Raw genomic sequence first — 144,179 nt, forward strand, 5'->3', positions numbered from 1 at the left:
ACCAAAGTCCTAAGGATGGCACTACGTTGGTGTGGTGGATGACAACTCTTATGATGCAGATACCAATCTGTGTGTGTCGGCTTTCGGTGAACACTGTGTCCCAAAGTTCCATCTGGTCTTTTATAAACCATTACGTCTAAAAATGGAAGCATCCCATCATTTTCAACCTCCATAGTAAATTTGATACGGTGATGAGGTTGACAGTTAAAGTGGTCCAAAAATCTGTTAAGAGCATCACGTCCATGCGGCCAGACGAAGAAGGTATCGTCCACGTATCTCCAGAACCACGTTGGTTGCAAAGCTGAAGTCCTCAGTGCCATGTCCTCGAAGTCCTCCATAAATAAATTGGCGACTATGGGTGACAAACGACTACCCATAGCCACTCCGTCGTTCTTCATTGTTCTTTCATCTGGAATTGGATATGTTGCGTACCTCTCCAAGAACTGTCGAAGCGCGGATTCTTCAGCTTGTCCAGTTGGATGTTATGACACCAACACCTCACACAAGCCCGATTACGCGGTTGAAGATGCACCTATCTGCTTAAATAACAGCGTTTCTCTGCTTCTTTTCACACAGCTGCTGTGTTTTGTGGTATAACAGTGTTGTAGCACATTAAAGCGCTTTTCTGCACTAACTTTAACTTCACATAGTTCACAAAATGACGTTTCCACGTTTTTGCTTAAGAACTTTTGTCCAAAATTACAGACAAAACCTCGCAACTTCATGCTTTTGGAGCACTTTACATTGGCATGTTGAACCAGAACTGAGTTTGTATTCATACTGAATAGTATGACCACGTGTGCTGACTTCGGAAGCGTTTCGTCAGTCAGGCGCAATATCTTACGTCGGCCAGCCGACTAGTATGTTCCGCTGCTTGTCTACTACAGTCAAGGTAAATAAAGGTTTGTCGTAATTATTGTGTTTATTTGTGATAGTATCTCCCGAAAAGTTGTCATGTGAGCAAGGTTTTCATATTTTTAATCTTAACGTACACGTACACGTTTTTTGGCAAACGTTTGCCCCAAATAGGACCTATAACGAAGAGGGTGTAAATATGACTTAGACTGCACAGTAAAAGTACATTTTCTATGCTAAAATACCTGGAGCTGTGCAGACTGCACAGTAAAAGGACATTTTCTACGCTAAAATACTTGGAACTGTGCACAGTTTTTTGTAAAATTCACCTAAAGTGCAGGGTAAAAATACGACTCGTTATTAAAACCCGGACCCTATTTGTGACTGTAAAGGACAATGATACTGAAAAATAGTAAGATATTTATTTTCACTAAGATCGTAATTACACTATCCTTTGGTTTAGAGTTTAAGTCAACTACGAAAGTACTTTTTAAAATTTTATGTAACCAAGTCATGTCACGAGCAGTTAACGCCATAATTATTGCAGTGTACTTCCATCCTTTCTAGGGTCAAACAGACGTTTGGGCACTTTATAGTGAAGTATATTTCATCGAAGACTGCTTCAACTTTCACTGTAAACAATGTGATGCTACCACCGTTACACAGAAAATGCACTCCATTTTTCTTGTGTACGACCACTATGACTATATATAACTTCCAACTCCTGTTTTTAAAAACCTTGAGCGCTGTTTTAGTGCAGTCAATGCGCCATTATCAAGAACTCACTGTACGGACTCAGTCGTCATATAAAGCCACAGAAAATATTCCAAGTTGTAGGGGTTTTCGGATCTGATAGTTGAACATTTTTTAATACAGTTAATGACGACATACCCCTCCTAGAACTTGCTTGAAACAAAAATATGCTCAGTTCCAGGAAGATACCTGTCATGACACTGCAGTTGTTTATAGACCCCCTATTATTGAATATTACCAAGGAACTACTTTTATAAGAAAACTAGGAACTCCCCCACTGTCGGTCCCAAGCCGGGGGCCTCATCTCGCAAGTGATGAGGGAGGAGGAGGGGGAGGATTAACACCTCGTAAAAAAGCCCAGGTTCATCTGGTTACGGATGGTAGCATCCTGAGAGGGCCCCTGCCTATGGTTACAGGTGAAGCCCGGTGAACGATCTCAATGCCGGAAGAGGAATCCTAACTACCATCGGCAGAGAGAGCGGAAGAACCTAATGGAGAAAACAAAACCAAATCCACTTTGCGTCTGTCTTGTAGCAAGCGGCGAAGTGGTCAGCGTCTGTTCACCAGTGGTGCGACTAAAATTCATATTCTGGAACGAACGCTTCCAGTCATAACATTCTGAGTTCACTCAATGAGTCTACTCAACACCACCGGATTCCAGGTGCAATCACCATGGAGCATTTTGATAATCACAATGTTACCCAATGTGGTCAGGCGCAACTGGTCTTTCGGACTCTGGGGCGGCCAGGTTAAAATGCAGTATGATTCAACAGAAGGAGTCGGAGTCCTCTGGCCAACTTAAAACCAAAACAAATACATGTTTACAACACTTAACATACAAACACTTTTGCAACCAGGTAAACTTCATAAATTGGGAAATACATTAAAAGAACAGAAGGTTCAAATTTTGGCACTTCAAGAAACACGAATGGTGGACAATAACACCATAGATTTCGGCAGTTATCGTCTTTTTAAAAGTAAAACGGATAAAAGAATAATTAATGATGTACCACATCTAGGAGTTGCTTTTGCTGTCTCCAAAATATTTAAAACTCAATAACGGAGGTAAAACTCATTAATAATAGACTAATGCCAATGTCTCTTAAAGGCGCAAATAAACCACACACATTAATTAAATCCCGTATGCCAGTCAACAAGGATAACCGTAAGAAATCTGATGAAGTTAATGAGGCTTCGGAAACATTAGAAAGCATCGTCTGGAAAATTCGCTCTAACCATGCTAAAATTGTGATGGGTGATTTAAATGCTGAATTAGGTAGGGAGAAAAAAAATAAGACAAGGGAGGGTGGATTTCCTGCGCATAAATCGACAAACCAAAATGGCCAAAGACTTGTTGAAACATGCAAAAATTTTAAGGTTAAAAATCATATCAACACATTTTCAAAAGAACCCTTCTAAACAAAAAACCCTGCGGGCACCCAATTGCGGAATTTCAAATCGATTATGTAGCAATTTCATACCATAACTACAAAGTAATTTTAAGTGCCCAAGATAGGACAGGGGCTAATATTGATTCTGACCATTATTTAACGTGAATAAAAGTAAAACTTCAGCCTCAGACACTCTTCAAAACAAAACATTTTATCCCAAAATTTGACACTGCTAAAGTAACGTCAAGTCTCACAAGTGAACTTGACAAAAACTACCCAACAACAGGCAAATCCTAAAAGAAAAGTACATCAAAACAGCGTTTCGAAAGGAACAAAAACACCCTTGGTGGAACGCGAATTGTGAAACAGCGGTTTAGTCTAGGTATGAGGCGCTCAAAAATTGGAATAGTAACAACATTAAAAAAATAAAAAGCGCAACATCTTTCTATCTGTGAGAAAAGAAACATCTAAATTATTCCGACAGACTGAAAAGAAACTACGAAAATGAGCCACTTTTCGAAAAAGATTTCCAAAAGAACAATACAAGAGTCTTTTGTAAAAAAATTCAAAACAAAACTAACTAGTTGCCATTCTCAAAGTATTTGCTTCAAACATGAAAATGGAAGTTTGGCTCTTAACAACCAGGAAAATTGTGAGGTACTTCCTAATTATTTTGAAAAACTATTGAACTGTCCAGAACCAGCGAACAAATTCCAACCTAAGAAAAATTAATGGCACCAAACCTAACTCTAAAGCACCTGATGAAATCGAAATAACTAAACAAATTAAAAGACTTAAAAACAATAAAACATCCGGAGAAGACGGTATAATCGCTGAATTACTGAAATCAGGTTTCCCTAACACTATAAGAGATCGCTTAACTAATAAGACATACCTGACAAACTGAGAAAATACCTGAGAACTGGAAATTGCCATAATCTATCCATTGCATAATAAAGAGGATAGGACCGATGTTAATAATTACCGAAGAATCTCTCTCTTCCCAGTCACATACAACAGTCTTTACTTGATCGAGTCCAAGAACAGCGAGAACCTAAAATTGATGAATACCAAGCACGCTTTAGACCAAACAGATCCTGTTCGAAACTAATTTTTGCTTTGAAAGTAATCCTCAGACACCAAAGGGTTTCTGGTACAATACCGTATGAATATTTGTGGAATTTAAAAAAGCTTACAATTCAGCTTATCATGAATCTCTTTTCCAAATTTTAAAGGCACAAGGGCCAGATAATGTAACCCTAACATTTAGTAAGGAAACGTTAACCAACACAGGATGTAGGGTTAAATTCATGGAATAGGTTTTCGAACCATTTAAAATAAAGACTGGTATTAGACAGGGAGATGGAGTTTTTCCATTACTGTTTAATACCGTTTTGAAAAAGGTAATTACAGAATGGCGAGAAGAAAAATTTATTCAAAATATAGACCCATCAATCAAGTGATATTAGATTGCCTCGCCTTGCAGATGATCTGGCAATTTTAACTAGGGATGTTACTACAGCTCAAAAACAAATTGATATTCTTGAAGAAGTCTCGGAAAAGGTAGGACTACAAATATCATTCGAAAAAACGGAATACATGACATGCAACAAAAAAAGCACCAAAGTTTTTGAACATGAAATATGGAAAAATAAAAAGGGTATCTCAGTTTAAATACTTCGGGGAAATCACACTGGAAAACGGTCGGGAAAAAGCTGCAAATGACATTCGCTCTCAAAAGATGGCAACTGCATTCAGATTATCACAAAATATTTACTATAAATATTAATTTTAGACATTACAACAGTGTAATCAAACATGAATGTCTTTATGGAGCAGAAACGTTAATTTTAAGTAGGAAGAGGGATATTGAAGAAATTCAAAAGAAAGAAAGAAAAATTATTAGGAAATATTAGGCCCTAAAATTATTGATGGAGAAGTAATAAGGCAATAGAAGAATATACAGACATACATGGTGACATGAGGGAACGAAAACTTAAATTTTATGAGCACATTAAAAGAATGGCCCCCACTAGCTTGACAAGATAAATAGTGGAATTCTACGAAAACAGAAGTAAGGCCAAAACTGAGCCAATGAAGTGGATCTCTGCGATTAAGAAGGATCTTAAAGCAGCCGGTATAACTCTGGCAGACCGCACAGGTAGGAAAACATTAAGACAAAAGATATTTGATTGGAAAGTTAGTCAGAGGGAAGTTAGAAAACGGACTGGATGAATCAAATTTGGGCACAAAGGAAGGCCAATCATCAAGCGTGACTTTGATGATTGTACCTCTCGTAGTCCTACTAAGCCCAAACTCGAATAAAAAGAAAACTAGGATGAAATGTAGAACAGAAACACATAGAGAATGTAAACGGTAATCGTCTATAGCACTGTGACCCGTTCTAAACAAAGTCAAAACGAATAATTTTGTGAACGAACCTTGTGGCCTATCAAGTTAGCAAAGCACCACTAATTGGCCTACAAAAACCAGGTAAGCCACTGCGCATGCATTTCTGGCGAGATTTTCACATTCTCTCGCTCCCTACGTGCAAACTATTAGTCCCAGAGAAAAAATGAGTAGGACTTTTCTTGTAGGAAGTTCAATCTAATTGAGTTTGTACTGCGATACGTTTCGCTAGTGGCCGCGATTTTCGAGTAATTTAAGAAAAACGTACGAATGTGACCTTAAAACAGACCCCCGCTCGCAGACTTACCCGCCCCTCCACCCTGGATCGTGTTTAGTATGTTGTTTAATGTTGTTCATGACTTTACCTCCTAGAAATGTACAAAAATTTACGACTACAAGAAGTATTTCCCGTATTTAACCTTTTTCGGTCTTCGTTGACTGGACTTTTACAACAGCTTATTCGGCTAAATCGTTAACATTATTAATTTAAACTTGCCGGTGAGGGTAAGGAACAAAAAACTACTTTCGTAAACGTTATGAAAGAACCAATCACGTTGACAGTCCGATCCAAACGTAACCCTTAAAAGCACAGCAGTTTCGTAGTAAGAAGGGCAGACAAACACAATTAAATTGTTGCCTTTATGCTGTTAAAATTCAGAAAAGTGTTGGGTAAAAGTCATACTGACGTCGTTTTTACAATACGTAAGTGCGCCTCTAAGCTGGTGGCGTAATAATAGCCCGGAAAATGAAGATAAAAAGTTAGATTAAAGGATTAATTTATGTATACGCAAACTTTTGTACGTTAGTTGAGGGGAGTGGCATGAGCAACATACTAAAATTCCTGAGCCCGGAAGTGAATACGGGGGTTAATGCGCGTTTGAAGGTAACTTTTGCACGTTTTACCCGAAAACTCGGAAACCGCGAATACTAGTATAAACGTATCTCAGTACAAAACTAACATACAGTACATTTCCTACAGTAAAATTTCTGTACACTTTTTTCTCTAGGACTAAAAGTTTGTGAGTAGGGAGCACGATAACATGAAAATCTTCCGCGATCCGCATGCACTGTAGCTTAAGTGGTTTTTATAAGCCAATTTGGAGTATTTTCTCGACTTGATGGACCAAAACTCTCCTGTATAAAATTATTCGTTTCAACTTTTTCTTCAACACTGTGTTGTGTTGTAAACAATTATTGTGTAACACCATATCTTGGGTGTTATGTGTTATCTGTATTATGGCATCATTATTCCTTCCGTTTCGGACAGAAACTTACAAATTAGTTGCGATCACGCGGTAATAATCAAGAAGAGTAGGTGGACTCACAGACTGTTGCAGCTTTTTCACCCCGTGTCACTATGACAGCAGCTAAGGTAGAACATAGAGTGTTTCTTGAGCCAAAACATAAACACCACTGCTCACTGCGACGTTGAATGCCGCCTGGTGCCGTAGCGGGGCACTTCACCCAGTAACAAAAGTGTGTTAGGGGGCCAAACACGGGCGGACGATCACCCTGCGCGAAGATATAGGCTGTAAATCAGGAAATCCACAGAGATAAGCTATTTCGACAACGGGTGGATTATTATTACGCAGAGTCAATGAACGAGTATCTCGAAAACGGCGATTCGGTCACCTGTTCACGTCGCACTGTCGTGAGCATCTACGGAAAGAGGAAGAAGAACAGTGAAACTACCACTAGGCGCTAGTTGGTTGGACGTTCTCGGCTCTTCACACAACGTGAAATTCGGAGGCTCCTCTGCTGTGTGAAGTAGGATAGATGGTGATCTGTGACATCTCTGCCGAATGAGCCCAATGCTGATCATGCACAATTGTTTGGGAGCAAACAGTTCATTGTACATTGAGAACATGGAGTTCCGCAGCAGAACACAGCCACATGTTCACATGTTGACCCAACAGCATCGTCAGTTAAGATTTCGGTGGGCAGGGGACCATAGGGGTTCGTCCGTCGGTCAATGGAAACGTGTCGGCTCTTCGGGTGAATAATACACTCCTGGAAATGGAAAAAAGAACACATTGACACCGGTGTGTCAGACCCACCATACTTGCTCCGGACACTGCGAGAGGGCTGTACAAGCAATGATCACACGCACGGCACAGCGGACACACCAGGAACCGCGGTGTTGGCCGTCGAATGGCACTAGCTGCGCAGCATTTGTGCACCACCGCCGTCAGTGTCAGCCAGTTTGCCGTGGCATACGGAGCTCCATCGCAGTCTTTAACACTGGTAGCATGCCGCGACAGCGTGGACGTGAACCGTATGTGCAGTTGACGGACTTTGAGCGAGGGCGTATAGTGGGCATGCGGGAGGCCGGGTGGACGTACCACCGAATTGCTCAACACGTGGGGCGTGAGGTCTCCACAGTACATCGATGTTGTCGCCAGTGGTCGGCGGAAGGTGCACGTGCCCGTCGACCTGGGACCGGACTGCAGCGACGCACAGATGCACGCCAAGACCGTAGGATCCTACGCAGTGCCGTAGGGGACCGCACCGCCACTTCCCAGCAAATTAGGGACACTGTTGCTCCTGGGGTATCGGCGAGGACCATTCGCAACCGTCTCCATGAAGCTGGGCTACGGTCCCGCACACCGTTAGGCCGTCTTCCGCTCACGCCCCAACATCGTGCAGCCCGCCTCCAGTGGTGTCGCGACTGGCGTGAATGGAGGGACGAATGGAGACGTGTCGTCTTAGCGATGAGAGTCGCTTCTGCCTTGGTGCCAATGATGGTCGTATGCGTGTTTGGCGCCGTGCAGGTGAGCGCCACAATCAGGACTGCATACGACCGAGGCACACAGGGCCAACACCCGGCATCATGGTGTGGGGAGCGATTTCCTACACTGGCCGTACACCACTGGTGATAGTCGAGGGGACACTGAATAGTGCACGGTACATCCAAACCGTCATCGAACCCATCGTTCTACCATTCCTAGACCGGCATGGGAACTTGCTGTTCCAACAGGACAATGCACGTCCGCATGTATCCCGTGCCACCCAACGTGCTCTAGAAGGTGTAAGTCAACTACCCTGGCCAGCAAGATCTCCGGATCTGTCCCCCATTGAGCATGTTTGGGACTGGATGAAGCGTCGTCTCACGCGGTCTGCACGTCCAGCACGAACGCTGGTCCAGCTGAGGCGCCAGGTGGAAATGGCATGGCAAGCCGTTCCAGAGGACTACATCCAGCATCTCTACGATTGTCTCCATGGGAGAATAGCAGCCTGCATTGCTGCGAAAGGTGGATATACACTGTACTAGTACCGACATTGTGCATGCTCTGTTGCCTGTGTCTATGTGCCTGTGGTTCTGTCAGTGTGATCATGTGATGTATCTGACCCCAGGAATGTGTCAATAAAGTTTCCCCTTCCTGGGCCAATGAATTCACGGTGTTCTTATTTCAATTTCCAAGAGTGTATTTTCGCTACCGCTGGTACTCTCCTCAACCGACGTAGTCGAGGTCGATGGCGACTCGAAACGTGCAGCGCACCGCGGACCCAGGCTGGTGGGAACAGTACTGAACAGTACTATGCTATGGGAGACATTCTCCTGCGGTCGTATGGAACCTTCGTCCCTTCTATAGCAATTTACTATGCTTTTACGTATGTTACAGAAAACCCTTTTTCTATGTTGCCACGTGTACTATACCCCAACAGAACAAATAGTCCTGTCACGGGAAAAGCCACGTATAATCCTCTTACTAATATTTTGTTTAGTTTCCAAATAAAGTACCCTTTTTACAGGATTTGGCCGTGTGTTGTGTCTAATGGATAAGTAAATCAAACTATTCACTTCTTTTCCTAAGGTCTTACCCAGCGATTAGATAGAAACGCAGTATGAATAATATTATACTGAAGCTAGGACAACCTAGCTCCAAGTTCATTTTGTGGGTTAAAACACGTACTGATGGTCGCCAGCCTATTCAGGCAATGTAACAGAGACGTATTGGAAAAGCAGAAGTATGAATTTTGCCTTCTTTCTTGCTACTTTTTTAATTTGGTTCTGCAAATAAATGTTATTCCACTTAAAAAATGTTGGGATACACCCTTCTACATTAAATTTTAAAAGAGAAAAAGCCCAGTAGATAATTTCAGGGAAGCTAAAAAATTTGTCCAGGACCTTTAGAAAAGCACTTTCCATTATCAGCAAACTTAGATATTAAAATACTTAGGTACTAAAGCACAAACTTTTTATACTGAACATTTCACTTTAAAAATCTCTTTCTTACTTGAATTTACGTTCAAAAGCTATTACTCTCTGAAAAAATTCTGCATAGTCATTTAACAGATTCTAGTAACTTGGTTTAATTATGATTGAATTTTACGTAAGCAAACTTTTAGTAGACACTTGGCAGTAGTTAAGAGAACTTTTCTTTATTATTTACACACAAACAATTTAAATGGTGCCTCTTTACACTAACTTGGCACTTCGAAAGCTTTTAAAACAGGATACTCGGATTAATCAAACTCCAGGAAGGAACCCTATATATGTGAATGATTAGGATGAAATAACAGGGTGAACCAGTTTCTTTAAAGTTCAAGAATGACTATTAAAACACAGTTTAAATTAATGTTTGAAGCTGTATAAAAGTAAAACCACAATAGATCTTAGCTTATGTCTGTAGGCTTGGGTGTGGAAAAGAATTGTGACGGCTACACTACCCAGAGTACGGCCTGCAAGTATCTTGCTGTATGCGCTCAATTTCTCTTCTTGGGGTCGTTCAATTTTACATATAGTAGCCCAACAACTCGCAGGTATGCCGTAAGCCGTTTGCAGACTTCATCCGAGGCAATTCTGCGCAAAATTGCAGGCAAAGCTTCTCCTGCTCCACAAAGGTGTTGCCTCAATCACTGCTGGCCACAGACAGTGTGACTTACTTCCCTCGCTCGTTCTAGGTTGCGCGCCAATTCGACCTTGCCACCTTTTCAACCCCCCCAGTGCCATTTTCGTTTCAAATAAAACCTCACTGGCTTTTACATAACACCTATTTCTTATGTTGTTCTTAAGCGTGACCATTACTTAAACTGTCAATTTTTCATCAACATGAACAATTTATATACATAACTATTTTTAAATACAAAAGGTAATCAGAAAATAATTTAGCGTAATAATCAATTTACGTAGTATTTTCCTCACATAACCAAAAGAACTTAAACCTCCAGGATAGTACACTTTACTTTACATAAACAGAAAATATAGTACCAATATGCGAAAATTTTAGAGCAAAAAAAATATAAAAATTTAAATGAAACATAAACAAATAAAGTTATATCTTCCACGAGGGCGCTGTCATCTTTCAGCAGTATAATGGTGCTCGTCTCGGATCTAGAACCGTGCTTCAGAGGTTTGAGGAACGATACAAAACTCACGTTGGTGTCCCAACGACCACATTCGCTTGATGTAAATCCATGGAACCCATTAGGGTCGCAGTCGCTGGTCGTCGCCGCATACACATATAGCGGCCCGTTATCTGCGCGAATTACATGATCTGTGGGTAGACATCTACTGCCAGTAGGATCGGCAGGTACTGAGATACAGAAGCACTGATCGACAGAACGTTGTACCCGTTGACGATATCACTCACGGCCCACACAGACGGTAGAATAAATAGATCCACCCCATGGATATCAAGCACTGCTTAACGAGATCCACCGCTGCAAATGCATACGTACGTTTGCTGGCAACCTGTTACTTGTCTACCACGGCAATCGCTAATTGGCGTCTAACATCGACTTGTACATATTCAGTGAAACTGCTGGCACAGTATAATGTCGTAACACGATCGCGTGACGTTGATCGCAATCTGATCAACAATATCCATTGCAAACTATAGTAGTTTGGGGAAACATTAGTTACGTAATTACATTCGACACATACATTGGTGGATCTCTTAACTTTAAGATCGTCTTAATAACGGGAAATTGCATTTTCTGCCAATCTCTTGTAGTGGAACGTTCGATTTAGATATACATTCTGTTCTTGTCTCAAAGATCTTCATGCACCAAACCACCCATGCAGAAACAGCTCGGATGCAGACCAAGGGCTTTTATCAGCAAGTATCTTGCATCTAAACACTTACATGGCTTTCTACGCCTTATTCCGAATTACGATGCACTGCAGTGACTACAACCACTATGAAATACATGAAACGTATTCGCAGTTGCGTATATGGACAACTATCAGTTGTATGATGGAATGACATCAATGAAAGTTTGTGCCGCAATGGGGCTCGAACCCGGATTACCTGCTTATTGCTAGCGGTCGCCTTGCCACTACGCTACCCGAGCACGACCCACGGCCAGATCCAAACTTCCACATGTCGTCTACTATGTATCTATAATCTCTACTCCAACCTCCATTATGAACATTCCTGTACAGGGGAGACATTTTAATTGAAAGTCACTTGCTCTGTGTCGGCAGGTAAACACGGTATTGCGGAGCCTGTGTTATTTCTAACTACGAAGAGTTAATAACGAGTATCAAAACCGATTCAGGGATTAGTGAACACAGGGTGGTCGTAGCGAGATTGAATATTGTAATCTCCAAATCTTCGAAACATAAGCGAAACATATACCTATTCTATAAAGCAGATAAAAATTCACTTGACGCCTTCCTGAGAGACAATCTCCACTCATTCCAAATTAATAATATAAGTGTAGACCAGATGTGGCTTGATTTCAAAGAAACAGTATCGGCAGCATTTGAGAGATATACACCAAGTAAATTAATAAACGACAAAGCAGATCCTCCTTGGATCACAAAACGCGTTAGAACACTGTTGCAGAATTAACCAAACAAACATGCCAAATTTAACCAGACGCAAATTCCTCAAGATTGACGATCTTATACAGAAGCTGATTCAGCGCGAAATTCAATGCGAGATGATTAAAACAGTTCCCACAACGAAACTTTGTCTCGAAACCTGGCAGAAAATCCCAAGAGATTCTGGTCGTATGTGAAGTATGTTAGCGGCAAGAAACAATCAATGCCTTCTCTGCGCGATAGCAATGGAGATACTATCGAAGGCAGTGCTGCCAAATCAATGTTACTAAACACAGCCTTCCCATATGCTTTCAAAAAAGAATGCGAAGTAAATATTTCAGAATTCGAAACGAGAACATCTGCCAACATGAGTAACGTAGAAGTGAATATCCTCGGAGTAATGAAGCAACTTAAATCACTTAACAAAAGCAAGTCTTTTGGTCCAGACTGTGTACTAATTAGGTTCCTTTCGGAGTATACTGATGCACTAGCTCCATACTTAACAATCATATACAACCGTTCGCTCGATGAAAGATGCGTACCCAAAGACTAGAAAGTTGCACAGGTCACACCAAGATTCAAAAAAGGTGGTAGTCCCATATCGTTAACGTCGATATGCAGAAGGATTTTGCAACACATATTGTGTTCGAACATTATGAATTACATCGAAGAAACGGTCTATTGACACACATTCAACATGGGTTTAGAAAACATCGTTCCTGTGAAACACAACTTACTCTTTATTCACACGAAGTGTTGAGTGCTATTGACAAGGGGTTTCAGATCGATTCCGTATTTCTGGACTTCCGGAAGGCTTTTGACATAGTACCACACATGCGGCTCGTAGTCAAATTGCGTGCTTATGTGACTGGATTTGTGATTTCCTGTAAGAGAGGTCACAGTTCGTAGTAATTGACGGAAAGTCACCGAGTAAAACCGAAGTGATTTCTGGCGTTCCACAAGGTAGCGTTATAGGCCTTCGGCTTTTTCCTATCTATTAAACGATTTGGGAGACAATCTGAGCAGCCGTCTTCGGTTGTTTGCAGATGACGCTGTCGTTTATCGACTAATAAAGTCATCAGAAGATCAAAACAAACTGCAAAACTTTTTAGAAACAATAACTGAACGGTGCGAAAAGTGGAAGTTGACCCTAAATAACGAAAAGTGTGAGGTCATCCACATTATTGCAGAAAGGAACTCGTTAAACTTCGGTTACATGATAAATCAGTCTAATCTAAAAGCCGTAAATTCAACTAAATACCTAGGTATTACAATTACGAACAACTTAAATTGGAAGGAACACGTAGAAAATGCTGTGGGGAAGGCTTCCCAAAGACTGCGTTTTATTGGCAGGACACTTAGAAAATGTAACAGATCTACTAAGGAGACTGCCTACACTACGCTTGTCCGTCCTCTTTTAGAATACTGCTGCGCGGCGTGGGATCCTTACCAGATAGGGCAGACGGAGTAAATCGAAAAAGTTCAAAGAAAGGCAGCACGTTTTGTATTAGCGCGAAATATGAGAGAGAGTGTCACAGAAATGATGCAGGATTTGGGCTGGACATCATTAAAGGAAAGACGTTTTTCGTTGCGACGGAATCTTCTCACGAAATTCCAATCACCAGCTTTCTGATCCGAATGCGAAAATATTTTGTCAACACCGACCTACATAGGGAGGAACGATCACCACGATAAAATAAGGGAAATCAGAGCTCGTTCGGAAAGATATAGGTGTTCATTCTTTCCGCGCGCCATACGAGATTTGAATAATAGAGAATTGTGTACGTGGTTCGATGAACCGTATGTCAGTCACTTAAATGTGATTTGCAGAGTATCTATGTAGATGTAGATGAAAATTAATGAGACTACAGTTCTGACTTAGGAAAGGCACAAGGTTCGTCAATTGGTTTGTTAAGCTCAAAAAGCATCCCGCAAAATTAATGACATAACAATTTTTGACTTTAGGAAGACACATGGTTAAGTTGATCTATCTGCCAGGCTCTAAAACACAAAGCAGAACCCTGTTAATCCAACTTCACAGTGTTCTACCACAACCAAAAGCAAGGTAGCGCCAGGCACCTAACACAATAGCAGAAACAGACGTTGCAGCAAATAACGAGACTTGTCAGCTCAAATAAATTCGCCGAGGATGAGTCCGAACAGGAACGGTATGCAGAACGCAGAAACATCGGAAGGAAATTTCTGAAATCGTGCTCATCACTTTCAGTTCTGCCGGTGAAGGCAGCCGGCACGTGAGGTGGAGTCAGCGGGAGCAAGTTCCTCAGTCCCTCAGCCTCTGCCTGCCAGTAGCCGGTGCTCTCAGAGTACCACGTACTCGTATTTTCGCAGAATGGAGCGCTGCCAGCACGTCCGCTCTCTCTTGCGAGTCAGCTCAGTCGCTCGCCGCGGCACTCCACGGGCGCTGCCTTGCCTATCCGCTCCAGTCCGAACACCAAAACAGAACATGCGCTACAAGATGCAGAAAATGCGCGTCTGACAGAATTGGAAATTCTCTTTTTTTTTTTTTTTGCACCAATCGATAGCTTGAGTGTAGCTCTACGTACTGCGTAGACCGATCGCTCGTATGTCCACTGGAACATGATGTCTCTGACTGATGATTATCAAGAAAGACGCAGAAGGGACTATGGAGCAAGGCAGTTCACTTTTTGCAAAGTAAATAATTATGTCCTTTCCGCAATTGCAGTTCAATCGTAGAGCACACTTGCTGCTCGTAATATCACAATCCTTGGAAGAGTTTGTTGTGGAGAACCACAGGGGAATAATTTCTCCGTCGAAGTGGTGAATTCAGATGATATTGTACCTTTCAAGAAATGTTAGCCCAGCCACTAAGAAAAGGTGTGTCTGTCAGGTGAGATAGAAGGAAGATATACTACCGAGGAAAATAAACTAACTTTTCAGTTGTCCAGTTCGAAGCGTAGTAAAATTAGGTATGGAAAGGAGTATTGATGCCTTTGAGTGTAATGAAGGACTCGTCAAGCACTCTCACCAAACACACATTTCTTCTTAAATGCTACAGTTCCCCTTCGAGTCTGATGAGATAGCTTGCATAACTGTCCCATTAATGACCAAAAAGTGAAGGATCTGCAGGGTACAGTGAATTGTATGAGAAACTTTTAAAACGACCAACAAGTTACGCAGAAGAAGAAGACAATGTATAAAAATAAAAACTGTTCGTAATTACTCTCTTCACATCCTCTTTATTTGTTTTTTGTTCTTATTACTTGTAGTTTTGACAATTTGTAATTTCATCACCTGAAATCATATAGTAAAAGTTTCTTTGTCATTTTTTTCAATAATTTTTTTAATAATCCTATAATTCAGACGGTCATACTTCGCAAGTGCACATTTAAAAATGACACAATTGACACCATGAATCTTGGAGGGCTGTCGATAAATCCGTAAGAGTACGAGGGTGTGGAGATCTCTTTTGAACAGCACGTTGCAAGGTATCCCAGATATGCTCAATAATGGTCATGTCCATGGAACGTTTAAACTCAGAAGAGTTACTCTGCAGCAATTATAGACGTGTGGGGTGTCGTATTGTCCTTCTGGAATTGCCAAAGTCAGGTGGAATGCACAATGTACATGAATGGATGCAAGTGATCAGACCATGATGCTTATATATATGTGTCACCTGTCAGAGTCGTATTTAGACGTATCAGGGACCCACAACACTCCAACTGCACAACCCCCACATCACTACAGAGCCTCCACCATCATGAACAGCCCCGTGCTGACATGGAGGGTCCATAGATTCATGAGATTGTCTCCCTACACGTACACGTCCACCCGCTCGATACAATTTGAAACGAGACTCGTCCGACCAGGCAACGTATTTCTGATCATCGACAGTCCATTGTCGGTGTTGATGGGCCCAGGCGATGCGTAAAGCTTTTTGTGTCGTGCCCTGGCCAAGGGTAAACGAGTGGGTCTTCGCCTCCGAAAGCCCATACCGGTGATATTTCGTTGAATGGTTCGCAAGCTGACAGTTGTTTGTGGCCCAGCATAGAAATCTGCACCATTTACGGAAGGTTTGCGTCGTCGAAGCTTTTATGTTTTACCGGATTTCTGACATTCACGATACACTAATGAAATGGTCATACGGGATAATCTCCGCTTCATTGCTTCCTCGGAGATGCTGTGTCCCAACGGCCGTGCGCCGACTATAACACCACGTTCAAACTCACTTACATATTGATAACCTGCCATTGTAGCAGCTGTAACAACCGATCTAACAACTGCGCCAGATACTTGTCTAAAACAGGCGTTGCCGACTGCAGCGCCGTCTTTCTACCTGTTCACATATCTCTGTATTTGAAGACGCACGCGTATACTAGTTTCATTGGCCCTTCAGCGTTGCTAACTGTTTAGTCAGTAACATCAGTATGTGCCTATCAGAGAACAGATTGACCCTTAACTGTAACAAAACGCAATGAATGCAGTTTCTGGCACAGAGCTATCGTAAAAGCGAAATTTTCTTGTCAGAGATGGTCAAAGAGTCTGGCACAGAGCTATCGTAATAGCGAAATATCCTTGTCCGGAGGTGGTCAAACAGTTAGGCATGTCGAATACTTTACATCTACATCTACATCTACATGACTACTCTGCAATTCACATTTAAGTGCTTGGCAGAGGGTTCGTCGAACCACAATCATACTATCTCTCTACCATTCCACTCCCGAACAGCGCGCGGGAAAAACGAACACCTAAACCTTTCTGTTCGAGCTCTGATTTCTCTTATTTTATTTTGATGATCATTCCTACCTATGTAGGGTGGGCTCAACAAAATATTTTCGCATTCGGAAGAGAAAGTTGGTGACTGAAATTTCGTAAATAGATCTCGCCGCTACGAAAAACGTCTTTGCTGTAATGACTTCCATCCCAATTCGCGTATCATATCTGCCACACTCTCTCCCCTACTACGTGATAATACAAAACGAGCTGCTCTTTTTTGCACCCTTTCGATGTCCTCCGTCAACCCCACCTGGTAAGGATCCCACACCGCGCAGCAATATTCTAACAGAGGACGAACGAGTGTAGTGTAAGCTGTCTCTTTAGTGGACTTGTTGCATCGTCTAAGTGTCCTGCCAATGAAACGCAACCTTTGGCTCGCCTTCCCCACAATATTATCTATGTGGTGTTTCCAACTGAAGTTGTTCGTAATTTTAACACCCAGGTACTTAGTTGAACTAACAGCCTTGAGAATTGTACTATTTATCAAGTAATCGAATTCCAACGGATTTATTTTGGAACTCATGTGGATCACCTCACAATTTTCGCCACCTGCCACACCATACAGCAATCTTTTCTAAATCGCTTTGCAACTGATACTGGTCTTCGGATGACCTTACTAGATGGTAAATTACAGCATCATCTGCAAACAACTTAAGAGAACTGCTCAGATGGTCACCCAGGTCATTTATATAGATCAGGAACAGCAGAGGTCCCAGGACGCTTCCCCGGGGAACACCTGATATCACTTCAGTTTTACTCGATGATTTGCCGTCTATTACTGCGAACTGCGACCTTCCTGACAGGAAATCACGAATCCAGTCGCACAACTGAGACGATACCCCATAGGCCGGCAGCTTGATTAGAAGTCGCTTGTGAGGAACGGTGTCAAAAGCTTTCCGGATCTAGAAATACGGAATCAACTTGAGATCCCCTGTCGGTAGCGGCCATTACTTCATGCGAATAAAGATCTAGCTGCGTTGCACAAGAACGATGTTTTCTGAAACCATGCTGATTACGTATCAATAGATCGTTCCTTTCGAGGTAATTCATAATGTTTGAATACAGTATATGCTCCAAAACCCTACTGCAAACCGACGTCAATGATATAGGTCTGTAGTTAGATGGATTACTCCTACTACCCTTCTTAAACACTGGTGCGACCTGCGCAATTTTCCAATCTGTAGGTACAGATCTATCGGTGAGCGAGCGGTTGTATATCATTGCTAAGTAGGGAGCTATTGTATCAGCGTAATCTGAAAGGAACCTAATCGGTATACATTATGGACCTGAAGACTTGCCCGTATCAAGCGATTTGAGTTGCATCGCAACCCCTAAGGTATCTACTTCTAAGAAACTAATGCTAGCAGCTGTTCGTGTTTCAAATTCTGGAATCGAGATCTCCTGCACTATTTTCACTATAAAAATTATATCCTCTACCTGTAGCCCAGAAATGGCCAGTCTGGTGATAGTTGGAGTAATTATCATACATTGTTCGCGTGTCTTGGGATCCTAACTCTGCCGTGCATGTATAAATTTCCCATCATGGAATGTGTTATTGACAGTACTGACTTTCTGAGAAAGAACTGGAACATAGCTTCCATGATCACTAGATCTGTTACTACTTAATGGCTACCCTGCTCAGTAGTAGACTCTCCTCTAACCTGTAACCCGCACGATCAAACAAATTGCGGCATTATCTGATGTTGCTCGCACCTCAGGTGATTGGTCTCTGCACTACTCGTTTAAAATAAGTAGCTCAACAATTTCGTGAGATCGAGCCGCACGTGTATGTTTTCACGCCAAGCAGCTAACTCGCTGCAAATAATACCTTGTAGCTCTGATCTTGAAGTCAAATAGTCCATGAAATTGGTTAGAATTATGAGATAATAAAAGAAACAGAAATATTAAATAAAGAAAAATGAAGAATTAATGGAAAGGGTTCTATTATAAAGTCAGTGATGTATGCAACACCAGAGAATTCTGTTGAATAATGTTTATTTAAGAAAGTAGATCTCAAATTTATGGTAAGTGGTCCGACGTTCACCAGTTATATTACCGACAGAAAATGGCCTTATTAAGTGTAGTAAAGAGTTCGACATGATTTAGTCGTTAACACACGAGGGATAACGAGTAGAAACTCAAGTCTTTAATGCAGTCGAAAAAACTTACAGTTCTGCGTTGGAGCACATTCAGACCTCATGAAAACTATAGGTCCCTCAAAAGTTAAAGTATTATGGTCTGCTTTCTTCAGTAACACACGTAAAAATGTCATTTTCCAGATACAACACAAAAAGTTGACCTCAAAAAGTAAGGTCTTGTAACTGCCGCTCACTGCTCATATTCCATCATCTATACTATCAGATACCACACATTAGCACAGACTGGTCTGCCTTCTTCCAGAGCTCACGTAAAAGCGTCTAGAAGAACTCCCATGAGCGTACCACTCAAAATGTGTCTCCGTTTGGCTCCATCAGTCTTCCACCAATGTCTAATTGTCACCCACCAAAATTATACCGTTCTTATTTTCTACAGATATTGTTTTGACTCAACTTGACCATTTACCGCTCTAAATTAACGTATTAGAAAAAATCTGAATAAAGAAATCTTATAAAAGTTCTGTCACATTCACACCATTTACAGTAAATGTAAACAATAGTTTGTTCTTAAGTAAGTATGCTAGCTTTCTTGTGCCAGTGCGCTCACATTAAATGACAATAGATAGTAGTTCAATATTGTTGAAACTACTATTTACGTCTGCTTTATAGAAGAGCCTTTTGGCATTCTTTTTAGTGTTGGCGTCAACTAACAGTTGTGACTGATCACTTTCAAATTACATTAGTTTTTTCGTATCGGCTGTAATTATATTTAAATACCATAAAGTTAGCGCCAAAAAGATAATGTATTCCTTAAATAACTATAAAACTGTGAGCAGATATGTGGCATTCGTGCCTCATTCAGTTGCTGCGTCATTGTGGAGGATATAATGTTCTGACAGGCATTTGCGTGATGAAAAAGATATTAAAAACGAAATTAATCAATAAATAAAATAGATACAGGCATGTTTCTTTCAAGGATGATAGCTATAGTGCAATTCAGTCATCTGAGATATAATTTGTTGAAACTGCATGAAGCTTTTAAAAGTAGTTAATTCTAAAGTTCATTGTGACAGTATTTAGTACCTGTAAATTATTTCCTTCTGTAGTTTTTAAGATACTGAAAATATTATTGTTTGACAGGATGCACCTCATTTTTCTGAGACAAACGATGAATTCAGATTTACTTTATTATATAACCGTGATTTATCAGAGATTTTATGAGAGCTGGAAGAAGCCACTCCGGAACTGATGGTGCGAGCGACTGCTACGTACAAGCTTTGGGACTTACCCATTTCCAGCTATATATTCCCCACCATTGTATCCGGGATTACCAGCAACTGTTATCTCTGCTGGCATAGCTGCTAGCTCACGGTGGCTAGCGTTCAGCAGCGTAATCAAAGATTCCTTACCTCATATCTATTCCAGCCAGCCGAACAGCTTGCCCACAAACGTGTAACGTTAGAGACAGATAAATTATGTGCAATTTGATAACCGTAATCGATGTACAGAAGCGTGTACACTATTGAGCATCTTTCATTTCCAATAGGCTTGCAGCAGAACTGAAAAAAAATGAGTGATAAACTTGAAGTGTTCAAGCTGAGGGGTTTCGTTGTGGCACATTCCCTCTATTTTGTGCAGGAGTTCCTCACAACAGTTGAGAAATTTTCTCTGTAATGTGTTGCTTACTCATACACCCTCTATTCTTTAGTAGTTTACTACGACTTTAATTCTTTGTTTATAAATTTTCTCATCGGCGTCCTTAATATCATGTACTGACTTATTCTATTACGTCAAGAAGCTTTGGCTCGCATGGTCCCATGCAACCTGATACGTAAATAAATAATTAAAGCCAGAGTTTTTACTTTCATTTTTGTACACATCCTCAGAGTTCTACAAATTCGATGTGCTCGTACATACATAAAACAATAACTTCACATTACCCCTAATGTACTGTTGTAAAACGTATTTCTTTCATTAACAGTTCAGATTGGTCTGAAAATTGTGATGTCATATACACAGCTTCTTAAAGTAAAGAATGCTACAAAAGATGTGATAAGGTGCTGAGGAGTAAAATTTGACATTTGCACCATCAAAGACATTTACTTGAAAACATCAATTAAAATTAATTACCATAAGAACTCAGACATTTTTATTACAAAACGCTTGCTTTTGGCAGTACAATGTGCTGTGGGTTGGCAGGAGAGCCAACACCGGTTATGAGAGGAAGCCGAAAGGCACGCGTTTTAGCCCACGCAGGCTGGCGTGAGGTCTGGAACAGGACAAGGAAATTAGACTTTAGAAAGAAAAACGGACGTAGCTGGTGGAATACTTAACTTTAATCCATTAATGATGAGCGTCGCTCTTGACGGTACATGATTACAGAATCAATAGTAACGTACTGGCGCCTTGCTAGGTCGTAGCAAATGACGTAGCTGAAGGCTATGCTAACTATCGTCTCGGCAAATGAGAGCGTATTTTGTCAGTGAACCATCGCTAGCAAACTCGGTTGTACAACTGGGGCGAGTGCTAGGAAGTCTCTCTAGACCTGCCGTGTGGCGGCGCTCGGTCTGCAATCACTGATAGTGGCGACACTCGGGTCCGACGTATACTAACGGACCGCGGTCAATTTAAATGCTACCACCTAGCAAGTGTGGTGTCTGGCGGTGACACCACACAATGAATGACTCGTACAGCTCAAAGAATTTTAAAAGAATGGAAAGATTGATAATGCTAGTTAGTGAGTAATAATCATTTAGGAAAAAGACTTCTCTATTAAAATAGTATTGGAAATGAGATATAATTTAAAAACATTGAGATATCAGTAACGTAATTATATGTAGTACATGAACGTTAAATGTAATCAAAACCAAACAATACGAAACAGAGAAAAAGTTTATATTAGACATACTGAACTGAAGCAGCATTCAAGAAGGTTTAAAATCGGCCCAGAGCCATTGGTGAACCATTACAAGCAGAGCCATCACAAGCAGAGCCATCGTAAGCAGAGCCTATAAGAACAAATGGGTGCAACACAACTTATAAGCATGGTTCAGAAAATGCGGCCAAATGTATTGCACAAAGCCCACACTATATGTTCAATAATATCTTTCAGATAATACTAAACTTGATGCAAATCCCCACATTACACGTACAAGTTTGGAAATAGCAATTATTGGGGAAACACGTAAATATGGTCAACACAGACCAGTTCAGTGGGCTCAAAAATAAATAAATAAAATAAAGAGAGAGAGAGAGAGAAAACTTTGCCCATGCACTACACACATGTGTTAGATTGGTAAATACTTGTTAAGCGACAAAAGGCTGTTGCAGAGCAAGATGATCACCAGACTAATCCATATGCATGAGCTGCTCTCATCTGTCCATATATGCACAGACTATGCAACAAAGGCGATTCAAGGCCGTCTTGGACTTGAGCGTCAAGTTTCTTAGAAAAACGAGCTTAGGAATCTAAGAGCCACTCCCAAGACAATGCAGTGCCGAGAAATGTTCGTCGATCAAAAGTCCTACGAAGAGAACACCTGCGGCTGCTCAGGAACTTCCTTGTCCAGATAGCAGCAAGACGGAATTGAACAAAAGCAGAAGACGCTCGACGTTAAGTCTCCATGGCCTGTCGGGCGCGTGCCCTCTCGCGAGACACCAGGAAGCAGGAAGGTTGCTTAGCGACCGCCAAAGATGTAGCCTCGCTGTACCGACGAGGAATCGATAGTGTGCACAGTTCAGTATCTACCAAAACAAATGAAAACTTTAGAGTTTAGTAATTCTTTCACTTCCTGATTATGTTCTTTATAGTGGTAAAAATTCCTCAGGAAAAGATCTTGACGACAACTAGTTGACAACCCTAACAATACCTGCTTTTCACGTCGAACTGCTTCGAACATGCTGTTTGCGTCAAATGGTTATACTAGACGAATATATAAATCATACCCATAACTGGGTACCATCTTATGATGTGAACCATACGCAGGATCACATTCGCCATGTTCAAAGTGGTTCTTACACTGTTTTACACATGTGTGTCGCCCAGTGCTGATCAGATGACATGACTTCGCGTCATCAGCGAAGTAACAGCTAAATTTGTGAAATTGCATAACACAGAATAGGTATTTCTCAGATAATTACATAGGAAATCAACCAGATGAAAGGTTCACCGGCGCAAATCTTAACTAGTAGCTTCTGGAGTATTGTTTCGCCTGATGAAAGATTACGTCTCCGAAAAGAGGTTACGTCCTCGCAATGTACAGGTCCTTTGGTATGTCCGTTGAAAACAGTGTCTCTAATGGCATAACGGCAAAGAGGAATGGATCTGAGGAGATTTCACCTTTGGGACGATATTTTCTTTACCTGTTACATATTACTGCGTCTCATTACTATAATTATGTCATGATAACAACAATACTGAACCATGTAAAACTTTCTCGTATCTACGTCTATAAGCTGTAATCACTGTGAAATGTGTGGCATAGGGCACCTTTTAATTGCACTACATATTAACGTTTGTTCCCGTAGGATTAATGACTGCTTGTGGGCCTTTGTGGGAGGAGTGAGTTGATTCGTTGTATATTACAGAATCGATACGGATGAATATGAAGAATATCCACAGCTGCTGAAAGTTTTTTTGTGTGTGTAATTTACGGAGACATTCTTAGAGTATCAGTCAGTTAAGTTTATTGAGGATTTCATTTACACTTCATCGACAGTCAGCACAAATCTGTGGCTGCTCGCACCACCCTTCCTTGTACACACTCGATGTCCGCTGTTACTGATATGTCTCCTTTACTCTTGAGCAGTATTCATGTGTGGAATGAAATTTACAAGCTATTTATTTTTTTGGTCGTCAGTCTTCTGGTTGCTTTAATCCGTACGACCAGCCAAGAATGGTAACGTCCCGCTTCCGGCACTCAGGGAGGCGAGCCTGCTTCATTTCGTATCTGCCACGCACATTAACGACTGGTGAGCCAGACAGTCTGGATGCGGTTTTTAGGCGGTTTTCCACGTCCATTTAGATGAATACTGGGCTGGTACCCAAGTCCCACCTAGATACACGCCAAGCACATTTGCATGCGACGCAAATGTAAGGTTGCACTTTGCTGACGTAATACAGAGGACCACTAACCACTAACACTCTCAAAAACCAGTATATCGATGCCGACCATATATTAGAAACGAGAAAAGGGAAGGATGAAGTCTTGTCGCTGGTTTGGAGCGGCCTGCCACGGATTCCTCTCCCGTGCCAACGTCGTCATCTCAGAGTTCGGGCTTACACTCAACGTCCTCAATTATCTGTTGTACGAGGGGCGTTCAATAACTAGTGCAACACATTTTTTTCTTAAAGCAGGTTGGTTTTACTCAGAATTCCAATACATCATATTATTGCCCATTCTATTGGCTACAAAACCCTACTCTTGAACAAAATCTCCGTTCAATGCGATGACCTTACGCCAACTTATTAAGAGGGGCTGCATGCTAGCTTGGTACCATTCTACTGGTCGACCTCGGAGCCAATCTTGCAGCATCAATGTCCTCCCCATCATCCACGTACTGCTGACTTCATCCTTCATTTGACCAACTAGATGGAAGCTCTATATGGTATTCTGGCACAAATCCCTTAGTAACACAACGAGTGTGTCAGCACTAGCAACAGCAACTTGAGGAGGCAGGTGGTTTGGATGTGATCAGTCGATCACCTCGCCCAAGAAGTCACCGTGCTTTTCAAATTCAAATGGCTCGGAGCACTATGCGACTCAACTTCTGAGGTCATCAGTTGCCTAGAACTTAGAACTAATTAAACCCAATTAACCTAAGGACATCACACACATCCATGCCCGAGGCAGGATTCGAACCTGCGATCGTAGCGGTCACGCGGCTCCAGACTGAAGCGCCTAGAACCGCACGGCCACACCGGCCGGCTCACCGTACTTTTGTTCACTATCAGATTTCCATTGGCATTCTGCAAGGGCCTGTACATGTCTACGATGTTCTGATTCTTCACTAAAAGCAATTCAGAGACACCTCTTTGCTTGGAACCCACCTCCGTTTCAGACGCATTTTTAAGGCTACATACAGCGCTGCCACATATCGGAACTTACGCTGAAGCAGGAATACTGCATGACGTCCCACAACAAATTCTGAATTCTCTCAACCAATAGGGACCGAAAAAAAAGTGTTGCTACACTTATTGAACTGACCGTCGTATATATTGCAATCTCTGTTTTCCCCTGCAATTTCTACCCTCTGCGGCTCCGTCTAGTTCCAGTCACGTCTTAAAAAATGTCGTGTCGTCACTTTTCCTCCGTCTGGTCGAACTTTTCCACGTTTTCCTTTCCTAACGGAATCTGTGAAGAATCTCATTTTTCATCTCATGACTCTAAATAATGTCCATGATCCTTATTGTAACATCAAAACTCAAATCCTTAGGTTGTCGTCTTTTCTGGTTTTCCCGCATTCCATGATACACATCCATTCAGCCTCCGTTCCATACTCACATTCTCAGAACTTTCGTTTGTTGGATAAGGGTTTAAGTATAATACTAGAACATTTCATTTAACGAGTGTTTCGTATGCAATATATTCTTGAAAATTTGTTGCACTTTCCCTCTATTACGTCAGTGAAGTGAAACATTACATTTGAGTTAATTACAAATGTGTCATTGTGGTCTTTCCACTTCATCTCTCTATACAGTTCTACTTCCAAATATCTGTATAACATGACAGACTCTAGTTATGAGCCGATCGAGGTGGCCGACCGGTTCTAGGCGCTATAGTCTAGAACCGCACGACCGGTACTGTCGCAGGTTCGAATCCTGCCTCGGGCATGAATGTATGTGCTGTCCTTAGTTAGGTTTAAGTAGTTCTAAGTTCTAGGGGACAGATGACCTACGAAGTTAAGTCCCATAGTGCTCAGAGCCATTTGAACCATTTTTTTTCTAGTTATGACTCGTCGGTCCTATAGTGAATGGATAGCACACTTTCACATTTTGTGACGTGCTAGAAGTTACAAGCCTGTGCTAGTTGGCAGGCTTTGCTGAAGGCTAATCGTTTGCTGATAATTGCCTGGCTATTACTGCAGTTTTTTCGTGATCCCGTTTCTTCATAGTTAACAGCAACCACTGCCAGAACTCCAGGTCTTCAGTAAATTGTATACGTTAAGTCTTCCCTGTAGCACTTCACATATGTGTTACTTCAGTGACTGTAGATGAAATTCCATCCAGGACAACACCTCACGCACTGCGTGGTAATGAAACTCCAATATACTTGTAGACGTTGCTTACTATGCCATTGAAGTCCTGTAGTACGAGTAGTACTAATTCGGAAGCTTTCGAAAGTACACAAAAACAGAATCAACTTGATTTCCTCTAACTGCAGCACAAAATGCAGTGTTTGGCGGAAAATGATAGCAGGTCATAGGCCTCAGTGAAACTTAAGGAGATTGGTGGTTATACAGATCGGAAAACACGTGGGGGCTTTTCACATCTTGTGGATAACAAAAGTGTATGTTGGAAACGGAGATCAGCGCACATCCTAGGAAACGAACCGGGTCCAGAGTTGCAGCAGCAGCGGCACACACTCGGCTTCTCTAAGGGAGAGGCATTCACACGACAGCAACGTTCACCACAGCTGTCCGTAACTACTGTGAGACTAAGTATCAACTTCACTGTGATAGAGCATTTCTTGGTCCACACTTAAAAATGGTTCAAATGGCTCTGAGCACTACGGGACTTAAAAGCTGAGGTCATCACTCCCCTACAACTTAGAACCACTTAAACCTAACTAACCTAAGGACATCACACACATCCATGCCCGAGGCAGGATTCGAACCTGCGACCGTAGACTGAAACTCCACATTTAAAGAGATTTGTATGATCACCTGTCTCAGGTCCATGATTGCTGTATTGAATGTTTGAACTTCTTGATTAACTAGCAGATTTACAGTCACTGTTTTCGTTTAGCATTAACGAACTCTGAGATTCATGTTCAGATCGATATGTCTTCTAGGAGGACATACTTTCATCATTCAGTCAAGTAATTCTCGGAATCGATAGAAAACCACTAACTAGAATTTACATGTGTAGAATTTGGAAACCACTCCACAGTTTTTTACAGTCTGTTTGATGTTGTTGTTGTGGTCTTCAGTCCAGAGACTGGTTTGATGCAGCTCGCCATGCTACTCTATCCTGTGCAAGCTTCTTCATCTCTCAGTACCTACTGCAACTTACATCCTTCTGAATATCTGTTTGATATTAATATGATTATTGAATAAAGTAATACGTATTAACTGAAAATACTTTTTCTTTGTGTAACTCTCCAGTTTTGAAACTACAGCTAAGGCTTTAAAAATTGTTTTATCCAGAAAGTTACGCATTTTAAATTTTGTAGCTTATATCTTAAAGGCGTAGCTGGCTCATGGCTAGTTTCCTGGGTCTGGGTAACTTTCCACAAGCAGGGTGTATCACAGTGTTTTAGTTTTTTGACTTATTTCTGATGCATTGAGGATCATTACATTTAGGCTTTGTGAAAAGGATATTTTAATATCTTTTGTTTTTTTTTTGGGAATGTGTTTTGTCTCACTACAGACCTTTGCAACGCGTATATCTAACTTAATCTAACATGATGCCATGAACGAGCCTAGGAGGCTAAGATGACCTTATCCCATCCATAAGTCCTGATTTGGTGCCCTGTGATTTCGCATATGATCCCTCAAGCGAAGGAAAGCCTGCGCGAGAATCTCTACAGCTCTAGGAAGTATCTGATGACATGGTTGCGGAAACCGAAATTGGAGCCCTCCCACGTATGGTATCATGGTAGCTGTTTTCCATTAGCAAACGTTCATAATATTATCAGACGTTTGTGTGGAAAATTGAGAGTAGTCATTAAAGAGGATATTCCAAATGGACTGTGCTTCATTTACTAAATTATTGTCCGCAGCTCGTGGTCGTGCGGTAGCGTTCTCGCTTCCCACGCCCGGGTTCCCGGGTTCGATTCCCGGCGGGGTCAGGGATTTCCTCTGCCTCGTGATGGCTGGGTGTTGTATGCTGTCCTTAGGTTAGTTAGGCTTAAGTAGTTCTAAGTTCTAGGGGACTGATGACCGTAGATGTTAAGTCCCATAGTGCTCAGAACCATTTGAACCATTTGAACTAAATTATTCGCACCCATTAATTAGTACTGTCCGTAGAGGCCTTTCTGATCGTTCAGCCCTACCGTGTGTCACAGTTACTGGTGACAAATTGTTTTTTCACCTTTGTGTCAATCAGTAAATGTGCAGACAGTTCCATCATGCTTTACGATGGACAGACTCACCTCCGTACGAGTATGGCTCGAAGGAGGGCACTAACAACATCGCCATCGTTTCTCCTCTGCTATCGCAAAAAGAACTCATTTACTGTAGTGTCTAGTCAAATGGTTCACATGGCTCTGAGCACTATGGGATTTAACATCTGAGGTCATCAGTTCCCTAGACTTAGAACTACTTAAACCTAACTAACCTAAGGACATCACATACATCCATGCCCGAAGCAGGATTCGAACCTGCGACCGTAGCGGCAGCTTGGTTCTGGACTGAAACGCCTAGAACCGCTCGGCCACAGCGGCCGGCTAGTCTAGTCAAGTCTTGTCAATAGTTACAGTACAGGCATCGTTAGAAACTAATGGTATGGTTATGTACTAATCCATGTTTAGGTTTCTAGCAAGTGAACAAATAATGAAATACTTTTCACAGGTGTCTTACTTTTATGCCGTAGATTCTGTCCGCCTCCGTAGCGCAGCGGTAGCGTTACTGCCTACCACATAAGGGGGCCCGGGTTCGATTCCCGGCAGGGGGCTGAGTGCCGTGTGTCTTTCATCATCACTAACACGCTGAAGTGGAGTCAACTAAAAAAGACTTGCAATACGGCGGCCGAACCCCGAAGGGGTTATCCCGTCTAATAAAGGCCTAGTCACCGTAGATTCTGAGACAATTGTGTGTGTGTTTATGTGTCTGTGTTTTGTAATATTTCTACCCTATTTTTGGTATTCAAAATCAGTGATGCAAGCTCCATTTGTCTTCAATGTGTCGTAGTTCACATATGTATACCGAATATTTTTCAAACAGCGGTTTTTAACAGTCAATATGTTAGACGGAGAGGTTGTGAGTACAAATAACACCTTTTGTTGCTAGTACCATTTTAGTTACTGTCGCATTCGAAGAAAAGCTAGTGGCGGATGGTGACGTTTGGAAATATTATTTGGTATAGATTAAATAAAGGAGTGAAGATCTCACGTACTGCTGGTGCCGCGCTGTTTGGTTGCGCGTAATAACGAAGAGTTTTTGTAGGATCTTTGTTTACTCGTTAGCTTCATTTATTATTCAAACATGATTAAGCAAAGTTATCTATTCACATGGCTTGCACTCAGAAGTTATAGATTTACCACTCATTACCATTTCAATATTAACTTCATGGTACAGTAGTACTTTAAATAAGAAGTAATATTTACAAAGATGTTTGTAATAGTCAGACTAAGAGTTTTACTACTCACACTATGGATTCAATGAAAGTTAGTCTCTTTTAATCATTTAGCAAGTTTGAATTCCTCCACCGTCTCCTCACTAAAATTTGAATTTTCAGTTACATGACCTCACACTGCAGTGAGTGGCACACAGTTGCTTCATACTGAAGCATGATCTAATTAGAATAGTTGCATATCCTTGCGTTGGCACTGGACATGGCTTTCATTCTTTCCTCTTGGTAGTTTGCCGCTATGTTGCAATTTTTATGTTCATCACTTCGAACAGTACTGTTTCTATTGCCGCAGGTAAGCCATGAAAATTTATGAGGGCTAGTTACATAACAGTGAAGACAATAAGATCATTCACAGCAAGGCGTTGCATTTCAAGACTGATGTCAGGGTCAGATTAAATAAAGTTCAATTCAGATCTCATTTGTTATTTAGATAGATCTAGTCTCACAATGCAGTTTTACATTTGCTTATGTATCATGCAGTGTTTGGAAATTTGTTTCGTCAGTTTGCGTTCGTACGATTACAGGGCATTTTCAAAGAAACATTTGTTCCTTCAAAATCCGTTTTGTAATTTAATGTAGCATTTTTATTTTGTCAGTATTATTTGTTGAAATCGCAAGTCACACATTGTAGTATTGCTGACTGTACTGCACAATACTGAATCAGCGTATCACAGTTTCTTTAGTACATAGTTTTAGGATTTCTGACTATTCTGGTAAAGGTCAATTAAAATACAGTTACACAATTTCAGATAGTTTTGTCAACTCAGTGAATCAAATAGCGTTTCGTTAATTACTTCATTTGCACATTTCAGAACAACGACACAGATACACGAAGTTAAAGATAGGAAAGCAGTCCAGGTTTAGTTCATAACATTAAAGTCTGAAAAATGACAGTGTGTGTGCGTTTGTTTTCGCGTGCACTGGTGTGGGCAAATGACGCACTAACACTACAATTTAATTTGTGTAATGCGCTGTTTTCGATTTTCATGTACTGGAAGCTGGCTGGATGAATAACGTAAGGAGGCTGTAAAAAAAATTTATGAGCTCTAAGCGGTGGTAAAAGTACGGCATCTGTAAATTGACGAGTGATTTGTTAGGACACTATTTTGTTGATAGAAAATTCACTGCTTCATCTGTGTAATTCTCACAGCGCTTCAAATACCAGTGATACACATGTTAATACCAGTGGAGAATGGAAACAGGTCAAGTCGCTACAATGGAACGAAGCTCCACGTCCCGGTGGAATCCGTATCAGATTCTGTACAGAATTTGAGGTTGCAATGGCCCATGTTTTAAATTTAATATACAGCATACCTCTCAAATAACCAATTTTATCCAAAAAGAAAGCACATGTCACAACCGTTTACAAGTTGGGAAGCAGCTGTCATCCACAGAGTTGAATGTCTGCGATATCTGCCCGTTGTACAATCGAAATACGTTCTAAGCTCAGACGTTATGAAGTACATCTAACAGAAGGACGGCCTCCATGCTAACCAGCGTGGATTCCGACAACTTCGGTCATTTGAAACCCAATTCGGCTTTTCTCACTAGGCAACCTGAAAGCCACAGATGAAGGTATCAAGATTTTTCTGGACTGACCAATATTTGACAAACTAGCACACAAATACTAATCAACCAATGTACGATCATAAGTAGTATGAAAGTTGTGAGTGGGTTGAGGATTTCTTGGCAGAGACTTATCGACAGGTGTAACTTCAGACATTCCCAAAGGAATGCTGATGATGTTTGGTTTCTGGAACGCACAATTGCGCGGTCATCAGCGCCCATACAAAGTCCCAAATTTTACACAGACCAAATTTTTTCACAGTCCCATGTAGCCACTGTCACGAATGATGATGATAAAGTGATTAGGACAACTCAAACACCCAGTCTCCTGGCAGAGAAAATTCCCAACCCGGCCGGGAATCGAATCTGGGACCTCGTGATCCAGAGGCAGCAACGCTAACCACTAGACCACGAGCTGTGGACGTGCCCAAAGGAAGTGCATTTGATTCCTTGCTGTTCATTTCTTACATTAACGACCCAGCAGCCAATGTTAATCTGAGTGCTGCACATGTTGAGATATATAATTCCGTACATGTCAGAAAACGCAAGAAACACAGTATCTCACGACTACAAAACCAAAAAATGGGAATCAGTCAACTCCTAATGACACACAAAGGGAACTGCTTTTAAAACACTCGCACGAACCATTCCAGATTGTTGCGCAGGTTTGTGGGACCTACACCAAACAGGCCTAACAAGAGGTATTTAACGTAACTAGGAAGGGCAGCGCGAATGGTCAGAGGTTTGTTTGACCCACGGAAATGCAGAAGTATGATATGCAGACGCATGAAAACAGACAGCCACCATCCCACTCATCACATATCAAGAATCTGTGATAAGTGACGAATCAAGGAATACAATTCTAGGAAACTCGAAGGAAAGATTAGACAAATAACAGCTCGCATGGAGAATTTTAGGAAATCATTCTTCTCGCACTCCATTCACAAATAGATCGTGGGGGAGGCCTAATACGTTGGGTAACGAGAAGTACTATCTGCCATGCGCTACATAGTGGTTTGTAAAGCGAGTTCTACAAGGACTGGACAAAAATATGCAAACACCAAAAACACATTACTATCCCTAACCCTCTGGCATCAAAACAGCTTCCAGACGCCTCGGTACGGATAAACATAGGCTCTGCAGGGTTTTCGAGAGAATCTTATGCTACTCTTCCTGCGAAATAGCGATATCTTCAGTTAACGATGATGGATGTGGATAGTGATCACGATCCATTCTCTTCAAAGTAGACCACGAAGTGTCACTAATATTGAGATCTGGTGGCTGTGGTGGCAAGGGAAGATGCAATAATGCACCCTACCGCTCAAAAAACCACATACATCATCCCCACAGTGGAACCAACACTGGACCACGGAACTGACCAGATCAGCCAGTTACATAATCCTTGACAATAATGGAGCTCATGGAATACCACGATATGGCTGCTCAAATTAGCACAGAATTCTCGCCAGTTTCACTCTTGGGATATAAATTTGGCTAGAAGCTGCAAACAGTGTGAAATTAGATCTATCCGACCAAAAAACATTCTTCCATAGCTCCACAGCCCAGAGTTTTTGATTCCAGCTCCACGTTTTCCCGTTACTAGCACTTGAATAATTGATGAGTGGTTTTGGATTTCTAGTTTGCCCTGTAAAAAAAATCTCTGCTGAAGGAGCTCCTTTCGTGTTGTTTTTGTGCTGACAGTTTTCGCAATTGCGACATTCAGCTCTGCAGTGACTTTTGCAGCCGTCGTCCTCATATTTTTCGACACAGTCCTCTACCATGACACTCAGCACACACTTTCGTCCTCGTTGTGACTCAGCGGATGATGTTTCTTCCGCTTTCCCTATATTCGGCATAAATTTCTGTTACGGTGCCTCTTTTAACATCAAACATCTCGGTTCCCTTGGTTACGGAAGCAGCCACCATGTAAGTATCGGTACCAGCATTTTTCCAACGCTCGAATTCTCTTAGCACTGACATAATGCCCTCACTACTACGCGGAGCAGTGTTCTAACCACGACTGACACTTTCGACATATTGAGGTGGTTGCGCAGGTGCTGTCCATGGTGAAATACAACAGCGCAACCTGCAGTCTTATCTAACATCTGCATTTGCGTTCAAGCATATATTTCTCGCTGTTTTCCCAGTATTTGCCTATGACTGTAGATATAAGCCTGGAAAATACAGTATAATTGTAGTTGGATGTATTGTTGGCTTATTAACTATAAGACGGAAGGTGCTATGAAACATTAATACTAACTTAATGGCTTAGCCGCTGCACGACTCGACTTGCAGGTTGCCCTCTGACAGCCTCCGTGGGCAACAAAAATTTTATTTTCAATATTTCCAATAATTATTGACCCAATTCAGAAATTTAAATTCCTGTCGCAATCTGCTCATTAAAACGTGCAATCTGACGTTAAACTATAACAGAATAAGCGAAAAAGTGAAATATTCATGTTGGAAACGGTGTGTATGTTTTGAGGGAGTGTAACGCACGGCGAGAAAATTACTGAGATCAAGTACACCCAGTATTTGAGAACGAGAATCCCTAGCGAATTCCTACAAACTACACACGTAATTTCAAACTCTTATGAAATATTTGCTAGCTGACTTACACCCAAAACAAAACGCTGAATGGAAAAAGAACCTTGTCACATAGTACATTTTCACTGTTCAGGCCGTATCAGGAATCAGCATCAGGAATGTCTTTTTAATTTATTATCTCTTTACAACTTGCTGTACCTGGTGAACATTTTGCAGAGAGATTCCTCATATACCACGGCATGTATCTTAAAAATTAAGTCATTTTAGGGATGTAGTCCAGGAGAAAGGGCGTCTTGAACACTGAGATGCGCAAAATACTGTTCAATACCGAGCACAGATTACCTACATTACAATCAGGCAGTGTTTAATAATGACAGCAATTCATGACTTCCAACAAATTAAACGTAAATCGTAACCTCTTCTAAACTTTTTCTCGCTCACATGCTTACTGTCAAATAATTACCACATTAACTCATTTGTGCAGTAATCAGGCGTTTAAAGCTATTTTACACAAGCGAGCACGATTGTTTTGAGACATCGGTATGTGCTCTTGACTGGTCATATCCTGACTGATGATCAGTTTGCGCAGCATGAAGACGCCCCTACTCCCGCCCGCATGTGCGCGGTGGACGCGGCGGGATGGGAGGCGGCGACAGCCATTGTCCAGCTGCCCCCGCAGCGCTCCACCCCCGCCTCCGCCGGCCCCGCCGCCCCCGCCGCCCCCGCCGCCGCCGCCGTCGGCTGTCCGCACAGCAGTGCGGGCGCCCGTGGCCGCAATTGATTGCCTTATTAGGTCAGGGGCGATTTACTGGCGCACCGTTCCGGCCTAATCGATACGCCTGGCTGACCACCGAGGAAGCGCCCGGCCGCCCGTACGTGCACGTGCGTGTGCGATCCGCCCGCATGTCTACGACCAACAATAGCTGCAGATGCGCCGGACACCGGTCAACCGCTATAACAGCTCATTGTCGTTACCTGGCCCCCTGCAGTCAGGGATCGTCACCGGCTCGCCAGGCTTCGGAATTGCATGCGACTGTTTTACCGTCCCTTTACGTATTCTTGAGGAAGTTTTTTAGTGTAAGAGTTTCTTACCTGCGTCTTACGCCATCCAGTCCGACGCCATACTCTGAACTGTTATCTTGTAAAATCCGTAAATATTTCCTGCGTAGAAGTCGGAAGCCTCTACATAACCATGTAGATGGGATGCTAACTGCACGTCTCTTCCGTTTGCCATTGCCGTCATTGTGCTGGCGGACGCCTTCGCACTAGGAAACACTGTATAGCAGGCACTGTACTAGGCGTGCCTATGATAAGGGAAGACCAATACACACCCCCAGGCTAAGTGCCGATAACTCCCCCTGGACAGCGTGCATATAGGTGGCCGCCACCGAACGAGCTATTTCAACTAGTATTTGAGTACGTCGCATCGGGACTCAGATCGCATTGCACTTCAATACCTCAAACTGTGCTCTAGTCTTCTACAGCGATAGGCGCCGCCTCGCACCTTTGCTAGCTGTGAGGGAACGTTAGTCTGCGAGGTGCCGGGGCTAGCAGTGTATTTAACACTAAAATCTTCTAGAATCTTCATATGGAAATGATACCATAAGCCCCCCCTTTTCTAATTCCGACTTTTGCTGTTGCAAGTGGATTAAGAAAAAATGCGAACTGACTGTAATCGACCTTGCAAGTGGAGTAGAAAAGAGTTTGGCACCTGCAATAATTTAATTTAATAGAAATTAATTTGATAAAGAAAAGTTTCATTAACATAGTGAGAAATGTAAGTGTTGCTCTACCGATCAACAGAATGAAAGTTCTGTCCAAAATAACAATTTGATTTATTATGACTAAACTCAAAATAATAAACAAAACACATGAAACATTTACAATACGTCAAACTGGGTACTCAAATAAATGCTGGGAAGGTGAAGTTGTCCATAAACTAGATTGTGACATTTATGACCAAGTGTTATATGGAACCAATTCCTTGCAACTCAAATCTTAAGAGAAACACCCAGACAACTCAACATTAATTGCTGCTACAGTAGTGAGAACTCAGGCAATGAACCCCAAGACAGAACCACGTTAGAAAAGACGGGAACAGGCGCGCTCTGCGGAGCTCTGATTATCTCATAGCAAAATTCCCTGATCTGCCTGTGCTGCGGACATACACTACCAAGCTGTGTTCTTAACTGCAAGGACACGATCTGGCATACCGGAGGCGATGGCTGGTTGCTTCGACGTCCCGTCGCGGTGATGGTAATGTCGCGAGTGTAGCTTCCAACAAATTATCCTGGTCTGGTTGTTCCAGATTAAAGACTTCCTAGCAACACAAAGGCGCCTCTGAGGGAGACGAAGAAGGCTCGCTACACAATCATTGACGATACAGTGACTGATTTTAACAAGAGAAGTCACACTGTAACTCCGATACAGTCAACTTTAGCCAAAACTGCTCAATACGGACAACATAGGCCGCTTGTATGCAGAACGCTCAAGTGCCAACTGTACTCGGAAAGTGACGTTGAAGTCGAAACTTCAGCAACTTCGCCAAAGAGTTACCATCAAATAAAACCATATTAGACCAACAGGAGGCAGGCTGTTCAGAGCAGCGAGAGCTCAGTCTTGTAACCTACTCGGACCAAAAGGTTAGAGCTGATTCTACTCAAGGGCACCCGTACAAGCAGAACACAGAACATTCCCGGCACCACGACAGTGGCCGTGGTTAAACGTGCCAATCAGCAACTCGAAAACCGGTAGAAAATTCCACTCTATTGCCGAAGCACAACTATTCCACCAATGGAGATACTTGGCGCCAATTTCTGCGCCGATTTTGCTACGTCATGGAGCTATCCCCTGAGCAAGAAAAGTGGGAATTTGCCCGCCAAGACTGCCTGGGAACACAAGTCATTCCCACGCCTCGCTGGTAGCCTGTCAGAAAGTGTTTTCACTAAGTTTCTGCGAAGTAACGGAATCTCTAGCCCCAGCCGCTCCTCCAGTCCCCTGTGGGCGTGTCGCTCCCGCTCTTATGACAATGTTGGCGTCTGGACAGCATCCACTTGACTCCCTCACACCTGTCGGCATAACCCTTACAAGATCAGCAGAACCCACCTGCCACTGGACCACCTGGGTGACGAGAGACGCTACTCGTGTGAAGGAATAGCAACTTTTCACCGCATGCAATTAGAGAGGAAAATATTCATATCTTCTGAGTCCTCAATACTAGCTTTGTAATGACCATACTCGGCTATACTTCCCCAACTCGAATTACTCAGAGTAAGACAGAAATATGAGATGAGGCTCATGCCACCTCTCAAGCCATTGTATGTAGTTGTGATAAGGACATGGATGAGATTCAAGAATTAGTAAATGTTATTTGAGGGCTGTTAACCATAGAACTTCAAATTGGACATAATTGAAGTTAAGTACTCAATTGGTTCCTGTAATAAAGTGTATTTTAACCACGTGTGCATTTTGTGTTGTAGTGACTGGAAACCAGCCACCCACCTACCATACCATCCTCTTCTCATCCAGCCAGGAACAACAAAACATTACAAGAGGGTGTAGCCACAACAGCCATACCTAGAGATGACAGCCGTAATGTAATAAGGAACTTATGGAGACTTCGGATCAATTTCAGTTGCAGACCTTCGATTTCATTTTCCTGTGGTGGTAAAATCTGAAAAGAAGTTACAACACGAATCAGGTGCCAGTGATGAATCACCGAAACTAAGGCTGAAGTCTCCGAAAAAAAAAAAAAAAAACAAGAATCGGAAGACTTTCATCTGACTGTGACGCTGTTATTCGTGTCGGTATAGTTACACAAGGATGCAGCTGAATTCACAAACGATGTACCATCTGGATATAATGATTAAAGATTTTGTATTTTGGTGTATAAGGTGTGCAATACGTGAACAGGTCTTTAATGTGGTTTAATCCGAAGCTTCACTTCAGATTGAACCTGACAGTTGATTGCAATGGAATTTTAAGATTAAACTGAGGCCACGAATAACACTACCTGGAACATACACTCCTGGAAATTGAAATAAGAACACCGTGAATTCATTGTCCCAGGAAGGGGAAACTTTATTGACACATACCTGGGGTCAGATACATCACATGATCACACTGACAGAACCACAGGCACATAGACACAGGCAACAGAGCATGCACAATGTCGGCACTAGTACAGTGTATATCCACCTTTCACAGCAATGCAGGCTGCTATTCTCCCATGGAGACGATCGTAGAGATGCTGGATGTAGTCCTGTGGAACGGCTTGCCATGTCATTTCCACCTGGCGCCTCAGTTGGACCAGCGTTCGTGCTGGACGTGCAGACCGCGTGAGATGACACTTAATCCAGTCCCAAACATGCTCAATGGGGGACAGATGCGGAGATCTTGCTGGCCAGGGTAGTTGACTTACACCTTCTAGAGCACGTTGGGTGGCACGGGATACATGCGGACGTGCACTGTCCTGTTGGAACAGCAAGTTCCCTTGCCGGTCTAGGAATGGTAGAACGATGGGTTCGATGACGGTTTGGATGTACCGTGCACTATTCAGTGTCCCCTCGACGATCACCAGTGGTGTACGGCCAGTGTAGGAGATCGCCCCCCACACCATGATGCCGGGTGTTGGCCCTGTGTGGCGGTCGTATGCAGTCTTGATTGTGGCGCTCACCTGCACGGCGCCAAACACGCATACGACCATCATTGGCACCAAGGCAGAAGCGACTCTCATCGCTGAAGACGACACGTCTCCATTCGTCCCTCCATTCACGCCTGTCGCGACACCACTGGAGGCGGGCTGCACGATGTTGGGGCGTGAGCGGAAGACGGCCTAACGGTGTGCGGGACCGTAGCCCAGCTTCATGGAGACGGTTGCGAATGGTCCTCGCCGATACCCCAGGAGCAACAGTGTCCCTAATTTGCTGGGAAGTGGCGGTGCGGTCCCCTACGGCACTGCGTAGGATCCTACGGTCTTGGCGTGCATCCGTGCGTCGCTGCGGTCCGGTCCCAGGTCGACGGGCACGTGCACCTTCCGCCGACCACTGGCGACAACATCGATGTACTGTGGAGACCTCACGCCCCACGTGTTGAGCAATTCGGCGGTACGTCCACCCGGCCTCCCGCATGCCCACTATACGCTCTCGCTCAAAGTCCGTCAACTGCACATACGGTTCACGTCCACGCTGTCGCGGCATGCTACCAGTGTTAAAGACTGCGATGGAGCTCCGTATGCCACGGCAAACTAGCTGACACTGACGGCGGCGGTGCACAAATGCTGCGCAGCTAGCGCCATTCGACGGCCAACACCGCGGTTCCTGGTGTGTCCGCTGTGCCGTGCGTGTGATCATTGCTTGTACAGCCCTCTCGCAGTGTCCGGAGCAAGTATGGTGGGTCTGACACACCGGTGTCAATGTGTTCTTTTTTCCATTTCCAGGAGTGTAAAATGAACCCCTGCAACATACTTAGCAAATTACAGTGCATGACAAGCCATGAAAGTCGCAAGTTAATCGACGAGGAGTAATCATAAGATTCTTATCCATTAAGTTCATCACATTAGTACTAGTGTTCATCACTGAAACACCTCGACCAATTCCCATTGCAAGTCCATTACTGTTGCATATTTTCAGCCATTCTCTCGAGTTAAGCAGTTATAAGGACTTCCGTGCTGCTGATCTCCCCTCGTTGTAATATCTTATGTGTCTCGCATCCAGCGTACGCTAGCAGTACAGCAGTGTGCTAGGATGTGTAAAAAATTTTTAAAACTTCTTCTTTCGCAGATACAATCAATATTTGCAAGGCCATATCAGTTATGTTACTCGAAACAGAAACTATGTGGTCACTTCATGAATGGTCTCTTGTGAAAATCTAGTTTGCCACGTCAATCGCTTACTGAAAACTAACTTCATTGTTAGGTTTCGTGCAGCACATAATACGCCTCGACGTTGAGAAATTGTTGGCAAACTCTCCTCCAGATTAATATAAGTAGATACAGATAATTTGTTGCTAAATACTTTTTCATAGATAACTCCCCCATCAGCAAAGAGTCTTATATTGAAACCAAAACTATCAGCTCATTATATACTTACACTCTCTATTTACTCGGAAAAGTCTAGTTAACCAACACATATGCATTTGCTCCAGTAGCCCTTAATGAAGTAGAGAGACAATAGCTTTTTGAGAGTTTAAAAATCTCGCTTCATATGGTTACCCCTTTTCAAGAGTTTTACAATTTCATGCGTAGGGAAACATAGTCCTGTTTCTCAGTGTCCGCATTTCTAGATCTCTGCTGTTTGTCACGGAAAAAGAAGTTTGTATTTACAGAATTTCGCAAAATTCAGCCGCGTACAGAGATATGGGGTGGATGTTCCACGAACGATCTCAAATGCTCTTCTTGTAGATCAGTGTGACTTGTAATCTCTTGCAATCACTGGGGAGAATCTTATGCTACTACGTTACTTCTTCTGAAAATTGTAAACATAGTATGATAGGAACATAGTAGGACTATTGCTTTTCGAGTTTCTGTGCCTGTTTTCCAACACTCCTGCTGCTGATATCTACATCATTTATGTTTGCATATGTATAGAAAATTATTTCTGGGTACGATACTTTCTTTTGCCAAAGGAAATTTGAAAAAATGATTCATCATTTTGGTTTCGGTTTTTCTTACGACGTACCTGCCCGTTTACAGGTATTTGGTGATCCTTGACTCCTTGTGACACTGGGTGCTGAATCAGTGAATATCTGGAAGAATGCAGCGTCACCTCAACTGAGTTTTAAAGTCGCTCACAACTCACTCTTCTTGATTAACCAAGCGCTGGCGGAAGAATGTGTTGGCTGTCGCACACCCTGGAACATAAAGATAACTATAGTGATAGTATTAGGTAGGTTCATAAGATAGTGCCGTGTTTAGGATTGACATCATTGGGTTGCGAATCAATCATTTTTCTTTAGTTATTTATTTTTCTTTAGTTCTGTCAGGCACTTAATTGTGAATATCAGAGTAATGACGTACGTGTAGATGCAGAGTACTCTGACTTGCAGTGCGCACAAGCGGTTCCTTAAAAACACTGTTACAGGTGCCGAGAAATGGCGCTTGTACGTGAAGTTAAAGATGAGGAAACAGTGGCTAAACCCATCGAAAGAAGCAACACCCCATTCAATGCATGGCACACACGCACCATAAATAATGTTCTGTACTTGGTGGAACTAAACAGGCATTCTCGAACATCAATTGCTATCAAGAGTTGAAGCTTAATTGTGCTACTCTGTGCGGGAATGTGTACGAACGCAGGTTGCAACGCAGGAACGACGAGATCTGAAAGTTCACGAACAATGGCGACCGTTCACGTAAAGCGGGAAATCCGGGTTCGAATACCGGTCCGGCACAGATTTTAATTGCCGTTATTCCATTACACAGCTAATGGTTGTTCGTATTCATAGTTGTCCGTATATCATGTAATGTACAGGTATTATATATATGGGCCGGCCAGAGTGGCCGAGCGGTTCTAGGCGCTACAGTCTGGAACCGCGCGACCGCTACGGTCGCAGGTTCGAATCCTGCCTCAGGCATGGATGTGTGCGACGTCCTTAGGTTAGTTAGGTTTACGTAGTTCTAAGTTCTAGGGGACTGGTGACCTCAGCAGTTAAGTCCCATAGTGCTCAGAGCCATATTACATATATGGCAGGCAGTTAAGTTCGTCGACAACTTGCAGTTAGTGTTGCAATTCACACTACTCAGAACACAGGAAACTGTCTGGCAACCGTTAGCACACTTGTTTATCGACAAGAGCGTAACAATACAGGGTTATTACAAATGATTGAAGCGATTTCACAGCTCTACGATAACTTTATTATTTGAGATATTTTCACAATGCTTTGCACACACATACAAAAACTCAAAAAGTTTTTTTAGGCACTCACAAATGTTCGATATGTGCCCCTTTAGTGATTCGGCAGACATCAAGCCGATAATCAAGTTCCTCCCACACTCGGCGTAGCATGTCCGCATCAATGAGTTCGAAAGCATCGTTGATGCGAGCTCGCAGTTCTGGCACGTTTCTTGGTAGAGGATGTTTAAACACTGAATCTTTCACATAACCCCACAGAAAGAAATCGCATGGGGTAAGTCGGGAGAGCGTGGAGGCCATGACATGAATTGCTGATCATGATCTCCACCACGACCGATCCATCGGTTTTCCAATCTCCTGTTTAAGAAATGCCGACCTGGCATTCTGCTTTAGCCTTTTCCGTAAGATTTTCCAAACCGTCGGCTGTGGTACGTTTAGCTCCCTGCTTGCTTTATTCGTCGACTTCCGCGTGCTACACGTGAAACTTGCCCGCACGCGTTCAACCGTTTCGTCGCTCACTCCAGGCCGACCCGTTGATTTCCCCTTACAGAGGCATCCAGAAGCTTTAAACTGCGCATACCATCGCCGAATGGAGTTACCAGTTGGTGGATCTTTGTTGAACTTCGTCCTGAAGTGTCATTGCACTGTTATGACTGACTGATGTGAGTGCATTTCAAGCACGACATACGCTTTCTCGATTCCTGTCGCCATTTTGTCTCACTGCGCTCTCGAGCGCTCTGGCGGCAGAAACCTGAAGTGCGGCTTCAGCCGAACAAAATTTTATGAGTTTTTCTATGTATCTGTAGTGTGTCGCGACCATATGTCAATGAATGGGGCTACAATGAATTTATGAAATCGCTTCAATCATTTGTAATAGCCCTGTAGTTAATATGGAATAACTTCGCAAGGGCAGGCAGCTGAAAATGTAAACGTTATTTACTGGGATGAACAAAGCAATCCAGCACCTTCTGTTCGTCACTATGTCGATAAATCGAATCCTGTAGTACATAAAAGACCTTGCGACGATCAGTTATTAAGCAAATAAAGATTTCAGTAAATCTTCTCCATTTACAAGCCGCACTGCGAATAAAACGATCGAACTTTCGATAGTGGTCGCCGCCACTGTCATCAGGTGTTAAAATCACTGAGAGCCGGGACTGACACTGTATCCTTCCTACACAGATGCTAGCGTCTGGAACCTTGCAGAGAGGGCCTAAGTGACGCACGCGCAGGAGACGAAATGTGCAACACATAGCAGCTCCGTTCCGCAGCAGGGCTGAGTGACGTCACGTGCCTTGTTTGAAACTGCCGCTCCCGCCTCCCTGCAAGCCCTCATGTGCCATTATGTATCTCTCGCCTATGTTAAAAGTGCTGCTGTTTAATTTCACCCGCTTGTTTTATAACAGAACCCATTTATGACGAGGTTTTAGCTAAGAAGATCGTCTTTTCACCTTCTATTTTATGTCCGTTTTCTAAGCAGTGTTCAGCCATGGCTGACCTCTCAAGTTCACCTTGTTTAATAAGGCGCTCAGCAACGGTGCCAACTGTTGTTCCTGTGTAAAAGCCATCACGTTCACAGGGGACTCCATACACATCATACACTCGAAGAGTTGTGGTGTAACGTATCTCGTACCTTGCAGGTTGGCCTTTGCAGTGGTCTCTTCAGTATGGAAGGAATGCTGCCGACTTGGCGTCCTCCGCCAATTCACGAGGCCTGTTTCGCCGGTGGCTGTTGAAAGCATTTGCAATTTACCCTTTACCGTAACAATTTTCCAGGAACACGCGCATCAGATGCTGAATTTCAGACTCTAGATGGTCGTCATCAGAAATAATCTTTGCCCTGTATACTATTGGGTTCATGACAGCTTTCTTGTGTACCAGGTTTTTCTAATTGTTGGCGTTCACATACCTGTCAGTGTTCGCAGATTTCCTGTACATGAATTGACTAATCGGGCATCCTGCCTCCTGCTCAACAACCAAGAATGTAAGCTTGCCATCCTCTCCGTTTGCACAGTAAATTTCGTGTTGGACTGGACACCGTTCATGTGGTCGACGAGCTGCTGCAGTGTATTTTCACCATGATGCCATTTCAGGAAGGTGACGACAACGTACCATAGGACGCAAGATGGATGCAACCTCGCAGAGTTCAGAGCTTGCTCCTCGAAGTGCTCCATGAAGTAGTTCACGACGGCCGGAGACAGTGGAGATACCGAGGTTGTGCCGTCCGTCATCTTGTAATTTTCGTTATGGTGCAGAGAGTATGTTGTCGTTGGGGTTGACAAGTCCAGATGGAAATTATTGCACCAAAAGAGCCATTGTGTCTTGTACGCCACGATTGCAAAAAGGGGCGCACAGCTCCAGACTTACCATTACGTCTCTTTGGACTATAAGGTGCGGTGTTACCCTCACACACGTAGACATCGGGGGTCATATTGTAACCTTCCCGTACAAAAATATAAGAATGGCCTTTTTTTTTTTTTGTTAATGACTTAACTCATGAAAACTGATAAATTTCGACGTTAGCAGCGCTACGCCATGGCCATGTGAAATCAGTCTAAGTAAAATGAAAAATTCTTACCTCGTGATGGTGTCTCCAGATAACGCTGTCTATATATCTTCTCGTAAATGTCACAGCTTAGTGCAATGCTCGCCTTGTAAGTAGGCTGTTTAGGTTTTCTTATTGGTAACGCCCCGTAGTGCTCTGTATGAAAATCACTGGCTGTGCTGTGTGCAGTCTGTGGCTAGTTTGCATTGTTGTCTGCCATTGTAGTGTTGGGCAGCTGGATGTAAACAGCGCGTAGCGTTGTGCAGTGGGAGGTGAGACGCCAGCAGTGGTGGATGTGGGGAGAGAAATGGCGGAGTTTTGAAATTTGTAAGACTGGATGTCATGAACTGCTATATATTTATGACTTTTGAACACTACTAAGGTAAATACACTGTTTGTTCTCCATCAAAATCTTTCATTTGCTAACTATGCCTATCAGTAGTTAGTGCCTTCAGTAGTTTGAATCTTTTATTTAGCTGGAAGTAGTGGCGCTCGCTGTATTGCAGTAGTTCAAGTAACGAAGATTTTTGGTGAGGTAAGTGATTTGTGAAAGGTAGAGGTTAATGTTAGTCAGGGCCACTCTTTTTTAGGGATTTTTGAAAGTCAGATTGCGTTTCGCTAAAAATATTGTGTCAGTTTAAGCACAGTCATGTATAATTGTTCTGAGGGGACGTTTCATATGTGGACCCTTAGCCGAGGATACCTCACTGGAATCTTCTGATTTTTTCTTGTAATTTGTGCAATTAGTGCAGCCTTTGTTTATTGCTAGCGCGTAATTGTAGAGAGAATTTCCTTTGTAGTTGTAGTTTTTCATTCTTGTACAGTATAACAGTTGTGGCATGTATGTAGATTTGCACCAAGTACGAGGTGAATTCAAGTTCTAAGGCCTCCGATTTTTTTTCTAATTAACTACTCACCCGAAATCGATGAAACTGGCGTTACTTCTCGACGTAATCGCCCTGCAGACGTACACATTTTTCACAACGCTGACGACATGAATCCATGGCAGCGGCGAAGGCTTCTTTAGGAGTCTGTTTTGACCACTGGAAAATCGCTGAGGCAATAGCAGCACAGCTGGTGACTGTGCGGCCACGGAGAGTGTCTTTCATTGTTGGAAAAAGCGAAAAGTCACTAGGAGCCAGGTCAGGTGAGTAGGGAGCATGAGGACTCACTTCAAAGTTGTTATCACGAAGAAACTGTTGCGTAACGTTAGCTCGATGTGCGGGTGCGTTGTCTTGGTGAAACAGCACACGCGCAGCCCGTCCTGGACGTTTTTGTTGCAGTGCAGGACGGAATTTGTTTTTCAAAACATTTTCGTAGGATGCACCTGTTACCGTAGTGCCCTTTGGAACGCAAAGGGTAGGGATTACGCCCTCGCTGCCCCAGAACGTGGACACCATCATTTTTTCAGCACTGGCATTTATCCGAAATTTTTTTGGTGGCGGTGAATCTGTGTGCTTCCATTGAGCTGACTGGCGCTTTGTTTCTGGATTGAAAAATGGCATCCACGTCTCATCCATGGTCACAACCGACGAAAAGAAAGTCCCATTCATGCTGTTGTTGCACGTCAACATTGCTTGGCAACATGCCACACGGGCAGCCATGTGGTCGTCTGTCAGCATTCGTGGCACCCATCTGGATGACACTTTCCGAATTTTCAGGTCGTCATGCAGGATTGTGTGCACAGAACACACAGAAATGCCAACTCTGGAGGCGATCTGTTCAACAGTCATTCGGCGATCCCCCAAAACAATTCTCTCCACTTTCTCGATCATGTCGTCAGACCAGCTTGTGCAAGCCCCAGGTTGTTTCGGTTTGTTGTCACACGATGTTCTGCCTTCATTAAAATGTCGCACCCATGAACACACTTTCGACACATTCATAACTCCATCACCACATGTGTCCTTGAACTGTCGATGAATTTCAATTGGTTTCACACCACGCAAATTCAGAAAACGAATGATTGCATGCTGTTCAAGTAAGGAAAACGTCGCCATTTTAAGTATTTAAAACAGTTCTCATTCTCGCCGCTGGCGGTAAAATTCCATCTACCGTATGGTGCTGCACACTCTGGGACGTATTGACTATGAAGGCGGCCTCATTTTTAAACAATCCGCATGATTCTATCTCTTTCCAGTCCGGAGAAAAAAAATCGGAGGCCTTAGAACTTGCATGCACCTTGTATTTCGCAGCTGCGATTGCAATTAACGAGATATTATTTTCAATGTTATGTTCATGTGTTTTCTTGTTTTGCTCTTCAAATTGTGTTTTTGTGTGTTGTCGTGTGAAATATTGTGACAATAATGGCGTGTGAAAAACGTTATACTAGGCTCCAAAGTAAACTGAGAAATGACAGTGAAGACGAAAGCAGTTTGTTAGCGCCACCGAGTAATGAATTAATTAATGTTCAAAGTTGTAATTTGGTAATTGTGCATAGGGAAATGGAGCGGGCTGCAAATAATGGTGTAGGTAGTGAAACAATTAGTGAACTTCCAACTGGTCATTAGAGCACAGATTAGAATTTATGCGTGGCTACTTAGAGAATGAACCAGCTGAAAGAATGCGATCAGTCATTCACGATTGCCACAATGAGGGAGAATTTTATCATGCCATCCTCTCAGCATATTGGTCTCAAGCTACACAAGACCGAGTAAAACATAGCATCATAATGACGAAACATTTCGAAAAATCTGAATTTTCCAGTCTTGTGAAATATTTTGAAGATACGTTGCACAAGAATCAGTACCTGTCAAACCTATACAGCCCCTCAGAACTCACCCGCATTTGCTTAATCAAATTGCCTAAACATTTACGACATATTATTTTGGTAGGACGTTGCAAAGACGACATTGAAGCATTTCAGGGACTGTTAGAAGAATTGGAAATTGACACAGACAATCGCGGAATTGCGAAAACAGGAACACGACAATTACAGGTTACATCTGTCACAATTCCGTGATGAAAGAAATAATAACTGGACACGACAAGGGTATTCTCACAACACAATTCATGATCAAAACAGACACCACCCGTATGACAACCGTCGGCAGAGTAGTAATAATTACAGGGAAAGATCACCTCTCTGCGGTAGTGACTATCACAGAGACAATCAGAGAAACAGACAATATGGGAACCAAAATAATTATTATCAAGCGAGACAGAGTAAGTTTAGACACAACGGTCCAGCGCGCAGTTACGATTCAGGGAGAAATTCTCCACCATGTGACCGACAAGAAAGATACCATGGAATCTACCAACATGACGACAGATGATATGATCGTAACGACAGACCTGAATTGCACCAGAACTGGCGGGATTCAAACAGGGCGGGGCCGTCTCGACAAGGTGAATTTGTAGAAGTTAGGTCTCCAAATCCCAGTAACGACGCGCGCCATCAAAGAGACAATAGGCAATGACTCATACCGCTGGCAGCCACAAAACCTACTTCCAAAACTGACGACACAGCTGCCATAGCTAGTAATTATGTAAAAATGGAAGACATTAGTGACATCTTACTCCAGGAACACGACGTAAAACATAACAACATTGCATATCCTGTGATTCACATTACAGTAAATGACGTAAAATTTACGGCAGTACTTGACTCTGGCAGTCCCATTTCAGTAATTAGTGAAACAGCCTTTAGCAAATGCAACAAATCGAACGATTGCACCACACTTCCATTACGTAAGATTAAATTACAAGGTGCAATCGTTGGAAAAAGTGTAGATGTACGCCAACAAACCAACTTAGAATTCTTTTGTGAAAGCCAAAGCTTCTCAATGAACTTTCTTAGTGTTATTGTCGACGGAAATTATATTGGGAGTAGACTTTTTGAATGAATACAAAGCAATCTTAAAATTTCACGATGCTGAAATAAGTTTAGAGAAAGAAGGTAAATCAATAGCTTTGAAATTTGAAGATTGGCTCTCAAACCATGACGAAGAAATTAATCGGCTTTACCTCCTGTTAGACAACAGTTCGGAATTTTCGACGGAACTTGACACCAACAATCACTCTGCAAGTACTGACAGGGATGATATCGACGGCATATTTGATATTAATGAGTTAATTCTGAAATAAATTCAAACAATTGAGAATTGTAATGACACTGATAGGCAGGACCTTTTTGAGATTTTACAAGCACATTCCACAGTTTTTACCACAAAACAGGAACAATCAAGGGATTTCAATACCAATTTCGTGTTCGTGAGCATACTAAATTTTGTGTTAGACCATACGAAATTCCAGCACATTATAGGGACCGTTTTAGAACAGAAATACAATCTATACTTGACGAGGGCTTTATTGAGCCTGCAGTAAGTTCATACAACAATCCATTACATGTTGTTGAGAAGAAAAATCGATCGATCAGGCTTGTCTTAGGTTCGAGACAAATCAATACTATCATCATTCCTGAAACAGACAGACCGCAAACGATGGAAAACTTCTTCAAAATTTTAATGGTGTAAAAGTGTTGTCTTCTATTGATCCCAGATCCAGCTTTTATCAGATCTAACTTCATCCAGAATGTAGAAAATACACAGCTTTCCTTTGTTTCGGTATTTGTTATCAGTTTCGGAAACTTCCTTTTGGTTTCAACATTTCTTTGGCAGCATTCATTCGCGGGCTAAATTCCATATTACCTGAGTTCTTAAAACGTCACATCACCTTGTAAGTGGACGATATTCTGATAGCAGAAGCCTCATGGGAACAACACAATCGCATCTTCAACAGCTTGTTACATATTTTTGCAGAATCTGGAATTACAGTTAACTTGGAAAAGTCTGAATTCGATAGGACAAAGGTGAAGTTTTTGGGACATATTATTTCTTCTGAAGGCATTCAGCCGGATCCTGAAAAGTTAGAAGCAATCAGAGCCATTCCAGTTCCATCTACAAAAGACAAGTCCGGAGTTTTCTAGGTCTCGTAAATTTTTACCGTCGTTTTCTGAATATGCAAATTCTAGTTACACCAAAACCTATTTCTCTCACTGGAAAAAATACTATTTGGGACTGGGACGACTAAGCAGAGTTGGAATTCAATTCTTTGAAAGAATCGCTACTTAACGCGCCAATACTAGCTCATCCAGATCTGTCACAAGATTTCTGCCTTAGCACGGATTCTTCAAAAGTCGGTCTTGGTGCCCATTTATTTCAAGAAGCCACAGAAAATGACACTACTGTTCAGAAAACCATTGCTTTTGCTAGCCGAGTGCTAACAAAATCTGAAAAAAATTATTCCGTTACTGAATTAGAAACTTTAGCTATCGTTTGGGCATTTAACAAATTCCGTTTCTTTCTTTCTGGTAAGCACGTAAGAGTATACAGTCATCATCGTGCATTACAATTTCTTAGGTCTTCAAAATTAAATCATGACAGGTTAAAACGTTGGGCATTGTTTCTGCAACAATTCCATTTCACAATAGTGCACATCCCGGCAAGGAGAACATTGTTGTGGACGCACTGTCGCGCGCACCGGCTGGGCTTGAGAAAAGCAACACAGAAAGCAACCTTGAGAAAGATTTCAGTATTCTCTACATTCAGAAAGTCGCCTTTGAAAACTTCATCACCACATCTTTAAAGGACATTGCTCATGAACAAGATAAAGATCAGATTTGGAGAGACATCAAAAGCAAAGGGCATGAAAAGACACATACACAGATTCGGCATTATTATCTGGTTAGAAACAACATACTGTTCAAACGCTGCACTGTTGATGACAAGCTATGGGTACTTTGCATTCCTGACGATTTTGTTAATAAGCTCATTTGGTACATTCGTTTCAGCTATGCACATTTTGGGCCACGAAAATTTTATCATATTCTTCGGACGACTTGTTATTTTAACAATATGGAAAAGAGAATTCGAAGAGTCTTGTCTATTTGTAAACTTTGTCAAAAGGCTAAACCATCTACTATCTCACATCGTGCTCCGTTGTTTCCTATCATTCCTTCTAAATTAAAAGAATTTGCTGCTGTTGATCTCTTGGGACCCCTTGTCAGAACATCGAATGGATTTTCGTACGTTCTAGTCGCTGTTGAACTTACTTCAAATTTTGTTTCTTTCACTCCGTTACGTAAAGCCACTGGTCGGTCTGTATCCAACGCCTTTGTTAAAATTCTTACGTGAAGTTGGCCACGTTGCTAAAGTCATTTCAGATAACGGACCGCAATTCAGATCTCCTGTTTGGTCACGCATGCTTCAGAATCATAAAATCAAACCTGTTTTTATTTCATTGTATTCGCCTCATTGTAACCCCTCCGAACGGATTACGAAAGAAGTCAATAAGCTTTGCAGACTTTATTGTCAGAGAAAGCATCAGCATTGGGATATTTAAACTTATTTCAAAACGTGCTGAATGAAATGCCTCATGACGCCACTGCTTTACCACCTACTCTTGTACTGAAGAATGAAGAACCACCGAACAGAATCAGAGAGCTTGTACCTTTCCCGAATCCACGTAAACTTCGACACAAAGATATAATTGATTTGGCTATTAAAAATATAAAATTAGCAGCAGACAAAAGGAGTATACTACATGGTAAAGCAAATGCAAAGAAATTATATATTGGTCAGAAAGTTCTCATTAAAGCTCATTCATTGTCACAGAAGAAGAAACACTTGAGTCACAAATTCTTTCTAGTTTACAATGGACCTTTCAGAATCCGACGTATACTACATGATTATTGCGTTGAAGTTGAAACTCTGCGTACAAGGAAGAGTAAAGGTTTACACCACATTTCACATGTAAAACCGTTTATTGAAAGATAATCTGCTTTTTAACTTTGTCTTTGCCATATAACTTTTCACTTTACATTACTAGTATGCTTTGTCAGACTTAGAATCTGTTAACATGCAACAATGTTTGAAGTTAAATATCCAGTCAAGAACCAAGAGAACTTATTTAAACAGAAATTACGAATGCATTGTTATTGTGAACAGATGACACAGTGTTATTGTGTGTGTACATTCTTGCTTGTTAGTTGCACGATTGTGTAACGACTATGAGGCTCACCTACTTAGAACATTTACCAGTACTGCTAATGAGATTTTAATGCAACATTTTGGTTTACTTGAAAATACATTCTTGATTTAAAGTACTTTCGGTGAGATCCCACATGACACAGTGGTTAGTTTATGTGACAGCTACACGATTTTATCATGACGCTACTAATAAGTGACAATTTACATTGTTGATTTTGCGGTGCTTCTGTTTTGTATCTGCACAGTTTTTCTGAATTATTCTGGAAAGTAAAACATGTTTTAGTAGTAACTTTGTGGTATAGCTACAATGAGACGGCCTTTTCCGTAGCGCAACAATACATTACAGCACAGTACTTTCTTCATTGCGGCAATAAGCGTAATAACTAAGATGTCTATACGCAAAGGATTTCACTTTTGTTTATCATGAGGTAAGTACATTGACTTCTGCAGACCTTAGCTTTCGGAGGACAATAACTACGACACTTTCACAAAGATTATCTTACAACAAGATGCATAGTTTAGCGCTACACTACACGTATTTGAGTGATTAATTTTGTACTTAAAACATTTATTTTTAAAGATATTTGAAGTACAATGATACAAAGGCTTTCCGTGATACATTTCATTCCATTTCTGTAATCTGTAACACCTGAGGGTATAATTACATTAATCCTCAGGGGGGTACATGCTTACTTTGTGTACCATGTGTTTGGCAAGCACTAGGAGCCCTAGCTAATATGGTATTTGCTTATACAACTTTACACATCGGTATCATATTTCTGTAACACATAAATTACACAGCTATCTGACCATTTAACTGAGAGACAAACATTTTTTTTACTACATCAGTGACACATGTTTACACAATTACACAGTGGGATCATTTCACACTTATGAAACTGTATTTTGGCTGTACTGTGTGAACTGTTCATATTTTTTCGGAACCATTGTGATACTATGAGAGCTCTGAATGATGCATTTGGTATGGGATCATGATGTTAAAGTACGTTTGAGGTAGATGACACTATTGAAGTGAGCAGAGAATTTTTTTTAGGTTTAGAAATTATTATAGGAAGCCGTGACGATTTGGAGAATTGACTGATATGTTATAATATTATTACGACGACGATATGTATTATGCTGTTGAGGTATGTTTATGATCAATAAGATGATGCTACCATATATGAGGAATTTGATTATGCTACGTATTTCTTATGATGAAATATTGAAGAACTGCTGACGAATATGTATATGTATAATAAGGTAAGGAATAATGAGTAGTGGTTAGGGACTCTGATTTGTGGAGAAGGATGTTGAAAACCTAGAATCGTACTTCAGAATTACGAAATGTGTGTACATGTGTGAATGTATCACAATGCCACTGAAATTTTTTTGGACACTGTTGTATTTATAGGATTTTGTTTCTACACATTTGTAACGCAAATTCTCGACCTGTGAAATTTTTTATATGAGACTGTCACTGTAGTGCAAACTAGTGTCGTAAATATTTCGGTAAGTTATTTAAGTGATCACTATCACGTAATGCGTGGTGGGCACCCAACTGCGCGACAGTCACCTGGAAAAAAGCCATTAGTGTGTGCATTTCAGAGGCACAGGTAGAGAAAAAAGGAGGCCATTATCCTCGCTATTGACATTTCTTTGTAGAAAGCATTGCAAATACGACACGCTCAAACTTGAAAACATATGATTACTTTACTAATTTATGATATTTGTTAAAATGCCTAATGAAATGATGAGAAACATTTTACATCTATTGTCTTTCTAGTTGACAGATTGCTCATTTTGTTTAATATCTAGTTTCTAGCTGCACTGCAGCATTGCTTGAAATAAAATTTAGTAAATGTACTAATGTAAATATTTTCTGTCTACAGATCCATTAAACAATAACTTTATGATCTACTTAAAAAAAACGAAGGTGCACAAAAAGACATTTCTCTTCACAGGACTTGCATACATAATTTTCTTTTCAACTACTTGGTAATATCTCTAGTAGAATAAGTTGTGGTGCACCACTTTCATTAAATAGACATTAAGATGTGAATAGACATTTCCCTTATCTCCATTGTTGTTTTTACTGTAATGTTTTTTCTGCTTGAGCTTTGTCATGTTTAGGTATAAGTTATTGCATTTGCTGCTGCTGTTTGCCAGGCATAGTGCTACTAAATTTCAGTTTGTGTTACTCTGTTAAGCCAGATTTACTACTGAGTTTTTTTCTTGTTGCTGCAGATTTCCTCATATTAGTGATAATGTTGCACATGCTATGCTAACATATATATATATATATATATATATATTGCTGCTTGCTTTGCCAATTTGCATTTTTTTGTCATTGCTGCATTGCCTCATCCCTTAGTTTATGCATCTGAGTTCAGTAGATTTTAGATGTTAGCTTAAAAGGGGGTAGACTAATTGCAAAATACTGCAGTAAAACAAACCCTGTCCTTTCCTTGTGTTATCCCACTATGTGTTTGTGTACCCTTGGGTATTTGTGTTTTTCCTGTCTTTATGTGTGCTGATGAGAGTTATGTTGTAGAATTTTTCTAATACTATGTTATTTACTTTGTAAAGATGTTTAGACATTATTTATCTGTTCTGTTTTGTTGCTCATATGTGAAGTTGATGTTTCAAAAGTTATTCTGATCTTTATGTATGTACTTATGTCATAATTCTTGTAACACTGATGTGCATGTTTATTTCTTTTCTTTTGTAAAGCCTGCTTTGCTACAAATGTTATCTGTATTGTTATGTTCTTTAATGATGTATTTTGTACCTTTGTAATTGTATTCTTATATTGTAAATATATAATTGTATAGAAACCCATTCTTCATATTAAGTATCATTTCACTGCACATGTTTCTGTTGGTCATAGTATATGCACATTATGTGAGAAGTTGGGACTGTTAGTGCTTGCACGTGTGTTGATAATTCAGCAAGGGACTGGATAACAGCATTGCTGGTTCTAAGGACATTTTAAAAAAAAAATTTTGTGAGTGCGCAAGTGGTTGTTGATGGACTTGCTACATTGTCCGCAAGACTCTTCGATGGTGATTGTGCACCTGCACAGTCGCAACAGATGGCTGCTGGCCCTCTCTACAAGTACTACAGTGGGTCTGCACCTTCGATGGCCCACCAATACCATTATTTCTATAAGGACTCCACTGGGTCTGCACCTCTGTGGCCCACCAATACCATAATCTCTACCAGGACTACAGTGGGTCTACTCTGTGATGACCTACCTACCAATATTCTTCAAAACTTCGACTGACTCTAGGTTTACTCTGTTGTGGCCCATTACCTGTCTGGATGTCGAGAGTCAGCACTGTCTTTCCATTGGAAGGACAACACTACTTCTTCAAAACTGCATGGAAATCCACTACTTCCGTGTGCATTTTATTTTACTGCTCAGACTTTGAGAAAAACACTGCTATTTTACTGTGATGAACGATCAGGACTGTCTTTATGGACAGCGAGAAAAGTTTAGCTTTTGACCAACATTGTATCAATAAGTGTGTGCATTTGATTTCTTTGTTATTGTAATTGTGAAAATATTTTAACAAATATGTATTGGCCAGTGCCCAAAACAATTTGAAAATTTTTTTGTGTGGAGCACTATGTAAGTAGGCTGTTTATGTTTTCTTATTGGTAACGCCACGTAGTGCTCTGTATGAAAATCACTGGCTGTGCTGTGTGCAGTCTATGGCTAGTTTGCATTGTTGTCTGCCATTGTAGTGTTGGGCAGCTGGATGTGAACAGCGCGTAATGTTGTGCAGTTGGCGGTGAGCCGCCAGCAGTGGTGGATGTGGGGAGAGAAATGGCGAAATTTTGAAATTTGTAAGACTGGATGTCATGAACTGCTATATATTTATGACTTTAGAACACTATTAAGGTAAATACATTGTTTGTTCCCTATCAAAATGTTTCATTTGCTACCTATGCCTATCAGTAGTTAGTGCCTTCAGTAGTTTGAATCTTTTATTTAGCTGGCAGTAGTGGCGCTCGCTGTATTGCAGTAGTTCGAGTAACGCAGATTTTTGTGAGGTAAGTGATTTTTGAAAGTGTAGGTTAATGTTAGTCAGGGCCATTCTTTTGTAGGGATTATTGAAAGTCCAACGCCAAAAATATTGTGTGTCAGTTTAAGCACAGTCATGTATAATTGTTCTAAGGGGACGTTTCAGCCTATCTACTAATACTGGACAACATTTGTCAGAGATCTGAATCATTAGGAAAACTGACTTTGCTTATTGACACAGCTGCACAACAGATCGTCTGATTACTAAGGAACACATTGCTGTGATATGAGAAAATTTCTGAAATATTTAAATTTAAATAAATGACTGGATCGGGGTCGGTAATGACTTAAGGCAAAATTATTGCTTCCTTTTGTTGACTGGTAAAAATTATATTCTGAAAATCTCTTAAATTATTGATAAAGATCTGCAATCCATTATATGAAAAACCGAATATTACAAATCTGGGTCAGCTGGTGCGGACGAATCACAAAAAGACTGAAACAAATTCCTGTCAACATCTCAGACAAGTGGCTCAACTACGTGCATGCCAATAAAAATAATAAAATTTACCTTACAACACATGGCTATGAACTGCGCTGTACCAGCCACAGACTACAATTGCACTGTAGCAGCGAGCGACTGCAGGAACTGCTGAGACTGCTCTGACCTGCGACTCTATTGCAGCAACGGTGTTTTCTATCGCAGGCAGTGAGTGAGCAATACATCGAAATTACATTTGCTGCAGCAGGGTGGTGGTGAACCCGTTACAATATCTCTCACTCAGCATTTTTCTTACATTGCGTTTTCTTCTGTACCAACATATGATGACAAGAATTGCGAGCAGTGAAGATATATGTAGCTCACAGAAGGATATCCTTAATGTAACACACTAAAAAAGCATTTATGGGGATATCAAGCTTACTTAATGAGCTCACTGCGTGCAGTTTTTTCTGTTTTTCATTTTTATTTAACGTCTTGATAATTTATTGACTTTATGTATTAATATCATCGTAGTGTGTCTAAATTTTCAGGTAGTAGATCACTGGAACATTATGCAGAATAGATGATGACACTGATATCGGCAGTCACGTGATCTAACTGTTGTTACTACATGAACTAAGTGTGTTTTACATTGTCACTGTAATTATTTTATTACTTCTTTTATTACTTGCATACGTGATAACTAGGTTGCATCTGCAGCGTAGACTGCTTTCGTCATGATAGCGGAAGAACACTTCTGCATATTTTGATAAGTTTTACAATTATACGATATTGTCATGTAGCGATTTATTGTACATCTGTATACAACCTGTAAAACGGCTTCTACATAATCGCCCTTATGCAAGTGATCAGAATAAGAATAAGTTTTAGCTTCCATTTTAATTATTATTTTACGATAATTTTAAAAAGGCGTTTAGGAATCTCTTATCGACACAGAAAAGGAACTATCTTTTCATGCTGTAATTAAAATACATAAATAATCTTATCTGAGAAGTACTTAAATACATTAGCGACCCCTTTACGTGCTAATTGTGAGTTTCCGGTGAGTATCGCCCATGACCTGCCTGTGTGAAGTACACAGTAGGATGTGGTATTGGACACGAGCCTTTGGCGAGTTACTCTGAGTATTGTGATTTTAACCTTGACATGCCGATGTATCGTTCATCTCACCTCTCATATATCTGATGCGTTTTAGAGAGAGTACTTGCAGAGCTGGTGTAGGGGACATGCAATCTTATCGAGGTATGTTGTAGCACGGTTATTCTATTGAAACGTACCTCCTATTTTGAACTTTATTTCATTTATGAATAATTTTATACTGTATGAATACATTCACATATCTGAAGATGGTAACCATGCTTACCGAACTGGTATTCCATAATGAACTTTGTCTACAAGAGATCTTGGTTGAGAAGTTCACTTTCTCTCAATAAATTATTACAAGTCGCCCCTTACCACTCACGATGAGTTAACTTATTTTAGGACTATATTTTCCCAATTCTTCAACGAATGATTGAAATACAACAAAATGATGTTTGCATTGTTCCGGTTTAGCTGCTAATAACCCTGTCAGATGTTTTGACAATATGTAGGCAAGTGACTGGTAGGGCAGTGTCTGTTCTGGGATAATTTGTTTGTGCAGGTAGCATACATTCAGAGGCAAGTATAACAATAGTTTTGACCTTTAATGTATGTTCGCTCCTAATATATGCATACCGCACAAACAAATACTCCTAGAAGAGACATTGCCCTCCTACTTGAGTGAACTGGTCGCATGAACTACTGACCTCAGAGGAATATCATCTTTGTGTACCTTCGGCAGTCCATAAAGCTTGGCAGCATGTGACTAATTTCTTCTCCACTTCTTCTCCATATCAGAGTCCTTTATTATCTTCCTTGTTTTTCTGACAAAGGACTCTGGTCCATTGTGATTAGGCTTCTGATATGTATCATTTTCCGGTAAATTTTAGAGACGTTTCCAACGTTCATATTAGCAGCTCAGAATCAGGAAGCTTTATCGTGTTTTCGACGTGCAGGAGTCTCCTTAACGCCACTCATCAATTCCTTGGCTGTTGTAAACGTGCGTTTCGCATGCATTACAACGTATCTACAAATTAAATTGGTTTCTAGGTTCAGAGACATTGCCTCTACACGTTGTTATTGTAGGTGCGTAGTTACTGCTGCATCAAAGGGTTCTGTATTTCTGAATTAACATTACACAGGCAAGTTGGTACCTACTGATGAAAGCCCACCTCCTGAAAATCGAGTGCGCAAAAATTTCTTAGGAAGGAGCTTCACCAGTCCTCGGGATTACAGGTCTGCTTGAGTTGCTATCCATGGAAATTAATCTTTTCACAGTAGGAGGACGCCTGTGGCGAAATTTGTTTCTGGACATTGATTCGGATTTCCATGCGCCACTTGCTGCTGTTTTCTACATTAAACAGAGGTCTGAAAATTTCTGCACCGAGTAATACTCCGTCTTCGACACTCAGTCATTAACTAAATACTGTGGTAAATTCCAACGTCGCCATATCACATACGATTTTGTATCAATTTCGAAGCCATCGTTGTCAAAAACTATATAACAGATATGTTCCACCTCCATATCCCCTTCTTCTGCGGAAGGCCGCTTCTGTGCCCACCTGTTAGCCGCTATACAGGGTGGTCCACTGTTCGTGACCGGAACAAATATCTCACGAAATAAGCGTCAAACGAAAAAACTACAAAGAAAGAAACTTGTCTAACTTGAAGAGGAAACCAGATGGCGCTATGGTTCGCCCGCTAGACGGCGCTGCCATAGGTCAAACAGATATCAACTGCGTTTTTTCAAATACCCTCATTTTTTATTGCATATTCGTGAAGTGCGAAAAAAAAAATGAATGTTTTAGTTGGACCATTTTTTTCGCCTTGTGATAGATGGCGCTGTAATAGTCACAAACGTATAAGTACGTGGTACCACGTAACATTCCACCAGTCCGGACGGTATTTACTTCGTGATACATTACCCGTGTTATAATGGACCGTTTACCAATTGCAGAAAAGGTCGATATTATGTTGATGTATAGCTATTGTGATCAAAATGCCCAACGGGTTTGTGATATGTGTGCTGCACGGTATCCTGGACGACATCATCCAAGTGTCCGGACCGTTCGCTGGATAGTTAAGTTATTTAAGGAAACAGGAAGTGTTCAGTAACATGTGAAACGTCAACCTCGACCTGCAACAAATGACGATGCCCAAGTAGGTGTTTTAGCTGCTGTCGCGGCTAATCCGCACATCAGTAGCAGACAAACTGCGCGAGAATCGGGAATCTCAAAAACTTCGGTGTTGAGAATGCTACATCAACATCGATTGCACCCGTACCAGGAATTGCATGGCGACGACTTTGAACGTCGTGTTCAGTTCTGCCACTGGGCACAAGTGAAAGTACGGGACGATGATAGATTTTTTGCACGCGTTCTATTTAGCGACGAAGCGCCATTCAGCAACAGCGGTAACGTAAGCCGGCATAATACGCACTTTTGGGCAACGGAAAATCCACGATGGCGGCGACAAGTTTAACATCGTTGACCTTGGCGTGTTAATGTATGGTGCGGCATTATGGGAGGAAGGATAACTGGCCCCCATTTTAACAATTGCAATCTAAATGGTGCTATGTATGCTGATTTACTACGTAATGTTCTACCGATGTTACTACAAGATGTTTCACTGCATGACAGAATGGCGATTTACTTCCAATATGATGGATGTCCAGCACATAGCTCGCGTGCGGTTGAAGTGGTATTGAATAGCGTATTTCATGACAGGTGGATTGGTCGTCCAAACACCATAGCAGGGCCCGCACGTTCACCGGATCTGACGTCCCCGGATTTCTTTCTGTGGGGAAAGTCGAAGGATCTTTGCTGTCGTGATCCACCGACAACGCCTGACATCATGCGTCAGCGCATTGTCAATGCATGTGCGAACAGCCGGCCGGAGTGGCCGAGCGGTTCTGGGCGCTCCAGTCTGGAACCGCGCGACCGCTACGGTCGCAGGTTCGAATCCTGCCTCGGGCATGGATGTTTGTGATGTCTTTAGGTTAGTTAGGTTTAAGTAGTTCTAAGTTCTAGGGGACTTATGACCACAGCAGTTGAGTCCCATAGTGCTCAGAGCCATTTGAACCATTTGTGCGAACATTACGGAAGGCGAACTACTCGCTGTTGAGAGGAATGTCGTTACATGTATGGCCAAATGCATTGAGGTTGACGGACATAATTTTGAGCATTTATTGCATTAATGTGGTATTAACAGGTAATCACGCTGTAACAGCATGCGTTCTCAGAAATGATAAGTTCACAAAGGTACATGTATCACAATGGAACAACCGAAATAAAATGTTCAAACGTACCTACGTTCTGTATCTTAATTTAAAAAACCTACCTGTTACCAACTGTTTGTACCGAGCGAGGTGCTGCAGTGGTTAGCACACTGGACTCGCATTCAGAAGGACGGCGGTTCAATCCCGCGTCCGGCCATCCTGATTTATGTTTTCCGTGATTTCCCTAAATCGCTCCAGGCAAATGCCGGGATGGTTCGTTCCCTAATCCGATGAGACTAATGACCTCGCTGTCTGGTCTCCTTCCCCTAAACAACCCAACCCAACTAACTTTTCGTCTAAAATTTTGAGCCATATGTTTGTGACTATTACAGCGCCATCTATCACAAAGCTAACAAGTGGTCCAACTAAAACATTGATATTTCTTTACGTACTACACGAATATGTAATAAAAATGGGGGTTCCCATTTTAAAAAACGCAGTTGATATCCGTTTGACGTATGACAGCCCCATATAGCGGGCCAACCATATCGCCATCTGGTTTCCCCCTTCAAGCTAGACAAGTTTCGTTCTTTGTAGTTTTTTCATTTGACGCTTATTTCGTGAGATATTTGGCCCGGTCACGATCAATGGGCCACCATGTATGTTCAAAATAAAAACAGTTTAAAAACATGTAGTTCACTTCCATTTCTCAACAGAGTCATCGTGCCGCCTGAGCAACTCGCTGCTGACCATTAGTTCGTAATTGTTTTCCTAGATGGATTTTCTCTATATGCTTTTGCCCTCTAGATAATCCATTGACCTCGTCCGAATGGAAAATATAGTGAGAGCAAGGACCGTTTATCAGTTAGGGTTAATATCATATATAAATGGCAGAGCGTCTGAAACTACTTTAACGGATGCCGATGTACGTGAGGAAGAAGGAAATAGTTAGATTAGACTGACAGGCAGAGTGAAAGCCAGGGCTGCATACTTCATGTCCACAAGGTCTGCTGACATGTTGAAGGGTGACGTGCCTGGGTAGAGATATTGGCGTAATGGAACGTCGCTGTAGGATGCTTTTAGTGTGGAATGTTTTATGAACTAATGAGAAATGATCGAAGGCGTTTCCTAATGTGACGGCCGATTACAGTAAATAATTTCGATAGCTTGAATTTGCCCTCGGCGCTGGGTGATTAAATACGCTAGAGCATCCAAGTAGTACTCAACATGATAGTTTCTCAGTTAGTGTCAAAATCATACAGCCTAAACAAACCAGTGAAAACGACCACGATAATAAATAAATGAAGCAACTTCTCTCATTTAATGCGAATTCATTATGGGAAAATCTGAAGATTCTGTGAAACTTTTATTAGAACTATAAAACAGTTCTATTATTCTGGTTATTTAGTTAGCTGCTTACTCGTGTGTGGGTCATTTACAATATTATGTCAGATATTGCAACATAGCTGGGCTGCTACATTACGGCACTTTCTCCACGTATTTAATAATTAACTGACTGCAAGTGCTGATCATTTAGGGAAGCGCATAACGACATTATAGGCTGAGGATAACGACCCTTAAGGGACGACGAACTGTATGTTTTATCACGGATTCTCAAGAACTATGAACACTTTTTTGCTACAGGCAGCTCAGCCATATTCCAGGTGCCACCATATGTTACCGATAGCGTTCACATTGAAACTTACGCGGTAGACGAGTGTGGCGTGGTTCAAATGGTTCAAATGGCTCTGAGCACTATGGGACTTAACATCTGAGGTCATCAGTCCCCTAGAACTTAGAACTACTTAAACCTAACTAACCTAAGGACATCACACGCATTCATGCCCAAAGCAGGATTCGAACCTTCGACCGTAGCGGTCGCGTGGTTCCAGACTGAAGCGCCTAGAACCCCTCGGCCACAGCGGCCGGCAGTGTGGCGTGAACAACCGTTTTAAGAACTCATTAGCAAAAACATCCTATCAGTACCAGCTAGTGTGCTGCTTCGGCTTAACTCCCAAACTGCTCTGCTCACAACTACAACTCTCGTGGTCGTGTCAAGTGACAGCAGTTACCATCTCCTGAAAAGCATTGTCTGCGATCACAGATTACTTCGTACGTCTGATCTCGACTGAATTACAGGTGGCGGTAATAAACACCTTATGATGTGGCGGATTGATAACTTTGCCATTGAAGTTAATAGCTGATGTCAAATACAGGGTGGGGCAAACAAAACTGGCCCAGACGAGCGGATATGATTGGACGTGAATGTATGCATACAACCACACCGCGCGACGTGCACACCACGTGTATGTCCGCCACGTGATCGACACGTTCAGAGCGTAGTGCAGACTGTGTGAGTGTGAGTGGAGAACCATAAAGCTGGTGATGATACTCACAGTGGAGCAGCGGCTGTGCGTTGTGGAACGTTACGTGACAAATAAGCCGTTGAAACGGTGTGGTAAATTGTTTGCTGAGAAATTCAGTGGTGTAAAATTGCCAGAAACAGTGTCACACCAGTCCGCGAATGGCGTCTGGCAGAGTCTGTTTTGAATAACTCAAAAAACATTTCGAAATGTGCCCGTATACCAGAAAATGCGGCTACAATTCAGCAGAAAATGCTTCAGAGTCCTACCAAATCAATCAGTCTCCTGTCACAAGAGATCGGCGTATCACAGCGATAATGAGGACGAATACTCCACGTGGACCTGCACGTGATCCATACCAAGTGTCTCTTGTTAATGCATTAAAAGCTGATGCTCCTCAGTGCCTTCAGTTTTGTGAGTGGCTGGTCGCTGAGGTAACAATGAATTGTTTGTACATGGATCTGTTCTTTACGTCTAATGAAACCTGAATATTAATGTCAACTAACTGAATCACAGGTTCCGGGTAGCAGAGACTCCGCATAACTTCCACGAAACACCATTGACTGATGAGAAGGTTCTCACGTCGCATCATTCGTCCCATCTCCTTTCGCCGCACGCTGACTTCGGCGTGTTACAATGCCAACCTTTTATAACTATTTGTGGCTGCATTAACCATATTTGATGGAAAAGTATTGGGAGAAAGGTAAGAACCTGGTCATTGTATTTCTGGATTTAGAAAAAGCCTATAATAGTGTTATAAGAGATCAGATCTGAAAATACCCGAGGAAGAAGAATGTGCCTAAAGGACTAATAAAAAAATAGATGTTGTACAAAGACTGTACTGGTTTCGTACCAATCGGGGAAGGACGATCGTCATGGTTTGCGACCAAGAGTGGAGTTCAGCAAGGAAGTGCACTGTCCCCACTACTGTTCATCACTGTTATGGATACTACAATGAAGAACGTCAAGAAGAAGTCAGGTGAACTGAAGGCATTTGCCTTTGCTGATGACGTCATGATTTGCGGTGAAACTGAAGAGGACGTACAGATCACACGTCATGAATGCAAATCTCAGTTCCAGAACTATAACCTCAACATAAGCAAGACCAAGACACTGGTGATGACAGTCAACAGAGATGAGCAACCAGCAAGTGCAAAACTAGGAGACCACGAACTATAGTGTGTGGACAGTTTTCCTTACCTTGGGAGAGTATTTTCCGATGATAACTTGGTCAGGAATGAAATCAAAAAATGGTTCAAATGGCTCTGAGCACTATGGGACTTAACATCTGAGGTCATCAGTCCCCTAGAACTTAGAACTACTTAAACCTAACTAACCTAAGGACATCACACACATCCATGCCCGAGGCAGGATTCGAACCTGCGACCGTAGCAGTCGCGCGATTCCGGACTGAAGCGCCTAGAACCGCTCGGCCACCGCGGCTGGCGAATGAAATCACCAAAAGATTGGAAAAAGGATCTGAATTCTACCAAGAAGTAAGATCACTTTTTTGGGATGACGTGATCCCAAAACCGACCAAACTGATGATGTTTAATAGCTATTTCTTACCAATATTGACCTATGGTATTGAAACATGCACCTTCACAAAAAGGGAATCATCAAGTCAGCAAGCAGCAGAGATGAAATTTCTTAGATCCACCATTCAGAAGACCAAGGTGGACAAGTTAAGGAATGAGGAGTTGAGTAAGGAAGCCAGAGTAAAGATATCCCTATTAGATAGAATTGGCGCATCTAGACTTGTATAGTACGGGCATGTGATGAGAATGGAGTCAAGTAGAACAGCAAAAATAAATTAGGAAAGACAGATGGATGGGAAAAGACCTCAAGGAAGACCTCGAACGCGATGGAAGGACTTGGCCAAGGCTGACCTAGTGACCAGAGGATGGACAATGGATGATGTTCTCCGTGAACAGGTATATCTGGACAGGACGAAGTGGAAGAGGCTCATTGCCGGTACCCGGGAAACTGGAACTGTTGAATGATGATGATGTGTCAACATTAACGGAGAAGGAATAGATCTACAGTTACTTTCAACGGGATGGAGCAACTGCTGATACAGCCGTCCGAATCTTCGGGCATATTTAAAGAATCTTTATGCCTGACAGACCTGTTAGGAGAAGTCGCGACCCTAGCCGGCATCCCACGTGACCTGATCTATCAGTGCGCCATTACTTCTTGTGGTGAGTCCTCAAGTCTAAGGTGCATCGCAATAATCCCCATGGTCTTCGAGAACTGCAGTAGAACATTTCAGACGCGACTGCAACAATCCCAGCAGTCCAGTTTCGATCCGCCTTCAGCAATTTGCTGACCAGGGCCCGCAAGTGCCAAGACATGAACAGTGGTCACTTTCAGCACTTGCTATAGTCAGGTTAGTATTGTATTTCCTTTCCTCTGCTGTGTTTATTTGTATGCTGTAACTGTGTTTCACGGGGCACTTTTATTTGCCGCAAGCTGTGGTTGTGGTGTGATGGTACTGACCCTCACAACATGTCAGCTTAGTTGTGAAAGACATTTTTTTTTTTAAATTAGCTTATTAATGCATATAGCATTATCATCGCACGCAGGTGTGGATTAAAGAGTTACTTTGTTAATTTTTATATTTTTGTACAATGTTTTTTCTGTACATCTGCAAACAATTTTACAATTAACATAAGAAATAATACCAGAAAGAGATTTTCACTCTGCAGAGGAGTGTGCGCTGATATGGTAGAGCACTTGCCCGCGAAAGGCAAAGGTTCCGAGTTCGAGTCTCGGTCCGGCACACAGTTTTAATCTGCCAGGAAGTTTCACAAGAAAAAATAGTTTTCACACTACTACTTTCTGCATCTAAAATTAATAAACAAGTTCCTAAGTTAACGAAATAAATGCACACACATACTCATCGATTACATTTAAATGCCAACTACCAACAGGAATTCAGAGAGGATTTGTAAAACACTGTAATGCTCTCCAGTACACCCTTGAAAGGAATAAAGCTCAATATTTAAAAATTTTCCCCGATTCATTGATTCACAGTTATTCCTGAAAAGCGCTAAAACGTATAACCTTGAAAGGAATAGAGCTAACTATTTAAAAAAATTCCCCGATTCATTGATTCACAGTTATTACTCAAAAGCACTACGTCTCAAAAACATGAGTTCAAAATTACAGCAATGTGAAGTTATGATTCACAGTTATTCCTGAAAAGCGCTAAAACGTATAACCTTGAAAGGAATAGAGCTAACTATTAAAAAAAATTCCCCGATTCATTGATTCACAGTTATTCCTCAAAAGCACTATGTCTCAAAAACATGAGTTCAAAATTACAGCAATGTTAAGTTACGATGTAGGGTCTGTCACTGACATTACGCTTTTGCGCTTGCTGCCGTCCTCCCAGTTCTAGCTGGACATTTTTCTGCTTTTCCTTCTTTTTTTATCTGCGAGAGAGTAAGGAGCTGCGGTAGATCCATTCTTGTAATGAAAAGACTCGAATACACACAGAAGCTATCAGCTGAACCAGAAAGCGGCTTTCCGCGGCGACGGGCGCGCCCGTCAGAAGACCGCTATACCGTAATTACTCCAGGGACGGCGCCGGGAAAGATGGAGATCAGTTTCATCCGCCACACGTTGCGAGCGGAGAAGAACTGCTGTGTGTGCCTGTTAGGAGCGGTGGCCTAAGAGACTGGAATTTCCCAGGCCAGCTGGTGTACCATTTTCGCGTGGTGGGCTCCATCTGCGTGCTTGACGCCCGCGCTACATCAACATTACGGTGATACACGGCCCGCTGGCTGATACTACAGGGGCAGTCCGTCTGTCTCATTTCTCTCCTGACGTTCACCCACTCTCGCAAATCTCACTCCATAACACGGTCGTAATATAATAAAAGGTCTGCTATTATTCAGTTCATTAACGACAGTACCGGCCGTTAAACTCCCAACACCAAGAAGGCGGCAGGCAAGCATCAAACTGGCTTTAAGCGTTCCGCGTAAGTTTATTCCGAAGTGCAAATGATCAACATTTCAGCGAAACCACCCGAAGTTGAAAGGAATAATACGTTCTCTGTATGGGATGATTTACTGATGATGTTACAAACCTTCAGAGATATAGGAGATGGATAAATGTTTAAATATGAGGTAAGATATGTGGTGTCGTCCGAAGAACCAGGTACTATCGCAAAGTTTGTACCTAGTGACGGAACCAAAAGAACTACAGTCGTTTCCAGACGAAACGACGTATGAGAGACGTCGGAGCACACACACCATCAAGAATTCCACACGCCACCCCTGCAGCGTGCTTGCTTACGTCAGAGCGGAGTGGTGTTTAGCCCAGTCCGAAATCACCGCCGAAGACGAAGCGTTGTCTCACTACAGCTAGCAGTCGTATTAGACAGAACTACGTAGCAAAGTTTATAGTAAATGGTATTTTTAGAGAAGATGCAATTATCTCGCACTGTATCAATAGATAAGGTCCAGAATGAAAATTTCACCCTGCAGCGGACTATACGCTCGTATGAAACTTTCGGGGGGATCAAAAATGTTTGCCCGACCGAGACCGGAACTCAGGATCTTTGGCTTATGCGGGCAACTGCTCTATCGACTTTTTTGTTGTTCTCATTTAGTTCGTTAATGGTCATTGTATTTGTCTGGTGTGGACGTTCTATGACGCTTGTTCAAGTTCATCGCTGATCCATTAACTCAGTTTATTTATTACAGAGGGCAGCTAACCCTCTGACGGAACATGCTGAGCAACCGTGTCGTCGATCGACTGAGCTATCTACGCACGACTCACGACCCGTCCTCACGGCTTTACTGTAGCCAGTCTCCTACCTTCCAAGCTTCACAGCAGTTCTCCTGCGAAACTTGCAAGACTAGCACTCCTGGAAGAACTGATATAACGCACACTCCGCTGCAAGGTGAAAATATCATTCTGGGGACATCCAACAGGTTGTGTCTAAATCACGTCTATCTTTTCTTCCGGGAGAGCTAGTCTTGCAAATTTCGCAGGAGAACTTCTGTGAAGTTTTGTAGGGGGAGAAGAGGTAGTGTGTTTTGGTAGCTCCGTCGGTAGAGCACTTGGCTGCTAAGGCAAAGGTCCTGAGTTTGATTCTTGGTCTAGCGCAGAGTTTTGATCTGCCAGAAAGTTTCAAGAGGTAAGGTGGTTTCGTAACAGCAACTAACACACACGACATTCTGTGATCTTGGATTGGTTCAAAGTTAAACATTTCGTAAATTATAATAAAGCGACATAATATTTTACATGTGGTCCAGTATCAACTAGGGCTCCTCCAGAAATAAGTCTAGGAACCCACCAGCGTGCCTATGAGTGCTAGTCCATCTGACACAACAAGGGTTCCTCGCCCTGGAACGACGGTGTCGAAAATCGTTCTGGTATCTCTGACTGTTGAATGTACCGATACTGTTGTTGGTAAGGTTGCAGAGAAGGCTATCCCGAAGCACGCTTAGGAGTAGAGATTGGGACAATAGCTTAAGTGCTCCAATGTCGACGGCGTTCTATGTTCTGACATGAGCAGCTCTGGTGTAAAGTAATAGACTGCAGTCTGTGTTTAGAGTTGAAGTACTAACGACGATCTATCCTAACAAACAAGAGAACAGCATTAACTTGTTGTCCAGGATTTTAAAGCCCATACAGGATAAGGAAGTACTCGTTCTAAGTAAACAATAACTCCCCTCTTGGCTGACAACGCTCAACCGTCTCCGAGGTAAACCAGATTGCGTAACGTGACGGGATTCATATGCTTAAACTATCGAAAAGGTGGCCCAGAGAATGAGCATCCGACTGTTAACTGGGCGGTCCTTGTTCGATCCCTGGTCGGACATTTTCTTCTTTAGTTTTTTTTCTTTCTTTTCTGTACCTATCTGACAACGTGTTATTCATTCCTCCACGATATTGTTGATTGATCTTTTAACTGCACCGCTACTGATCTTTGTTATTCACTTTCGACTGATTTCACAATGAATGTCCGCAGAACTTTTGTACTTGCTTCCCCTCCTTTGTTCAAAAAGAGTCGTTCCCTCCATTCCTGCTCCACCCACCGTCGTACAAATTGCATCATTCCGTATACACATGCTCTTCTTACATAGCTCATTATTCCCTTTATACACTACTGGCCAATAAATTGCTACACCAAGAAGAAATGCAGATAATAAGCGGGTATTCATTGGACAAATATATTATTCTAGAACTGACATGTGATTACATTTTCACACAATTTGGGTGCATAGATCCTGAGAAATCAGTACCTAGGACAACCACCTCTGGCCATAATAACGGCCTTGATACGCCTGGGCATTGAGTCAAACAAAACTTGGATGGCGTGTACAGGTACAGCTGCCCATGCAGCTTCAACACGATACCACAGTTCATCAAGAGTAGTGAATGGTGTATTGTGACGAGCCAGTTGCTCGGCCACCATTGACCAGACGTTTTCAGTTGGTGAGAGATGTGGAGAAAGTGCTGGCCAGGGCAGCAGTCGCACATTTTCTGTATACAGAAAGGCCCGTACAGGACCTGCAACATGTGGTCGTGCATTATCCTGCTGAAATGTAGGGTTTCGCAGCGATCGAATGAAGGGTAGAGCCACGGGTCGTAACACATCTGATATGTAACGTCCACTGTCATCAGTGCGAACAAGAGTGACTGAGACGTGTAACCAATGGCACCCCATACTATCATGCCGGGTGTTACGCCAGTATGGAGATGACGAATACACGCTTCCAATATGCATTCACCACGATGTCGCCAAACAAGGATGCGACCATCATGATGCTGTAACCAGAACCTGGATTCATTCGAAAAAATTGGCGTTTTGCCATTCGTGCACCCAGGATCGTCGTTGAGTACACCATCACTGGCGCTCCTGTCTGTGATGGAGCGTCAAGGGTAACCGCAGCCGTGGTCTCCGAGCTGATAGTCCATGCTGCTGCATACGTCGTCGAACTGTTCGTGGAGATGGTTGTTGTCTTGCAAACGTCCCATCTGTTGACTCAGGGATCGAGACGTGGCTGCAGGATCCGTTACAGCCATGCGGATTAGATGCCTGTCATCTCGACTGCTAGTGATACGAGGCCGTTGGGATCCAGCACGGCGTTCCGTATTACCCTCCTGAACCCACCGATTCCGTATTCAGCTAACAGTCATTGGATCTCGACCAACGCGAGCAGCAATGTCGCGATACGATAAACCACAATCGCGATAGGCCACAATCCGACCTTTATCAACGTCGGAAACGTGATGGTACGCATTTCTCCTCCTTGCACGAGGCATCACAACAACGTTTCACCAGGCAACGCCGGTCAACTGCTGTTTGTGTTTGAGAAATCGGTTGGAAACTTTCCTCATGTCACCACGTTGTAGGTGTCGCCAGCGGCGCCAACCTTGTGTGAAAGCTCTGAAAAGCTAATCATTTGCATATCACAGCATTTTCTTCCTCTCGGTTAAATTTCGCGTCTGTAGCACTTCATCTTCGTGGTGTAGCAATTTCAATGGCCAGTAGTGTACCTACCGCTGTTTTTGAGGTTGCCGAGGTTGAGAAAGAAACAATGAAAGCCGTTGAGGCAGTGTGACATGATCGTGTATGCAGTGCGAATTAAATATTTTTCGTAAGTACTTTAACAGAAAGGTTTGCAAGTTTGTGAGTTGAATTTACCACCAACACAGGTTTATCATAGAACAGTCTCTGAGTGAAATAAATTCTGTTCCCTTAATCGTGACAGAAGAAATCGGCAGGGCTACAGGGGACTTGTAAATGAAAACTTCCTTTCCTTTTAAGAAGATGTGAGTTTTATACATGAATCAGATAGTGAAGCATTATTAGACGACGTACTTCTCATTGTAGTACTGTGTAATACTGAAAAGATCTGTCATTTAAATATTATGGTTTTTCTGCCCCAGTGTACACTCGAGCCAAGTGCAAAAGAATATGATCCAGAAGATTACGAATATTATTCGATGGAATATGATCCATTAGCTGTTAAAGCTAACGTCGTTTCCCTTGCCAAAGCACACCCAAAACGGAGTTTGGCTATCCTTCAAAAACAAGGTAGTTGTCGCTTAAAAATAAAAGACCATATTAATCGGTGGAAAGAAGACGTACGATGTGATGGCACAAAAACTGACGACTCGTTATTGATTGATTCGCAAGTTTTTGAGCGTTTCGTAGAGGCAAGAAGTTCTTTCTAAGAGGTGAGAATAATCGAAATAATTGTTTCCACAAGGAATGTAATACGTATTTCTCTCAGGTTTACTTCACGGTATGTTATACGTACGCGTATTAAAAATCTACACATGACTACGAGAACAATTATGTAATGGGAGACAGTGGCATCTTTTCCCGTTCTTTCCTGTAACTTTACCTTTCAAGTGAGTCCTTCCTGGGAGTAACGTTTTAAACGGAGACACAAGATACGAAAACGTAAATTTACTATATTCGTGAGCAGAAGAGAGGTTGCTACTCTGAAAGAAACCGTACAAAAATTTCAAACACCGACAAAATGCCTAAATCCTCATTTTGAAACGTATTTTGTTATAATCCTGGATCAGACGAGTTGCCAGTATCAAACAACGTACAGTTGATTGTTAGATTGTCAGGGAACAAAGACTACATTGGTCACAAAACAACTGAATTTTAATACGCTACCACATACACAGCACGGTAAAGTATAACGTCATCTGGCCGGTTCATCCACAAGGTTTTCATCTGACTACAAAGGAAAAAAAAAAAAAAAAACAGATTGATTTGGCCCAACTGTTTCGTAAACCGGTGATAAATTGGCCGCGAAGTTTAGAAATATTCTCGTGACATCTTCAAAGTCCGGGAAGCTTACCAGAGGTCTTTATCGGAACTATCTCAAAACAATCCTCCGTCCTTACGTGAGGAAAGAAAAATTCTTACTCCTAATTGATAACTGGGGTGGACAAGCCGATTGCAGTATGCAGGTGTAGGCTAGCAGTTGCAGGAAGTGCTGGGGTGTGAGTGCCAGGTCACCAACATTGGGAAGCCTAATGCAGGATTGGCTCAGGTGACTGTTAACATAGGGGGGTTATGTAGAGACTTTACTAAAGAGGTTCAGGTAGTTATTGTGGGTGGGGCCGGTAATAGTATTGATAGGGATGGGGAGTATGACATAGATGGTGACCTGGAAAAGATAGCCACTCAGACTGGCAACATGAATGTGCATTTCGTGGAAATGTTTCAGCGTCACGATCGGCCTCAACTTAATTCAGCCGTCAGGCGTAATAACATGAGACTTGGGGGTGCGCTGATGACAGAAAGCGTGGGTCACATTTCAGTGGTGTCGGTGGAGTCTATCAGCAGGACGGGTTTCAGTAGACATGGCCTGCACCTCAACAGGTATGGGAAGGGGAGGTTGGCAAAGCTTATAGATGACAGCATAGGTGGGGGTGGTGAGATCACTCATGGGAAAATTCCTGCAGTAGTGGGTGTTAGAGCTGCACCTTTTTTAGATTGAAGTCAGCTGATAGGTATTCCTGCTTAAGGGAAGTCTCTCTAACATAGGAACCACTTTTTACAAAGCTTAGGTATCCGAGTAATGAGGGAATTAGTATACTTCATGAAAATATACAAGGTATTAAAGTTAGTGAACTGCTTATAGATGTTGACTCTGAAATTATTGGTATATCTGAATACTTCTTAAATTAGGAGATAATTCAGAGGCTTCCTTTACCAGGATACAGGTTGACTGGCAGCTTTTCTAGGAGCTCTTTGCGGTGTGGGGGAGTAGCCATGTATGTGAAAAACGGCATCCCATTTGAGTCAATTGATGTTTCAAAGTACTGCACTGAAAAGGTATTTGAATGTTGTGCAGGTGTGGTTAAATTTATTGGAGCTAAACGTCTAACTGTTGGTATTTATAGATCGCCAGACTCCGATTTCACAACATTTTTGATAAAGCTAGAGGAGGTTCTTGGTTCACTTTATAGGAAATACAAAAAGTTAGATATATGTGGTGACTTCAATATTAATTGTATAAGTGATTGTGCAAGGAAAATGATGCTGGTAGACCTCCTTAATTCATATAATCTTATGCAAACCGTATTTTTTCCAACGAGAGTGCAAGGAAACAGTAGAACAACCACAGACAACATTTTTGTTCACCCCTCATTACTAGAAGGGCATTCTGTTAGCAAAAAGGTGAATGACCTTTCAGATCATGATACACAAATTTTAACTCTAAAAGATTTTTGTGCTGCAACACGTGTTAAATATAGTCATCAGCTGTTTAGGAAAGCTGATCCTGTTGCTGTAGAGACCATTGTAGACCCTATCAAGGAACAAGAGTGGCAAGATGTTTATAGCACTGATACAGTAGACGATAAATATAATGCTTTTCTCAAGACTTTTCTCGTGCTCTTAGGAAGTTGCTTTCCGTTAGAACGTTCAAAACAGGGCACTAGTACAAACAGGCAGCCTGGGTGGCTGACTAGAGGGATAAGAAAATATTGTAGAATAAAGTGGCAATTATATCAACACGTTAGAAACAGCCAAAATCTAAATGCAGCATCCCATTACAAACAGTATTGTAAGGTGCTTAAAAATGTTATTAGGAAGGCAAAAAGTATGTGGTATGCAGATAGAATAGCCAAGTCTCAGGATAAAATTAAAACCATATAGTCAGTCGTAAAGGAAGTGGCTGGTCTGCAGAGACAGGTCTAGGATATAGAATCAGTGGGTAGTGGGAATGTCCGTGTTACTGATAAGTCGCATATATGTACAGTGTTTAATAATCACTTTCTGAATATAGCAGGTGAACTAAATAGAAACCTAGTCCCAACAGGGAATCATATAGCGCTTGTAGAAAAAAGTGTTCCGAGACTGTTACCTGAAATGCTCCTCCATGATACTGACAAGAGGGAGATTGAGTTCATAATTAAATCACTAAAGACCAAGAACTCTCATGGATATGACGGGGTATCTAGCAGAATACTGAAGTATTGTTCTATGTATGTTAGCCCAGTACTTAGCCATATCTGTAACTTTTCCTGTTGGAGTGGTCGGTTTCCTGTCCGATTAAAGTACTCGGTAGTGAAGCCACTTTATAAAAATGGAGACAGGGATAATGTTGACAATTTTAGACCTATTCCTACACCATCGGTGTTTGCTAACGTTATCGAGAAGGTTATACATATAAGGTTACTGGAGCATTTAAATTCACATAATTTGCTGTCAAATGTTCAGTTTGGTTTTAGAAATGGTTTAACAACTGAAAATGCTATATTCTCTTTTCTCTGTGAGGTTTTGGACGGATTAAATAAAAGGTTGCGAACGCTAGGTGTTTTCTTTAATTTAACGAAGGCTTTTGACTGTATTGACCACAAAATATTACTGCAGAAGTTGGACCATTATGGAGTAAGGGGAGTAGCTTACAATTGGTTCGCCTCTTACTTTAAGAAGAGAAAGCAGAAGGGAATTCTCCGCAGTATTGAGAGTGGTAGTGATGTTCAGTCCCAATGAGGCACTGTTAAGTGGGGCGTTCCCTAAGGGTCGGTGCTGGGGCCACTGCTGTTTCTTATTTATGTAAATGATATGCCTTCTAGTATTACAGGTGATTCAAAAATATTTCTGTTTGCTGATGGCACCAGCTTGGTAGTGAAGGATCTTGTGTGTAATACTGAAACAGTATCAAATAATGTAGTTCATGAAATTAGTTTGTGGCTTGTGGAAAATCATTTGATGCTGAATCACAGTAAGACTCAGTTTTTACAGTTTCTAACTCACAATTCAACAAGAACTGGTATTTTGATCAGACAGAATGGGCATATTATAAGCGAGATGGAACAGTTCAAGTTCCTAGGCGTTCGGATAGATAGTAAGCTGTTGTGGAAAGCCCGTGTCCAGGATATTGTTCAGAAACTAAATGCTGCTTTATTTACCATCAGAACAGTATCAGAAATAAGTGACACTTCAACACGTAAAGTATTCTACTTCGCATATTTTCATACGCTTATGTCGTATGGTATTATTTTCTGGGGTAATTCTTCTGTATCAAAAAGGGTATTTTTGGCTCAAAAACAGGCTGTTCGAGCTATATGTGGTGTAAGTTCGAGGACCTCTTGTCGACCTCTATTCAATAGTCTGGGAATTCTGACATTGCCCTCACAGTATATATTTTCTTTAATGTCGTTTGTTGTTAGCAATATTAGCCTATTCCCAAGAGTTAGCAGCTTTCACTCAGTTAATACTAGGCAGATATCCAGTCTGCATGTGGAATGCACTTCCTTGACTCTTGTGCAGAAAGGAGTGCAGTATTCTGCTGCATCCATTTTAAATAAGCTACCACAAGAACTCAAAAATCTAAGCAGTAGCCCAAACTCTTTTAAGTCTAAACTGAAGGGTTTCCTCATGGCTCACTCCTTCTATTCTGCAAATTCCAGTGTTACATTGTTGATTTTCTTTATTTAAACTTACGACTTGTCGCCTGAATATGTTTTTTTTTTTTTTATATTTCATTTTATCAGTTTCTACTATCGTGTTATAATTGCATGTATTGACTCGTTTCATGACCATGGAGATTTCTCCTTAATTTGGTCCCACGGAACAATAAATAAATAAATAAATAAATAAATAAAACACGAGAGTTTTGACAATGAGGCCGGAGAAGCGACGTGCACATTTAGATTCACACTGCTGAAATGCATGCCCATCTGTGGTCCTTGTGATGTATATTTCTACCGACAGTAGAAACGTTTGATGAAACACTTGCCAAACGCCCCTGTTGACAAAAAAAGTCTAGAGGGAGACAGCATAGCACAAAGATTCTATCAGGATACATTCCCTGATTATGAATCAATCAAGAGCATCAATATTTCAGAATATGTTGCAATATTCTTGGTTTGATGCCAATATAACAGAACAGGGGCCTGCATTTTTAAATGTCAATTAAACAAGCTTTCCCGTGGCGGCCGTAAAAAAAACATTGCCTGTGCAAAGACAATACATTTATACAATGCATATGATGTAAACATAGTTTATGTCCCGCGTGCTTCTACAACAACTACAGTCCACATAAAGAAAGGTGCTGTACTCCAGATGACATCTGCAACAGCGAATATTCGCTCTGAGCACTATGGGACTTAACAGCTGTGGTCATCAGTCCCCTAGAACTTAGAACTACTTAAACCTAACTAACCTAAGGACATCACACACATCCATGCCCGAGGCAGGATTCGAACCTGCGACCGTAGCAGTCGCGCGGTTCCGGACTGCGCGCCTAGAACCGCGAGACCACCGCGGCCGGCCAACAGCGAATATTAATAACGCCATCACAAACAAAAGGTACTACACATTTTTGTAAGATTTTACAAGGCTGTAAATAATGAAGATTAATAGCGTTCCAACCTACAGATTAGTCAACAAATTCATTGAAGAATGAATAATACATTTCCAAATGGAAATAGAAATGACCAAATAAACGAAAGAAAAGAAACATCAGGGTGGAGAAATGGACATGGATCGCCCAGTCAGTGTTCGGGTGCTCATCTTGAGTGCTCACCCTCTGAGCTATGCGGCCTTGGCGATAAGCTGTGCATCAGTACTATCCAACAGTGCTTGGGAAACGGCTGAGCGTTTGTCGCCAGAGGGACAGTCTTTAGTTTACAGTGAGTACTTTCCTATCCCAAAAAGACTTTAAAATCTGTAGCCCACGTAGAGAGTATCTACTTGGAAATGGAGTTGCACATGGTTTCAATCACAAACCTGCTTGGACTAGCGCAGTGATGGGGGAAGCCGGAGCGCTGAGTTGACAAGGTTATACTCGCGGAAGCCGAACGCGTTGCCGGAGTGCAGTATTGGCCAGACCTATCTTACTTCATTCATATTGAGGAATAGAATTCAGCTTAAGCGACTTTATTGTGATACACATCATCACACATGCTGGTTCAAACGCAAACGCAGCAAGACCCACATTTTGTAGCGAGGAAGTGGCCAACGTGTTTGCATGATTAGTTAACCAATTTTATTAGGCAGAGGCCTTAATTGTGTAGTTGACAAGAGGCATCGTAAACCAAATTTCAATTTTTGCGTTACACCTTATATTATTGTTCTTGTGCTGTGCGTTCATACAGTGTGGTCGCCGCACATAAAACACGGCCACCGCCTTCTCGAGCATCTTGTGCTAACGTTCCAGTGGCGGCAGCGTGGTACACTTTAAAGTTCCCACCATGGAGGTAAGAATAAGGGGAGATGGCGCTACGTATCCCAGCCGTACTACGTTTTGAAGCCATGGGGGCGTGGCTCGCTGCCGTGACACTCTGACCAAAACATTGCCAGTGTGCTATAGCGCTGCGTGTATTACAGTCGCTAATTGCACCATATACGCATGTAGCGTCATCAGATTGGTTGTTTCAAAGTTTTTGTTTAAAATAAAATCTCGTAAAGGCGAAATTCCGCGTTTCTTCTGACTAAAAATAGTTTTTAATGTAATATTACGAATAGCTAGCCTTCAATGCAAACGATACAATTTTGTTAATTCAGTAATAAACGTGTATCACAAACTAAATAATAGAAACTGAAAACTAAATTAGCTATACCCTCCCTCCAAAGCCCCATAAATACATCTTGTTTGTAATACGTACTGGGACATTTCAGTTACGTTACACTACTGGGAAACACTGTTCATTACCACCAATATTTACTGAAATACGGTACATAGAATGGCAAATCTACACAGTGTCCTGTTTAGGCCTATACTTTACGCCAGTTAATGTAGTGTAAGCTTTTAATTTGGTACATGATGAAGACAAAGTGAGTTACTCAACACTTCGATTATTGACGATACGTACGTATTATACTGAAACGTGAACTTGAAAACTAAGAATTTAATTCTTTGAATTAACATACCTTTTGCAAATGTTTTGGGTGTGTAGGGAAAACTGATGGTACAGCATTTTCTCGGAGCCTTACTGTTGAAAGGGATGTTCGGTCTATGTCCTCTTCTCGGAAATGCTGAGAACATATAGTGCTCCATTTAGACGCACGCCAATTCTTCCTCCTCACGGCATTCTCCCACAGAGCTTTCCGACTTTCATTTTTAGGAAATCTAAAAACATACAGGAGAAAAACACGCTATAGTACAAGTACCGATGTAGCACACGTTCATTCACAATGAAGTTGTAAAATCACACTTAACGAGACAACTTACACATGAAATGTTATTCCCTTCGATTTCGCATCACAATCAGAACGATTCGTACATCCGAACACCACACAAGTCACCATAATAGCGCAAAATCCTTCCAAAAGCGAGCGACAAGCCTATGCACACAAGCTTACAGCAGCAATGTTTTGGTCGGATTGAGATGGCTACCCTCGGCTTCACATAGATTCTCAGCTGTGACGTCACGGCGTCTCCCTCTATTCTTACCTCCATGGTTCCCACAATGGGGGCGCCACAAGGGATGCAGCAGTAATACCACTGGAGTCGACGGAGCCAATCACGATTTAGCCCCACGTGATTACGTCGTGTCGTCACAGCCCGGAAGGGGAGTTATCTGGTGGGCCTCTTAGAGCACGGAGCACATCTTCTCCCAGTCGCGACGCTCTTACTGTGATAGTGTTTACGGGAGATCAACTTTGGCTACGGTCCAGGATACGAGTGATTACGCTGAGTTACGTTTCACCTTGTTTTCAGAATAAATCTTCTAAGTTGTAATTAATTACGAGTTTCCATTTGGTAGTTTGTACCTGGGACTCAACAACAGTGTCACACGTGACTGTTAGAGACACTTGGACAGAATTTCATCCTCAACAAATAGTTTACTCATACGTGTGAGACACAGGTGCAAGACGATAGCGCAATATTTACATACAACAGAAACACAACGTGGTCGAATGGTATCCGACGTTCTTCATCGACTATAAGCCTTAACGAACTTCGTTAAGACATAGTCCACGAAAGATACGGAAGGGACGTACAGCGTCTGAATTATTAAAGAATATTGCAAGAGAATCAGCGGGAATTAGACGTGATTTCCTTATGTAGGAGGCCAGTCAGATCCACTGCTAAATGCAGAAGCCCAATCGAGTGGTGGTTGAACTGCGCCAGACCTGGGACATTTAGCCTAATTATGTGTTATTCTAGAGAAAACATCAGTGGATCAGGAGTACTAAATAATTTTATCTTTCACCACGGATCGAGCCCATATTATGCGACATATAAAAACTATAAGACATTACGAGAATGAAATCATAACATGAACCGCAATACATCAAAAGAGTATAAAAATAAGAGCAAAGCAGCCTTAAGACCTTTTTCCACTTGCCAGCTTCAGTGCATTGCGCTATAAACGAAAACAGAAGAGTAGTAGCAAGCGAAAGCTTAGTGGGATAAGATGCAGTCAGTGCGCTACTGCACTTAGCAATAGTGAATGTCTCATGAGATGACCGCCGCTATGCTCGCTGTGTGAGAGCTCACAATTTTGTGGCTACAACATCACCACTGCTCTTAACGCCAAAAGGCTATAAATGGGCTACAGCAACATTAGCTAGCAAGAAAGTCCTTTCATACAAAAATACACGGTTGCGCAAACACGACTGCGTTGCTGCTGGTTGACGTTCAGGAACTTGCGGTATTTCCTCCTTTGGAATTAACAGAACGGTCTCACTGGGCAAGTGTGGTTAGCAGCACAGAATATTATCATCACGAGAACTTTTGGTTTTATTAACACGGAAGAATGGAGTGCCCCAACTTACCTTACTACTAAATCAACAAGACTACCAAAAAAAAAAAAAAACCACATGTACGTACTTGCGCGTGTTGAAAACAGAACATAAAATACCTGGAAAGCTGCACTTGTTGCATTGTTAATTAATTATTTACAACTGGTTCCTCCCATCCATCTTAAAATTATAAAATTGAACTTTTTTAATTTTTATTTATTTATTTATTTTTTGCAGCGCAAAATGTCTTGACATTCATGCCTTTAGATATGAATGAACAACATTGTCCAATGAAAAACTTATGAAACGTTTAACATAGGTATTTAGGACTATATCAATGGCTCAGTCAACAAGAAGTGAAATAGTAGGCCAGTACTCCATTTGTTGACTGAGCCATTGCGATAGCACTAAAAACGTACATTAAATGTTTTATACGTTTTTTGACTAGACAATGTTGTTCATTCATGTCTAAAGACATGAATGTCATGTTGTGGTAGTACAACTGGACAAAAACTTAAGTGTGCTCAATTCTGTCGTGGACAGACCATGAATACAAAGCCAGAGAAACATACGCAAATCATATACATTTATTCAACAGTAAATTACCAACAAATAACAATTTTAACAGTTAAAAAAATTTCAGATGACAGTAATTTTAGCACGCAACGAACAGCATAGCCTACAAACAAACAGCACATTAACACATTCCAGGTAGAGACAAAAAACCTAGACCACACATACATTAAAAAATTTACATAACGTGTACATGTAAAGAGTCCTTCAACATAATTAAACAAAACCTGCTCGAAACTTATATAGCCAATCTTGTAAAAATTAAATTAAATTAGATGAGTTTAAAGACCAGTAATAAAACTAGTATTCACTAAAAGCGTTACGATCAGGAGGGCCAACGAAAAATTTTTAACAGAAAATGCTTTCTGTTGGAAAGCAGAATTTTAACGCTCACAACATGTGTAAACTCAATGTTAGCGCGGTATAACAAGCTAACAGAGACCGACAAGCTATCCGTAATCTTTCGTAACTCGCCTCAACCATCATAAATATTTAAACTCAAATGAATTACAAAACATTAACGCACTAAAGTAAGTGGACCCATACAATAAGAATAAGGTGTTGTGGCAACAAAGACAATTTAATTTTAAATAGTTTAATTTCTATTTTAAAGTCAACTAGTTCTTAAATTAAAAGCGGCCTTACGAATATTTAAATCCAGCAACTTCAAAACCCAGACAAGCACCCGAACGTCTGAAGCACAAATGAGCTTGTTATTCTAAGGCCAGTGGAGAAAGATATGCATCCTAACGCTACGCTCACGGTGCACTGAAATGCTGCTTTGTTCTCCATTAGCAAAAACATATCTCGAGAAGCATCCACAGCAGGCGACTAATACGGGGAGTGGCTGACAACTCCATCTGGTGTTTCTGGTCGCCGACGTACTGCACCTCTATTACCAGAGCGACCATTCACTATGCCATTCACTATAGCAACCACGGTTACTCCAGTGCTACGTGCACTATGTCGGCCAACGAAGGCCACGACGCAACCAACTACGAGAGAAGCACCGCACGACCCCCGCAGGATCTTCCCACAAACCGCAACAACATACTCGCCGGTGCTGAAACTACTCGTCCGGCGTCACGTAGGGCTCTGCTTGCCGACAGGACCTAGAGCGCCCTTAGCATGTCCGTGCGAGCTGCTTTATTTTTCAGAGTAGCGACTCTACAACCCCGTGTAGCTGGAATCACGAACGGTGGCGGTCGAGTTTAGGTTTGTTCTGCGCACCTACGTCAGGTATGCACCGACAGCCAATGAGTGTTCACTACGTTCTCGGCGCTCTGCTGCGAATGCCGTGGCTAATGCGAGCATTAAACGTGATCGTAGCGAGTTGTTTAGTGAATTTAGATTCCCCTTATTACGAGTTGGCATCGCTGATTGTGGTGGTAATTGATAAATTCTGGATAAGTAGACGAGAGACAGTATTCGCAGGATATACGCTTTCTTTAAGCGGAAAGCACGCGCATGCGCATATAGCAACTGTCGCTTCGGAACGTCGACAATGCAATCCCCGTCCGTGTCTTGACATGCGCGAACCTCCATCGTTCGTGGATCAAACTATACAGGGTGGTCCATTGATCGTGACCGGGATAAATATCTCACGAAATAGGCGTCAAACGAAAAAACTACAATGAACGGAACTCGTCTAGCTTGAAGGGGGAAACCAGATGGCGCTATGGTTGGCCCGCTAGATGGCGCTGCCATAGGTCAAACGGAAATCAACTTGTAACCTCCCCCTCACTTACCGACCTTAATGACAGTGAAAGATGAAACCGCGTGTACCTAATGGGAGTTTTGGAAAAGCAATCGTCACCGAAGTTAAGCTGTCGGTAAAGAGGGAGGAAAGGGTTACATCTAAATGAAAGGAAATGTGCTAATGAAACTGGTGGAAATTAATTTTGAAAAGGGGTAAAGTTAATAAAGAAAGTAAATGTGCAGCCATTACGTTAACAATTAACTAGCGGTAATTAGGTATTTGAGATTTGGGGGAAATCACGGTCGCCAGTCCTAAGGACAATTACTATAGTAACTGAAAAAGAAAGGTTATTACACATATAATTAGCACTAGAAGCGTGGCAACTGAAGATTGACACGTGTAGTGTGAAAACTGAAAGTTTGTCAGAAGTAATAAATTTCGCTACACCCTGACTTAATTTAGCAAAGAATTAATAAAACCGGAAAATCGAAAGTTAATTTAGTGACTGAAGTTAATAGTGAGCTTTCTTTCTGAAGCACATCGAAATTCAGTAAAATACGGTTAGTCTTGGACTACCTCAACAATCATTTCAAAAAACTACTTGAATCTACGCAATTTGGAAATAAGAGATTTAACTTTGAACTTGAATTAAATGATTCTGAACAATTAACAATAGTAAAATTTAGTACGTACCAAGCTGAGCTGCAGTCACAGGTAAGCTAAAATACGATAACAAAACTCGCACTCTTAATTTGTGCTTGTGTAATCTGAATATTGTAGCCAGCTAACTGAACTTTGAAATTAAAGCAGTGAAATAGAATTAGCTATATTACTTTAGTGCTGGCGTTTAAATTTCAACTACACTCGGGTTCATTTCGGAAAAGGAAGGGACCCTGCTTGGTAATGCAATTGGGACAATGAGCAACAAAGGTTCATGCTAAGTTGCTGTTATTATAGTTACGAAAATGGTACAGTTTGAAAAGCTGAGGTCTGCCATACAGTTCTAAAACTTTACTTGCTTCCAGTCTTCCTTGATGGTTGATTGAAGGTTTGAAGCCGTCGATCGAGGAGGTGGCGACAGTCACTCATTGTCGGCCGTCGCTGTTGCAGAAGCTGGATGTTGGCGCGCCTTCTTCTCGACACGGTCACCAGACGAAACGGGCTCTTGATGTGCGCTAGTTAATGTTTCCCGTCCGCGACACCATGTCGGAAACTATCATCGCAAGTCGAGCGCAATTACATGCTGCCAAACCCCGAAAGCGCGGCAACTCGCGGGAGCGTCACACAACACACCTGCTCCACTCGCTACTCCCGCCAGACTCTTTCTCCCAGCCCGCGCTCCACGCGGCAGAGTTAACACTACCAAAGATCCTACACACTTTGATTCTTCGACGACCTATCGACGTAATCGTTCGATAGCAGTTTTCCCTAGGCAAGACCCAGCGTAAAAATACAAATAATATTTACGAAACAAACCAATTATACATCGACATAAATGCATAAATATACAAATAGTAAAACAATTACAATATACAAAGAGACAGAAATGTCATATCTTGAGGTAACAAAGCAAGGAAAAAAAATAGTACAATAGATGGAAATAGGAGGATATGCATTTCCGGCGTTACAAACTGAGTTTTTCTAAAATAGGAAACCTCATTTTTATTATATATTCGTGTAGTACGTAAAGAAATATGTATGTTTTAGATGGACCACTTTTTTCGCATTGTAATAGATGGCGCTGTAATAATCACAAACATATGAGTCACAATTTTAGACGAACAGTTGGTAACAGGTAGGTTTTTTAAATTAAAATACAGAACGTAGGTGCGTTTGAACATTTTATTTCGTTTGTTCCAATGTGATACATGTACCTTCGTGAACTTATCATTTCTGAGAACGCATGCTGTTACAGCGTGATTACCTGTAAATACCACAGTAATGCAATAAATGCTCAAATTTATGTCCGTCAACCACAATGCTTCTGGCAATACGTGTAACGACATTCCTCTCAACAGCGAGTAGTTCGCCCTCCGTAATGTTTACACATGCATTGACAATGCGTTGACGCATGTTGTCAGGTATTGCCGGTGGATCAAGATAGCAAATATCCTTCAGTGTGCCCCACAGAAAGAAATCCGGGGACGTCAGATCCGGTGAACGTGCAGGCCATGGTATGGTGCTACGACGACCAATCCACCTGTCATGAAATATGCTTTTCAGTACTACTTCAACCGCACGCGAGCTATGTGCCGGACATCCATCATGTTCGAAATACATCGCCATTCTGTCATGCAGTGAAACATCTTGTAGTTACATCGATAGAACATTACGTTGGAAGTCAGCATACATTGCACCATTTAGATTGCCATCGATAAAATGGGGGCCTATTATCCTTCCTCCCATAATGCCACATCATACATTAACGCGCCAAGGTCGCTGATGTTCCACCTGTCGCAACCATCGTGGATTTTCCGTTGCCCAGTAGAGCATATTAAGCACGTTTATGTTATCACTGTTGGCGAATGACGCTTCGTCGCTAAATAGAACGCGTGCAAAACATCTGTCATCGTCCCGTAATTTCTCTTGTGCCCAGTGACAGAACTGAACACGACGTTCAAAGTCGTCGCCATGCGATTCCTGGTGCATAGAAAAATGGTACGGGTGCGATTGATGTCGATGTAGCATTCTCAACGCCAACGTTTTTGAGATTCCCGTTTCTCGCGCAATTTGTCTGCTACTGATGTGCGGATTAGCCGCGCCAGCGGCTAAAACATCTACTTGGGCATCATCATTTGTTGCAGGTCGTGGTTGAAGTTTCACATGTGGCTGAACACTTCATGATTCCTTAAATAACGTAAGTATCCAGCGAACGGTCAGGACACTTGGATGATGTCGTCCAGGGTACCGAGCAGCATTCATACCACAAATGCCTGTCAGCACTATAGGACTTAATTTCTGAGTTCATTAGTCCCCTAGAACTTAGAACTACTTCAACTTAACTAATCTAAGGACATCACACACATCCATGCCCGAGGCAGGATTCGAACCTCCGACCGTAGCGGTCGCGCGGTTCCAGACTGTGGGGCCTAGAACCGCTGGGCCACTCTGGCCGGCCTACATAGCACTCGCCCGTTGGGCATTTGATCACAATAGCTATACATCAACACGATATCGACCTTTTCGCAGTTGGTAAACGGTCCATTTTAACACGGGTAATGTATCACGAAGGAAATACCGTCCGCACTGGCGAAATGTTACGTTACACCACGTACTTATAAGTTTGTGACAATTACAGCGCCATCTATCACAAAGTGAAAAAAGTGGCCCAACTAAAACATTCATATATCTTTACGTACTAAACGAATATGTAATAAAAATGAGGGTATTTAAAAAAACGCTGTTGATATCCGTTTGACCTATGGCAGCGCCGTCTAGCAGGCGAACCATAGCGCCATCTGGTTTCCCCATTCAAGTTAGACAAGTTTCTTTCTTTGTAGTTGTTTCATTTGATGCTTTTTCGTGAGATATTTGGCACGGTCACTATCAATGGACCACCCTGTATAGTGAGGCGGCAGGGTAGCGCGGCCTCTAACGCGGTCAAAGGTCTTTCACAATCGATGATCGACTGCCCCAAGTTGTAAAAAGGAAAAGGCACCGTGAAGATGGTCTCTGACCGATACCGGTTGTGAATAAATAATTCGCAAGACACTGCTGTGTTAGCACGCATTTTTCCTAGTATAGCGATGTTGTTGATAGTTATCTGAAAAAAATTTATGCACAGTGACATATACACCAATGCACTATAACCGTTTCAGAGTCAGTAGTTAAACTTTTCTGCTGTCTTTGTCTGTGGTGTGTGCAGCCACGTCACGATCCCTGAGTCAACAGATGGGGACGTTTGCAAGACAACAACCATCTGCACAAACAGTTCGACGACGTTTGCAGCAGCATGGACTATCAGCTCGGAGACCATGGCTGCGGTTACCCTTGACGCTGCATCACAGACAGGAGCGCCTGCGATGGTGTACTCAACGACGAACCTGGGTGCATGAATGGCAAAATGTCATTTTTTCGGATGAATGCAGGTTTTGTTTACAGCATCATTATGGTCGCAGCCGTGTTTGGTGACACCGCTGTGAACGCACATTGGCAGCGTGTATTCGTCATCGCCATACTGGCGTATCACCCGACGTGATGGTATAGGGTGCCATTGGTCACACGTCATGGTCACCTCTTGTTCGCACTGACGGCACTTTGAGCAGTGGACGTTACATTTAAGATGTGTTACGACCCGTGGCTCTACCCTTCTTTCGATCCCTGCGAAATACTACATTTGAGCAGGATAATGCACGACCGCATGTTGCAGGTCCTGTGGGGGCCTTTCTGGATACAGAAAATGTTCGACTGCTGCCCTGGCCAGGACATTCTACAGATCTCTCACCAATCGAAAACGTCTGGTCAATGGTGGCCGAGCAACTGGCTCGTCACAATACGCCAGTCACTACTCTTGATGAACTCTGGTATCGTGTTGAAGCTGCATCGGCAGCTGTACCTGTACACGCCATCCAAGCTCTGTTTGACTCGATACCCAGGCGTATCAAGGCCGTTATTACCGCCAGAGGTGGTTGTTCTGGGTACTGATTTCTCAGGATCTATGCACCCAAATTGCGTGAAAATGTAATCAGATATCAGTTCTAGTGTAATATATTTGTCCAATGAGTACCCGTTTATCATCTGCATTTCTTCTTGGTGTAGCAATTTTTATGGCCAGTAGTGTATATTAAAAATCAATCATAGCAGCCGCTAGTGTTCGTGATTCTATGCGAGTACCAAACTAATTCAGAAGCAAGGACGTAATTAACTGTCCGCTCCAGAAAACGGTCGCGCACACTCTGCATACGCATCGTCTTGAAGACCAAAAAGCATACCCAAGACGTCCGCTGCGACACTGCGCTCCCTCGGCTCAGAGCAAGAGAGCCGTCCACTCCCAGTTGTTGGTCGGACCACAAACCGACTGCTCTTCTCGCCACTGCACCGCTCTTCCACTGCACCGCTCTTCTCTTCTCAAAGAACAGGCGGCGCGCCATTAGCAACTGGCAAGCACTCACTGCCGTACTGGAGGGTGGTTGAAATTCGTCAGACTGCGACTGGTAAGGATTGGTAACAACGGCACAGGGTTGGATGCGGGACATCTCTCGCAACATCGACATCGAATCTGTGCATCGCGTAGAAACATCTGTGAATCTGTGTCACTAACAAAGTCGTCACTCAGGTTGACAGCCGACGATCAACCTTCAAACGTTCTCCAGAAAGACTGATCTTACGCCGTTCTTTCACACTGCATTACTGTCATACGATATCAGAGGAAGGTCACATGATCACCTTGCACGCGTTCTACACTCCACGTTGTGACGATGTTACAGTTTTTCAGGGTTGATAGAGAAGGACAAATACATATACTTTAGATAAGTGACCCTGGTACGGAAGCGACCCAATCGAAAGTTATAAGGGCAAATCATACTTATGTTTCCGACAGTGGAATACACATATCTGTGTTGTTCTTGCTGAAGTTGTATACTAGCTATCTTTCAGACCGAAAAAAGAAAAAAACATCCGTTAAAATTGGGTACTACAGTGCATACCTTATGAGCTGTGAGCATTTGTTCATCTTCACTACCGTGAAACATGGGATCACAAATGGGCTTATATATGGTAGGAATTCTTTTGGCCGAGAGAAGGGAGACAATATGAACCTAGGACCTTTTAACTGGTAGGGAGGCTTGCGTGCCTCAGCGTTACAGATAGCCGTACCGCAGGTGCAACCAAAGCGGAGGGGTATCTGTTGAGAGGCCATACAAATGTGTGGTTCCTAAAGAGGGGCAGCAGCCTTTTCAGTAGCTGCAGGGGCAACAGTCTGGATGATTGATCTGACCTTGTAACATTAACAAAAACGGCCTTGCTGTGCTGGTACTGCGAACGGCTGAAAGCAAGCCGTAATTTTTTCTGAGGGCATGCAGATTTACTGTATGGTAAAATAATGGCGTCGTCTTGGGTAAAACATTATGGAGGTAAAATAGTCCCCCATTCGGATCTCCAGGCGGGGACTACTCAGGAGGACGTCGTTATCAGGAGAAAGAAAACTGGCGTTCTACCGATCGGAGCGTGGAATGTTAGATCCCTTAATCGGGCAGGTAGATTAGAAAATTTAAAAAGGGAAATGGATAGCTTAAAGTTGTATATAGTGGGAATTAGTGAAGTTCGGTGGCAGGAGAAACATGACTTCTGGTCAGGTGAATACAGGGTTATAAATACAAAATGCAGGAGTAGGTTTAATAATGACTAAAACAATAGGAATGAGGGTAAGCTACTACAAACAGCACAGCGAACGCATTTTTGTGGCCAAAATAGACACGAAGCCCACGCATACGACGGTAGTAAAAGTCTATATGCCAACTAGCTCTGCAGATGACAAAATCGATAGTAGGAAAAGGAAGAGAAGGAAACGTGGTAGGTGAATATGGATTGGGGCTAAGAAATGAAAGAGGAAGCCACCTGGTAGAGTTTTGCACAGAGCACAACTTTATCATAGCTAACACTTGGTTCAAGAATCATAAAATAAGGTTGTATACATGGAAAATGCCTAGAGATACAAACAGGTTTCAGATATATTATATAATCGTAAGACAGAGATTTAGGAACCAGGTTTTAAATTGTAAGACACTTCCAGGGTCAGATGTGGACTCTGACCACAATCTATTGGTTATGAACTGTAGATTAAAAGTGAAGAAAATGTAAAAAGTTGGGAATTCAAGGGGATGGGACCTGGATAAACTGACTAAACCAGAGGTTGTACAGAGTTTCAGGGAGAGCATAAGGGAACGATTGACAAGAATGGGGGAAAGAAATACAGTAGAAGAAGAATGGGTAGCTTTGAGGGATGAAGTAGTGAGGGCAGGAGAGGATCAAGTAGGTAAAAAGACGAGGGCTAGTAGAAATCCTTGGGTGACAGATGAGATACTGAATTTAATTGACGAAAAGAGAAAACATAAAAATGCAGTAAATGAAGCCGGCAAAGAGGAACACAAACGTCTCAAAAATGAGATCGACAGGAAGTGCAAAATGGCTAAGCAGGCATGGCTAGAGGACAAATGTAAGGGTGGAGAGGCTTATCTCACTAGGGGTAAGATAGATACTGCCTACAGGAAAATTAAAGAGACCTTTGGAGAAAAGAAAACCACTTGTATGAATATCAAGAGCTCAGATGGAAACCCAGTTCTAAGCAAAGAATGGAAAGCAGAAAGTTGGAAGGAGTATATAGAGGGTTTATACAAGGGCGATGTACTTGAGGGCAATGTTATAGAAATAGAAGAGGATGTAGAGGAAGATGAAATGGGAGATATGATACTGCGTGAAGAGTTTGATAGAGCACTGAAACAATGCTCCGGGAGTAGACAACATTCCATTAGAACTACTGACAGCCTTGGGAGAGCCAGTCCTGACAAAACTCTACCATCCGGTGAGCAAAATGTATGAGACAGGCGAAATGCCCTCAGACTTCAAGAAGAATGTAATAATTCCAATCCCAAAGAAAGTAGGCATTGACAGATGTGAAAATTACCGAACTATCAGTTTAATAAGTCAAGGCTGCAAAATACTAACGCGAATTCTTTACAGACGAATGGAAAAACTAGTAGAAGCCGACCTGGGGAAAGATCAGTTTGGAGTCCGTAGAAATATGGGAACACGTGAGGCAATACTGACCCTACGACTTATTTTAGAAGCTAAATTATGAAAAGGCAAATCTACGTTTCTAGCATTTGTAGACTTAGAGAAAGCTTTTGACCATGGAATACTCTCTTTCAAATTCTGAAGGTAGCAGGGGTAAAATACAGAGAGCGAAAAGCTATTTACAATTTGTACAGAAAACAGATGGCAGTTATAAGCGTCGAGGGACATGAAAGGGAAGCAGTGATTGGGAAGGGAGTGAGACAGGGTTGTAGCCTCTCCCCGATGTTGTTCAATCTGTACATTGAGCAAGCAGTAAAGGAAACAAAAGAAAAATTCGGAGTAGGTATTAAAATCCATGGAGAAAAAATAAAAACTTTGAGTTTCGCCGATGATATTGTAATTCTGTCAGAGACAGCAAAGGACTTGGAAGAGCAGTTGAACGGAATGGACAGTGTCTTGAAAGGAGGATATAAGATGAACACCAACAAAAGCAAAAAGAGGATAATGGAATGTTGTCGAATTAAGTCTGGTGATGCTGAAGGAATTAGATTAGGTAATGAGACACTTAAAGTAGTAAAGGAGTTTTGCTATTTGGGGAGCAAAATAACCGATGATGGTCGAAGTAGAGAGGATGTAAAATGTAGACTGGCAATGGCAAGGAAAGTGTTTCTGAAGAAGAGGAATTTGTTAACATCTAGTGTAGATTTAAGTGTCAGGAAGTCGTTTCTGAAAGTATTTGTATGGAGGTTATAACGATATGTTTACGTAATGTGTATACATAAACATACAGTTATAAATGTTCCCGTTCGTCGTCTGATCAGTCGGAAGTTGCATTGCATAGGAGAGTAAATGCCTATTCAAAATATAATTATTTTGGATAGCTCAACATGAATTTCCTAAGGGACCGTAGTTTATCATGCATTTACCAGTAGAATATGGCGCGGAGAAAGTATTTCGCCGCATGCAACTTCCGTCCGAACTCGACGAAAGAATTCGTGACTGTGAACTCTCTATTTGGCAGAAACATAAAGAAAATTAAATAACTTCATGAAGGAGTGAGACATAGATTCTATATTAAATAAATAGTCCATATACCAGTTCCATTTATCTCTGAATTTATGGCAATTAATAGACGAACTTACACTGCAATGAAGGATTTAACATGGATGCCGTTTTGACTGGCACTTCTCTTAATGAAAACAATTCCTTCGACGTTTTCACATACACGTCGCACAATAAATCTACTGCTAGGCACTTGTAGTATTACACATTCACTTTTCACAAAAACAATATTATTTTTAACGATAATAATACGCCGGCAAGACATGCGCGTCCGACACAAGAGACAAGAGAAGAATGAGTAACTGTTCATCGAGAATATCTCGTACCTAAAAAAAAATGGAATAAAAGTGTTCTTCTTCTGTCCGTTTTTCGCGCCGCGGTTTTCAAAGTCAATAACTCACTGCATCTCTGACGGCGCTTCGACAATAAACAAGTTACGTCACAGGTCGTTCACCTTTTACATTCTCGCAACATTATTTGCTAACTGTAGCTGTTGCCGAGCGACTGCTCGATTAGTGAATGATTTAAAATGATAAGACAATCACATAATGTTACAAGGTAGCCATGTCTGGAAGTGAAACATGGACGATAAATAGTTTGGACAAGAATAGAATAGAAGCTTTCGAAATGTGGTGCTACAGAAGACTGCTGAAGAGTAGATGGGTATATCACTTAACTAATGAGGAGATACTGAAAAGAATTGGGGAGAAGAGGAATTTGAGGCTTAACTTGACTGGAAGAAGGGAGTGGATGGTAGGACATATTTTGAGGCATCAAGGGATCACCAGTTTAATACTGGGGGTCAGAGTGGAGGGTAAAAACCATATAAGGAAACCAAGAGATGAATTCACTAAGCAGATTCCGAAGGATTTAGGTTGCAGTAGTTACTTGGAGATGAAGAAGATAGAGTAGCGTGGTGGGCTGCATCAAGCCAGTCTCTGGACTGAAGACCACAACAACAGGAACTTCCTTTATGCTGACATTTCTTTTTATTTGTACATCGCTTTTTCGTGTTAGGGTAATTGAAGGCAATAACACCATGCATTCAGTTAATTGTGTCTGATGTAGTGTAGAGAGAAGCAAAAAGTATAATGTCTTAATGAGTTATAGCCTAATACCTCCTTTACAGTTACTTTGAAAATAATTCGACTATATTTAATATTCTTAGGTATATTTTTTGTTTGGGAAGAGAAAACTAGCGTTTGTAAGGAGTAGTGAAGGTAATAACGCCACCTTGAAATTCTCTCACATTTATGACACCCAACGTATCATACACTAGTTAAAAATGAAGAAAGTGTAATTATAACCAATAATTGAAGTGATAGATTCAACAGTTATGGAAGTAATCAAAATTTATGCACACAATAAATTTATAATTCAGTCACTTTGAAGTTTAGCCCCGCCATCTTCGCAAAATTTACACAACCGTGATTTTTTTACAGATTGGTTATCATGTGTTATATGATACCACATTTTACGTGGTGTGCACAGAATTCAATCCTTCTTGCTGGTTTCATCGTAGAAGTAGCCACCACAGTCATCTCAGCAGAGATCCATATTACGTGACTCTGAGTGTGCTTTAATAGAGATTTTCTTGCCAGTACTTGCATGAACCGATGTAGAAGCTGCTGATGAATCACTATTAAACAACTCTGTGTTGGGATCTGTTGCTCTGGCACCAAGTGACCTTCTGTTGGTACCTTTCCTCTTCTTGTCACCATAAGTTACTGGCCGCTGTGGCCTAGCGGTTCTAGACGCTTCTGTCGAGAACCGCGCTGCTGCTACGGTAGCAAGTTCGAATTCTGACTCTGGCATGGATGTGTGTGATGTCCTTAGGTTAGTTAGGTTTAAGCAGTTCTACGTCTAGGGGACTGGTGACCCGAGATGTTAAGCCCCAAAAAGCTTAGACCAATTTGTTTTTTTTTTTTTTTTTGCCGGTAGTTGCTAAACTGGTGATTTCTCAGGACTCTTCACTCACAGAGCTGACAAGATTTCTGCAGTCGGTCTGTCAGACTCAGAACTCGCTGCAAATAACGTTTCTGAGAAAAAATTTGATTGAATGGAAGAATTCCAGTTGCTGTAAACTGAAAACTAGGAATAGAAAGAGCTGCGGCTCAGAAAATAGTGTTGGAAATTGTAGCTTCTCAAGTGATCTTCCTCAGTTCCGGGACATCCTCATTCCAGTAGAGTTCAAGAGATTAAAAAAAAAAAAAAACCTCATGTCCAGGGGCTTTTCCAGATGCTGGAGATCGTGATTGCAATCGCCAGAAAGGCAGAGTATCTTGATACCAAGTTTTTCAGCTACATCCAGTACACTGACATCCTTGTGACCTATGAGTAAACAGTTACCAGAAACCGGTACTGGGTAAACGTGTCAGAAAATTGCAGAAAACCTCTCCAGTTACGTAATCTTTGTAAGTAGGCTGTTTATGTTTTCTCTATGTAAGTAGGCTGTTTATGTTTTCTTTATGTAAGTTTGATGTTTATGTTTTCTTATTGGCAACGTTACGTAGCGCTCTCTGTGGCTGTGCTGTGTGCAGTATGTGGCTAGTTTGCATTGTTGTTGTCTGCCATTGTTGTCATGAACTGCTATAGCTGGATGCGAACAGCGCGTAGCGCTGGGCAGTTGGAGGTGAGCCGCCAGCAGTGGTGGACGTGGGGAGAGAGATGGCGGAGTTTTGATAATCTGTAAGACTGAATGTCAATTATGAATATTAAGGTAAATACATTGTTTGTTCTCTATTAATATCTTTCATTTGCTAACTATCCCTATCAGTAGTTAGTACCTTCAGTGGTTTGAATCTTTTATTTAGCTGGCAGTAGTGGCGCTCGCTGTTTTGCAGTAGCTTGAGTAGCGAAGATTTTTGTGAGGTAAGTGATTTGTGAAAGGTATAGTTTAATGTTTGTCAGGGCTATTCTTTTGCAGGGATTTTTGATAGTCAGATCGCGTTGCGCTAAAATTATTGTGTGCCAGGTTAAGCACAGTCTTGTACAATTGTTCTAAGTGGACGTTTCATATGTATAAATTGTTAAAAGGGGACGTTTCATATGTCGACCCTTAGCCTAGGATACCTCACTGGAATCTTCTGATTTTTTCTTGTAGTTTGTGTAATTAGTGTAGATTTTGTTTATTGCTAGTGCGTAATTGTAGAGGGAATCTCCTTTGTAGTTGCAGCCTTTCATTGTTGTACTGTAAAACAGTTGTGGCATGCATGTAGATTTGCACCAAGTATTTCGCAGCTGCGCTTGTAATTAACTACATATTATTTTCAGTGCTATGTTAATGTGTTCTCTTATTTTTGCTATTCAAATTGTGCTTTTCTGTGTTATCGTGTGAAATATTGTCACAATAATGGCGTGTGAAAAACGTAACACTCGGCTCCAAAGTAAACTGAGAAACGACAGTGAAGACGAAAGCAATGTGTTAGCGCCACTGTGTAATGAGTTAACTAATGTTCAAAGTAGTAATTTGGTAACTGTGCATAGGGAAATGGAGCGGGCGTCAAACAATGGCGTAGACAGTCAAACAGGTAGTGAACAGGGAAGCATTATCGATCGATCGGTCGGCAACAGCTCGCCTCAGGAATCCGAAATGATAGGACACAATTTTGCAAATACTGTATATTCAGGTTTTGCGTCCTCACCGTTTTCTCAAATGAGTCAAGACACATTTTCTGCTTGTCAAAATGTGAATGCTGCCGGTGAAAACGCACTGCCAAAAAGCATAGAGAAACAGATTCCAGACACTAATACATTATTATTGCAATTAATGCAACAAATGGAACAAAATCAGAGACAGATGGGACAAAATCTTCAAAAGTTAGACACAATGGAACAACACCAGAGACAAACACAGCAACAGTTAGACGCAGTGGAACAAAATCTTAAAAAGTTAGACACAGTGGAACAAAATCTTCAAAAGTTAGACACAATGGAACAACACCAGAGACAAACACAGCAAAAGTTAGACACAATGGAACAAAATCTTCGGAAGTTAGACACCACACTTGAACAAACACGTGAAGATTTAACTACTGAGTTACATAACATTGAATCGAAATGTCAAAAAGTCTGTAATGACGTAAAAACACAAATTTGTGAGCATTTTCAGCCTATTTTTTCGCGGCATGAAAATGCATTACAGAATCACGAAGCAGCCATAAAAGAGCTGCAAACCATTGTTCATGAAAATCATGAGACCTTGTGGGCTAAAATTGACTCAGTTGCATCTACCGATTCGGTTACGCAACTGGCAAAAACTCAGGAAAACTTAAAGAACACAGTAGATTCGATTTCAACACAAATGGACACTCTGAAACTTGGTTCAGAAAAACACACTGAGGAAATGTGTTCACTATCGGAGAAAGTAGCTGAACTTTCGGATCAGGTCACTAACTTATCTACAAAGGTAGATGATGATCTGAATGACACAAGACCCGTAGCCTTCACTGACACAGAAGAGTATGAACAAATTAGAAAATTCAGACAAAATCAAAATCAAATCAATACACAGTACAAAAGAGAAATGCGGGAAGTACAAGATCAGCTGACACAGGTAATACAAGAATTACGTATTTCAGAGGACACTCGCGCTCCAACACGGGAAGAGGAACTTAGAAATACGCAAAAGCCACAAAATAATAACACAGGGCATTTCGGTAATTATGAAAGAAATTGGCAAGGTACACCGAATTTTGAGATGGAACCGCCGACACGATATGCTACTCGCCGACACGATGATTTTGACTATAAGCTGTTCATTACTACACGTAAATTCAAAACATTCAAGAATTCTGCCAACGACATTCATCCACAAGCGTGGCTCCATCAATTCTCTCATTGTTTTCCTCCCAACTGGTCATTAGAACACAGATTAGAATTTATGTGTGGCTACTTGGAGAATGAACCAGCTGTAAGAATGCGATCGGTCATTCACGATTGTCACAGTGAAGGAGAATTTTACCATGCGTTCCTCTCAGCATATTGGTCACAAGCTACACAAGATCGCGTAAAACATAGCATCATGATGATGAAACACTTTGAACAATCTGAATTTTCCAGTCTTGTGAAATATTTTGAAGACATGTTGCACAAGAATCAATACCTGTCAAACCCATACAGCCCCTCAGAACTCATCCGCATTTGCTTAATCAAACTGCCTGAACATTTGAGACATATTATTTTAGCAGGACGTTGCAAAGACGACATTGAAGCTTTTCAGGGACTGTTACAAGAACTGGAAATTGACACAGACAGTCGCGGGATGCGAAAACAGGAAAACAATCATTACAGGTCACATCCGTCACAATTCCGTGACGACAGAAACAATAAATGGCCACGACAAACCTATTCTTACAACGTAAATCGTGACCAAAACAGACACCACCCATATGATAACCACTGGCAGAGTAATAGTTACAGGGAAAGATCACCTTTCCGCGGTAATGACTATCACAGAGACAATCAGAGAAACAGACAATATGGGAACCAAAATAACTATTATCAAGGGAGACAGAATAACTTTAGACGCAACGGTCCAGCGCGTAGTTACGATTCAAGGAGAAATTCTCCACCATGTGACCGACAAGAAAGAAACTATGGAAACTACCGACATGACGACAGACGATATGATCGTAACGACAGACCTGAATTGCATCAGAACTGGCGAGATTTAAACAGAGCAGAGCACTCTCGTCACGATGAATTTGTAGAAGTTAGGTCTCCAAATCCCAATAACGGCGCGCGCCAACAAAGAAACAGACAATGACTCACACCGCAGGCAGCCGCGTGCGCCGGCTGGCTCCGAGAAAAATAACATTGACGCTAACCTTGAGCAAAATTCCCGTATTCTTTACGGACGAATACCGCATGATAATTGCATTCAAGTTGAAACTCTGCGTACTAGGAAGAGTAAAGGTTTATACCACATTTCTCATGTAAAACCATTTATTGACAGATAATCTGCTTTTTAACTTAGTCTTTGCAATTTTCACTTCACGCTACTTGTACAATTTGTCACACTGAGAAACTGTTAACATGCAACATTTTGGTTTGCTTACGAGTGGATTCTGGATTTGAGGTGCTTTATGTGAAATGCCAGATGACACAGTGGTTAGTTTATGTGACAGCTACACGATTATATCACGATGTTACTAATGAGTGACAATTTACAATGTCGCTTTTGCGGTGTATCTGTTTTATATCTGCACAGTTTTTTCTGAATTCTTCTATAAAGTGAGACATGTTTTAGTGGTGACTTTTGTGCTATTGCTACAATGAGACAGCCTTTTCTGTAGCACAACAATACGTTACAGCACAGTTCTTTCTTCATCACGGCAATAAGCGTAATAAGTATGATATCTATACGCAAAGCATTCCACTTTTGTGTATCATGAGGTAAGTACATTGACTTCTGCAGAACTTAGCTTTCGGAGGACAATAACTACGACACTTCCCAGAGATTATCTTAGAGCAAGACGCACATTTAGCGCTACTGGACACGTATTTGAGTGATTAATTTTGTACTTAAGACATTTATTTTTAGAGATTTTTGAATTACAAAGAAAGTTTTTCGTGACACATTTCATTTCATTGCTGTAAGCTGTAATACCTGAGGATACAATTACAATAAACCTCAGGGGGGTACACGCCTACTTTGTGTACCATGTGTTTGGCAAGCACAAGGAGCCCTAGCTAATATGGTATTTGCTTATACAATTTAACACATCGGTACCATATTTCTCTAACACATAAATTACACAGCTATCTGATCATTTAACAGAGAAACAAACATTTTTTTTCTACGTCAGTGACACATGTTTACGCAATTACAGAGTTGGATTACTTCACACTTAAGAAATTGTACTTTGTCTGTACCTTTTGCACTGTTCATATTTTTTTGGTACCATTGTGATACTATGAGAGCTTTGAATGATGTATTTTGGTATGAGATCATAATTTTTAAAGTACGTTTGAGGTAGATGACACTACCGAAATGAGCAGAGAATTTTCTTTAGGTTTTGAAATCATTGGAGGAAGCTATGACGTTTTTGACATTTGACTGAGGTGTTATGATGTTATTTTTACGACGACGATGTGTATTATGCTGTTGAGGTATGTTTATGTCAATAAAATTCTTGACCTGTGAAATGTTTTTATATGAGACTGTCACTGTAGTGGAAACTGCTGTCGTAAATATTTCCATAAGAATGTTAAGTGACCACCTGCATGTGCGTCGTGGGCACACAGCTGTGTCAGACACCTGGAGAACAAGCCATTAGTTTGAGTGCCTCGTTAGAAGCACAGGTAGAAAAAAACAGAAAGGGAAGGCCATTGTACGCGCTACTGAAAGCATACTGTGGAGCTCGTAATTTATGATATTTATTGAAATGCCTAATGAAACGATGCGAAACATTTCACAGCTATTGTCTTGCTAGTTGAGAAAAATGCCATATGGCTTGCTTTATGTATTTATTTACATATTTTGTTTAATATCAAGTTTCTAGCTGCACTGCAGCATTGGTTAAAATAAAATTTAATATATGTACTAATATAAATATTTTATGCCTACAGATCCAGTAAATAATTTTATGATCTATCCAAAAAATGAGGGAGCACAAAAAGACATTTCCCTTCACAGGAATTGCATAAATTATTTTTTATGATTTGGTAACTTATCTACTAGCGTAAGTTTTTGTGATGCATCACTCTAATGTTAAGATGTGACATAGGTATTAGACATGGCCATTTTAGTGTAATATTTTTTCTGCTTGCGCTATGTCATGTTTAGGTATAAGTTGCTGCTGTTTGCCAGGCATAGTGTTATTGAATTTGACTTTTGCTAATTTCTTAATGCTGCTTGCTTTGCAAATCTGCGTTTTTTTTCATTGCTGTTTATATTAACTGTGTTTTGTGATGCTGCATTGCCTCGTCCCTTGGTATATATCTGAGCTCAGTAGATTTAAGTTAGCTTAAGAGGGGGTAGACTATATAAGAAACTGACTATGGAGAATAGGTAAAGTATGCATTGCAAGGTTACATGAAAAAGATTTGGGCCCAAATGAGTGTTGTACAATCAGAAATAATCATTTTGAAAGAAATATGAATAGAATACTGGAAGGAGGTATAGGTAGGATTTTCTTGGAAATAAATGATGAGGTAAGCAATGTGTGAACATATAAATACAGGAAGCATGCTTAGATAGGATTTTTTTGGTGGAAACAAATGTTGAAATAAGACGAAAGATCTATCGAATGAAGTTGTGGGGTGGACTGCAGTACCAAATGTTACACTGAAAACAAACCCTGTCCTTTCCTTTTGTGTTATCCCACTATGTGTTTGGGTACCCGTGTGTATTTGTGTTTTTCCTGTCTTTATGTGTTTAGCTGATGAGAGCTATGTTGTAGAATTTTTCTAATACTCTGTTATTTTCTTTGTAAAGATGCTTAGACTTTATTTATTCTGCTTTGTTTCATGCTCATGTGTGAAGTTGAATTTTTAAAAGTGATTCTGATCTTTTATTTTTGTACTCATGTCATCATTCCTGTAACACTGATGTATATGTTTATTTCTATTCTTTTGTAAAGCCCCTATTACTACAAATATTATCTGTATTGTTATGTTTTTAATGATGTGTTTTGTACCTTTGTAATTGTATTCTTATGTTATAAAATTGTAATTGACAGCAGTTCATCAAGTAACTTGTAAGTTCCATTTCACTGCACACGTTTCTGTTGGTCATAGTATATGGACAATATGTGAGAAGTAGGGACTGTTAGTGTTTGCACGTGTGTTAATAACTCAGCAAGGGACTGGATAACAGCATTGCTGGTTCTAAGGACAATTCCCAAAAACTTTGTGCGTGCACAAGTGGTGGTTTATGGACTTGCTATCTTCTCTGCAAGACTCTTCGATGGTGATTGTGCACCTGCACAGTCGCAGCAGATGGCTGCTGGCCATCTCTACCAGGACTACAGTGGGTCTACACCTTTGCTGTCTCACCAGTACCACAGTTTCTACAAGGACTACAGTGGGTCTACACCTTTGCTGACTCACCAATACTCTCTACCAGGACTGCAGTGGGTCTGCTCTGTGATGACCTACCTACCAATATTCTTCAACACGTCGACTGACTCTGCTGTGGGTTTGCTCTGTTGTGGCCCATTACATGTCAGCATGTCAAGAGTCAGCACTATCTTACCGTTGGAAGGACAATACTACTTCTTCAAGACTGCATGGAAATCCACTACTTCCGTGTGCATTGTATTTTACTGCTCAGACTTTGAGCAAACAAAGTGCAGGTTTACTCTTATGATGAATGATCAGGACTGTCTTTATTGACTGTGAAACAATATTAGCTGTTGACCAACATTGTATCAATAAGTGTGTGCATTGGATATCTTTGTTATTGTAATTATGAAAAATTTTATCAAATCTGTATTGGCCACTGGCCAAAAACATTTTGTAAAATTTTTTGTGGGGAGCATGGGGGCTATGTAAGTAGGCTGTTTATGTTTTCTCTATGTAAGTAGGCTGTTTATGTTTTCTTTATGTAAGTTTGATGTTTATGTTTTCTTATTGGCAACGTTACGTAGGGCTCTCTGTGGCTGTGCTGTGTGCAGTATGTGGCTAGTTTGCATTGTTGTTGTCTGCCATTGTTGTCATGAACTGCTATAGCTGGATGCGAACAGCGCGTAGCGCTGGGCAGTTGGAGGTGAGCCGCCAGCAGTGGTGGACGTGGGGAGAGAGATGGCGGAGTTTTGATAATCTGTAAGACTGAATGTCAATTATGAATATTAAGGTAAATACATTGTTTGTTCTCTATTAATATCTTTCATTTGCTAACTATCCCTATCAGTAGTTAGTACCTTCAGTGGTTTGAATCTTTTATTTAGCTGGCAGTAGTGGCGCTCGCTGTTTTGCAGTAGCTTGAGTAGCGAAGATTTTTGTGAGGTAAGTGATTTGTGAAAGGTATAGTTTAATGTTTGTCAGGGCTATTCTTTTGCAGGGATTTTTGATAGTCAGATCGCGTTGCGCTAAAATTATTGTGTGCCAGGTTAAGCACAGTCTTGTACAATTGTTCTAAGTGGACGTTTCATATGTATAAATTGTTAAAAGGGGACGTTTCATCTTTCGGTGTCATAGCAAACGAATAGCCTGTTGGGAAGTCATCTCTGAACTCCTTTTTTGGAATGGAATCCACGTATTAGTAGTTTCGAAATATGCACACCCATAATTGTTTCTGCTTGTTCTCCATGTGTTGCCACATGTACTCTTTTACGCGCTTTCTAGCAAGAACTTCGTCGGTATCACTGAAAGTTAACTGAAAACCAGTTTCATCCTCATCATAAATTTGACGTGGAAACAGTTTAGTTTGGTCAAACACAGAAGCCAAAAGATCAAAGACGTGCTTCACTGTCTGCGTTTTAAATCGCATAAGCCTGCCATAACTTTAATTTGCATCCTTCCTAAGAACAATATCCAGATTACGCTTTAGAAATCCTTGAAACCAATATCTTCCTACATGACCGCCCGGAAAAGGCGTTTTCATTTCCAAGAATGTGCTGATTTCAGCTGTCTTCTAACATAGAAGATTTTTGGTGACACCAAAACCAGTTTGCTGCAGCCAAACAACTCTTTCGTAAGTTATTTTTCAATATTGGGATTCAGCAAAGACTTATGGCCGAGTTTCCTAGTTGGCGTCTTCCATTCATCCTTGGTCAGTCAGTCTGGAAGTGTTCTTCACGGGATGTTAAATGTACTCGAAGCCCCCGAAACAGTAATTCCCGATCTAGCTGCTTCAGTGGCCTTTTATAGATCCTCTGTAGTTCTCTTTGCAAGAAGATTTTGACTGGGCCTAACCACAGTGTCGCGTGGATGAGAGAAATACCGAAAGGGCTTTATTACCTGCTGGTGTCTTATTTAAGTTTTTATCAAAGACACTAAAAAATATTTTAATATTTAAAAATCTATTTATCTGCTTTAATACAAGAAAAATGTTTTTAATCACACAGTAATCCGAAGATTACATGAGAATGATGTTAGCAATTTACACGTATCTCCATTAATTCACAATAAATCTTCAGTGTCAATAGGAAGTAAACTTACAGCACACGCCGCGCGGGGTAACAACGCTGTCTCAGGCGCCTTGTCATGGTCCGCGCGGCTTTCCCCGTCGGAGGTTCGAGTTCTCCCTCGGTCACGGGTGTGAGTGTTGTCCTTAACGTAAGTTAGTTTAAGTTAGATTAAGTACTGCGTAAGCTTAGGGACCGGTGACCTTAGCAGTATGGTCCCCTAAGACCTTGCCACAAATTCCAATTTTTTTTTCTTTTTCTTTTTAAAAAAGCACTCGACCACACTCTGACAGCTGTCCAGCACACACTGAGGTTGATATTGCTTCAAGGACGCTACAAGCATGCAATGGAAGCTCCCCTCTTTGTTATTCGTTACTTACGCAGTACTGCCATCGTCTGAACACTTACAAACTTAAAATGCACTTGGACTTAAAACCTGCACGTCGTTATTACCGAAAGTTACCCTACTTACAACCGCTAGGATCGTTAAACAATGTCTGGATACTGTAATGGCTCATACAGAAACTGAATAAACACAGGCAATGTAAAAGTGATATTAGCAATTACAATGAACTTACGTTATATATGAAAAGTTCCACAACTCAGAATGTGCCGCCCTTGTTGAATGGTCCATGCTCACCTGTCAGTAGCAACGCTGAAGTGGCTTTGCTCTTGCCGTGGCAAATCATGAAATAGCCTACAAAATAAAACTGATACAACTGCCCTGAAGTGGATAAATTGCGAGAAAGAGATGTGTCGTTTTTCTTACACGTTGTGGCACTTCAGACGTATTTTTCAGTGAAAAAAATTAAAAACTGCGGGGTTTTGACTTGTGTCACTTTTCGTGCCATGATATGGTGTGTGTACCGAGATACTCCTAAAATTCCGGAATTATCAGGTGCAGCAGGGCGGGTGGTGCAGTGAAAGCATCGGAATGGTAGGAGCCGCCTAAGTGGTTGTCAGCAGGTGTTGGTCCTCAACTTGTGGCGTCCGTGGTTAGTATGAGAGACCGGAAGACAGGAGTATGTTGTAGCTGACTGCTGAGAAACAATCGACACCCAAAAAAGATCATTATTTTTGTTGGCTCTTGCCCACTCGTCCTTTATAGGCTGCCTAAAGGATGTTGCGTCCTTTGAATGCTATACAACATTTCAAGCAAACAACATCAGTAGTTTTGTTTCTATAAATCAAGTTGACAATATTTAATTTTGGAGTTTCACAAGTAGCAGTCGCAAACGATAGGTGACATGCAAACAGTAAATGATTCTTCGCTATAGACAAAGTCCTGGCTATACAAAACACACGTCACACGTCACTGATAACTAATTTCCGCGATACTGAGTCCGATCAGAGCATTAATGTCCGTATACCGAGCCGATCTGAGCGCTAATGTCCGGCCGAGGCTGGTAGGCACGGAGCGTATATTCACTTGTTGCAGAGGTCGCTCCTAGCGCGGCGCGGTCCTTGTCAGTGGGCTACTGGCTGACGTTTCCTCACCGCCTTCACTGATCTTGCGTTTTTCGCCTTCGTTTCGGCGCCTGTGGTCACGCCAGAACAATTATCCTATTTGATTTGGACAGTACCATTGAAGTGCTTCAACTCAGGCGCTGCTTGGCATTGTCTCGTAATACGAGGAACGTTCAATAATTAATGCGAGGCATTTTTTCTCGGCCGGTTTCGGTTGAAAAAAGAGATTAAATAAAGGAAGATAAATGTGGACCTCAGAAGAAAAATAAGGAAGGCGAAAGAAAATGAAAAAGTAGAGCAACGCCAGGAAATTGAGTTTTATCAAACCAAATATAATAATTTTAATGTACACAAAAAAGACAAAGAAATAACTGGGAAATACAAGAAGAGCATCAGTGGAAAACAAGTGGATAGAGCAGGGAACTTGATGGTGGAATCAGAAGACAAGAAAAATACATGGAAAGAAATATAATGAAAATTTATTTCTTGACAATAGATGTGCTTCTAATTCAAGTATGAATCAATGAAATAGGTGGTACAGATATATTAGAAGTAGAGATTCAAACTGCCATTACTCAGATGCTGTGGGACCAGATAAAGCAGAAGCAGAGTTCTTAAAATTGATGTATGAAAATCATGTAAAATGCTTAACCCTAATTTTTAATCAAATTTATGTATCTGGAAACATTCCACTGGAGTGGCTGAAATCAGAGTTCATTACACTGCCCAAAAAGCCAAGTGCAAAACAATGCGGAGACTATCGTATGATAAGCTTAATTATCCATATCTTGAAATGGTTTTTGATGATGATACACAAAAGAATATATAGATTATCTGAGGAACAGATAACCCTAATCAGTTTGGGTTTTTTTCAATACCGTGGGTAAGATAGAAGCCTCGTTCAGGGATATAGAGATGTAAATGAAAATGTATTTGCTTCCCTAATACATTACTATAAGGCTTTTAATAGCGTAAAACACGACAGATTGATAGTGAGTTTGAGAAATATTAGACTGGAGGAAAGAGATCTGCGAATCATCAAGAACGTGTACTGGAATCAAACAAGCGGTGTTGCCTATCTATGGAGAACACACTGAAGCAGTCAAATTCTACGGAGAATAAGACAGGGGTGGACCTTGTCACCCATGCTATTTAATATATACTCAGAATTCGTATTTAGAGAAGCCCTGGAAGAAGTAGAAGAAGGAATTTCGACAAGTGGAATGAGATTAAACATCATTCGATATGCTGGTGATACTATTGTATTTGATGACACTATTTGAGCTTTAAAATTAGTAATGGATAGAATTGTAAGAGCTATATGTTAAATTGGTTCAAATGTCTCTGAGTACTATGGGACTTAACTTCTGAGGTCATCAGTCCCGTAGAACTTGGAACTACTTAAACCTAACTAACCTAAAGACATCACACACATCCATGCCCGAGGCAGAATTCGAACCTGCGACCGTAGTGGTCTCGCGGTTCCAGAGTGTAGCGCCTAGAACCGCTCGGCCACTCCGGGCGGCAGCCAGCTGTCAGTATGGGCTCGCAATAAACACCACAAAGACAAAACTTATGGCCGCAGTTAGAAAAATATTACAGGAGTGAACGTAGTCGTAAACCAAAGAACTCTAGAAATGGTAAAACAGTACACATATCTTGGAATCATAATTAATGAAACTTGGGGTAACTCACAAGAAATGAAGATCAAATCGGGAAAGCAAGAAGTGTTTTTCAGAAATGAGTTTTGCCTTCAAAAGCCGTAAACTAACTCTAAGAACAAAAATCGATCTTTTGCACTGCTATGTATGTTCTGTCTTCCTATATGAGGCAGAGACATGGACCTTAAATAAAAACACGGAGAAGAAGTTGGAGGCATTTGAATTGGGCTTTATAGGCTGATACTGAGAAAATCTTGAATCCAGAGAGTGCCAAACGTGGAAATTTTGAGAAGACTGAACACAACACCTAAATCAATCAAGATAGTAGCAATACCTAGGACATGTCATGTGTAATACAAATATATGTGATTTGCTATGAAAAATACTTAAGGGAAAATCTACAGCAAAAGAGATCCTGGAAGGAGAGGAATATCTTGGTTTGACCACTTTAGGTGCTGGTTCAGTATGTCTTCAACAGAACTATTCCGTGTTACTAGCGTAAAGAGAAGAACAGCCAACATGGTCACCAACATCCGAACCGGATAGGCACAAAAAGAAGAAGAAGAGAAGACATAGTTCAGGAAGGGTTAAAGGCTGTCCGGCACTTGTCTCACATTGTGGTTAAGGTGTTTTATTAATGCTGTCGGAACGAGTTGCGAGCGGAGCACTCGTCTCTGACAGCAAAAGCTGTAACTCAGGAGCCGGGATTTGCTTGCGAGGAATAATATTTAGAGGACGTGCGAGACTACAGTCGACCATTTAGCACACATCTGTGATACTAAGATTTGAACCCAGTAAACTATACAGTGAACTGACGCTCCCCGTAAGATCTTGTTAAATATTAGACAAAGTCGTACAACGGAAACTAATGAACGTCTGAATTTTAAGAGGGGTGACCGAATTAAACGTCAAATTTTGGCGCCATAGCACACATATACATTCCTACGGAATAAAACTAAAGATAAAAAAATCCTGATAATATTCTTCTCGGGTATGCATTACGGCGGCATTACGGTGAAAACACGGTGTTAAATAAGAGATGGCACGAAGACGAGCCACGCACGGCTCAATGATGAAAATAAATTACATTTCCTAAAAAAATAGTACACCCATTTAGAGGTTTCCAGTGCATTTAAGATATATGTTTGCAACGGTGCATTTGGAGTACACGACGTGATTATATTTAAAGTGCTGTTGGTCGTCTAGTCACACGATTCACGTGTTGTCCCATCATATCCGACATGTGCTCGATTTCAGACAGGTCTAAAGACAATGCTGGCCAGGAAAGTTGCTGCCCGTCTGGCAGAGCACCTTCAGTTTCACGGACAGTTTGTTGGCGAGTACTATCCTACTGGAACAACACATCATCTGCCTATCGCAAGAGTGGCAAAAGAATGGGCTAATGCCATTCTGCACATACTGAACTCTGCTTAGCGTCCCCTCTAAAAACACCAAAGGTCAACGAGAATTGTATCTCACCGACCCTAAGCCGTAAGACCTAGGGTGGGGCCAGTGGGCGAAAACATTCTACGAGACAGCACTTACCAGGTCTGCATCGTAAGGAGAAACTTGCATGCAGGCAGAATCTTTTTCCAGGAGATCCTCTGACGACGCCACCCGGGCTGTACATGTCGATGTTGTGGCGTGAGTGAAAGACCGGCTAGAGATGTTTGTGCCAGCACTCCCACTCCTAATAACCAGCTCTCAACAGTTCGTGTTGGCGCGTCTGGGCTGGCAAACCCTGTTTTCTGTGATATAGTAACCGTACGAAGTGCTACTGCTCCTCTTACATCGATCGCCTGGCGGGCATTTGTGCTGCGTGGATGTCGAGGACCTCGTCTATGGGTATGACCAGTGACGCCAGCATCGTTACACAATACACGCAGCACAACCAATCTGTGTGGAAAATCTCCAAAAGGACCATGTCGCCACTGGGGATGCCGCGATTTGACCGTTTCAAACTCGGTGATTTGGCGGTAGATCGCACGAGTGCGCTCCCATGGCATGGTTGCCTCCTTACTTCACACGTCTGCACCACACCGAGCCTTCTGACTGAGCATTTCCCATCAGAGGCTAGACTAGATGGCGCTCTGGTAGCCATGCCACTAAGCTCTGTTGGAAGATGATGTTGAAACCATTACAGTACATTTACTATCGCCAGGTGGCATATGCTGTCATCGGATCAAAATCAACATCGTCTTTCTAGCTTAGAACTTTTTTCCCAGCAGTATATTATCTTAAGAAGATGCAAACAAGAAGTAAATCTGAGTTAAGGATATCACAATGTGAATCCATAGACATATGCCAGTTTTCTTGCAGACAATCAGTTTATTGTATCTGACGATGAAAATAAATTATAATATGCCATGGTCAAAGAATACAATATCGAAATCTCACTTAAAGAAATGAAGGTAACGGCGTTTAAAGAAATGACAAAAAAATGGGTATCAATAAGAGAATAACTGATCAAATCAATAGATAATAAAGATATACACAACAAACTTCATCAGTTTCAGTAATGCTGAGCCATACACTTGTCTTGAGCCCAGAACTTCATCTACATCTACATCTACATTTATACTCCGCAAGCCACCCAACGGTTTGTGGCGGAGGGCACTTTACGTGCCACTGTCATTACCTCCCTTTTCTGCTCCAGTCGCATATGGTTCGCGGGAAGAACGACTGTCTGAAAGCCTCCGTGCGCGCTCGAATCTCTCTAATTTTACATTCGTGATTTCCTCGGGAGGTATAAGTAGGGGGAAGCAATATATTCGATACCTCATCCAGAAACGCACCCTCTCGAAACCTGGCGAGCAAGCTACACCGCGATGCAGAGCGCCTTTCTTGCAAAATCTCCCACTTGAGTTTGCTAAACATCTCCGTAACGCTATCACGGTTACCAGATAACCCTATGACGAAACGCGCCGAGTGTTTTGTAAAGCCACATCCTTTGTTGATGGACTACATTTTCGAAGGACTCTCCCAATGAGTCTCAACCTGGTACCCGCCTTACCAACAATTAATTTTGTATGATCATTCCACTTCAAATCGTTCCGCAAGCATACTCCCAGATATTTTACAGAAGTAACTGCTACCAGTGTTTGTTCCGCTATCATATAATCATACAATAAAGGATCCTTCTTTCCATGGATTCGTAGTACATAACATTTGTCTATGTTAAGGGTCAGTTGCCACTCCCTGCACCAAGTGCCTATCCGCTGCGGATCTTCCTGCATTTCGCTACAATTTTCTAATGCTGCAACTTCTCTGTGTACTACAGCATCATCCACGAAAAGCCGCATGGAACTTCCGACACTATCTACTAGGTCATTTATATATATTGTGAAAAGCAATGGTCCCATAACACTCCCCTGTGGCACGCCAGAGGTTACTTTAACATCTGTAGACGTCTCTCCATTGATAACAACATGCTGTGTTCTGATTGTTAAAAACTCTTCAATCCAGCCGCACAGCTGGTCTGATATTCCGCAGGCTCTTACTTTGTTTATCAGGCGACAGTGCGGAACTATATTGAACGCCATCCGGAAGTCAAGGAAAATAGCATCTACCTGGGAGCCTGTATCTAATATTTTCTGGGTCTCATGAACAAACAAAGCGAGTTGGGTCTCACACGGTCGCTGTTTCCGGAATCCATGTTGATTCCTACAGAGTAGATTCTGGGTTTCCAAAAACGACATGATACTCGAGCAAAAAACATGTTCTAAAATTCTACAACAGATCGACGTCAGAGATATAGGTCTATAGTTTTGCGCATCTGCTCGGCGACCCTTCTTGAAGACTGGGACTACCTGTGCTCTTTCCCAATCATTTGGAGCCTTCCGTTCCTCTAGAGACTTGCGGTACACGGCTGTTAGAAGGGGGCCAAGTTCTTTCGCGTACTCTGTGTAGAATCGAATTGGTATCCCGTCAGGTCCAGTGGACTTTCCTCTGTTGAGTGATTCCAGTTGCTTTTCTATTCCTTGGACACTTATTTCGATGTCAGCCATTTTTTCGTTTGTGCGAGGATTTAGAGAAGGAACTGCAGTGCGGTCTTCCTCTGTGAAACATCTTTGGAAAAAGGTGTTTAGTATTTCAGCTTTACGCGTGTCATCATCTGTTTCAATGCCATCATCATCCCGGAGTGTCTGGATATGCTGTTTCGAGCCACTTACTGATTTAACGTAAGACCAGAACTTCCTAGGATTTTCTGGCAAGTCGGTACACAGAATTTTACTTTCGAATTCACTGAATGCTTCACGCATAGCCCTCCTTACGCTAACTTTGACATCGTTTAGCTTCTGTTTGTCTGAGAGGTTTTGGCTGCGTTTAAAATTGGAGTGAAGCTCTCTTTTCTTTCGCAGTAGTTTCCTAACTTTGTTGTTGAACCACGGTGGGTTTTTCCCATCCCTCACAGTTTTACTCGGCACGTACCTGTCTAAAACGCATTTTACAATTGCCTTGAACTTTTTCCATAAACACTCAACATTGTCAGTGTCGGAACAAAAATTTTCGTTTTGATCTGTTAGGTAGTCTGAAATCTGCCTTCTATTACTCTTGCTAAACAGATAAACCTTCCTCCCTTTTTTTAATATTCCTATTAACTTCCATATTCAGGGATGCTGCAACGGCCTTATGATCACTGATTCCCTGTTCTGCACTTACAGAGTCGTAAAGTTCGGGTGTTTGTTATTAGTAGGTCCAAGATGGTATCTCCACGAGTCGGTTCTCTGTTTAATTTCTCGAGGTAATTTTCGGATAGTGTACTCAGTATAATGTCACTCGATGCTCTGTCCCTACCACCCGTCCCAAACATCTGAGTGTCCCAGCCTATATCAGGTAAATTGAAATCTCCACCTAAGACTATAACATGCTGAGAAAATTTATGTGAAATGTATTCCACATTTTCTCTCAGTTGTTCTGCCACTTATGCTGCTGAGTCGGGAGGTCGGTAAAAGGAGCCAATTATGAACCTAGCTCGGTTGTTGAGTGTAACCTCCACCCATAATAATTCACAGGAACTATCCACTTCTACTTCACTACAGGATAAACTACTACTAACAGCGACAAACACGTCACCACCGGTTGCATGCAATCTATCCTTTCTAAACACCGTCTGTGCCTTTGTAAAAATTTCGACAGAATTTATCGCAGGCTATAACGATTTCAGCTTCGGTGCTTTCTATCAGCGCTTCAAGTTCCGGTACTTTACCAATGCAGCATACCGAGCGAGGTGGCGCAGTGGTTAGCACACTGGACTCGCATTCGGGAGGACGACGGTTCAATCCCGTCTCCGGCCATCCTGATTTAGGTTTTCCGTGATTTCCCTAAATCGTTTCAGGCAAATGCCGGGATGGTTCCTTTGAAAGGGCACGGCCGATTTCCTTCCCAATCCTTCCCTAACCCGAGCTTGCGCTCCGTCTCTAATGACCTCGTTGTCGAAGGGACGTTAAACACTAACCACCACCACCAATGCAGCTTCGCCAGTTTACAATTACAATACCGATTCCTGCTTAGTCCCCGCACGTCCTGACTTTGCCCCTAACCCTTTGAGGCTGTTGCCCATTCTGTACTTGCCCGTGGCCATCTAACCTAAAAAACCGCCTAGCCCACGCCACACAACCCCTGCTACCCGCGTAGCCGCTTGCTGCGTGTAGTGGACTCCTGACCTATCCAGCGAAAGCCGAAACCCCGCCACCCTATGGCGCAAGTCGAGGAATCTGCAGCCCACACGGTCGCAGAACCGTCTCAGCCTCTGATTCAGACCCTCCACTCGGCACTGTACCAAAGGTCCGCAGTCAGTTCTGTCGGCGATGCTGCAGATGGTGAGCTCTGCTTTCATCCCGCTAGCGAGACTGGCAGTCTTCACCAAATCAGATAGCTGCCGTAATCCAGAGAGGATTTCCTCCGATCCATAGCGACACACATCATTGGTGCCGACATGAGCGACCACCTGCAGATGCACCCTGTACCCTTCATGGCATCCGGAAGGACCCTTTCCACATCTGGAATGACTCCCCCGGTATGTACATGGAGTGCACATTGGTTTTCTTCCCCTCTCTTGCTGCCATATCCCTAAGGGGCCCCATTATGCGCCTGACGTTGGAGCTCCCAACTACCAGTAAGCCCACCCTCTGCGACCGCCCAGACCTTGTAGACTGAGGGGTAACCTCTGGAACAGGACAAGCAGCCATGTCTGGCCGAAGATCAGTATCAGCTGGAGACAGAGCCTGAAACTGGTTCGTCAGACAAACTGGAGAGGCCTTCCGTTCAGCCCTCCGGAATGTCTTTCGCCCCCTGCCACACCTTGAGACGACCTCCCACTCTACCACAGGTGAGGGATCAGCCTCAATGTGGGCAGTGTCCCGGGCAGCCACAGTCGTATTCCGATCGGGGAATGCGTGGGACGAGCTGGCCGTCCCCGACAAACCCCCATCCGGACCCCCACAGTGATGCCCATTGGCAACAGCCTCAAGCTGTGTGACCGAAGCTAACACTGCCTGAAGCTGGGAGCGAAGGGATGCCAACTCAGCCTGCATCCGAACACAGCAGTTGCAGTCCCTATCCATGCTAAAAACTGTTGTGCAACGAACGTCTGAACTAATCTACAGAGAGCACAAACAATTCGACACAAAATTTAAACGGTTATTATAATACGAGATTGCCTAGCAAATGCAGTAAAGCTGCTACTTGCGCACTGCTGACACACTGCTCGGCGGCGGAAGGAGACAACGCGATTTTACACTATTCAGGTACAACCCTCAAATACTATAATACGCCAGAAATTTATGAATTAAACAATGCAAGTACCTAAAACACGCAAAGAATTTAAGAATTAAACTATGTAACAAATAAGTGAGCTAGGAGAAACGACTTGCTGCTGGCAGCTGCTTATCCAGCGGCGGCAGGGAGCCGCCAACATAGCCAAAACGATGCCGTAGGGAAAGAGGTGCTGCCACTATGTTTAACACGCACTATGGAGTAACAAAATGAATTCAGAGTGCAAGCGTCCATATTCAGGGAGCTGAGTAATTGAAAGGAGCAAGCCAGCGCCTCTGAAAGATGAAATCGGGCACTACTACAGCTTGAAGTAGGATCCTTCAGCAGCTAACTAAACAAGAAGAGCAGAGCGAATGAAGTAGTTGTCACACAATGGCACGTTACTCAGCTGCTGCTGTCTGTTGTCACTTCCGAGATGGTGATGCAGAGCTTTTGGGGAAGTTCTGGCCAGCTGGCTCTCATAAAACCTCCCCCACCCCCTCCCCACCCCCGCTCACATGAAATTCTGTCACTGTCAGACGTACTCAGTTTTCTCTAGTGTTCGACGCCTGCCTTTTTTGCAGACATCAATCTGTTGTATTTGACTATGAAAATAAATTAGAACATCCCATGGCCAAAGAACACTATATGGAAATCTCAATTAAAGAAAGTAAGTAATGGCATTTAAAGGAGTTGAGCTAATAACATCAAAAATTGCTATTAATATCCGTATCATTGAACAAGTTAACAATTTTAGCCATTTAGGAAATCAAATAAGTTACCTGCGCATTCGAAATGGAGTCAGAAAGCTTTATCAGTTTCAGTTGCACGACACACTACTCTGGATCACTGAACTCCTGGTGCCAACATAGCAAAACAACGTTGTAGGGAGGGAGGTGCCGCCACTGTGGCGACCACACAAAATGACGTAAGAAGATGTATTCAGAGTGCAAGAGTGCGTATTGAAGAAGCTGACAAATCGGACTCGAGCTTACGATATCACAGTGTGAGTCCATAGGTATCTACCAATCTTTTTGCAGACGATCCGTTCATTCTATTTGACGACATAAATTATAATACGTCATGGTCAAAGAATACAATATTGAAATTTCAATTAAAGAAATGAAGGTCTGAGAAAGCGCCTCAGAAACCTGAAGTTCAGCAATACTAGAACTCCAGATGGGATCCTACAGCATCTAACAAAACAAGAACACAAAGGCGACACCCAGCTGCTACAGACAGCTGTCGCTTCCGGGTTGGTGGTTCAGCTGTTGGTGAAGTTCTGACCAGCAGACTCTCATGAATCCCCCACCACAAATCAAACACTTTCAGATGTACTCAGTTCTTCTCAGATGCTCTTCGATGTCTCTGTACACACAATCGTATTAGGCTGTGTATGTGATGCCACGCAGTGATGTCTTCATCAGTTGTTGACTTCGAGGTGGAAACTGTTGCATTACCAGATAAAGTATCTAATCATACACGAAGGCCTTCGTTTCCTGTAGTGGCAGGCAACTGCATGTACTTGGGACCATAAGCTTATGACTTAGCACCTTCCTACTGCTGTGTTGCCCTCTAGGTGACTACCTCCCACTGCTTCATAGTCTAATAATTAATGACTCACTGATCGAATTACAAGCAACACATGAAAGTAGATATGTAACTGAAACAAACACCAATGGCTGTAAATCTAATAAGTACATCCTCATTTAATATCTGTACAGCGAAGGGTATGTGTAATATTTCTTTGTAAGCTGCGTCTGTTGGCTGACTGTGGGAAAGGGAGGACCGCGTAGGTAGAACCACGAACGAGTCCTACAGCTGTTCCTTGCTGAAAGGCAGAGTCGTGGCCACGTACAAACTGAACGGACGGGCGGCTGTCAGATAAGGTGTCCCACTGAACCTTCCTGGTAGATTAAAACTGTGTGCCTGACCGAGACCCGAACTCGGTCCGGCAAACAGTTTTAATCTGCCAGGAAGTTTATCAGCACACACTCCGCTGAGAGTGAAAATCTCATTCTGGAAGGTGTCCCACTTTCCGACTAAACCTTTACACAAGACAGGAGACAGCAATTGGCCGGCTATAAACTTCCAGTGTGAAAAGCCGCGGAGAGAACGCCTTCTGGAAATATAGACACCTGCAAGCGGATGGGAAACATGAGGCGCTCAGAGCGAGAGGAATCTGATGGACCCAAAGGAAGTCAGCAGTAATGGATGTTTAAATTTCGTAAGAGAGTCCTAGACTGGTTCACTAAAATTACTTCTACAGTGCAGCCACTGTCACTGTCCGAAATGTGAAAACAACCTCATAGTGTTTAATTATTATTTTAACAGGAGGTACTCAATTAGTCATATATAAGATTATGCACTGTTGGGCAATATACTGCCACTGGGACTTAGAGCGTCCTGAGTAGCGTTGACCTTGTGTCAAGGGAACAAAGCGGCAGTCGTAAATGGATGACAGAGGTGAGTGGCTGCGTCTCGGACGAAGAGCTCGCTGATCCCGGTAGAATATGCCTTATCAGCAAAATAAACTCTTTAGAGTTTGTTAAATGTAACTGTCATTGTTTAGGTGCGAACGCGAGTGTAAGTCTGTTGTGATCTGCAATACAACGCAGATGTACGGTAATTGATTGTGTAAATGTGTTTTATAAACCACAACAAAGATAATTACTAGAAATAAAAATGGTGTTCCCTCAGAAGACATGCTTGTTACTTGTCGACACACTCCCGTCAGACTTCACGTTATTCCACACCGTTACAGCCATTCATCCAGGTCCTGAGTCTGGCGAATCCACGACCAGAGCTTCTACTGTGCAGAAGGGAGATCGTGATCAGAAAGATGCAGCTCAGTTTACTTCAGGTACCCATAGCGAGATACGACGGATGTGTGTGTCTCCACCAGCAATCTTGCAAAGTTAAGATGTTCTATCATCAACAGGTTCTATGACCGGTCTTGCTAGCTTAAGGGCAATGTTAAAAGTGGGAGAGAATTTCTGATTTCTGTTTCGCTTTAACAGAGACGTGTATTTTCGTTAATAGCACTAAATTCCTTTGGAGAAGGGAGATTGCTGCTGCTGTTATAAAATTCTTGATTGCTCAAAACCCGGAAGGTCTGCAGTGACTGACTAACGAGAACCCAGTGGTGACAGAACCAGCAAGATTTCGCGAAGGAGCGCAGATGAACACTCCGTCTTGGATCGTCAGAGAGATAAACACCTTCGCCTTAGAACTGTAGAATTCGTCCGAGAGCTGATCATAGATGCTGGAGCTGAACACGTAACTCTCAGTTACCACTGCTGCCATCCTCTGCGCCTGCGTTTCAGAACGATTGCAAGCGTGAGCCATATTTGCTTAAGCCGTGACAAGGGGACCGAGAAGTTGTTTCTTTCGATTTACAGGTTTGCTTTTCTCAATTAATTCACACAGTCAACCAGCTGAACTCAACATGCGGTTAGGCTAGGGAACTAGGGCTCATATCTAATTTTCTGGGTCTCGCCTTGGATCTGTTAACTAATTCAGCAGTCACTGGTGGTTTTTACAGAGACAGCTAACTGTGTCATTTCATTTTCAATTCCACTTATCTGTGCCAAGATATTATAGTGTATCTTTTACAGTTCATTTAAACCATTGTGCATTTAATAACTATTAATATTGCGGATTCAGTGACTGGAATCAATGTAACGCATCTTAGTAATAAACAGGATTTTTTTATGTGGCTACGAAGGCTTTCCCGGCGTAATAATTGATAATATTCTTCTCGGGTATGCAGCCGGATCATAACGTCTTCATGACACAATATTTCCGCGGTCCAACTGGCCGCCATCTTCAGGTGAGGGTGCTGGTGCACGATCTTGACTGCCATTACTTCCGGGTCGTCGTGTGTCGTGAAGTCAGCTGGAACGCGCCAGCAGTGCAGTTCGGAGCGGTCAGTGAAGGAGTTGGAACGCGCCAGCAGTGGAGTTCTGACCTGGCAGTCGGACAGTTGCGGCGCGGGAGAAGTTCGGTCGGGTTGGAGCGGCAGTGAGGTTCGGACAGCCATGACTCGCCCGAGCGTTGCTGGCACACATGGCTGGGGACGGTCTTGGTTTATCGTCGGCTGGTCGTCTTACCGGACGACGTGTATTTGCTCACCGATCGCTTATGTGTTGGCTGTTTATGTCTCAACTCGTGGTTAGTCCTGGTGATTGGGCAGTCACTGCTTTTAGCATTCGGCTCGTTCTTCGTCCAAGTGTTTGTGAAATTGTGGGTAGCCTGTGATGTTCACTGCCCAGTTATTTTAGTGCTGTCTCCGTGCTGATGTGTAGCAGTTGGCCCGTTGGCGCAGCCGCGTTGTAGCACCAGTGGTGCATGCAGCGCCAGCGAGGCGCGGATAGCCATCACTCGCCGATGATTGCCGACACACATGATTTGAGTGGGGACGACTTTGGTTGATCGTCGGTCGGTCGTCTTCTCGGACGACGTATATTTGGCGGCTATCGCTTATGGGTTGCCTGTGTGTGCCAACTAGTGATTCGTCCTTGTTATGTCAGTCACTGCCGTTAGCTTTGTCTAGTTCTTCGTGTAAGTGTTGGCGAAACGGTGTGTAGTTTATGTGGTTTGACTGACAAGTTATATAAAGGTTATCGGCATACTGGCTCTGAATTGGTCGGTTGGCGTGGAGTAGTGAGGAAGGACAGGACAGCCTTCACTCGACCGACGATTGCCGACACACACGTTTGAGTGGCAACGATCTTGCTTGGCCTTTTGGTCGGTCGTCTGATTAGACAACGTCTATTTGGGTCGTCCACAGGTTACGATTTCTCTGTGATCCGTTCTGGTTGTTGTACCAGTCTCCGCTGTTAGCAGCGTTTGAGTTTTGGAGCAAGTGTGGAGAGGAACTGATCTTGATCATTGGTCTGTTTACTGCCTGTCTCACCTAAGCGAGTGTTAGTGGTTGAATTCCAGGCCGACCCTCGAACATCTGAGCGCCCTTGGGTGTACTGCCCTATTTTTTAAAATTTGTTCTTGTTTTTTGTACTTGTATGGCTTCCAACCTATTTTTGCTTTAAATTAGGATTGTTTTCTCTTAAGGCCTTCAGCTTAGTTTAAGGTACTGTTTCACGTAAGCCCTTTGGCATTTTAAAAATTTTAATGTTATTGAATTTTAAGTCTTGGGCCTTCAGACGATTTTGGGTTTGAGTTGTTTGCTCTTAAGGGCTTCAGCCTCAATTAAAGAACTGTTTCACGTAAGGCCTATGGTATTTTTAAAAAAAATTATGTTATGGAGTTTTAAGTGTTAGGTCTTTAGCCGATATGAATTTAACTTGTTTACTTCAACCTAACTGTTCAAATGGTTCAGATGGCTCTGAGCACTATGGGACTTAACAGCTGTGGTCATCAGTCCCCTAGAACTAAGAACTACTTAAACCTAACTAACTTAGGGACATCACACACATCCATGCCCGAGGCAGGATTTGAACCTCCGACCGTAGCAGTAGCGCGGTTCCGGTCTGCGCGCCTGGAACCGCGAGACCACCGCGGCCGGCCCTAACTGTTTTAAGATAAGACTTGCTGTTTAATTGATGATTATGCTTGCGTTTTAAGTTATTGACCTTCAGAGGTTTTTAAAATAAAGTGGCTTTCAGTCGGTAATTAAGTCCCAAAGATAAAAGCTGTGTGTTAAAACTTTTTTTTTGGTCTCTTGTAATGTTTGATCAAATAATAAAGTTGTACGTTCTAGTGTAACTGGCAGTCCATTATTTTGGCCCCGTTGCACAATTTATACTATCTGTTATCTGTTCTGTCCTGCGGCATTAGTAGAGCGGCCCAATCGTCAAATACAGTAAACTACACATCTGCAAAAAAACAAGGCGTGGTTTTAAGGGTCCAAGGTCATATATTTGGTCTAAGATGTTTCCATTCTCTTAATATGATACATGTAAAAAAGGAAGTCGGACGATCGAATCGGAGAACGTTTTGCAAGCCGACAGTCGTCTGCGTACTCTGTGGAAGGAATCGACATGAAGCACTAGGGATGCTGGGCAGCGCAGATAATGCAAAAAGAAGCTCTGTGTGTGCCGCTCACCGACCCGCAGCATTCCGTGCGTAATAGAGCCACCGTGGCCGCCCGCCGCCACAGGCATCTCATTAGTCAGAGGAGGCGCCAATCAAGGCCGTGGCTGTTTGTCCGTCCCTCCACCGCTCCCTGTCGCTGTCGCTTTCGCTGACGCTGCCGCCTTCGCCCTCGCTCGTTTCCGGCCGTGACGTCCGCGCGGACGCGACCCCCGCGCCGTATCCTCCTCCACCCAATTAGAGAGCGCCGGCGAGCCGCCCCTGCGAGACAATTAGTCGGCCGTGAGGAGTAACGTATCGCACAATAGGAGCGACTCCTTAATAGGGTGCGTGGGCGCCTCGCGCCTCCCTGCCTGCGTGCCGCGGCGGGGCTCGCCTTTCAGAGGCGCCGGAAAAGACGGCCCTCCCTCCCTCCCTCCCTCCCCTGGGAGCAGCCATTGTTGGCGCCGCCTCTCTGCCGACGCCGTGCACCGCAGAATTCTGTTTGCCGAACGCGTCAGCCGCCAGCTGGTGTGTGCGGTCAAAGCCAGAGACCTTCCGGCGGCGTTACTTCCTTACGCGTAACAGCAAAGGAACGTGTTTCAAGTCTGAACAATCCGATCTACATCGAAACCTACGACTTTAGTACACTTAAGGGAATCAGCATTACAGGGATTACTCTGTGAACTGCAATTTTCCAGTGACAAAATTCCTTCATCTCCTTCTCGTAGGAGGTCATGCATTCGTAATATCCGTTAACTTCTTCGTGTATGGTCCACAGCCTATATTTAACTTCCGTGCCGATGAGTGGCACATCTGAGAATTATCCCCTCCTCGCCGGCCGGGGTGGCCGAGCGGTTCTGGGCGCTACAGTCTGGATCCGCGCGACCGCTACGGTCGCAGGTTCGAATCCTGCCTCGGGCATGGATGTGTGTGATGCCCTTAGGTTAGTTAGGTTTAATTACTTTTAAGTTCTAGGGGACTGATGACCACAGATATTAAGTCCCATAGTGCTCAGAGCCATTTGAACCATTTTTTATCCCGTCCTCGATCAGCGTTGCGGCGCCATAGAGGGTCGTAAAAGAGTGCGCAGCCAGTGGAAGTCGAGTTGTGGAGGCCGGTGTGGCAACACAGTAATGTCCCCGTATACGAGTAGTGCTCGGCTGCTAAAGTAACTGTTTGGCGAATAACTCTGGGTTGAGTCTTGGACTATATCCGTGCTTAACTGGATTGGTGGCCTAATCTGCGTATGGAGACGTCTTAACCCTATGAGTGCTGCACCGGCGAGTGCGGCTGCCCGTGTCAAGAATGCCCTTGGGGCCGCATACTCCGTGTACATCCGCTGGCAGCCACTTCCTCGGACTATTCTGTGTGCCTGAGCTCTTCGCTCGTCCGAGCATTTCTGGAACCAAGGCGGTTGTGACAGTCTCGCAGTTAGTGTGATCACCGACGTTACAAAGAAACGCAGGATATCTGGATACTTATTGCGTAGTTTTGAATCTTGAGAGGAATTGCTCGACAGACCTTAATGTACACCGAAACTGCTTTATGCTGCTAACACGTATCTCCTCATCAAAGGCTTTCTTTCATTTGCAATTAGTTCTTGAGAATCGTCGTAACGTCTCAGTATACATTGAAACTTCCACTTTAGAAAAATTTATAAATGACAGTGCTGGAAATCCTCTTACGTTATTTCGTTTTCAAACAGCTGAGCAAAACTGAACGTACTCAGACATATCTCTCTTTACTTATTCTGATCATCAATAAACTGACACAGCATATTTTAGCGCAACGCAATCTGACTTTCAATAATCCCCACAAAAGAATGGCCCTGACTAACAATAACCTATACCTTTCATGAATCACTTACCTCACCAAAATCTTCGTTAGTCGAACTACTGCAATACAGCGAGCGCCAATATTGCCAGCTAAATAAAAGATTCTAACTACTGAAGGCACTAACTACTGATAAGCATAGTTAGCAATAGAGAACAAACAATGTATTTAACATAATAGTGTTCAAAAGTCATAATATATATATATTAGTTCACGACATCCACTCTTACAAATTTACTCTTTCTGATGGACACGTGTCCACATAATCCGCTCTCAAAAATTCTGCCATCTCTCTCCCCACATCCACCACTGCTGGCGGCTCACCTCCAACTGCGCAACGCTACGCGCTGTTCACATCCAACTGCCCAACACTACAATAGCAAATATTGCAACAAAGCAAACCAGACACAGACTGCACACAGCACATCTTCAAAAAACATTGCGTTAAAACAAGCGTTCAGTGCACAGTGCTGTAGAATTTGGAAAAAAACCGCTAATTGGCGTTCATAAGAAGAAGAGCAACACCAAAAATGCAACATCTACAGCTACATCCATACTCCGCAAGCCACCTGACGGTGTGTGGCGGAGGGTACCTTGAGTACCTCTATCGGTTGTCCCTTCTATTCCAGTCTCGTATTGTTCGTGGAAAGAAGGATTGTCGGTATGCCTCTGTGTGGGCTCTAATCTCTCTGATTTTATCCTCATGGTCTCTTCGCGAGATATACATAGGAGGGAGCAATATACTGCTTGACTCTTCGGTGAAGGTATGTTCTCGAAACTTTGACAAAAGCCCGTACCGAGCTACTGAGCGTCTCTCCTGCAGAGTCTTCCACTGGAGTTTATCTATCATCTCCGTAACGCTTTCGCGATTACTAAATGATCCTGTAACGAAGCGCGCTGCTCTCCGTTGGATCTTCTCTATATCTTCTATCAACCCTATCTGGTACGGATCCCACACTGCTGAGCAGTATTCAAGCAGTGGGCGAACAAGCGTACTGTAACCTACTTCCTTTGTTTTCGGATTGCATTTCCTTAGGATTCTTCCAATGAATCTCAGTCTGGCATCTGCTTTACCGACGATCAACATTATATGATCATTCCATTTTAAATCACTCCTAATGCGCACTCCCAGATAATTTATGGTATTAACTGCTTCCAGTTGCTGACCTGCTATTTTGTAGCTAAATGATAAAGGATCTATCTTTCTGTGTATTCGCAGCACATTACACTTGTCTACATTGAGATTCAATTGCCATTCCCTGCACCATGCGTCAATTCGCTGCAGATCCTCCTGCATTTCAGTACAATTTTCCATTGTTACAACCTCTCGATACACCACAGCATCATCTGCAAAAAGCCTCAGTGAACTTCCGATGTCATCCACCAGGTCATTTATGTATATTGTGACTAGCAACGGTCCTATGACACTCCCCTGCGGCATACCTGAAATCACTCTTACTTCGGAAGACTTCTCTCCATTGAGGATGACATGATGCGTCCTGTTATCTAGGAACTCCTCAATCCAATCACACAATTGGTCTGATAGTCCATATGCTCTTACTTTGTTCATTAAACAGGAGCGTAATATGTAATAAATTGTCCACGCAACCTGCCACTGATGATGCCTTGCAGAAAATAAAGGCGAAACGCGTATAGCACTAAAATTGTGTTTTATTCAGTTGCTGTCAGACGGTCCATTAGTAAAAATTATCAATATACCGTAAAACGCACACAGCACAGTCAGTGATTTTCATACAGAGCGCTACGTGGCGTTACCAACATAAAAACCTAAACAGCCTACTTACCTAGCAAGCAGCCTACTTACAATACTTAATTATCAGATTTTTGTACGCAACTTACGATGTAAACGCTGTAGAATCCGTAACGACCGAACGTTGACGTTCTTCTGTGCTAGCGCAATAATTCGCCCGGAAACAACCTTCGAGGGAAGCATGTGGATGCCGAGACACACTTTTGAAGCTAATCACTATATTTTGAGAGCATTATCCCAATAAATTATCAAAAATTGGTCCAAATGGCTCTTAGCACTATGGGACTTAACTTCTGAGGTCATCAGTCCCCTAGAACTTAGAACTAATTAAACCTAACTAACGTAAGGACAACACACACATTCATGCCCGAGGCAGGATTCGAACCTGCAACTGTAGCGGTCGCGCGGTTCCAGACTGTAGCGCCTAGAACCGCTAGGCCACTCTGGCCGGCCATAAATTATCCCCAAGGAAACTTCAGAATCAAAAATTCAACATTTCTTAATTGTTTTTATACGTGACGCAATTGTTATTGTACAGTAGAAATAAACAATTATTTATAATTTTTGTTTAATAATTAGATAAGGAAATACTCATGTTTCTAAACTACCTAATTAAACATCATCTTTAATTCCTAATAACTTTTTGTGCTTCAGAAATGGGCGAGTGTGTACAACTGACCAACGTGTGCCGAGACGCCCTTTCCGAGTGCAGCCCTAGAATTTTTTCACAAATCCCGTGTCCTGGAAAAATAGGACAGCAATCCGTTACTGAATATTACTACAAAATTGTAGCCTGAGTTGCGGTAAAAGATATTTATTCAAGTGGCGACTAGTTTCGGGCGACGCGCATTTTCAAACAACCATGTCAAAAAGGAATGTGACAACCACGATATAGCTGTTAATAAAACCATAGACTATCTGTAGTTATCCATCTTCTATGGTTTTATTAAAAGCTATAATGTGGGTCTCACAGCCTTTGTTTTACATGGTGGTTTGAAAATGGGCTCTTCGCCCGAAACTAGTCGCCGCTTAAATAAAAATCTTTTACCGCAACCCAGGCTGCAATTTTGTAGTAATAATAATGCTAGAATTTTTTGTTTAATTAATGATATTTTAACTAAGTTTAAGGTTTAACTTCTACCAAGAAGCTATGGAAGAATCCATAAATTTGCACAAAGTTTTTATTTTTGCACCTTCTGTATGAACATTTGAAGCATCCAGTCTGTGTTTGTCAGCGCAGACTGGATGTTTCACATATTCGTACATAAGGTGTTTGTCAGCAGAGTAATTCATCTGGAGAGGCTCGTCAAGCTCATATAATTCCGTGTTTTTTCACAGTTATATTTCCCATCTTTCTTTCTCATACGTACTTTGGACTGGCAATGGCGAAGTTAAAAATATTTTTTTAAATTTTTGTAATTATTTTTATTTTTTAAGTAATTTTTCAGAAGTAAGGGCTTCATTTCATCTTCCAGCTGTAACAACTTGGCTAAAAGTACTTCTTTCTGTGGTATGTTTCAAAACATGGGTCAGCGCACAAAGGTACACTGCATGTTTTGCATTCATATTTCGTTTCTCGACGCTCATTCCGTTTCGAGCAGACTGCGCATCTACTCCATAGTCCGCGTTTCTTGGACTGATCACTTGGAATGACATGCAAAAAGTGCCTCCCAGTAAAGCGAAGAGGATTCTCGTCATCAGAGTGTCTTCCTTTCCTATCTCTTCTCCGTTCTGTAGCAAATTTTTCCACAAGTTCCCATACCAAACATAAATGAAAATCTGCTAATGATATTTTGCTCCCTGTCATCGATCTGTGAAGAGTGTGAGCATTCAGAACGCAAAGGACCACAGCATGAAAAAAAAAAAATTTGTACCTCTTAACAGATTTGCGCGCAGATGAAACAGAGCTTAATAGCATATCGGAGTGGTCTACTGCTCCCATATTTGCATTGTAATCAACAACACATTGCGGCCTGATTACTTTTTCGTCAGTCGTCCTGTTAGCACTTCCTGTGTCACGGATTTCTGTAGTGTTGCAGGTAGTCAACACTTCTCTGTTGTCGCACCACTTGATGGCAAGCATTGACATAAACTCAGCTTCTCCTCGTTTCAGTTTCTTTTGTAGCTTCGGAAAGTGGCGCCTGTTCCTAAGTACAGTACCGCATGCTGCTGTTCTCTGGTTGTGAAGCCAGAGAAACAAGGCTGGACTTGTATACCAATTGTCGACATACTGAGAATTTACACGTTCAAGGTATAGCGTCATTAGTGTTGCCACAATATCACCAGATTTCCCCAAATTATGTACTTCAATTTCTGTTGTTGTGCTTGTGTATACAAAGAAATCCAAGACGTATCCAGTTTTACAGTCGCACAACAGAAATATTTTGATTCCAAAACTACTTCATTTCGAAGGAACGTATTGTTTAGAAGATAAGCGACCTTTTAACTATAATAGGCTTTCGTCAACAGAGTTTTCTGTATGGATTAAATGCACTGCGGAACGCCACACGAACTGTGTCAATTACTTTCCTAATTTTAAACAAACTGTCATCTCCAGGATTGGCCGAGTTGTCACTAAAATGCAACATTCTCAAAAGTAACATAAAACGGTCACGGGACATAATTTCGCCAAAAATTGGAGTACTCAAAAGTACATCTCTGGACCAGTATTCCTTTATTCTCAACTTTTCAACACGAACCATGAGGAGCCAAATACCAATGAAGCTATACATTTCCTCAAAACGTGTATCTTTCCAGGTGGGTACTTGAGAACGTATTTGCCATGGTGAAAGTGAAAAATTGGTTCGTTTCAAGTGTTATAAATTTGAACAGATCTTCTGATAGAAATAGCATGAAAAAGGATACAACGCTTGAATCAGGCGCTAGTTAGAAATTATGTCCTGAAGATGAGTCATCAAATGCATGAAGTGCTGGACTAAAATAACGTTTTTGCCAATAAAAATTTCTCATTCTCACTATGGCGTGGCCTTTTATGGATCAATTCGTCTTCAGTTTCAGAATCTGAAGAAGAACTGTCCTGGCGAGCTCTACTAGGTGAAGTACGTGGCGGTGTATTTCTAACAGATTGTTCTGATGAACCTTCATCGCCACTACATTCATTGAAGATGTCACAGTCACTGTTACTCCTTGTCAGTATCTCCAGTATCTCTTCCTCAGTGCAACGACGCCGATGTCAGTTGTCTGTGGAACTCAAAAGTGACTGCACTCTAATAATCCTGATGAAACGGCAGATAGCTAAACGACACCACAGAAGCAGAATGCAGATGATTACACGAACCAGCTAGCACGAATGTAGAACAGCAACTGCGAAATCCCTAGCAGAGTGTTTCCCAGATAGCAGGGACAGCGGCACAGAACAATAAATACGGTACATCCATACCAGGGAGTGCACGGGACAAAAGAAATTGCGACGGGCCGGCATGCAGCCCTGAGCGGCTATTTACGTCCGCAGGACCACAGGCAGTGGAACTGGTTGCAGTATAAGCCGTCATTAGGACTCAAGTACCGGCCAGGCCACGCGGCGAATGCCGTCTGCAGGGCCCACGGGAAAGCCCACTTCAGCGGCAAACAACGTCCGCAATCCCTTTGGCAAGGTGGAGCTCTGGCTCTGAGCACTATGGGACTTAACATCTATGGTCATCAGTCCCCTAGAACTTAGAACTACTTAAACCTAACTAACCTAAGGGCATCACACAACACCCAGTCATCACGAGGCAGAGAAAATCCCTGACCCCGCCGGGAATCGAACCCGGGAACCCGGGCGTGGGAAGCGAGAACGCTACCGCATGACCACGAGCTGCGGACCAAGGTGGAGCGCCGCGGCATATCACGTCTTCGGTACTCAAAGGGTTAACATCGTGAATTTGAAGATTGTTGAGCTTCCTTACAGGAGTAATACGATACTACGAGGACTTTTGCAAAGTAAGATCCAGCCGGTCACGCGTACAATACCCTCGTCATACAAGGCAGCCGCCTTTCATCTGTATCTACATGGATACTCAGCAAATCACCTTTAAGTGCCTGGCAGAGGGTTCATCGAACCACTTTCACAATTCTCAATTATTCCAATATCGCGGAAAGAATGAACACTTATATCTTTCCGTGCGAGCTCTGATTTCCCTTCTTTTATCGTGGTGATAGGTCCTCCCTATGTAGGTCGGTGTCAACAAAATATTTTCGCATTCAGATGAGAAAGTTGGTTAATGGAATTTCGTGAGAAGATTCCGGCGCAACGAAAAACGCTTTCTTTTAATGATTTCCAGCCCAAATCCTGTGTCATTTCTGTGACACTCACTCCCATATTTCGCGCTAATACAAAACGTGCTGCCTTTCTTTGAACTTTTCCGATGTACTCCGTCAGTCCTATCTGGTAAGGATCCCACACCTCGCAGCAGTATTCTAAAAGAGGACGGACAAGCTTGCTATCAATTCTCTGCAGTGGTCTACAGCTCGTTGTCTGTCCAAAATGTTGTCTTCACAGCCAGCGGTTCATGTGTGCAGAGGTGAAGCTCAGGAGGAGCCAATTGTGATCTAAATTGTGGGTGATGAAACACTTCCCACCGAAAACGGTGCTGCAGGATCTTCATTGCCAGTGCAGATAGCGATCGGTAATTGTCACGCAGAATAGCCATTGGACAACCGAGTGTTTTTAACAATCGACTGGTCAGCCGAATGTTTTTCCGCTCCGTTTGTTTTCACAGTCGAATAAAACACCCGAATGAAAAATGTCTCCGTGGCTATGTCAGCACTCTGTCTCCAGATTTGAGTGTTTTCATGTAATGAGAGAGAAACGACTGAAACAAGTCTCTCTCGGTTGCAGCCGTTATTTGAATGTTTTTATTCAGTCTCCCGGTTTGAGTGATTTTAATTACATAATTTTTCAGCCTTTTCGGTTACACATGAACCATGACTAAGGTTGACAACTTTTTATCAACGAATAAAGTGTTTTGTTTCAAGATCACGTAAATAAACGTATATTTCTAAAAATAGGGTACTTTCATAATGTATATATTTACTTATCGAAATACGTATTTTAGAACTTGTGGCATTAAATATAAATTTCTTCTTGGTTTTAGAATATCTGGTGCTGCACTGTAAATTTGTATATGTATAAATGAACAATCACTTTTTAACAAGTTTTTGTTAAATCTGTTTCTTGTCCCTTTGTTCGGTATTAATTCTGCAACTGATATTAAACGATCTTCACGAAAAGCTCAAGACATGAAACTTTCAATTTAGCTCAAAACTCGACGACAATGCAATATTAACTCGCTTTCTTTCCTGGTGTGTGGCGGGGAGTACTCTGTGCACCACTGCTGTTTTCCTGCTTTCCTGTTCCAATGTACCGAGCGAGGTGGCGCAGTGATTAGCACACTGGACTCTCATTCGGGAGGACGACGGTTCAATCCCGCGTCCGGCCATTGTGATCTAGGTTTTCCGTGATTTCCCTAAATCGCTCCAGGGAAAATGCCGGGATGGTTCCTTCGAAAGGGCACGGCCGACTTCTTCCCCATCCTTCCCTAATCCGATGAGACCGATGACCTCGCTGTCTGGTCTCTTCCCCCAAACAACCCAACCAACCCTGTTCCAATAGCGAATGTTTCTCAGTTATGAACGATTGCTGCTAAGCTTCCATATGAGCTAGATGCTCTCCAGTTTTTGCACTCACTGTCTTTTCGCAAGATATACGTCGGAAGAAGTAATATACTGTTTGACCCAATTGAGGAGAAACTGAAATAAACAATAAACCTGAAATTTACCGCATGTCTGTTGTAGCCTCATCATCGAGAATAATTTCACACACACAACACTTAAAACGAGAAAATAATTATTTAAATAAAAAACTATTTAGTATGACACGTCCTCCAATGTAAAGGAAAGAATGACCAATTCAGTCAGTATACAAAGCTGCAACGATGTCGAATGTTTTCATTCGCATGCTCCCATAGACTGCTTTCAGTCGAAAAAAGTAAATGCATAATATTCCAACTGGCGCCTAGAAGTACAACCGACTGAGTCGATTGATTTCTCTCGTCTACTTCCACAGACTGGTTTCACTCAAAACAATGGTGAGTAGTCAGACCAACTGAACGACTGTTTACATCCTGCTCCCACGAACTGGTTTCCCTTAAAAGAATAAATGAGTAGCCCAGCTCAATGAATCTACTGTTTTCATTCGGTTGCTGCCACAGACTAGTTGTACTCAAAATGATGAATGAATCATTCCACCCATGTATAAAACTACGACGGAATGAGTCGATTCTCTTCCAGCAAACGAATGAATCGATTGTTTTCATTCGGTTGTTCCCATCACTAACGAAGAAGGAATCGCATGACACTTACGTTACGTGAGCTGCATGATATCAGGCTAACTACTTACAAGATCTTCATAGTTGGCGGGAGACACTACTGTTGCTACTGTTGTAGGCTCACGATGCGTTCAGAACTGAAAAGAGTAACGTGACATTATCGGCGGGCATACCATAGACACTGTTCAATACATCTGTACAAATCTTCATTGGACTTTCACTCTGGTTTCCATTTCGTGAATGATCGGATCTTACTTTGGAAACAGCACTCATATATTCGTAACCAGCAAAGGATTGACATAGTACATTAACTTGAGCACTACTCTATCCAATACTTCTGCTGTGTTGATCAATGCCTTTAAGTTACGGTTTATAAGGAGTGCACAAGTTACTCACTCTATGAATCTTAACGCCAATGGTCTTGGTGGCATCAAGTAATTGACGGTAGGCGATGTTACTCTGTGCCGATTGAATTTGTTCTCATCTCGTCACAGTATTCCACAATATCGTACTATTGCTTACTTTCATTGGTCTGATACAACACATGCTACTGTATATGAGAAAGGTACTGTGAGAGAGGTTTGATTTAATAGTGTGCATTATGTGTGTACAGCCTCGCCCAAAGTTACTGTGATTGTATTAACTGACCATAAACACAGTCCTGTGATTACTGTGATGAGTGAAAACGAAAATGAGGAAATCCTTTTTAATGACCAAGTGAGGTGGCGCAGTGGTTAGCAAGCATTCAGGAGGACGACGATTCTCACCCGCTTCTGACCATCCTGATTTAGTTTTTCAGTGATATCCCTAAATCGCTCCGGACAAATTCCAATATGGTTCCTCTGAAAGCGCACGCTCGACTTTCTTCTCCGTCCTCCCCTAATCCGACAGGACCGATGACACAGATGTTTGGCACCTCCCTCAAACCAAGCAAGCAACCATTTTAATGCTGTTATTGTAATTATCTTGTAATTCGGACTCCCAGTAACTATCAGTTGTAAGCCTTTTGTTTCCGAGCGTCAATTTCACTGACTGGGCAGCCGCAGGTAGTGGCAATAGTGGGCCCACAGCTGATTGGGCCCGCTTGATCATGTTAGCCGAGGTGTAGTCGTAGGAAACTACCGTACTTGGTCTGAGCCTTGTATTTTTGAATATCAAAATAGTTTAATCCATCATCGTTGCTTTTATTATATTTTGAACATATACTTGCTTCCTCAAAAAGTTTATTGTTTAATTATTATGGATTACTCATACAGTTTGTTCAAAAGATTAGCCTGTGATTCAAAAAAGAAAAGAGTACCTTTACCAGAACGCCGTAAGAATTCAGAAATTTTACTTGGACGTTTTGTGTAAATTTATTCTTGTGAAAGATTTTTAATTTTGTGTTTCTAAATTCCACTGGTTGGAAGTAATAGCTCTTGCAAAAGATTTTAATATTACTTGTTTTTTTTTTAATTCGTCCATTTGGACGTAAAAATTAAAGGAACGTGTAATTAATGTTTATTTTTAATAAATAATTAAAAGTGTTAGTCTGCCTATTGACCTCCAGTACTCACTCCACTGTCCTTTTGACACACTTCTGAATGATAAAACCACTAAAAACTGTCAGTTTTATTATGTAAGATGCCTTTAGTACACCACTTATATACCAGGTAGTTTAAATTAAACTGACGATTATCCGAGTGCAGCAGTGCGTACTGTAGGCATCGCAGGACGTTGAAACTCCATAGGTGTGTTCATTAATCGGTGCGCTTGCTGAGTATGCTGAAAATGATAATAGTTACACTTTCCTCCATCAGGTGAAAATATGGCGCGGTAAGCAGTCACAATATGGTATGGCTGCTGGGAAAGAAGAGGAACCATCAAACACAAGTTAACGGTGGTTCTGACATGTTTTTTAGGATATGGCCACAAGTTACAAGTGTTGAGTACGGTCGTCCGATTCAGCAACGTGCTCATCCGTAACACGGCACAGTCGAAAGTTCCTTGCAAGATATCCGATGTAATGTGAGCGATATGTCGTCGTGTGCTATCCTTTACATCAGGGGCGTCCAAACTTTTTAGTCCGCGGGCCACATTGACTCCTCCACGAAGTCATAAGGGCCAAGATCTACCTAGTGGGATGAAAGCACCCTAGCACTCCATTATCATCGTAATGTAAGGCTAAAGGAAAGATGAAATCGCAAAAATCTAAAGTTGTGGGGATAGCTAGCACTGAAACGAACTACGATTTTTATTTAATTACATAATTTTGATTGGTGGACGTACCTGACCGAAATTCTAGCGTATTTTATTCTGGCGAATTTCACCGAGAAAACGGTATGTCTCTGCACATTCTTCACGAAAGCGTCCTGCAAAGTTAACGAAAACTCAAAATCTTTGTTAGCAACATTATTATTGCAAGACGAAACAGAGGTGGAGTATGTCAACGTATTGTTATTTCAAGTGGCGCAACAATAAATTTAGTTATGTAGTCTTGCAGCGAGTAGCAGAGCCAATGTCGCGGGGTATTGGTCGCGATAGGCCTCGAAACTCAATTGTTGGCAGTATAGGTACCACCTCAAATATTTGGCGGGCCGGATACCGTGGAAGTAGGGCCAGCTAACGCGGGTCGGTTTGTCGGCCCTCGCGGGCCGGTTTCGGCCCGCGGGCCTTAGTTTGGAGACCCCTTCTTTACATCATGAAGAATTGGGATACATCTCTGACAGACTACCGTTCAGATATACAACAACCAGAAGTCACATGGGTTTAGGTTGGGGGGTCTGGAAGGTCACACAACTTGAAATTGCTTAGAGATGATGCGATCATTAGTGAAGACTGAAGCAAGTCTGTCATCTGACAAGTGACATACGGTATCACCCAATATAGCGAGAAAATAATGGTGTGGACACTGCTGCGTTCTTGCAAAGCTGGAATCACATGTTGCACAAGGAGGTCCTTACAATCTGCAGATGCCACTGTACATCTAACAGGCTCACGAGGTGTCATCTCCTCGACGAGAAACGGGCAGAGTACAAAGGAGCTTGTGAAAAAACAGCACTCAGTTGATCAGGGGAGAGACAAGTCGAGCACTGGCTTGAGCACTGGGTGCAGAATTTGAGGCTTGTGCTGCGTGGTCGGCTGTAACTACAGCAACATCATCAGTAATTGCCGTTTGACTGCCTTCCTCTTCCCGCTGCCCAACCTAATTAACCTGTTTCTTCAAATTTCATGATCATATTCTTTACCCAATTTGTTGACTTGGGGCCTCTTCGTATCTGTATCTGTCTGCGATGTTGTCGCAATGCTGAGCTGCTATTGCTGTCTTTCTTGTAAAACAACTTTACCAGCTGTGTGCGATTATTATTCTCAATAGCCACTGCGTTTTGTAGGGACACCTTCAGCCTTATTAACCTTTTATACCAAACTCCACAAGCGTTGCCAAGAGAGAAATAGTATCCTAAAGTCGAAAGAGGAAACATTTCGCACTGTAATTGCTTACAGCGCCATATGCTCATCTGGTGGCGGAAACTGGAACTATTGATCTCTTCAGAATGCTCCTCAAGCTCACCGATTAATGAACATACCTACGATGTTTCAGAGTCCTGCAATTCATACAACCTGCAGTGCAGCACTTGGAATACTGTCAGTTTAATTATAACAGCCAGTCTATTTCATTACTGGCCAATTTCGGGCTTTGGCCAGTTTCAGATCTTTTTGAATACAGTACCAGTAGAACAGTGATCAAGTAAAACACATTCGTATACATAATTGTGCTTGTAAGTTATGGTTGTGAAAATTAGTTACATGGCGCTGTTATTGTGTGTCACATTTAAAATCGGTTTTCTTCTATGTGGGGACAGATATTGTTCCTACATACCCAGTCGACTGTTTGTATAATTACATATCCTGTATAGTCTTCCGCATCACAAACTGCCTCCAAGAAAACATTGTAGAACATCTCACGCAGACCTAAGCAAAAACCTTGCTAACAGGCAGCTCCTTCTTGGTGCTTGCAAATTAATTTAACGGCACAATATGTCCTTTTGCTTCCTCATACATAAATATATTTGTTACAAAAATTCGGGAACATGCATGATCCAAAGACTGTAGTTAGATGTAGTGGTGTAGATGTAACGTCACGTGGCAACTTACAATGCAACAGATACGGAGATCGTTAACATATCTCTCAACGAATTTACCCGTGGAACTTGTTGTTCCTTTTAATAGAACAACTTTCCCATTCTTGAATTACTGCACCACTGTGAATGATTTGTTGATATTATGTATCCCAAGATGCACCGTAGCTCTATGTTCACCTTAAATTGTAGTGCTATATAACTGGGTTACGTCAGTTGAAAGGTCAGAGGAAGGACTGAGCTCCTCCAATAGAATCATGCGCAGTAAGGCACCGTGAAAGTGACTTCGAGTCTTCACATCATACGCGGAACGCCGAGCCAACAGCGGCAGTCAGTACTTTTGATGGCGATGGCGGGGACTGTTGTGAAAAGCGCGGTTATTTTATTCGAAGTGAAAGCACTTCAGAGTTTACACCGCCCTCCAGTTTGAGGACAGTTTTACCTTGTGAAGGTCATTCTCTTAAATAAATACAGGTTTATTAAACCTCGATCATTGTTTCGACGGTTGTAAAACCGTCTTTTTCAGAAGATATAGGAACTGCTAACATGATTATGACATAGCGCACGGAACAAAGATAGTAACATTACAATTAGCAAAATTACAGGAAATGTCAATGTCACAAAAATTTTCTTAGACAAGCATATGAACGTAAAATCACATTATCTGGAGTCAGAGTATGAGTCGCTGATTCTGTCTAGTACACGTCATCTACTTAGTCGCCATGTAAATACGTTATTTAAAGTGTACCCGTCTGCGGTAGTGCTCTGTCTTCAAACTTCAAAAAATCACATTTTTGACGCAGGAAATATTTGTGTAGAAATGACATTTAAATGCAAAACATGGTATCAGATCCTACAGAGGGTCGTTATGTCGCGTTCAGAGCTAGTGACATGCGCCGACTATCTGAAGACTGGCGGCACCAGCTTTAAGTCACCTCTGGTAGCTGGCGTTCCCGCGCGAGCTATATGCGCGTGGTTGCAATGAAGAAGGTGTGTGATTTCACTATTAATTACTATTAATTATTATTAACACAATTAACATATTAACCAAATAGTTGAAAAGAGAAAGAGGAGCACGGCTAGAAAAAGAGTGTCATTAGAGTCAAATGACTTATAAGAAGCCCTCAGACTCAGATGAACGTAGCAGACTCTTTACAAACTGTGCAAACCTCACGAGAAACCCTTATGTGTCAAAACGCTACCATAAAACTATTATTCCAAGTGAAGTGGTGCCTGCTATATGGACAAAATAAACCAGGACGGGTGTCATGAAATAACCAAACAAACTGGCAACGAATCCTAACTTACCATTATGTATGAATAGAAATAAAGATGTTGTATGTAGAACAAAAGCACGCTAAAAAATAAAATGGGTGGAGTAGATCTAAAATGTTGCATCACTAAAATTTTGAACAGGAGACAACTATGGATGACAAAGTACATTGTAAAATAACAAAAGACTTATTTTTACTGAACACAGGATCTTGAAGATAACAAACACTACGTAGAGGCCAGCACCGAGCGGTCAGCTGGGCTACCCGGCCCCATGTAGAGGTTTAAAGCCTTCCAGGAAATGTCTACTTGCAAGTTGAAGCTCATGTTTTAAAACGTTTGAAAATTTCAGGCTATTCCCATAAATCTAATCTACGGCCTGTTATCTCTTGTGGGAGTTAGGGTATCCTCTAAATCTTTCGGAGCACGACTAGAGATTAATAAATCTTTTGCGAAGGTGACGTTGTGTACATTACTAGGCTTCTTTTCCAGTAGGTGTTCTTTATATCTCATCTTGATTGCTCTACCAGTTTGTCCAATATAGTAACTGGGACAATTACTGCAGATCATTTTGTAAATTGAATTTGTAATTTGAATACGAGAAATCCGAGAACGGATCCTCATAATTTTGGATAGTATGCACAAGATGTTCGTTTAGGTTATTATCAGTAGAAAAAGTTACGCTACATAAATATTTATTCACACAAAGGTGTTTAATTCTATAGGCAACGTTTCCTATGGGAGTAACGCCATTTGTGAATAAATATGAACGCAAAGTAACTTTTTTTACTAATAATGAGCTAAACAAGCAACTTGCACATACTAACAAAAATTCTGAGGATCCGCTCTCAAATTCCGGCATTTACAAAATGATCTCCAGTAGTTAATGTGTTGAATAAACTGGTATAGCTGTCAAGATGAGATATAAAGAACATCTGTTGGAAAGTAAGGCAGTAATGTACCAGTTCCACCATTTTATTTATTAGTGGCCATTTTCCGAAGGAGTTAGAGGATACCGTAATATTCCACAAAGAGGTAATAGGCCATAGTTCAGTTTTATGGGAATAGTTTGAAGTTTTCAAACACTTAGAGAAACCAATGGCTACGTTTTAAACGATCATCTTCTACTTGCAAGTTAACATTTCCTGGAAGGCTATAAGCCCCTACTTCTGGCCGAGTGGCCTGTTGACCTCTAGGTGCTGGCCTCCAAGTAGTGTTTTTTTCCCTCAAAATCCTGTATTCAGTAAGAATAAGCCTCTTGTTGTTTTACATTGTACTTTGTCATCCACAGTTGATTGCTATTCAACATTTTAGTAATGTACCATTTTAGATCTATTCCACCCATTTTATTTTTTAATGAGTTCTTGTTCTATAGACAACATCGTTATTTCTATTCATATACTCTGGTTAGTGACGCTACGTTTACTATTTTTCTGGTTGTCTTTATAGCATGCTTTATCAGTACCACCACTTCACTTAGCATGATAGTTTTATGGTAGCGTATTCACACAGGAGGGCTTCTCGTGGGGTTCCCACTGTTTGTAAGCCTGCGGGCTTTTTATAAGCCATTTGACTTTAATAACAAACTTTTTCTAACCCTGCTCCTCTTCCTCTTTGCAACTATTTGGTTAATAAGTTAATTCTGTTAATAATAAGTACAAGTGAAATCACATACGCTGCTCATTGCAACTATGCACATATGGTTCATGCAGGAGTGCCACCGACCAGTTCCAACTTAAGGCTAGTGCCTCCATTCTTCAGCTAGTCGGTGCATTTTATTGCCCTTGAGCACTACATATTTAGGCTTGGACTTCTCATAGAAGATAGGTCAAGGAAAGGCCAACCTACATTTATAGCATTTGTAGACTTACAGAAAGCTTTTGACAATGTTGGTTGGAATACTCTCTTTCAAATTCTACGGGTGGCAGGGGTGAAATATGGGGAGCGAGAGGCTGCTTACAATCTCTACAGAAACCAGATGTCAATCGTAAGAGTCGAGGGACGCTAAAGAGAAGCAGTGGTTGAGAAGGGTGTCAGACATGGTTGTAGCCTATCCCCGATATTATTCAATATGTATACTGAGCAAGCAATAAACGAAACAAAAGAAAATTTCGAGTAGGAATCAAAGTCCAGGGAGAAGAAATAAACTCTTTGAGGTTTGCCGATGACATTGTAATTCTCTTAGAGACATCAGAGTGCTTGGAAGAGCAGTTGAACGAAATAGAGAATATAAGATGAACATCAATAACAGCAAAACGAGGATAATGTAATGAAGTCGAATTAAATCAGATGATGCGGAGAGAATTACGAGGGTTGTCCAGAGTGTATTGCACCTCATTATTTTCTCATCCGAAAACAATTTACCAACGCGAAACGTTAACGTGTGTATTATTTGAAGTCTGCTGAGTGTGCGCGCCAAGTTTCCGTCACTCCCGACAGCTAGCGTAGCTGCAGGACAGTTTCAAAATGGCGTCTGTAGGGGATGTACCTTACAAGGAACGTGTCATCATTGAATATTTCACTGCAGTGAAAGAAACTGTGGGCAACGTTGACCAACGCTTATGACAAGTCTATGGAACATCTGCTGTGGACAGAGGTACAGTTAGTCGCTGGTCACTGAGGGTGAAGTCATCAGAAGGCGGTTCGGCTGATCTTCACGATTTGCTGCGGTCGGGGAGACCGTCCACGGCTGTCACACCTGACACACCTGACGTGGCCCCTCGGATTTCCACTTGTTTGGGCCATTAGAAGATGCCATTCGTTGAAGACTTTTGAGGACGCTGAGGAGGTGATTCATACAGTGAAGCACTGACTCCGCCACAAGGACTGATAACAACAGGGCATACACGCCCTTGTTCCGTGATGGAGGAAGGCCATAGAACGGGATGGAGATAACGTGGAAAAATAGAGTGTGTAGATAAAACACCATTCTTTCATGTTTGCAATTCTCATTATGTTCAATAAAAATTGTCGAAGAAAAAATGCGGTGCGTTGCTTTCTGGGCAACCAACGTAGATTAGGAAATGATACAAAGTAGTGAATGAGTTTTGCTATGTGAGATGCAAAATAACTGATGATGGTCGATGTAGGGAGGATATAAAATGTAGACTGTCAATGGCAAAAAAAGCATTTCTGAAGAAGGCACATTTGTTAACATCAAGTACATTATAGTGTCAAGAAGTCCTTTCCAAAAGAATTTGGATAGAGGGTAGCCATACATGGAAGTGAAACATGGCCGATGAACACTGTAGACAAGAAGAGAATAGAAGATTTTGAAATGTGATGGTACAGAAAAATGCTGAAGATTATATGGGTAGGTCACGTAACTATTGAGAGGGTACTGAATAGGACTGGTCAGAAGAGGAACTTGTGGCAGAACCCGACTACAAGAACGATCGGTTGGTAGTACACCAACGGATCGCCAATTTATTACTGGAGTGAAGCGTAGGGGGTTAAAATCACAGAGCGAGACCAAGAGATGAATACAGTACGCAGATTCAGAAGGATGCAGGCTGCAGTAGTTACTCTGAGATGAAGAGGCTTGCACAGCACAGAGTGGCATGGAGAGATGCATCAAACCACTCTTTGGAGTGAAGACCTCAACAACAACAGCTTTAATATATTGTACAGCACCTAAATATATACTGCTCGTAATATTTTTTTTTTTTAAATACCGTTTTAACAGGCCTTGAAGGCCTAACGGTACCGTCAGACCGCTGTGTCGTCCTCCACCCTGAGTCATCATCGGATGCGGATACGGAGGGGCATGGGTTCAGCACACCGCCCTTCCCACTGTTGTCATTTGTCGTGACCGGTGCCGCTACTTCTCAGTCAAGTAGCTCATGAGTGCTCTCCGCTTCCCAACAGCACTCGGCAAGACGCGGACGGTGACACAGCCATGTGCCAGTGAAGCTCGACAGCGCTTAATTCAATGATCTCACGGGAACCGGTGTTAGAACGGTGACAAGACCGTTGGCGTAACATTTACAAACGCTGCACAAAACACAACTTTGTGTCTCACAACAACAAAAACAGTAGAATATGCCGGGAACTGCCTACGGCGCTCTCTAATGAGCGTTCCTTAATGAGATTCTAAAAATGAGTCACTGGATTGAGGCATCGACCAGGAATTATCTCGTGTTCCCAGCTACACTATCCTCTAGGTACAACCCCATCCCCTATAAAATAATTACCAACTCTGGTCGTCAGTGTCTACTTTGATCCCTAGAGACTGACTGTTTTAATTATATTTTGACACTTATATCTAGGATTTTACGTTCTGTACCAGGGGCTGCTGCATGAGCTCCAAAGAAGTGGACCAGAGTGGGAAGAGAGCACAAGTTCAGCACGAGAATGAAGCTCAACTCAGACTCGTATCAATAACAAATCAGGGGGCGTGGCCTAGAGGTCATGGGACTACCTTGGTTCTTTCCAGGACAGACATCTTCCCGTCCTCCTTTGCGTAGATCTACTATTTTAGTTCTGCTCTGAGTATTATTTCAACTTCGTCATAAATACCAGAGCTTTTTCAGATAATATCTAGCTTTTGCCACACTTCCGTGTTCCCCATGAGAATGGCACTCAGGGTGAGTTCAGCCTTCCCGGATGGTCCGAACATAACCCAATACTACGGTAAAGGAAGACGAACTGTTTCTGTTTATCTCTCTCGGTCACCTCTTACACAGCGGACTATTTCGCACACATTCCAATCAGCATCGAGTTCAATTTTAAATAATATCTGAGCTCTCAACACATGTAAATATATTCTCTGGTACTTGCCAGCATACCTAAACGTGTCTTCTCCTTGGAAACACGTACTTGTGGCACTTCCTGGTAATTGCAAATGTGGTAACTGCAAATACGTGCATAGTAAAGCGTATGGAGTTGAAGAGCATGAAGTGGGATTACCCTCCCAGCACAACAGAGCTTATTCTGTAGTGGCTTCATATCGTCTAATGGAAACTGCGATGTTAGAGCCACGGCTTAACACTAGTGGCTCTCTCATGATAAACAGTGTAGAGAAACAAGCATAAATTAACAAGTGGGTAGAATACCCCGAATTACCTAACTCATTTGGAAGTGCTTCACTTTGGTGCTTACCATTAGGTTACACACTCTGAGATTTCGTTAATACATGTACCTGAATATAATGTTTATTCGGTCGTAGTCCTCTCTAATGATTACTGTATCTATTTTGTAAAACATCACAGAAACTCTTCTCTGACAACCAAATGGGACCTATCAATTATCTCATTAATGATGGTAATCATCACTTTAAAATTTGCCACCTGTTTCCTTCAAGTAACTCAAGTAGGTAACAGGTGCAACAGCAAAAATTATCATTTTTATGCGAATAAAATACTTATGTGAATTACATCCCTAGAGGAAGGCAGTTTCTGAGCTTACGACAGCTGTGTACATAAGAAGTCTCCGTAGCGCACAACGACTTGTGCTGTTATGTCTCAAGGAGTTGTTAAGAAATATTATAAACTGAAATAAATTACTTTTTGAGTTGTAATGTGACTCTAACGGAACTAATTCTGTAATACTCTGCCACTGTCACTTGAGTCACCCCCAGTCCTTCTTTCGCCGCCGTGCAGTGCGGACGTGTTGTTGTTTCCGCCTGCGGAGCGCTCGCGCTCGCTGTTGTTTACATTTCAGCGGCCGTCACTTACGTGTCGCTTACGTGCACTAGAATCATGGCCAACCGTTTTCGAAAATCAACTTTGCGATTCAACTTCTGCAACGACTACGCACGACCAAAGGCCTTGGAAGTGGAACGCTTCCTACGCGACGTTGCTAAGATCCCAGCTTCTGACATCTTGGGCATCCATTTGTCCATATTAAGCAGTACTGTGTACGTCAAAGTCGTCAGTGACGCGGTATGTGAAAGAATACTTCGTGACACCAACCATGGATTACGCTTTTGCCACGCCGACGGCAATGTCGGAGCGGTCACTGTCGACCACGCCGGCTTAGGAATGCGCACCATACGAGTTTTCGAACACCCGTTCGAGCTTCCAGCGGAAGACGTTATCGCGGCTTTCCGCCCCTATGGCACTGTACATGGCCACACTGCCGAACGCTGGGCGCAATTCCAAACGTACCCTGTTCTTAACGGTGTACGGCAGATCACCATCGACCTCCATCGCCACGTGCCATCTTACCTGCAAATTAGCGGGTGCCGCGCGGTTGTCATATACGACGGCCAACCCAAGACCTGTTCCGGGTGCGGCAAAGAAGGCCACCTCAGATCTGAGTGTCTTCAGCGACGAATCACCCAATTACCAGCCGCTACCGTGGCACCTCCGGCTCCGACGACGGTTTTACCGATCACCTACGCATCGGCGCTCTCTTCTCCTCCCACCGGCCGCCGCCCATCGGACCATGCACCGGTGACCCTTCCTGCTGCTACGGATACCGCTGGGGCCGACGCGTCGCGCTCAAAGCCTGACGCTACTCCGGCGCCACTACCAACAGTGACGACTTCCGACACCCACCCGCCTGAACATATGGACGCCCCTTCATTTGACGTTCCCGCGACGCTCTCAGTGTGACGCGACTCCCTTCCGTCTTCCGACACGGAGGGACGAACCCGCAAACAACGTTCACCTAAGAGGCGCAAGAGGAGGCGCCGTACGGTCTCGGAACGAGACGGATCACCTCCCCCTGATGCTCCAGAGGCCGTCCGACCCGACGAGGCCTCGGAGAACCTACACGACGATACGAATGACGACAACATGACGCCGACTGTGGATACGTCGATGCCTACTCTACTGGCTCACGCAGGTGCTCCTGAACCAATGGACTCCACAGATGCGACTGCCGCCGAGACGTCCTCCGCCCCTACGAACGAAGTGGAACGTACGACCATCACAACGACAACGCCTTCAATGGTGTGGAGTGAGGACATCGATGAGGACCCGGACCACACGCTGGGGACAGAGTTACCCCAGACGGAAGCATCGTTACGCCGCTGATAATGCCGTCAGGTGGCGTACGGCACGACTCACCGTTGCTTCGTCCCTCTTCATCCTCCGCCGGTGGAGTTCCCCTCCACGGCGGGGTACGGCTCCAAACCTACCGAATAGCGACGATCAATACTAACACCATTAGCTCACCCGTGAAACTTCAATTGCTGCGAGAGATGATATGGGCGTCGGACGTCGATATCGCACTACTACAGGAAGTACACCTGGCCACACTTCCAGACGTCGCGGGATATAACACTTATCCTTCTCCTGGTGACCACCTGGGACGCGGCGTAGCCATCTACGCCAGAGAAGGCATTCCAGTGGCCGATATCACATACCTTCCATCTGCCAGAGGCATGGCCGTCACCGTCATGGGGACACGTATCGTCAACATTTACGCTCCGTCAGGCTCCACCCGCAGACGCGACAGGGCACTCTTCTATTCAGAAGAAATCGCTCCTTTGTTTCTTGGACGCTGCGACCATTACTTGCTTGGGGGTGATTTTAATTGTGTCTTGCACCCTAAAGATCAAGTGGCCCACTACAACACCTGTCAAGAACTGCGTCTTGTCGTCCGAGATCTGTTGCTCCGCGACACTTGGGAAGTTCGGCACGGCGACGCGCCTGGACATACTTACCAGACGAGTCACTCCGCGAGCCGCCTTGATAGAATTTACGTCTCTCGGGAACTCACACCTGCAGTCCAAGGTGCAGAACTTTGGCCCCTGGCCTTTTCGGACCACTGTGCCTACATCTGCAACATTCTCTTCCCCAAGCAAGTGGTCTGGCGTAGTCGTGCACCGTGGAAGCTAAACACCTCCCATCTTCATGATCCCGAATGTCTTCAACGTGTTACCGAGACATGGGCCACCTGTGAACGTCGCTTACCTAAATACTGCACGACCTTGACCTGGTGGCTGGAATGTGCCAAACCTGCCATTCGACGTACTTTGATTCAGTATGGAAAGGAAGTTGCTATGTGGCGCCGGCACACTACCGACTATTTCTACGCCGTTCTCCGCGACCTGGACGCCCAACCGCCCACCCCCGACACCCAGAGGGAACGCAGCAGGATTAAGGCGCAAATTGTAACTTTGACACGCCGTAGACTGTAGGGGGCTATGGTGCAAACCCGACGTCAAGATTCGGCGGAACAAGAACATCCGACCATGCATCATATCGCCTCCGATAGGAAACATCGACGACAACAACTCATCACCGAGATCACCACCTGTCGCGGCCAGCACGTCACTTGCCAGGCCGAAATCGTCAGTGCCTTTGTCGACCACTACCGCACAATGTACCAGGAGGAGACTACCAACAACCACGCTGAGGAGTCTGTGTTACCACACGTAACTCGCACCCTCACGAGCGACGAAGCGGACGAGCTGATGGAGCCCATTACGCGTGACGAATTCCACGATGCAATCAAAAAAGGTGCTCTGAATAAGTCACCTGGTGTCGACGGATTGCCGATAGAATTTTATCGCGCTTTCTTCACACTCATGGCGTCACGGTGGATAACGATGTTTCATGAACTGCTCACGATGAGGAACGCCGTACCGCCGTCCTTCGTCACGGGAATTATTATACCCATCCACAAACCGACACCAGGTGTGACGACAGCACATTACCGTCCCCTGACTCTGCTTAACGCAGACTGTAAAATTTTTACACGCCTACTGGCAACGCGATGCCGCAAGATCCTGCCTAGCATTCTATCCCCGGAACAGACAACTCCGGGCGGCTCAGTTAATATACACTCCTGGAAATGGAAAAAAGAACACATTGACACCGGTGTGTCAGACCCACCACACTTGCTCCGGACACTGCGAGAGGGCTGTACAAGCAATGATCACACGCACGGCACAGCGGACACACCAGGAACCGCGGTGTTGGCCGTCGAATGGCGCTAGCTGCGCAGCATTTGTGCACCGCCGCCGTCAGTGTCAGCCAGTTTGCCGTGGCATACGGAGCTCCATCGCAGTCTTTAACACTGGTAGCATGCCGCGACAGCGTGGACGTGAACCGTATGTGCAGTTGACGGACTTTGAGCGAGGGCGTATAGTGGGCATGCGGGAGGCCGGGTGGACGTACCGCCGAATTGCTCAACACGTGGGGCGTGAGGTCTCCACAGTACATCGATGTTGTCGCCAGTGGTCGGCGGAAGGTGCACGTGCCCGTCGACCTGGGACCGGACCGCAGCGACGCACGGATGCACGCCAAGACCGTAGGATCCTACGCAGTGCCGTAGGGGACCGCACCGCCACTTCCCAGCAAATTAGGGACACTGTTGCTCCTGGGGTATCGGCGAAGACCTTTCGCAACCGTCTCCATGAAGCTGGGCTACGGTCCCGCACACCGTTAGGCCGTCTTCCGCTCACGCCCCAACATCGTGCAGCCCGCCTCCAGTGGTGTCGCGACAGGCGTGAATGGAGGGACGAATGGAGACGTGTCGTCTTCAGCGATGAGAGTCGCTTCTGCCTTGGTGCCAATGATGGTCGTATGCGAGTTTGGCGCCGTGCAGGTGAGCGCCGCAATCAGGACTGCATACGACCGAGGCACACAGGGCCAACACCAGGCATCATGGTGTGGGGAGCGATCTCCTACACTGGCCGTACACCACTGGTGATCGTCGAGGGGACACTGAATAGTGCACGGTACATCCAAACCGTCATCGAACCCATCTTTCTACCATTCCTAGACCGGCAAGGGAACTTGCTGTTCCAACAGGACAATGCATGTCCGCATGTATCCCGTGCCACCCAACGTGCTCTAGAAGGTGTAAGTCAACTACCCTGGCCAGCAAGATCTCCGGATCTGTCCCCCATTGAGCATGTTTGGGACTGGATGAAGCGTCGTCTCATTCGGTCTGCACGTCCAGCACGAACGCTGGTCCAACTGAGGCGCCAGGTGGAAATGGCATGGCAAGCCGTTCCACAGGACTACATCCAGCATCTCTACGATCGTCTCCATGGGAGAATAGCAACCTGCATTGCTTCGGAAGGTGGATATACCCTGTACTAGTGCCGACATTGTGCATGCTCTGTTGCCTGTGTCTATGTGCCTGTGGTTCTGTCAGTGTGATCATGTGATGTATCTGACCCCAGGAATGTGTCAATAAAGTTTCCCCTTCCTGGGACAATGAATTCACGGTGTTCTTATTTCAATTTCCAGGAGTGTACAAACGGCCACAGGAGAATGTCGCGATTTAATTGCACTGGCAGCGGCGTGCAGACTCCGCGCCGCAGTGGTCGCCATTGATTTTGACAGCGCGTTCGACAAAGTGCGGAATCTTTTTCTGTTCTCAGTGATGAACCGCATGGGTTTTCCACCAGCCTTTATCGACGTGATCCGGCGCCTGTACGGCACCGCCGAATCGCTCATTCAGGTTAACGGCCGTGTGGCGGGACCAGTGGCGATCCGACGTTCCGTACGGCAAGGCTGCCCACTTTCGACCCTACTGTATGCCATAAGCCTGGAGCCAGTCATCGGGAGTCTGACGAGCCATCTTTCTGGTCTCACTTTGTGACAGCACAGTTTTCGATGCCGTGCGTATGCAGACGACCTCCTCCTCCTGATCCGCTCACGGAGTGAAACACACACGGTACTTGATTTGATATCAACGTACGGCACTGCAGCGAGCAGTAACATGAATGTGGCTAAATCCGCGGCGATGCCCATTGGACGCGGCCTCTCACACGACGACTTAGCACCTCTCCCGTGTGTACGATATCTTGGTATCATTTTCACCTCCACCGTGCGCCGCTCCGCTGCCATCAATTTTCGGCGTGCGCTCCAAACTATCCGCACGACGCTGCGACAAAATCTTCTGCGACGACTCGATTCTTTACAACGTGTCCAATACCTCAATCAACATGTGGCGGCCAGAATTGTCCACATCGCACAGGTCCTCCCGCTGCCATCAACTATTGGACGCAGCCTCCAGGCTGCCCTCGGATACTTCCTTACGGCCGGTACGATCTTTAAGGTCCGCTACGACACACTCACCCTTCCCCCGCGAGCGGGGGGCCTCGGTCTTGTCAATGTGCGACTCCGTGCGGCGTCCTTGTACATGTCCACCATGCACAAGCAGTGGCATGGGGGCACCTCCCTTACGCGCAGCTTGCTGGAAATTCTTGTGCCCGCGACCATTACACCACCAGTACCAGTCGGACACATCAAGCACCATCTGACGCACATTTCTGATTTCATCGTCGACTTCAGTTATGCTCACACACACTTACCGACCACGCGTTCTCCTCGACCTAAAGATTTTTAGACCCCACTCCTTCGTTCCATATCCAGCAACAATATCGAACTGAGACATCCGTCCACGCGGTGGCCAACGGTTTGGCGTCACATTCACCAGCCTTTTCTTCCCTCCAACGTCCGGGAAACATGGTACCAAGTCGCAAATGAAAAATTCGCCACAAATCATCGCCTTCACGCCATCGGACTAAAGGACTCTCCACTTTGTTCCATTTGCCACCTCGTGGATGGCGATGTCCATCAACTGACTTGTGCTGCCACCAGTGACGTCTGGAAACTTGCCCGACAGTTCGTTGCCTGTTACCTCCGCGTTCCGCCGGACTCGATTGACCCACGGACTTTTATCCATCCTGAGAATACTTATTTCCCCGCCTCCAAAAACCATGCGATTGTATGGGTCAAGGGATGGACGATCACCTACATGTATAATGATGGCGACAAATCACGCCTTGATTTCTGGCAGTACTTACAAACCGCCCACAGTGAAGTCGAACAGCGACCGCGCTACCGCGCCTTCTTCGCCAATTATCTACATGCGATCTTTACTTCACCCCCGCTCAGTTGGATGGTGCCACACGCCGACAGCACTCCCGCCCCCCCTGCTGACATCTGAGACTCTACATTGTAACC

This window comes from Schistocerca cancellata, chromosome 5 (genome assembly GCF_023864275.1).
Source record: "Schistocerca cancellata isolate TAMUIC-IGC-003103 chromosome 5, iqSchCanc2.1, whole genome shotgun sequence".
Lineage (NCBI taxonomy): Eukaryota > Metazoa > Arthropoda > Insecta > Orthoptera > Acrididae > Schistocerca > Schistocerca cancellata.